The sequence below is a fragment of the Rattus rattus genome, chromosome 4 (assembly GCF_011064425.1).
Source record: "Rattus rattus isolate New Zealand chromosome 4, Rrattus_CSIRO_v1, whole genome shotgun sequence".
Classification (NCBI taxonomy): domain Eukaryota; kingdom Metazoa; phylum Chordata; class Mammalia; order Rodentia; family Muridae; genus Rattus; species Rattus rattus.
The window spans coordinates 133,774,941-133,890,535 of NC_046157.1; the positions used below are offsets into that span (position 1 = coordinate 133,774,941).

General features: G+C 39.7%; 3 protein-coding genes across 6 annotated transcripts; 1 reads left to right on the plus strand and 2 right to left on the minus strand.

The window, feature by feature from the left end:
- Nucleotides 1-24,243: 24,243 nt before the first annotated feature.
- On the minus strand, nt 24,244-30,336 carry Ndufb3 (NADH:ubiquinone oxidoreductase subunit B3). The gene is made up of 3 exons (XM_032901167.1): nt 30,319-30,336; nt 28,813-28,960; nt 24,244-24,546 (listed from the first exon to the last, which is right to left on the minus strand). Exons 2-3 carry the CDS (start codon nt 28,956-28,958, stop codon nt 24,393-24,395), a joined length of 300 nt encoding a protein of 99 aa, XP_032757058.1. The 5' UTR covers nt 28,959-28,960; nt 30,319-30,336; the 3' UTR covers nt 24,244-24,392.
- A 4,356-nt stretch (nt 30,337-34,692) lies between these two features.
- Nucleotides 34,693-102,659, plus strand: Fam126b (family with sequence similarity 126 member B). Of its 4 annotated transcripts, none has more exons than XM_032901168.1 (13): nt 34,693-34,775; nt 60,167-60,264; nt 70,899-70,979; nt 71,595-71,696; nt 76,486-76,665; nt 80,531-80,611; nt 82,322-82,437; nt 84,653-84,748; nt 89,420-89,536; nt 90,130-90,217; nt 94,356-94,515; nt 95,260-95,427; nt 99,700-102,659. In XM_032901168.1, exons 3-13 carry the CDS (start codon nt 70,929-70,931, stop codon nt 100,296-100,298), a joined length of 1,758 nt encoding a protein of 585 aa, XP_032757059.1. In that variant the 5' UTR covers nt 34,693-34,775; nt 60,167-60,264; nt 70,899-70,928; the 3' UTR covers nt 100,299-102,659. The 4 variants fall into 4 exon arrangements, with proteins under 4 accessions (XP_032757059.1, XP_032757062.1, XP_032757060.1 ...); XM_032901169.1 differs by lacking the exon at nt 34,693-34,775 and adding an exon at nt 34,810-34,885; XM_032901171.1 differs by lacking the exon at nt 95,260-95,427.
- LOC116898517 (barrier-to-autointegration factor-like) lies at nt 63,250-63,549 on the minus strand. The gene has a single exon (XM_032899743.1). It carries the CDS (start codon nt 63,547-63,549, stop codon nt 63,250-63,252), a length of 300 nt encoding a protein of 99 aa, XP_032755634.1.
- Nucleotides 102,660-115,595: the final 12,936 nt, after the last annotated feature.

A 115,595-nucleotide genomic window follows, 5' to 3' on the forward strand; every position in this document is an offset into this window, starting at 1 on the left:
GTGTGCAAAAAAGGTACCATTAAATTAATTCAGCTTATTTTTAAGATCCTTGGGGTCTAGTTATTTTTATCACAAATGCTAACAAGTTCTTTGGCTGATTTCCTAGATTATTAGGAGCCGTGAATTAAGGGGGTTGGGGGAGAGCTTCCGGAGCTGGATCAGGAGCAAGAGTGGCAGCTGGTTGCAGATGAGGCGAAAGAATATATGATGAATATGACAGAAAAAGCATCTGGAGTCATCTAGTATCCCGGCATCTCTGTGGCGTGGACCACTACAATAACAGATGCTTTCAGTCACCGCCTGAGTCAGACAAAGGTTAAAGAATGTTCTGTGTGTGCTATTTCAAGAGGGAGAGAAATGGTGAATACATTTCAAAAGGGTTTTTGTGCAAAATAATTCAAATGCGAAAGCAAGCTTAAGCTTTATGGAGTTGAGTTATTTGGGGAATTCACTTAAACTGTGACATCAAACAACTGAAAAAAATATCACTTTTGCTTATTACCAACACATAATAACGCTAAATTCTTCAGCAAAAAAAAAATATATAATAAAAAGTCTATTTATAAAGTAAAGGCAAGAACAAAAGAGGAAGTCAAGCTATAGTAACTGTAGGAGGAGGCTTGGGAACTTCTCGGGCAAAAGCCTGGTTGTGAGACTGTGAGGGGATGGTCTCAGTAAGTCAATTATTATTCCTGGCTGAAATGTAGCAGAGGGGCTGAGAAGATGGCTCAGGTGGCAAAGCGCATAGCATGGGAGCAATGAGGACCTGAACTTGGACCCCCTTGGACCCCCTAGCACCCGTGTGAGAGTTGTGCGTGGTCGCATACATGTACAACTCAAGCACTGTGAGCAGCAGAGAAAGGCAGATCCTTGGACCACCCCAGCCAGTCAGTCCAGCCAATCAGAATACCGAGAAGACATAAGCCATAGGTATTTGGAAAGGTATAACTCTGTGTTTCTGTTTCTTTTATTGTTTACTTTGTATCTTTATTGATTAATCTTTAATATTGGAAGGGCAGGGCTGTGGTATACCTCAGGGCTGGAGACTTGTCTAGCATGCATGTAAGGCCCTGGGTTTAATCCTGAGCAAGATTCCCGGGCACAGAGACTAGGTCTCATGATCAGTTCAGCACCTAGGACAGTGTCTGTCCCACAGAAGTTCTCTCTTTTTTTTTTTTTTTTTTTTTTTTTTTTTTTTCAGAGCTGGGGACCGAACCCAGGGCCTTGCGCTTGCTAGGCAAGCGCTCTACCACTGAGCTAAATCCCCAACCCCTCAGAAGTTCTCTTTTGACCTTCGTGTTCAGTCATCAAATGGGAAAAGCAAGAAGGAAGTATATACCTGCTTCTTGAAAGCTGTGTCTTTAAAACAACACAGTATACCTCCACCTGCGTTTCACTGGTGAAAACCAGCCATTTGCTCACCATGCAGTCATAGTCAGGCCGGACACACTTTATCTCTTGCTTGGTAGCTGCTTCTCAAAAAAACATTCCAGTACAGAAAGTGGAACAGATATTAGTGGGCAGTTAACTATCTCCGCCATAGGCCTTAAACACTTACTGTATGTGGATGAATGTATAGAGAGAGTCCCCATTACTTCCTAGTTCTTTATAAATGTAACAGCATGAAAATCTCAGGGCGTAGAGCTTGAACAAAGTCCACACAATCACTGGCTCTGTTTTTACTGTATCTTAGGGTGCAACAAGCTGAACAGATGTGACCTCTGACAGCTTAGCCCCCTGAGGTCAAACAATGTTTGCTAGAGTCAGAATCCTTGTGTGGCAGTCCTGAGAGGCCACTGCATGATGTTGTGAGGGTGAAGCCTTAGTTGCAATAGAGGCTCCAGGATACTAGAGAGGTAAGAATGATTGGCTGTCCGCCCAAGAAAGCTGTACACATGACGTGGAGGCAGTCTAAGAGAGAGACCATGCGTATCACTGAAGTGGAAGGGTTACCCACGCCTTTTGGAACAGAGATGAATCTGCTCTGAAAGTACGAGTCCCAGATTTGGTTCTGCCTTGTCCTTCTTTGATCTGATCTTTCCTTGCTACGCCCCCCTCTTTTTTCTTTTCAATGTGAATGTGTACCCTGTGTATGTTGGAAGCATGCAGTTTGTTTGTTTGTTTTTAATTTTACAGGGTGTCACAGTTAAGAGGTTGCCTTGAGTTTTAGGAAAGACTTTGAATTTTTAAGTTTTGAACAGTGTTTGGACTTTGGAAATTAGACAAGATGCATTTTGCAACCAGCAATGGCTACAAGCCATGGGGGTAAAGGGTGGAATGTTGTAGTTTGAATTTGAAATGTCTCCGTAGGCTCAGATATTTGAACCCTTTACATTCAGCAGGTACTATATTTGGAGAGGTTGTGGCACCTTGAGGAGGTGGAGTCTTGCTGTAGAACGTGTATGACCGGAAGCAGGCTTAGAGGCTATGAGCCCAGCTCCATTTCCTGTTCACCTTGGGCTTCCTCCACGTGGATGCAATGTGCCCAAAAAGCCTCTTGCCCCTGCTCCCATTCTCTCTTTCCCTATTGCCATGTCTTCCTTACTGTGATCAACTGTACCCCCTCTGGAATTATAGCCAAGTGAACTCCTTTCATCCCTAAGGTGTTTTTGGTCAGGTCGTTTTTTTCACAGCAACAGAAAATTTCCCAAATTACCTCCCTACCTGATGTAACTAAAATGCAGATCTACAAAGTCTACTTCACAATCTTCTGACACTGGACATCAGGCAATGCAGGGCAGTGATCTTGTCAGAAGCCCATAATCAGCCTAGCTTGTTGTCTTGAAAGAGTTTCTAGGGCATGTCAAGAAATAAGAACTAGAGCTGATTCTGGGTGTCTTCTTCATTGGAAGAAACAGGGTTCAGGGAGGCCAAGGTAACTAGAGTTTGTAGAGCAAAATACCAAAGGAGACAGCACTGTACAAAGAAATATCAGTAGGGATCTGCCAAGTCACCCTCACGAGTTCTGCTGAGTGCTAAGCAGTGCCTATGACTAAGAGAAGAACCACCTGCTGGGAGAGAAGCACCGATTTCCAAAGCTCGTAGAGAGACAGGAAGAGTCTATGTCTGTGCTGAGCAGAATGGAAAATTCTAACATTCACCGACCTCTTAGAAGTGGAGAAAACTTAGCCCTGGATCAAAGTGGATTCTGGTCCATTAGAAGTCTAAACACATGAAAAAGGTTCAACTGTTTATAAGTGATTTAACTGTATTTCAGAATAAGGCTAAAATATTTATAGAAATGCAGAAATCTACAGCACATAAGATAAATTTATAATGTCAAATGTTTGATTTAAAATTATGGAAGGATAAAGAGTAAGAAAAATATGATCTTAGAGATTCCACAGACAATAAGATTATTACATAAAAAATATTAAACAGATGGGAGAGGGGCTCCTTAAGAATTTGGAAGAAGACAAATACAGAAGAGGGTACAAAGAGGATAAGGAGGAAGAGCAGGGTACAAATGACCTGATAGGGAACTGGGAAAGGGGGCTCCTTAGGGAAGGGGAGGGAGGTAAGTACAGGAGAAAGAGGGAAATGGATAAAATAATAATAAGGATGTCTGAAGAGGCTTCAGAGCTCATACTATTAACTAGAAGATTGTAATGCATGCAATTCAGTATTAAATATACATATATAGTTTTAATGAACTTTTCCATCTGAGATGGCAGGGCTCCCTCTAAGAACCAAAGACCACCTAACCCTAACCCTAATAACAAACATGAGAAACCCCCTTTGGAGTTTCTGGCCAGTACAGAAGCATAAAGTCCCCAAGAATAAAGCCTATGACTGTTGCCATTGGTTACCCCCTAGAGGTAGAAGGTCAGTCGCCATTTTCAAAGTCAACATGCACTTTGGAAACAGGGCTGAGAGAACCCTGAGCTGGATCTGACCCGAATGACTCCTCCTCGAGGACTTTTGTGATATTAGAAAGTACCATGGGGGGGGGCTGGAGAGATGGCTCAGTGATTAGGAGCACTGACTGCTCTTCCAGAGGTCCTGAGTTCAAATCCTGGCAACCACATGGTGGCTTACAACCATCTGTAATGAGATCTGATGCCCTTTTCTGGTGTGTGTGAAGATAAGTATACTCATATAAATAAAATAAATAAAATCTTTTAGAAAGTACCATGGGTGCTTCTAAAGGGAGGAAAACAATACTTCTCTTCAGCTAATATAGCTTTGAACCGTCAATGAGCAGCATAACACAATAATCCTGTGGGTGCAGTAATGGAACACACACCTTGTGGAAAGCAACAACTTCTTACTTGGACTTAAGGCATGCTCAACAAGAGTGATGCCATGACCAGTGACAGAAGCCTTGATAACTAATCAGTGCTAACAAAGTCATGGTCACTGGAGGAGAATCTACAATCACTAATATACTAAGCCACAATAATCCCCAACAACCATCTACAAGCATTTGTCCTTACACCCACAGATAAATGTAGTCTTCACTGCTCATCAAGAAAACTTCTCTTGCAAACAGATGGAGACCTCTGCAGAAAACCACAACCAATCAAAATTCAGGGTTGTAGAACCCAGTCCCAGTGGATACATCTACAAAATACTCCTGCACCTAAGGCTGAGGGAACATAGCAGAAGAGGGGGTGGAAAGACTGTAAGATTCAGAGGATCAAGGCGTTTGCTGTGAAATCTTGTCTTCTAGTAGCATTAGAAACCGCATACACAAAATCTTCGCAACAGGACTACCCAAACATGAGCTAAACAAAGAGGACACTAATGAACAGGAAACACTGGACAGAGAAAAGCCCATGAGGCCTCAACCCTACACAAAGAACTGCAGGCAAAGGAGTGAAGCTGAGAATCAGGTAGGGCAGTGGCTGTGAAAAGTATCCTCCTGATTCCTGGTCAAGATAGGTTGAATCCCCAGAAGACCCTAAGGGACAGCAAGCACATTCCCAGTTTCCTAGGAGATGAGGTCCCTATCATTTAACTACAGCTCCCCGGCCCCCAACTCCCTGTAGAAAGGTTTGAGACAGTCCAGTCACATAGGGCAATGGCCCAAGCCCCTCCTCCACAGGTGAGGAAGTGAACACAGGTCACAGAGGCTCAAGACAGATCAATCCTAGAAGCAGGACCACGCCCCCAAATGTGTAGATGAGGTCTTCCCAAGCTCTCAGGCCAAACCAATAGGAAGTACCTGCTGCCAGACCCTGCTCCATCCCAAAACTGTCCTTAAGAATTCTGATCAGAAGGATTAAAGGTGTGCAGGAATTATTCCATTGTCTGAGAGCTTCTATCATAAGAACCGTAACACCACCTCTTGAGGAAGAGATCTGCTCTTCTGAATTCACTGCCAGAAGCTCCCCTGCACCCCTAGCCAGCTAGTCAGTCTTCTGCCGGCTCAGCCCAGCCAAGCAACCAAAGCAGCAGCAGCAGAAAGGAGCAGCACCAGCAGTAGGGGAGTCAGAAGTAGTCCCCCCTCCCTGTCTGAGTTCTCTCCCCTTGCCCTAATCGGCAGACCTTGCCAGGCCAGATATTTCCCTGGGGAGCCCCCAGCACACATAGCACCACAGGACCTAGTTGTCCAGTGACAAAGGATCAGCCCTAAAAACACACATGCCAAGATCATTAACATTGGATTTTATTTAGCCATTTATATGTACATACAAATACACATATGCATGTAATAACAATCAGTGAAAAAAGGTAGCCATGAATGTGAAGGGGAGCAGGGAGGAGTGTGAGGGAGGGATGTGAGGAGGGATGTGAGGGAGGAAGGGGAAGGGAGAAATGGAAATAAAGTATAATATTAAATAAAAAAGAATTGCCACATGCAACAAAGTTAGCATATAAAAATATTAAGAGATACTATGGGGTGCTGACCTGGTCCCACAGCTCTCTGTACCCTCTCTGTGAGGGAGAGAGCTAGACTCTCAGAAGTGGGGACAATTCTGAGAGCATAGGGGAGACCACCACATTCCTGCCCAAGAGGAACCCACCTGGAGCCCTCAGGACACAGGAACCCAGGAGCAGTCTGGGACAAGATCGTTCTGGTTTCTGCCTGCACCCAAAGCTGACCCTGTGACACAGCTCTCTCTACCCAGATCCCACTGGGAGAAAGCTGGTCTCTAGGAGTGCTGAAATACAGGCTTACAGGAAGGTCAAGCCACTGTCAGAGACAGCAAGACCAGCTAACACCAGAGACAACCAGATGGTGAGAGGCAAGCGCAGGAACCTAAGAAACAGAAACCAAGATTATGTGGAATCATCAGAGTCCAGTTCTCGCACCAAAGCCAACACTGGATATCCCAACACACTGGAAAAACAAGTTTGGATTTAAAATCACATCTCATGATGATGATAGAGGACTTTAAGAAGGACATAAAAAATACAGGGCAACACAGGTAAGCAAGAAGAAGACCTTAAAGAGGACACGCAAAAATCCCTTAAATAATTACAGGAAAACACAACCAAACAGGTGAAGGACTTGGACAAAACCATACAGGATCTAAAAATGGAAATAGAAACAATAAAGAAATCACAAAGGGAGACAACCCTGGAGATAGAAAACCTAGGAAAGAGATCAGGCGTCATAGTCACTAGCATCACCAACAGAATATAAGAGATAGAAGAGAGAATCTCAAGGGCAGAAGATGCCATAGAAAACATTGACACCATCAAAGATAGTGTAAAATGCAAAAAGTTCCTAGGCCAAAACATCCAGGAAATCCAGGACACAACGAGAAGATCAAATCTTATGATAATAGGTATAGAAGAGTGAGAAGATTCCCAAATTAAAGGGCCAGTAAATATCTTCTACAAAATTACAGAAGAAAACTTTTCTAAGCTAAAGAAAGAGATGCCCACAAATAAATAAGAAGCCTACAGAACTCCAAATAGATTGGAACAGAAAAGAAATTCCTCCTGTCACATAAGAGTCAAAACACCAAATACACAAAACAAAACAAAAAAAGAATATTAAAAGCAGTAAGGGAAAAAGGTCAAGTAACATATAAAGGTAGACCCATCAGAATTGTACCGGACTTCTCACCAGAGACTATGAAAGCCAGAAGATCCTGGGCAGATGTCATACAGACCCTAAGAGAACACAAATGCCAGCCCAGGCTACTATATCTAGCAAAACCCTCAATTAACATAGATGGAGAAACCAAGATGTTGCATGAAAAAACCAAATTTATACAATATTTTTCCACAAATCCAGCCCTACAAGGGACAATAGATGGAAAACTCCAACACAAGGACACAAACTAAACCATAGGAAAAACAAGAGAGTAATCTTGCAACAAATCCAGAAGAAGAGAGACACACAAACATAATTCCACCTCTAACAACAACAACAACAACAACAACAACAACAACAGGAAATGCAATCATTATTCCTTAATAGCTCTTAACATCAATGGAATCAATTCCTTAATAAAAGATACTAACAGACTGGATATGTAAAAAGGACCCAGCATTTTGCTGCTTATAGGAAACATACCTCAGTGACATAGACAGACACTACCTCAGAGTAAAAGGCTGGTGAAAATTTTTCCAAGAAAATAGTCCCAAGAAACAATCTAGAGTAGCCATTCTAATATTGAATAAAAGTGACTTTCAACCAAAAGTTACCAAAAAAGATAAGGAAGGACACTTCATATTCATCAAAGGGAATCCATCAAGATGAACTCTCAAATCCTGAATATCTATGTTCCAAATGCAAGGGCACCTATATTTATAAAAGAAACCTTACTAAAGCTCAAAGCACATATTGCACCTCACGCAATAATAGTGGGAGACTTCAACACCCCATTCTCAGCAATGGACAGATCATGGAAACAGAAACTAAACAGAGAAACTAACAGAAGTTATTGACCATGTGGATTTAACAGATATCTATAGGACATTTCATCTTAAAACAAAAGAATATACCTGCTTCTCAGCACCTCATGGTACCTTCTCCAAAAATGACCATAAAATCCATCACAAAACAGGCCTCAACAGATACAAGAAGATTGAAATAATCCCATGCATCCTATCAGATCACCATGGACTAAGGCTGTTCTTCAATAACAACAAAAATGACGGAAAGCCCATATACACATGGAAGCTGAACAACGCTCTACTCAATGATAACTTGGTCAAGGGAAAATGAAAGAAAGAAATTAAAGACTTTTAGAATTTAATGAAAATGAAGGCACAATATACCCAAACTTATGGGACGCAATGAAAGCAGTGCTAAGAGGAAAACTCATAGCTCTGAGTGCCTGCAGAAAGAAACAGGAGAGAGCATATGTCAGCAGCTTGACAGCACATCTGAAGGCTCTAGAACAAAAAGAAGCAACTACACCCAAGAGGAGTAGAAGGCAGGAAATAATCAAACTCAGGGCTGAAATCAACCAAGTAGAAACAAAAAGGATTATACAAAGGTTCAACAAAACCGGGGCTGATTCTTTGAGAAAATCAGCAAGCTAGATAAACCCTTAGCCAGTCTAACCGGAGGGCAAAGAGACAGTGATAAAATTAACAAAATCATAAATGAAAAGGGATACATAATAACAGAACAGAATTTTTGAGGAAATTCAAAAGATCATCAGATCCTACTACAAAAGCCTATATTCAACAAAACTGGAAAATCTGGATGAAATGGACAGATACCAGCTACTAAAGTTAAATCAGGAACAGATAGATACACCATCTAAACTGTCCCAGAACTCCTAAAGAAATAGAAGCATAGAGACCCTAAGAGTCTCCCACAATTACTCTTATACCTAAACCACACAAAGACCCAACAAAGAAAGAGAACTTCAGACCAATTTCCCTTATGAATATCGACGCAAAAATACTCAATAAAATTCTGGCAAACCGAATCCAAGAGCACATCAAAATGATCATCCATCATGATCTCATAAAATTACAAAGTCTCTGTAAGGCAAAGGACACTGTCATTAGGACAAAATGGCAACCAACTGATTGGGAGATGATCTTTACCTATCCTACATCCGATAGAGGGCTAATATCCAATATATACAAAGAACTGAAGAAGTTAGACTCCAGAGAATCAAATAACCCTATTCAAAATGGGGTACAGAGCTAATCAAAGAATTCTCAACTGAGGAATAATGAATGGCTGAGTACTTAAAGAAATGTTCAACATCCTTAGTCATCAGGGAAATGCAAATCAAAATAATCCTGATCCTATCTCACAACAGTCAGAATGGCTAAGATCAAAAACTCAGGTGACAACAGATGCTGGAGAGGATGTGGGGAAAGAACAACACTCTTCCTCCATTGTTGGTGGGATTGCAAGCTGGTACAATCACTCTGGAAATAAGTCTGGAGGTTCCTCAGAAAATTGGACCTAGTACTACCTATACTACTAGTACAGCTATACTACTCCTGGGTATGTACCCAAAAGATGCTCCAATATATAACAAGGACACATGTTCCACTATGTTCAGAGCACACTTATTTATAATAGCCAGAAGCTGGAGAGAATACATATGTCCTTCAGCAGAGGAATGGATACAGAAAATGTGGTACATCTATACAATGGAGTACTACTCAGCTATTAAAAACAATGACTTCATGAAATTTATAGGCAAATGGATAGAACTAGAAAATATCTTGAGTAAGGTAACCAAATCACAAAAAACACGTGGTATGTACTCATTGATAAGTGTATATTAGCTCAGAAGCTCGAATTTTACCCAAGATACAATCCACAGACCACATGAAGCTCATAAAAAGTATGACCAAAGTATGGATGCATCAATCCTTCTGGAAAAGGGGGAACAAAAATATTCATAGAAGGAGATATGGAGACTAAATTTTGAGCAGAGACTGAAGGAGTGGCCATTCAGAGCCTGCCCCACCTTGGGATCCAGCCCATATACAGACAGCCACCAAACCCAGATATTTCTGATGCCAAGAAGTGCATACTGACAGTCTGATATAGCTGTCTCCTGAGAGGCTCTGCCAGAGCATGACAGATACAGAGACGGATGCTCACAGTCAAACGTTGAACTGAGAACGGGGTCCCCATTGGAGGAGTTAGAGAAAGGATTGAAGGAGCTGAAGGGGCTTGCAACCCCATAAGAACAGTAATGCCAACCAATCAGAGCTCCCAGGGACTAATCAAAGAGTACACATGGACAGACCCACCGCTCCAGCTGCATATGTAGCAGAGGATGGCCTTGTTGGGCATCAATGGGAGGAGAAAACCTTGGTCCTGCAAAGGCTGGACCCCCAGTGTAGGGGAATGTAGGGGGAGGAGGGAGGCAGGAAGGGGTGGGTGAATGGGGAGGGAAACACCCTCACAGAAGAAGGGCAAGAGGTGCGATAGGAGGTTTACGGATGGGAAACCGGGAAAGGGGATAACATTTGAAATGCAAATAAGTAATATCCATTAAAAACAGAGATGCTATGACCTTATTTTACATATCTAAGGATATAGGAAAGGTGGATCACCTCAAGTAAAGACCTCAAAGATATCAAAAGAACTTAAACATAAGGTCTTAGGAGCTAAAATTCTTTTTAAAAATTTTTTGGTTTTGTTTTGTTGGGTTTTTTGGTTTTTTTTTTTTCCGTTTTTCTTTTTTTCGGAGCTGGGGACCGAACTCAGGGCCTTGCGCTTGCTACGCAAGCTAAATCCCCAACCCTTGTTTTGTTTTTTGACAGGCTCTCTTTTGTTATAGCTCTGGCTGTCCGGGTACTTACTGTGTAGACCAGCCTCTGTCTCTGGAGTGCTCGGATTAAAGGCATGCTCCACCATGTCAGGCCTATGTTAAAATTCTTGGTGTGGGTTGGAGATGTGGCACAGTCAGTTAAGTGCTTGCTGTGCAAGCATCATGGGCTGAGCATGGCTGCCCAGAACCCACATCAAATGCTGGTGGGCTGGGGCTTTCCTGTCACCTGAGCACTGGGGTGGTAGAGATGGGAGGGACCTTACAACTCACTGTCCAGCTAGGTTTGCCAAATCCAAGCTCCAGAGTCACTGAGAGACCCTGTTTTTTGTTTTGTTTTGTTTTTGTTTGTTTGTTTTTGTTTTTTTCTCGGAGCTGGGGACCGAACCCAGGACCTTGCGCTTGCTAGGCAAGCACTCTACCACTGAGCTAAATCCCCAACCCCGAGAGACCCTGTTTTAAAAACTGAGATCGGTGAGAAGGCTGAGCTAGAAAGGCACTTGCCACCAAGCCTGCCAAACCTGAGTCTGACCCTCTGGGATCCACATGGTGGAAAGAGAGAACCAGCCTCTGTAAGTTGGCTTCTGACCTCCACACACATTCCATGCCACACATGGTAACCCCATGTACACACACATATGTGCATGCATGCCATGCATGCACACACACACACTGTACATACACACACACATACATACATGCATGCATACAGGCATGCATACATACATACACACATAAATAGATATATTTAAAAAGGAAAATGACACTAAAGAAAAATAAGGCAGAGAGCAATCAAGAAAGACTCATGACATCAACCTCTGGTCTCTATTTGCATGCACATACATGTACATGCATGTACATGCATACATATACACACAATATGATACAATTCTAGATGCAATTACTGTGCTCGAGATGGAATGCATTGCATGAACTTGACAGCAGGTAGAAGACTGAGGAAGAAAATGTTAGTGAACCTGAATAGAGACCATTTAAAATGAAACCACGAAAGAGGCAGAAAGAACAAAATAAACAACACCAGAAAAGCTGCGGTATAGCCTCAGTGGACTAATGTCTATACAATTAAAATTACTGGAGGAGGTGAAGGGACAAAATAAATACCTGAATAAATAATGCTTGAAAATTTATGAATCTGTTGAAAATTGTAAACCCATAGATCAAAGAAGCCGAATGAATGCCCAGTACAAAAGTCATAAATAAAAGTACACTAAAAACCACAGTAAATAATTGCTTAATGGCAGTGACGTGTTGAGCAATCAAACACATTGATAATAAACTCTGAACCACCCACTGTGGTGATTTGAATATGTTTGTTCAAGGGAGTGGCACTGTTAGGAGGTGCTGCTGTGTTGGAGTAGGTGTGGCCTTTTGGAGGAAGTGTGTCACTGTGGGGGTGGGCTTTAAGACCCTCCTCCTAACCTGGTGGGAGCGCCTTCAGATGAAGATGTAGAATTCTCAACTTCTCCTGCACCATGATGCCTAGATGATGCCTTGTTCCTGCCTTGATGATAATAGAGTCAACCTCTGAACCTGTAAGCCAGTCCCAATTAAATGTTGTCCTTATAAGGATTGTCTTGGTCATGTTGTCTGTTTACAGCAGTAAAACCCTAACTAAAATACCCACAATATGTCCAGGTTGCATTAAGGAAAAATCAAAGCACTTCTCCTTGGAGCCATTTAACCAAGAGGAAGCAGATACTGAATTCTCTACCTCGTTTTCCCCATGTCTTCTATTTTTTCCTGTCTGTGTCCTGTATGAGTCAGAATCTGTGCCTCCCTAAATGCTTGCTGCCTTATCAATCTGTTCTAGTCCTTTGCCTGTCTATGTGAATACATCTGTGTGTATGTCTGTCCCTCACAGAGGACTTTGCTCTCTCCTTTTTGAGCAGCACACACAGCAGGAAGGAATGAGGGATACTTCACAGAAACCTCTAACAGAATTTTATAAAGGATTACGTTTCTGGCCCCAGCTGACTAAGATATCAAACGGTATTAGAAAACCCATTGATTATGAAGCAATATCTCTATGGAGTTTCGTCATTTGTGGTGGATGTTCATTTAAAGGCCACCTTCAGCCTCTGCTGTTTCCAGCAAGTGACAAAAGCCAACGGAAACACCCATGCAGGCACACAGGCATGCCTCTTGGCTCGGAAGCACAGAAGAGTGGAGAGGTAGGTATGCTTTATCTTAGGCTGTGAACGTTGATTACCTGGGAAATCCAAAGTCAACTGTTACATTGTTCTCTTAAAAGCCGGATAAACAAACAGGCTGAGCTCACAGTAGGAGAGCAGTCTTAAGTTTTAACTGACCTCAAGGTGTATAATTAACCCAGGAAATGTCAGTTCCAGAAAATGTTCCAGTCTCTTAGAATGTAAGAGATATTTTTATCATATATTGCCACAATATGTCCCTGGACAAGACTGACCTGTCAATCAGTCTTATAATTTTCTCTTTGGCCAGAGCCTGACTGGATCTAAGGACGGGCTGAGACTTTCGCCACACCGGAAGTTTCATGTCAACTCCATTACAGACTCCTTAGGGCGACCCCTTCAATACTAATCTCTGGGTTCCAGCAATACGCTGCAGCCACCAGCACCGGCTTCCTGAAGATGGCCCGCCATTGGCTGTTCATGGTTGTTTTCTTTCCTGCTTGGCGCCGTGGTTGATCTCTTGAATCCTAACCCAGGCTCACATCCTTGCACAACCTGCCTTTCACAATCCATTTGAACAGGATTTTCTGGCTTTGGCTCTCGGCATTTTCTCTTGACCGGATTTGACAAGAACCCTTTGTCCCAGACCTCTGCACTCGTTTCCAACAGACTTTTACTATCCAGCTTTTCTACTAGATTGCCTGTGGAATTTTTCCAGAGACAACTTAAAGATTGACTGCATATCCATATTTCAAAGCCAGGAGGTCATTGGCTGCTATGGTTTATAAGCTAAAAGTTGAGAATTTCAATTGTTCTTGTTTTATAAATTAGAAGCCTGAGGAATATACTCTCGCATCAAATGTGACTTACAAGAACTATAAATGCTTGCTGCCCCAGTCAACACTGAGCAGGAACAAATATTAACAGGGCATTTTTGTACAGGTTGAACAAAGTATTTTGCAGAGCCTTTTGTAGTTTTTAAATTTTTTCTTATTGTACTGTCAATAAAAATTAATCCTTTCACACACTCTGATTTCTGACGATTTTTCTCTTCATTAAATCCCCTCAGATATATGTCAGCTACACACCATGCTTACACATCTGTCAAAAGTCCCTGCATGTGGCCTCAATGCATAACCCCAAAATGAGCCATCACATCACTGCCTTAGTGACCACAAAGGAAGCTATAGTCGAAGAAATCCTAGAACAGAATGTTACTTGAACTTTGTGAGCATCATCACCCATGGAGAGTGGGAAAGACAGGGGAAATAAACACAACACTCACTGTCTGGCTTTTTTAGCCTCAAGAGATTCACAGTCTACAGGCGAGAGAATAGTCAAGCCCTGCAAAAAGAGGACAAACTATTAATTAAGTCTCAGCATCTCAATAAGGGCTTGAAGAGATGGGACTTTAACATTCGTGGCAGGAATTAGGTCCCTAAAAGTGAAAAGGGAAGGGGAGATAGCCTGGGGTTTCGACCAGTCACCAGATGTTGAGCTTTGGTGTTCCGTGGCGTTGTAGTTAAATCTATGTGGCCTCTGGCTTAGCAAGCAAGTGCCTCATTATTTCTTGTGGCCAATGGAGGCCACAGGACCTTGAGCAAGGACAATACTGCCAGAAATTTTGCATGAGCAGGACATGTCCAACCCATTTCGGTCAGCCATACATGTTCTCTGCATTTCCCAACAGTCTACATATATAGCTAATTGGTGTTAATGTGTTTTAGAATTATACATTTCATTATGTTCTTTATTGTTCTGATTAATAATAAATGGTTGACCAAGAACAATCGAGGGGTTGGGGATTTGCCTCAGTGGTAGAGCACTTGCCTAGCAAGCGCAAGGCCCTGGGTTCGGTCCCCAGCTCCGAAAAAAAAGAATAGAAAAAAAAAAAAAAAAGAACAATCGAAGGGGAGAAAGAATGATATATGATATCAAAAGGAGGGGGAACCAAAAGATAAGTTAGATGTTATCTAGTTTGATCATGTGAAGATTTCTAAACTCGTTGTGGTAGACCAGACCTGCAATCTTGCCAGCTAGGAGGCCAAGGAAGGGATGCTGAGTGGCAAATTCAAATTCAACCTTGGCTGTTTTGTGACTTGCTGTCTGAAAAAAAAAAGATTTATGTGAATAGGATGGAAAGAATATTATTGTATTTTGGAATTCAGATCCTGTTGCTGTCTGTTTTTCTTTCTCAGACTAATACTGGACCCTCAAGTATAAGAAGAATTTGCACTCCTGTAAAGACTGATTTGAAAATTAGAACAATAAAGTCATTTCAAACATTTCCAGTTCAAATCACTAAACATTTAGGAAGAATTTTCTTTCCACAAAGTATTGGGAAAGTATCAGTGCAGCTGCACGTCAGCTCTGTCAGTGAGAATTTGTACTCAGAAAGCTCAAGAGCCTGTAACCGTGGCATTGAGGGTAGAGACAGGAAAACCACCACAAGCTCCAGGTCAGCCTGAATTACATGGTAAGACTGTCTCAAAAAATGTATGATTAAAGTATTCATTAAGGAGTTAAATTACATCCACATTAGAAATCTGATGATCATCTAACATGTGCAACGTAGTATGTAGATGATTGGAGGCTAAATAAAGTGAGGTTTTCAAGAATTATAATCTAGTAAAGAAAAATAGGACATCATGAAAATAGCTGAGCTACGAGACAAGGCAAGATATGTGTTCTTAGCATCAGACAAAGTTCTGTGCAATTGGTAAGACTGGATTATAGTCAAGAACGAACCTCATAACCTGAGCTTAGTATCGATGCCTGTAATCCCAGCTCTTGGGATGGAAGCGGGAGGATCAGGAGTTTAGGATCATTCTGGACCACATATTGACCTGGAACCAGTTGGCCAAATGAAATGCTGTCTCACTCCTCCACCCCTCCCCCCCCCAAACAATCAAACCTTGAAGTCCAATCTATTTCTTGTGTCCATAATCCTAGAATTTGGGCAGCTGAGACCAGAGAGCTTGGACCAGCCTGGATTCTGTTTCTTTCTCTCACAAGAAGAGGGAAAGAAAAGGGAAAGGGAAGAAAAAAGAAAAGGAAGAATGGAGGGGAACTGAGAAGCATGGTGAAAAGAGGGAGGGGGAAGGACAAAGAGAAAGAATAATCAAGTTTCCCCGATTCAAACCACAATTTCCAATTTGTTCCTGGGAAAGACTGGTTGATAAAATGTGGTTTGTATGAAAACATCCCAGCTATTACTATCAGAAAGAGAATGAGAGGGAGAGAAGGGGGAGGGAGAGAGGGAGGGAGGGAGAGAGAGAGAGCGCACGTGCAACCTTGTGCTGGATTGCAACTATCCAGTGCCTCATTCACTGACCTGTCCCTAGTGCCCAAGCGCAGTAGAGAGTGCTGGCTGATACATATGAGGTGGCCGACAAACATTTGTGAAATTAGTGAACAGAGTCCAAGGAAACTGTGTGGAAATGTTCGTTTATGTTCTAGTTGTAATTTCAGGGAGTCTCCTTGATCCTGATGTTGGCCAAAGTTGGACACATATGGCCCATTATTTGCATGTGGGTTTCTGTTTCTTACAATTTTGACAAATCAAATAACAACAGGGCTAACAAGGTAACTCGGTAACTCGGTAGTTGAGGACACTTCCTGCAAAGCCTGACAACCTGAGTTTCCTTTTTAGGACTCATTAGAGAAATGAGCCTCCAAAGTGAGCCCCACACAAGGTCTGTGACACACACACACACACACACACACACACACACACACACACACAGAGAGAGAGAGAGAGAGAGAGAGAGAGAGAGAGAGAGAGATATCTATTGGCTGGACTTAGCATAAACTGTTCTAGACCCATGTTGGCCAGTATCTTTAGCATTAATAAACAGTGGGGGAAGGGGAGGTTATATAACATGTATCAATGTGTAGACCTGGTTCAATTTTAATGTCCTTGCCACTGGATTTCAAAAAAAATGCAGGGTGGGGTAGCACATGCCTTTAATTCCAGCAGTCAGGAGGCAGAGGCAGGTGAACAGTTGGATCTCTGAGTTCAAGGTCAGCCTGGTGTACAGAGCAAGCTCCAGGACATTCAGGGCTATGCAAAGAAACCTTGTCTTGAGACAAACAACCAAAAACAAAAATGCTTCCTGCCTCTGAAATCTCTGTCCAAGTTAACACTATAGGTCCTTTGTGATCTTACGCATACTCACTAGTTCCACAAATCCCCCATTGTTAGATATTTTCATAGAATATTATATAGTATTTATAGGTTATATTTTAGTTTCTAATTATGTCTTGTCTGATTATAATATCCAATTTTAAGCCTTTACATCCATATCAGGCCCCCGTTCTGTGGTGTTCCGTTTCTATCACAGGGAGTCTCAAGTCCAGGTGACATCACTGCCTGCAACCCTGAAGCTTCCTTAGCAAGATGGTTCCGTCTGTACTGACAAAGGACCGGTTATTTTTAGGACTGTTATTGCTATGGTTACTAGGAACCACAGAGCTGGCCTTTAGGATTGCGTCCCTGAACGGTTAGTATTTGCCATGGAAATTTTGAAACAAGATAATATATGAAATTGAATATCTATGTATATATTTAGTACAAGAGCTGGAATCATATATTCTCTCAAATGTGCAAGTCAATTAAACACATAATTAAGAGTTTTTAACCTCTTTGTTACTCTAAAGAAAAATGCCTGACCAGTACCTTTAAAAAGGAAATTTTAAAAGATGTTTGATTGATTATCAAATCAGCAGAAAGCACCAGATGGTCTTATTTCCAAATTCAGTTGCAAACAACTACTTAAATGTAAAGTAAATGACACATTCGCAGTAAACAATAAACCCTTTCTTTATATTGTGTTCTATATTAATAATTGACAAAGAGTATAATGTATAAAATATTTATACAGAATATTTCTTTTTAGATATAATTTCTTTTGAGAATCTTGGCTTGGCCTATGACTAAGAATTACTCCTGTTTTAAAGCAAAACATGACAATACATGATCTTACAAAGCACACAGACCCAGTTTACATCCTAAGTGTGCATAATGTTCCTGTTTTGCAACGTAAATCCCCGGAAATCCCAGTCTTTAGTAACAACTAAAATTCTTTCCAGTTAGTTTTGTAACTTGTGGGATATTTCAAAAGTATTGCTTCATTTTGTTGCATTTGAGATTAAACAGAAAAAAATACAGATCTTGAAATATGGGGATTTCTTATTTCACTACTAAGGCCCTGTTTAAACTTTGCTCATACATAGCAAAGGGAATTCATTCTAGTAGAGTCTAAAGCAACAGTCTTTAAACGAGTTCGCATTTCATATGCTAACATCATCATAAATGTTCATGACAACACATAAATGTAGAAACTAAAGGGAAGCTGTAGATGAATTGAGCTAAGCTGTAATGCCTTTCTAATCAAGCTGACTCTGTGATGTTGGCCAAGCGACCACATCAGCAATACTCTTGGGGCAAGGTTCCCTGTTCTGACAACTGGTCCAAGTCCACATTTCTGTCTTCTTTATACCTCGTGTGGGAGGAGACAGTTTTCCCATAATGAGATCTCACGTGCAACACTGCTGACAGAGTATGGCTGTGTTCCTTCTTTATTTGTGCCTCTTTTCATTATTGGTATTAGCTTCAGTCAGCAGTTTCTTTTTTAAAAAAATTCTTTAAGCTGCTCATGTACTTAATGAAGGATAGTTACTTAAAACTTGGGGATTATAAACTCTACAAGCCTGACATACATAAAATACAGCCTGTAGCAATTTTCTGACCAGCCTTTGTATCCTCCTTTGGAGGTTAGAACACTTCTCCCTGGCGAGATCTCTCCCTAAACACTATGTAATCACTCGATATCCACTTTTGTGAGGGGGGAAAACATCATTTTGAGGTTATTCATTAAACCTCAAGTCTGGTGGCAGAGAGGCATCATCCAAGGTACTTGGAAGACTGAGGCAGAGAACTATAAATTCATGAGCAGCCCAGGTCACAGAAGGATTCAAGGTCAGCTGAGACAACTTGGTGAGGCTCTACTGTATAATAAAAGAGAGAATGAGGCTAAGGGCTTAATCCCCAGTACTATAAAGAAAAATCAGCCAGGTTTAATTTATCAGCAATAAACACGAAAATAAGTATAGTTAGAAGTTTAAATACGTTCTCCTTTAGTTCAGTGCATGGTCTTGCTTGTCCTGTACATCATGATACACAATGTAACATAGTGTTTCTATGGTTACCGGCTGGTTTGTGTGTGTCAACTTGACACAGCCTAGAGTCATCACATAGATAGGAGCCTCAGTTGAGGAAATGCCTCCATGAGATCCAGCTGTAAGGCATTTACTCAATGAGTGATCAAGGAGGGCAGGCTGAACAAGCCATGAGGAGCAAGCCAGTAAGCAGCACCCTCCATCGCCTCTGCATCAGCTCCTGCCTCCAGGTTCCTTCTCTGCTTGAGTTCCTGTCCTGACTTCCTCCAACGATGAACTATGATCTGGAAGTGTAAGCCAAATAAACCCTTTCTTCCTCAACTTGCTTATTGGCCATGGTGTTTTATCACAGCAATAGAGGCTCTAACTAAGACATATGGGCTCTCAAATCAGACCTGCATTCAAAATCTAACTTCAAACTTACTAGTCAAGTCACTTTGGGTCTTGTTACTGTGGACTTGTCCCATACAAGCTCTATTATATATTATGATACTTCATGCCTATTTATGAGTCTAGGCTTATGTAACTAGCATTATCTGATTGTACTTTGGTCATTTTTGAAAAACAAAAGTCACACGAGGTGAATACTAGTTAAGTATTGGCAACATGGAAGACAACAGGAGTTGGTGTACTTTGTAGCTACTAGAGAGTTCAAGTCATGATCTGCAAATTCAGCAAACAGAAGAGAAATTGCATTCTTTACTTTCAGCAGAAATTATTGTAGACAAAATGAAGCCAGAAATCAGGAGGGCAAAACTGCTGTCATTTTTACTTTCAGTGCTCTGGGCACTTCACTTCATGTTCTTCTACCTAACGCAGCAGGAGATTGTACAGTTACCCCAAAATGCAAACATTTGCAATAGGTACAAAGCCATTTCAGTTATCTCCTTGCATGATCTTTTGCAGTTTTGTTTTTTAAGTGATGCTGAAAATTGGTCTTAGGGTCTTGCACATGACAGACACTCAGCTACAACCCCGGCCTGGCAATCTGTCTTATGAAAAGACAATATTCCTGCACATGGTGGCATCCTCCTGTAATCCCAGGACTCAGGAGGCTGAGGCAGAAAGATGGCCAAAAGTATAAGACCTTAAATATAACAGAACAAGATGAACAAAGAAAGCAGTGTCAGTGGGGTTGGGGATTTAGCTCAGCGGTAGAGCACTTGCCTAGCAAGCGCAAGGCCCTGGGTTCGGTCCCCAGCTCCGAAAAGAAGAAAAAAAAAAAAAAAAAAAAAAAAAGAAAGCAGTGTCAGTCACCCAAACTACCACATTTATTGGCTTAAAGATGTGTATAAAATGTCTTTATATTTTAACTCTTTAGGACTTCTAGCAAATTCCTCTCCTTTCTGCATCCATCCATCCATTTATTTTTCATTTGTACCTCCTCCTTGCCCACCCCTAAGCATCAGTCTTATCTGCAGATCTTAAATTGTCGGTATTGATGATCTTATTTTTCTTCTTTCGTTATTTTCCACGTTCTCTAGACTTCTGAGCTGGTTAGATTTGACAACCTGACATAAACTAGGGAGGGTTAAAGAGATTTATTCTTATCAGATTGGCCTTTAGCTGTGGACCTGTGGTACCTTTTCTTGGTTGGTGACTGATATGAGGCCAATTCACTGTGGATGGTGCCACCCTGGGCATGTGGTCCTAGAGTGCACAGCATGCAAGCTATGGAGAGCAGCAAGCCAGTAAGCCATGTTTCTTCCCTCAGTGATGGGATAAGATAAAATAAACAAGATGAAATAAACCCTTTCCTGCTCAAATTGCCTTTGGTCAGTGTCTTACCACTACAACAAAGAAGCTAACTAAAACAGCTTTTTTTTTTTTTTTTTTTGCAATTTGGCTGCCAATTTCCAAATAATGGAGAATTTTCAGAGGCCAATTCTAATTTCTATGCAGTTTGAGGATATAGTGTGTGATTTCTTTTTGAGAGTTGTGACTCCAATCATTTTAACTCTGCTGAGCCCAATTTCATGGCCCAAAATATAATGTTATGGTAATACTCCTGCTTGGAGTTTGTGCTCTGCTTTTGTTCCAGAGTTCTATAAATACTGCATCAAGCTTGGTGGTAGTGCTGCTCAAGACTTCTGCAGCCTTGTTTGCTGCTTCTATCAATTACTGCAAAGGGAGTGTTACACGTCCCAGCTATGGTTCTGTTTATTTGGCTTCAGCTATTTTGAAGCTCTGTATAGGTATTTAAGATTATATAGGCACTAGTACGTTTTTCCATTTTTTATTTCTTCCCTCTTCCTTTCTTCCTTTCTTTTTTCTAAGATAGTATCTCAGCACGTTAGCAAGGCTGGCTTCCAGCTTGCTAGCTACCTGCTTCAGCCTCTCAGGTAGGTAGATCTATAGGCACACAGTACTGTGCTCAAAGCAACTTGTCCGTGTGTGTGTGTGTGTGTGTGTGTGTGTGTGTGTGTGTGTGTGTGCGTGCGCACGCACGCACGCGCGCGCGCGCACAATGATGCATGCACACCATGATGCATGCACCTATGCTATGGGGAACAAATATTGTCTTCCGCTATTGCTTTACCTTATTTTTTTCGTGAGACAGCGTCTTTCACTGAACCTAGAGCTTACTGTTTGGTTGTGACTGGCTAGCCAGCAAGACCCCAGAATCCATCTGTCCCCTTCTCCCTCAGGGCTGGGGTAACAATCATACACCACCATGCCTGTTTTTTCTGGTGCTGGAGATTCAAATTCAGGTTCTCAATGCTTGTGCAACAAGCACTTTAGCAACTGAATCATTGCCCCAGTTCAAAATTTATCTTAATTGGCATGTTTTAAACTTTGGACCAATTCCAGCACAGGGGAGGCAGAAGCAGGTAGATCTCTGTGAGTCTGAGATGAGGCTGGACTACATAGTGAATCCTTGTCTCAATCAACTAACTTTGAGCCACATAGTCATAATGTAATTATTAATGAACTAATTATCTTATTTCTAAGGGGCCCCAGTGTTTTGTTTCTTTCCCTGTATTCTTGGCAGTTTTTTCCTTTAATGTAATTTTTTAAATTTATCAATTTAGACATTACACATTTTCATTCAGTAAAATAAGCTCATGACTTAACCTCGAATTGTTATATGTTCATCATGTAAAATGACTCATTCATTTAACAGATAATACAATGCAAATATAGACTGTGTTATGAGTGCCTTTTATCAGGGATACAATTAACAAAATCAACCCATCATAAATTATTTTGATAATTAGAATATCAAGTCAATAAATGTATCTTATTAAATGTTTAAAGTAGGCCAGGGACAGACCAGATCCTGAGGCCTTGCTGGCCAGTTGATCAAGACCAAACATTATAGAATCAAGGACTTGAAAGACAAAAGCTGTTTTTGTTTTTGAAATAATCATTGCTGTTAGTTATTCTAATTAATATGCAGTGGGCTAAATGTTTGTGTCTTCCTAAAATATGGTGACACTTAATTCCACTCTGATGGCATGTAGAGATGGTTAATCTCCTAATGGCCTGCACATCATGAATGGTATAAGTTCCAGTGACTACCCACCCCCCACCCCTCAGAAAGATGACAGCCCTCACCAACAACCTGATTGTGCTCATTAGAAACTGCAGCTTCTATTGATCTCATTTTACCACTTGAGTTTTATTAGACATTCTTCTGCCTTATTTAAAATTGCTCATTCTGACTTTAGCTTGGCTACTCAAGGAAAGGATATATCTTCTCAATGAACTTTTAAACTTTTTTTTAATTAAAAAAATTTTTTTTATGTTTGGCTGTTTTGCTTACTTGTATGTCTGCGTACCACATGCTCACCTGGTGCCCATGGAAGCCAGAAGAGGATGTTGGACTTTCTGGAACTGGAGTTACAGAAGGTTGTTGATGACAAACATGTGGATACTGGGAATCAAACCCTGGTCCTCTGGAAGAACACCCAATGATTTTAACTGTTGAGCCATCTCTCTTGCCTCTTAATCTTAACTGGTATCTTAAAGATTTAACATGGGGGAATGTCCGGTTCATTAAAAAGTGTCAAGGTTTTCATGTTGGCAACATGAGGGCAGAGACTACAAATGGGATTAGTTCCTTAGTAGGAAACAGCCGGAGTGAACAAGTCTCCCCACCCCTAACCCCCTGCCCAGTGAGGATTCAGAGAAGAAACAGGATAAAGAAAATGAACATGACACATTTGAGTCACAAGGAAATGGATGACAGGATCTTCCTCTAAATAACAAGACCAACTCCAATTCAAAAACCTAGAGGCAGAAAAGACAGCAGTGGTCTTACCCAGCACTGGCCCTGCACTGTGGAACATGGATCTCCCAAGCAGGATGTGGCACTGCTGTAATAGAGGCAGGGCTATCCCGGGGTAAGCAACAATTTCTGTTTGGATATGAGGTCAAGTCCATGACTCAGGAGGTCATAGGCCCCAGGGAGGGAACTTACTACCATTGTTTTGTTAAATGGTCACAGTCACTTTGTCAAACTGCCTTTTATATATTTACACTTGTACTCGTAAATTATCATTACTCTCAACTCTTTTTTTTTTTTTGTGGCCAGCAGCAATCAATATAAAGACTGATTGGTCAAAATGCTGAGATTAAATAACTTGAGTGCTCAGCCCTGAATGGGGCATCTGTATCAAACACTCCATGAACAGATGACAGGTAGACACAAACAGCTCAGGGAGTATCATGCATGAGGGAACAAAAAGAATGTAGGAACAGGACAAGAAAGGCGGCTACAAAATGCTGTCCTCTGGATGTGACGTGGCTGTTGCACAGTGGTTACCTGCATAAGATTTAGCCAACCAACATTCCACCACAGATAGTGTAGAGGCTTGTGAGGCTCAAACTGTAGCCAAGAAGTATTGGCAACCAGTGTCTACTGGAGGAGGGAGTCAAGTTTTCCTTTGGAGTGTGGCTGCTGGTAAGCTGTCTAAGCTCCAGCGGACAGCTTCACACCTACGCACTTATCGACACTACTAACTGGACTCGCTGGGTCTTTAAAAAAAAAAAACCCTCTTAGAACACATCATTTGTGTTGTTAAATTTTGTAGCTGCCTGCTATATGCAGAACACACCACTGCTGGTATCTCTGATACCCATCATTCCAAAAAACAGTCCAATATACGTGTGTATACACATACATTTATGGACAGTCTTACTATATATAGCTTAAGCTAGCCTTGAACTCATGATCCTTCCTCCTCAGCTTTCCAAGTGCTGAGGTTACGGGTACATACATTAAGTTTTTCTTTTTAATTTTATTTAATAGTTACAAAAAACCCACAGTTTTTCTTGCTTTATTAAACCATACTAATATTCTTTCAAGGACAGATATACAGCCAAGGATGCTACCATAAGAGAATCTTATTTTCATGAAAGATGTCACAAGGTGCTCTCTTCAGTGACGCTTCTTATCCTCATGGGAAGTCAGGAAATATTCGGCCCCTAAAGCTACCACAAAGGCAGCAAACCCCCATTTGAATCCTTTTAACATTACGCTCGTGAAGGTGATATTGTCTGCAAAGCCGCCCATGTATCTCCAAGCCTCATTGCTAAAAGAAAAAGATAAGAAACATTATAACCACATACACATTCATTCATCCAGCCAAATACATCTGATTTTCTTCTTCCTTAAATACTTACATGTTACATTAGTGGCATTTCTTTTTTGCTTGGTTGTGATTTTTTTTTTTTTTTTTTTTGGTGGGGTTTTGTTTCCTTTTGTTTTGTTTTTGAAATATAGTCTTGCTATATAGCCCTGGCTGTCCTGGAACTCGCAATGTAGAGCAGGCTGGCCTCACAGTGATCTTGTCTCTGTATCCCAAGTGCTGGGGTTAAACACATGAGCCACTGTGCTGGGAACACTCTTTTCTCTGTGTTGTTGAAGCAGAGTCTCACTGTATAGGTTAGGCTAGTCTCTGAGTTGTAGCAATCCTCCTGCTTCAGCCTCCTGAACTGCAAGACTATAGGCACATCTGGTTCAAAGCAACATTATTTAATAACGTAGGTTGTAGTAGAAATATTTCTTTGCATAGGATAATTAAAAATATGTGACCAAGTCTCACATACAAAATATCAAGTAGTCCTCCTGCTCAAAGTTGACTGCTATCTATCTACCTTACACATTGTGGTAAATATTAAAATGCCCAGTGCTTCGGCACATAAGGGCACACACCTGACATTACTGCTGCTCTGCAAGAGGCTCACAGCCTTCCCTTGCCTGTGCTTCACAAGATTGAGTTCCTGCTCTGGTATAGTCTTCTGTGTATGCTGAACAGAGAGAGGTGGGGGAGGGGGAGCTGACAGCTAGAGGGAGGTGTGTATTCTTGCATATATAGTCTAAATTAGTGAGAAAAAAATCGCTTTATAGGGGACCAAAAACCTTAAAAAACAAAGCAAAACAAAAACAAAAACAAAACAAAACAACCAACCAAACGACAACACCAAACCCTGTGTCACTAGAAAATATGGAAACAAACTAAAGTGCTTAGATGCCAAAACCACACAAAGATGTCAGGGGTAGCTCAGGTTGTGGAACTCTGGAACTCACTGAACTCTGGAACCTGCTCTGTAGGCCAGGCTGACCTTGAACTCAGACATCCACCTATCTCTGCCTCCCAAGTGCTGGGATTAAAGGCGTGTGCCACCACACCAGACCTGTTGCATATTCCTAACAAAATTTTAGAAAATTAAAACCAGTAATGTACAAACAAAAATGACATATCACGAAGAAATGCATAAAAATCTATCAACCAACAATAATAAAAAGCAAGGTATGTTCCAGAGTCTCTCCAGTCTGCCTACTCAGGAGACTCAGGTAAGAGTGCGCTGTGCCCAGGAATTAACAAGCTGGGACAGTCTGGCAGGACGGATTTTAAAAGAGAGGACACATTGGGAGCCACAGCACACACCTACAGCCCAGTACTCAGCGCTGAAAGGCACAGGTCACTGTTTAGGGTCAGCCTGAGCCATTGAGTGAGACTCCATTGTAACCCACCAGGGAAAAGTCAAACCTTTACAGACTGACCACGTAACGCCATCTCTGCGACAGAACGGCCATTATACAAATGGAGATTTAAGGGATATAAATAAAAACTTACTAGAGCAGTAATTTAGCTAGAATAAAAGTTTAGCTAAATAATCGATGGGATATAAAATCATTATATGAAAATTAATTGTCAATGACACAGCTAGAAAATGAGATTTAAAATACCACTTACAATAGTACCACAAATATAAATTCAGCAAAATGCTCAAGAGAAGCAAGAAAATACTGTTTAAAATTTCAAAAAGTTGTAAGTCACTTGTGTGCTAAAAAGGTCACTATGTAAAAGGGCTAAATCATCTGCAAACTCATGTGAGTTCAGTATAAGCAGGAAGAGTCACGTTACGCGTTTTGTAAAATAGTGAATGAGAGCCCAGTTAAAAGCCAAGTCAGCCATTTGTAGAAACTGATGAGCACATACTAGAATTTATAGGCAAATAAAAAGGGTTCAGAAGAGCTAAACCAATGAAAGGTAACCGAAGACCTTATACCTCCCTGTTAAAGACTGTGGCACTGGACCTAAGTGTAGACATTGAACAGAGTCCAGAAACAGACCACACAGAGATGGTCTATTGATTTTTGATGTATTTACCAAAGTAATTCAGTGGGGAATAATCTTTTAATAAATGGCCCTGATGTCCACCTATAATATTTGCCTTCCTTCTTTCTTCAAAGGACACAAAGACTAACTCAAGGCACTGGAGAGATCTCAGTAGCTAAGAGCTCTAACCAGAACGCCCAGGTTAGATTCACAGCAGCCACAGGAGGGTCAACAACTGTTTGTAACTGTCTCAGAGGATCCAACACCTTCTGATCACTGCAAGCACCAGATGCACATATGTGGTGCACAAATGCACATGCAGGCAAAATACCCATATTATAAAATAAATACTTTTTTGTAAATAGAAAAATTAACTCAAAATGAATAATCATACCTCAATTTAAGAAAACCATAAGGTAGGGGTTGGGGATTTAGCTCAGTGGTAGAGCGCTTGCCTAGCAGGCGCAAGGCCCTAGGTTCGGTCCCCAGCTCCGAAAAAAAAGGAAAAAAAAAAAAAAAAGAAAACTGTAAGGTAATGGATGTCTGCAAACCCAGGACTTAGGAGGCTAAAACAGGAAGATTCTGAGTCTAGGCCTGGCTTGGGTTAGACACATAACTGTCTCAAAAAGAATAAAAAGAAAAGGCTTCTAGAAAATATAGGATAAAAATTCTAGATGAGATACAAAAGTAATAGTGACAAAAATACTTAATTGGAAATTTATTGAAATTAAAAACATTAAGAGGATGAAAAGGCAGGTTAAACACAACATAGGAAAGAACATCAACATTATATATGGTAAAGGGCTTACTTTCAAAATATATAAAGAATTATTAAAGCTCAGAACAAGAGTCAAAAGTCCTGAGGGTACACTGCACCAAAAACAGCCGAGCAAACAACTCACAGATGTCCGTCCACACAGGATGACTAACACAAGCACTAGTGTTCGGCAGGGGAGGGAAGCCATGCCAACGCTTGGCTGCCATATTTACGAGAAGGGCTTCATCTTCCTTAGTTTTTTTTTTTTTTTTTTTTTTTTTTTTGGTTCTTTTTTCGAGCTGGGGATCGAACCCAGGGGCCTTGCGCTCCTAGGCAAGCTCTACCACTGAGCTAAATCCCCAACCCCTTCCTTAGTTTTTGAGATTAGCTGTTATGTAGCCCGCAGTGGCCACCAGTCTGATACATAGCTGAGGATAGCTTTGTAATTCTAATCCTCCAACTTCCACCTTTCAGTGGCTGGGAGTACAGGTGTGCACAACCACGTTTGGTGTTAGAATGGCTAACGTTAAAAGACTGAAAACACTAAGTACTGATGAGACCACTAAACAACTGAAATTCCCATTCACTGCTGGTGGAAATAGGTAATAACACTACCTCTTTAGAATGGTTGGCAGTTCTTATAAAAAGACCCCAGATTTATCATATAATGAAAAAAATCCCCCCTTTTAAAGACAAGTTTTCTCTGTGTAGCCCTGGCTTTCCTAGGACTCACTTTGTAGACCAGGCTGGCCTCAACTTACAGAGATTCACCTGCCTCTGCCTCCCAAGTGCTGAGACTAAAGTCATGTATCACCACTGCTTGGTCAGAAATCCCACTCTTAAGTATTTAGCCAAGAGAAATGAAAATATATATCCATAGAGACTTATGAATGGTTGTAGCAACTTTACTCATAATAAAACCCAAAAGCTGGAAATAATTTGAATGGCTACCGTGGTAAACAAAATGTAGGATTTATATCACAGATGCAACGTGTGTAAAAAGTAAAAAGGCTACAGAAGACAGGCTTTCTAGAATGGATTTCATCCCCTGGCACTTAAAAAACAAACCCAAGAAACAAGAAAACTCAGCTCCCCTTGCCTGGGCAAAACGTCATCATTGAGTGAAAAGCTGGGACAAAAGGCATATCCCCCAGGAGTCTAATACAGAAAGCTTTGGTAAGGAAAACACCAGGGAAACTGAGAAGCAACTTTTCACGATACAGGTGGAGAGAGCATGGATACTGACTCTCTATATTCATAACTAACTAGGTTCCGACCAGCGAGAAGACTCAGTAAGTAAAGGTACTGGCTGCCAGGTCTGGCGACGGGACCACATGATAGCCCTGGACTCCCTTGAGTCCTCTCTATCTTCACACGTGTACTCTGGCAGATACATACCTACCCTCCTGCCCCAGTACACAAATAAAAAAAAAAAGTCATCTCAAAAGGAGAAGACATTTCTAGACTCATCTTACCGAGCCCATGGATCCCTCAGCCCTCGTGCGGCAAGCTTCTTCTGCATTGCTTCTAATGGCGTCCCTTCAATTTTCCACTGTCTGTAATCTGGAAGTTCCATTTTACCATGACCATGTCCGTGTTCGTGACCATGTCCAGCAGCCATGTCTACAGGAAGAGGAACGGAGGGAGGGAGACTATAGACACCCAAGAGCCAAGTTTGATGTCTATGTTTCAAATGAAATGTTTTGAAAGAGATACATTCTTGAAAACCTGAGTAGAAAGCTTTTACAAAAAGAAAGAACTTTACAAAAAGTTTATAAAAGTAAAAGATAGATGAAGGCAATGAGACTCCAAGCAGTAACTTCTGGAGGAAGAAGACAGTTAATGAACAGCATAATTAGTTCTTTAACCTGTGCTTTAACTTCAGAAGTCTCTCCTAATGCCTAGATAATGGTTTTCTCTTTAGTCTTACTGCAAGAGCATGCAGAAGAGTGCATGCTCTTTTGTTATCTTTCTCTAGCTAGTTCTTCAAAAATACATATTAATCCTTTTAGATATACAAGAGTACACGAATATTTTCTATAAAGTACCAGATAATATTTTAGGTTTTGTGGAAAAAAGGGGTAAAACTGAGGATGGGAGGGATGTTTTCAGCAAGATTTTACTGATAAAAATCTAAATATACTAAATAACTAAAATAGACTCATCTTACCTAGCCTTTTAATCAATAAATTATCTTTGCAAATAGACTATGTCAGTGGTTGTTTTAAGGTTTGTTTTGCTAGTGTAAAAATAAACTTTATCTTAGTCCTCATCTAAGTTGGTATGAATTTAAAATTCAAGGGTATGAATAGTGCTGAATTATTATTCATATAAGGGTAGCAGTTGGATTTCTACAATCATTGCTCTCCAGAAATAAAATCAACCCCCCCCCAAAATTCTACCATTATATTTCCATTTAATAATAGAAGTTCAATAGTAGGACAGGATTTTTCAAAATGGGATTTTACAAAACAGAAAAAAAATTAAGATGTATTAGGATATGCTGAAAACAGTATATGAAATGTTTATTTCATTAAACAGTAATACTAGGATATGAGAAAAAATGAACACAGTAACTAATGAATTAACCAAAATTTAAAATTTATAAAAATGTTAAGAAATCAGCTGGATATAGTGGTACATGCCTTTAACTCCAGTGGTTGAGGGGCAGAGGCAGGTGAATCTGTGAGTTCTTGGCCAGCCTGGTCTACAAATAGAGTTCCAGGGCTCTGTTACAGAGAAAACCCTGTAACAAACACTGCCCTCCACTTCTCCCCCAAAAAAGGGTAATCACAGAACATTATGTTAAAGATCTCCATATTTAAAAAATTAAAATATAGCTATTATCTACAAGTTAAAACTACAACACTCGGGGTTGGGGATTTAGCTCAGTGGTAGAGCGCTTGCCTAGGAAGCGCAAGGCCCTGGGTTCGGTCCCCAGCTCCGAAAAAAAAAAAAATAAAAGAAACTACAACACTCACAGCTTTGAATGAAACACTTCATCCATTACTTTATTATTATTTGGTGACATCAGTAAAGTAGTTTTCCCTGTGCTGGAACTTGCAGGTCAGGCTGGCCTTGAAAGCACAGAGACCCATCTTCCTCTGCTTCCCAAGTGCTGGAATTAAAGATGTGAGCCACCAACTGCCTGGCTATGTGTATACTTCTTTCCCCAGACACTAGAGAGGCTGATGTACAAAGACATTGTTGGATTCTAAGAGCCCAAGTTGGGAACAGGCCAGGCAATACTGTCACCGTGTCTCAAAAACAAACAAAAAAGGAATAATATAAAGGGGAAAAAAACGACTGTTTCAGATTTGAGAAAGATTTTTGAGACTCATTATTACCAAATAAAGGCTACTAGCACGAATTTAGAATGTAATGCTTTCACATGGTCATGGCATGTTAAAAACGAACTTTAAAAAATGTTTTATAGAGTTTACAAAACCAACCTCTATTTGAGCAAATGTAAACGCTAGGATATTAACCCTGATTGAGTATCTATAACAGAGTCCCCCAGCCTCAGTAGAGGAGGCTGACCTTCAATTTGATATGCACGGAAGGTTGGCCTTCAGCTTCTGAGCCTCCTGACTCCATCTCTCCACTGTGGGGCTACAGGCATGGGCAGTTATGCCCAGTGGGCCAAACTGTGATATAATAAATTGCTTTTAAAATTAAAAGTGTAAATATTACCATAGTATAAGGCTACTTTGAAGCTACAATATTACTGTCTCAAAATACTAATTTGTAATGTAAGATTTTGAAGGAAAACATGAAACTCTATACCCATTTCTCTTGCACAAATTTCTTTAATAAAGCCAATATATTTTATCTACCTAATTATAATATTTTAGAAAAAATTCTTCTATAGGAACTTCCAAAGTTGAACAAACATATTCCTAAGGAATCTTTGTTTTCTTTTAAACATTATAATCTCAGCTGAACTATGGTACACATTCATGTAGTCACAGCCACCTGAGGGGCTAAGGCAGGTAGGTTACTTCAGACCAGTTTTGAAAGAGCCAGAGTTGGGGTCAGTGGGAAAGTTCCACAGCAAACCTCCAAGCACAAAGACCATTCCCTTCTAGGGAGTAGTTAGTTCCTAGAGCAACTGCAAACCAAACTGTCAAACAAAGCCACCTGTAACTCCCAACCAACCTCCCCTTGACTCCTAACCATTCCCCCCCTCCCCCGCGGAGAGTCCAGAATGGTCCACTGATCACGAGTCAGCTTGGAGGTCACTTTGCCCCATCAATACCTTGCCTAGTTACCAACTGTTTGAATTCTGTCCCAATTGTTTGCAAGGTATATAACTCCCTGTCAGAGTCTGCTCAGGGTCATCTCCCCTTGAAGTGGGAGGACCCTGACATGTTGGAATTAAACTCCTCTTGCTATTGCATCGATCACTGCCTCTGTGAGTCTCATTCAAGAGGTCCTGAAAGAGGTTCAATTCGGACCTCACAGTTTAAGGCTGATGATGGGCAACATCATGTGAGCCCATCTCAAAATACCAAACAAAAATTACTGTTATTTCAAAAGAGACATAAACAACAAAATCTCAACTTCTCAATGGAAGAGTTAAATTTATCTTTTTCTAAACAACTCATAGCTATGAAATGCAAGAAAATCACTCAGTCATTCTGTACTTCTAATCTTTCACAGTAACAAGAACCAAAATATATCTTGCAAGATGGAGAAATGTAGAGATCACATTGTGGTGTGCCTTCCATTTTCAAATCCAAGTGGTGAGACCGAGCACAAGTGTTCTGAAAATACTGGCATGACCTAAAAACATTCACTGGGAGTGATGGCACATGCCTTTAATCCCAGCACTGGGGAGGCAGAGGCAGGTGGGCAACCTGGTCTACAGAGCAACTTCCAGGACTGTCAGAACGACAGAGAAACCTTTGTCTCAAAAAATGAAAAGGGGGAGGGGGTAAGAAAGGATGTTCAAATATATATATGGCCACCAATTCCTCTTCTGGATCTGTGCTATCTCATTTATTAGCTTCTAACACTTAAAATGTGGCTAAAGAACTGGGAATTTTAATTAATTTAAATTTCAAAATAAATTCTTTAAAAAAGTTTACTTGTGGTGTGTGTGTGTGTGTGTATGATGCTGCATGGGACTGTCCTTGGATGCCAAGGAAGGTATTAGATTCCTGGGAGCTGAAGTAATAAATAGTTGGCAATTGTGAGCCATTTGGTGTGGGTGCTAGGAGCCCAATTCAGGTTCTCTGGAGAGTAACAAGTATCAAAACAGTATCTACAGTATGAAAATGCAGAGTAATCATTAGTAGTGTATATAAATACATATACTTGTTCAAGACAAGGTTTCTCTGTGTAGCCCTGGCTGTTCTGGAACTTGCTCTGTAGACTAAGCTAGTGTTGAACTCAGATATTCACCTGTGTCTACACCAAGTGCTAGGACTAAAGGCCACCACACCAGGCTTCAGAGTGTATCTTTAAATAAGAATATGTTAGATGAATTGGGTTAGATGAATTTTCTTTTTACTTTTAGTGTCTACTACAAATCTTAATTTTACATATGTGGCGTCCATTGCATTTCTTTGGCCATCATCTCTTAAGAGAAATTCCTGAATGTGCATGACAAGGAATATGTCTATCAGACTTTTTTCCAAGTGAAGCACACATTATCACCGGGGTATGAGCCCCCCCTGTCTTACAAGAATATTGTTTATTCTCTCGAGATAGTCTCACAAAGCTCAGTTTCATCTCAAGCTTGACATGCAGCTAAGGAAGCCTCTGGACTTAGTCCTTCTATCTCTATCTCCCAAGTGCCAGGAGTGCAGGCCTGTGTGTCATGCTGGGTTCCTACTTTTAAAAAAAGTATTTATTTAAAGTCTTGTGTGTGTGTGTGTGTGTGTGTGTGTGTGTGTGTGTGTGTGTGTGTGTGTGTCCCATGTGGAGGTCAGAGGACAACCTAACCAAACTGGTTCTCCCCTCACACCATGGAAAGAGTGAGTTATACTGCACTAAGGGCTCAACGACAGGCAACTATTTTACCTTTACAACTGCCCATTTAAGAACAGTAAAGAAATATTCAACCACAAATGAACACACAATTGTGGAAATTTTAAATGCTATCTGCCTGTGTCAGAAGTGAACTTATGGGCTGGAGAGATGGCTCAGCAGTTAAGAGCACTGACTGCTCTTCCAGCGGTCCTGAGTTCAAATTCCAGCAACCACATGGTGGCTCACAACCATGTGTAATGGGATCTGATGCCCTCTTCTGGTGTGTCTGAAGACAGCTACAGTGTACTAACATAAAATAAATAAATCTTTTTTTTTTTTAAAGTGAACTTAAAACTTCAGTGATGATCAACCTCCATTAACAGTGGCTCGTTCTAGCAGTGGGGAAGTGTTAACTAGCTTTCCCTAAGGAAGAAGAATGATTTTACTTCATTACATACACTTTTACAGTTTATCTGGGGCTTTCAAGTGTGTTTCTCAAATTCCCCTCATTTAAAAACTGATGGCCGTAAAAATGAGAATGTACACATAAAATGTTATACTTTAGTATCCAATCTTTAATCCTAGGACTATGCAATAGTCTTGATTTTGTGACTTGCTTTTTTCACTTAAATACTGTACCATAAACACTTACATTAGGGAACTCGTACTTAAAATACAAGCTTGTGAAACAACCGTTGCAATTATTTCTTCTAGTTTTAACTATTTTCGGGACAGAGTTCTTCTTTACCCTATTCAAACACAACCCCAAAAGCCAGGAGGCGAGGAGTAAATTGCATCTGGCAGCGGTGTGTTAAAACATCTCTGGGATTTAACCACCACAGTAATTCTCACAGTATCCTTCATCCGCCTCCCCTCGTCCAGCTGTACTAGGCAGCAGGGCTCCCTAGCTAGGTCCCGGATCTCCTCCCGGTCTGAGCTCGTCCTCTCAACACTCTCCACTTCTGCATTTCCCAGATTTATCCAGAAGTCTCCCACCAACTCCCTAAATTACCTGACAGCAATCTGACCTCACAGGACACTCAATATTCAACCTTCCAGCTGGAGGCAACCGGAAACGGACGTTGTTTCCTCTAGTTTCTTACGACAGGAAAGTGGAGGAGATAGTAAACGTTCCGGGACTAGCGCAAGGCTCCCAGACAAGACAGAGATGACATGAAAAAGCCTGGAGGTCGATATTGTTTTCTACTCTTTGCAGCTGGAGTTTGACTAAGGTAGGAGGCACGGAGGAGGAGGAGGAGGATGAAGCCTTGTTCTCCTTGCTCTCGGACGGAATCTGTAAGAGGTGCACCGAAAGGCGGGCCAAAGCCATAGCGCAGCCAATGAGAGCGGTTGTTATTAAGCACGTGGACCCACTCAATGAGAAGGCTGGTTGTTATGCTGCAGTTGGCAGGCTGCTGCGGGAGGCGGTGGCGGTAGGAAGCCTGAGGCTGCGGGGTGACAGGTAGGCGGCGGTGCTGTCTTGCGGGGTAGGAAGGGCAACAACGCACGGTGCCCGGGGTGAAGAGGGTTTTCTTCTCCGGCTGCGGACATGGTAGCCGGGAGCTGACGAAGGTGAGGTGGGGTGGCGGCAGCAGGAATGTTGGCGGATCCGAAACCCTGCAGAGCTGAGAGCAAGCTCGGGAGGGTCGTGAGAAGGCGACTGCTGAGGTGGCTTGAGGATGAGCGTTGTGGGGCAACTCGGGGTCCTAGGAAGGGCGTTAGGGTGTCGGTGGCTTAGGCTAAGGCGGGAAGGAGGCGGGAGCAAGACACATTGGTAGTGAGGGCTGAAGAAATTTCTTGCAGGAAGCCCCAGGCAAGAAAAGGACGCGGCTTTGCAGACACCTGAGTGAAATCCTAGGGGTTGTTCTTAGGGCCGTTTCCTGGGATCGGGGAGCGGGGTGAAGAAGAAAGATATTTATTTATTGGTGGTCAGATCTAGAAATTAGTGGCTGTACATTATGTAACCCCTGGCAGTTATTTTTCTAAATAACTCGACTGACCCTGGTAGAAGAAGAGCGCTTGCAACACCTTGGTTTTTCTGAACACTTTCTCCTTGTTGGTTCCAGTGTTTTCTCTACCGAGGTAGGGTCTGGAGGAGGAGGACAGCGTGAAGGCAAGAGTAGTCACGAAGCGCTTATCCCAAATATGGGCTTGAGTTGAGAGACAACACGACGTTAGCTTTAGATGAATGTTGTCAGATTCGTGTTTTGTAGTACACGAATTTGCTTTGCGGCTTTAACCTTCAGAAAAGTGGGAAACCGTTTAAATCTATAGAAGAGGGCAAATGCTGATTAGAAAATGAACAGTAAATTAGTAGACAACTCGCTCCCGATGTTTGGACTTTAAGGGCTGTGAAAATAAGGTGGAAATTTTAACAGAGGAGTGTCAACTTTTAAGTGATTTCCCTTGTTAAGTCTGAGAAGCTAGTTGTGAGTTATGCCTTAGACGTAAAAAATAAGCTCACTGAATGTCATGGGCGTTGATAAAAATTTATTTACAAGTTTAAGACTATCTTGTTTAGTCTTTTAAATCCACGGTTTGAATGGCGAAATACAGTTCTAAAACAAACTCTGTCAGCACGTATTGTGGAAGGGCACTTGCTTTTCTAATTCATTGGAAAAATATCTTTAAAAACTGGAAAACTAAAAAGTGGCACTATAAATTACTAACGTGTAAGCTGCCTAAGATGCTGTCAAGTTAGAAGATGAGGACAAATGTAATGTCAAGGAAATGTATTGTCTTTCTGGGCTTGTTATTTAACTACAGTTAGAAAAACTTTCCAAGATGTAATCTTTTTCCTACTATTGATGATTTATACATAAAAATGTATACATATATATAACATAAACATACATTTACATATAAAGTTAGACTTTTGGGGGTTTTTCTCTCAAAATATTATTTGAATAGAAATGGGTCAGTAGTATTTGTTTGGCGTGTCCAGTACACTGGGGTATTTGTTAGTGCTTTAAATAAATTTTAGATGATATTGGTGTTTTATTATTTGTCTTTTATCTTTTTACAAGAATAATGGTATTTTAGTCACAAAGAAAACTTACATTTTTGCTTTAAGTGAAATTCTATAGTGCTTTACATACAAAAAGTACAATGTGTACATATTGTAAATAGATATTTGCCTTTAGGTAGGATGATTTAAGAGAGAGCGTGTGTGTCTCTGTGTTTCTCTTATGTAACCAGCCCACTCTAGCTGTCTTAGAGAACTAATGGCTGGTTTTCAGTGGCCAGTAGGTGTCATTGTAGAATGCCATAAACTGAACACTTGTGTAGGGAATTACCAAAGAGTTTAAAAACAGTCCCAAATTGGCTTCTAATAGTATTTGGATGATTATTTATAAATCATAAAGATTCTGTCTTTTGAAAGATTTCAGTGTCAAAGATATTTGTAAATGATTTGACACACTGACTGTAAAGAAAATATTTTTGCTTGTTTCAAAATGGATCTTGTAAGTTTTGCTTGTTAATACAACCTTTAATCAATCTCTCTTCCCTCTCTCCTCCTCTCTTTCTGTCTAGACAGTCACTATGTAGTGTGGGCTGGCCTTAAACTCATAGATATGCACTCACTTTTGCCTCCTGAGTACTGGGATTAAAGGCTGCACCACCACAGCCAGTCCTAAAGTCTTTAATAACTACTATAGATTTAATTGCTGTTAGTACACAACTTTTACATCTTATCATAGTATATTAAGTTCTAGAATGATTTTCAGCCTGACTGAGCTTTATTATAGAAAAAACAGTACTACATAGTAAAGTTAACTGCTTTCTGTTAATCTTTTTTTTTTTTAAATAAAATATGGGTAGAAACCTCAACCAAGTTGAACTGTCAACAAAAATATTTTGTTGTTCTTTTAATGCCAGAGCAACAGATTTTGTGTGTGTGTGTTTCACTGCTTGTTGCTTTTCCCCACCTCCGGAATATTTTCCTTTTACATTGGCAAGCTTTGTAGACTATGTACTTTTCTCACTATAGGTACTGAATATTTCTCAATGTCTAAAATGTAATATAGTGGATTCCAGTGAGTGTTGGCCCAGAAATCTATGAAGGTGGTTTACACCTATTATAATACAGTTCTTTGCTTCTATAGTCTTCTGATGAGCTTGTCCTTTTCCTAGGTCTGTTCCTTATGCTTGCCATAATATAACTCTTTTTAAAAGGAGGGGGATTTGAGGGGTTGGGAAGATGGCTTAGCAGGTATAGTACCTGCCATGCTAGAATTTGGATTCCCCAGGACCAACATATATGCCAGATGGGCATTGATGGTCAGTCCATAATCCCAGAACTTAAAGAGGCAGAGATGGGAACCACCAGTGCAAGCTGACTAGATGGACTAGTCACATTGGCAAGCTTCGGGTTCAGCCGAACATGTATGTATAAGGTGCAGAGTGAATGAGGAGGACACCGAATCAACCTTTGGCCTTTACATACATACATGCATACATACATACATACATACATGCCTGCACATATGTATACCCCCACACAGCAGCCACAGCACATGCACACTACTGATGAAAGAGTTGGGCCTACTTTTGAGACTCCTCTATGAAGAGAAAGAGAGAGAGATCTCAAAATAGTCCAGGGAGTATTTTAGCTCATAAAGAAGGACACACGCATATGTTTTATCTGTGCTTCCATTTAGAATCTTAAAGATGGAATATGAAGAAGTAGATACATTTGGAGGGAGGAGGAGGAGGGGGAATCCCTGAATGATTTGCTTTACATCTGGGCTTGACTTTAAAACCTTTGATCTAATTCAGCCTCTGTCACTTGAGAGTTTGAAGCAGTAACAGCAGCTTTAGCTGAGTGAACCAGCTGCCAAATCTACCAGGATTTTATAGCTCAATAAACTGTCTCTATTTAATGTCATAGCTAGAGTAATTTTCTAGCTGAAGTTGAAGTTGCCAAAAATAAAAATGTTCTGAATGTTTTGGTTTGAATTAGTTTCTACTTGGCACTTAACCACTTTCCATAGTCAAGCAATTTCTTTCTTCTTTTTTTTTTTTTGGTTCTTTTTTTCGGAGCTGGGGACCGAACCCAGGGCCTTGCGCTTCCTAGGTAAGCGCTCTACCATTGAGCTAAATCCCCAGCCCCAAGCAATTTCTTTTTACAACTTAGTTCTATACTAATTAATTTACAAAGATATTTACTCATTTACTCATGTGTCATAAAGCTATATTGACTTAGAATTAAATTAAAAATTAAAAATAAGAATTGCAAGTTTAACTGACTGGTGGTGGCACAAACCTTTAGTCCCAGCACTTGGAAGGCTTACGCAGGTGGATCTTTCCCAGAACAGCTGGGGCTATACGAAAAAATGCTGTCTTGAAAAAATGTAAAAAAAACCCAAAAAACAAAGAATTACAAATTTATTCGATTAAACAGTTTTCAGTAGGACATTGATATAATTATATAGATATACACCCAATAATATGTAGTAAACTTAGAATTGTAAATCTTTTGACCTTGACATAGGCCAAGTTTAGAAACTTAAGGACTTTAAGCCTAATAATGTTTAGAGATTTGGCTGTTCTGAAACATGTATTAGAAAAACTAACAGGCTTATAAATTTAAATGAGCAATAGATAAAATGGTGTGATTTAATTATTTATAAAATTATAATATTTAGGTTTGAAGATTAGCTGCCAAAATAATAGTCATATATTATAGTAAAAGGCACTGATATTGAATGGTAAAGATGGGTCACCAGGTAGTCATTTTGCTGTAGAGTAACTGTAGCCATCAAGAAATTTAAGTAAGTTAATTCATTGCCCATCTGACTGACTGACTGACTGACTGACAGACTGACTGACTTTCTTTCTTCCTTTTTCTTTTCCTTTTTGTTTTTTGAGATAAGAATCACTGTGTGACTCTGGCTGGCTTATGAATTCATAAATATCCTGCCCTTTCCAGAGTTGGCATTACAGGTGGCACTGCCACACCTGGCTGTATTTTCTCTTTTATCATCTTGTTAATGTACTGAAGCTAGAATCCTGACGTTATCTTTCTTTTGCTTTTGGGTTAGTTTGAGATGGGTTTCAATAGTAGTCCAATCTGGATTTGCCTCTGGTTTCTGAATGATGGGATTACAAGTGTGCTTCTACTTAGCTTTGTAATGTTTTCTTTGACACTATTAATGGGACTGGAGATGTAGTATGGCAGTTGTCAGTGTACTGATTCCTTTAGCCCTTCAGCTGAATTGTAACTGGTATGTCCTCAAAGAGTAGAGACTCTTCAGCCAGCCTTGCTTTCTCTCTGCCCTTCCCATTACAGTAGAAATACTGACACTTTATCTGCATTAAATTGAGGCATAACTGAAGTGGCTCAAAGTGTCTAATACTACAGATTTATTGCTAAAGTCAACTTTCTTCCTTACTGGTTGAGTATTGTGTTTGGCCGCAGTGATGGTGCACATCTTTAATTCCAGCACTCTGGAGGTAGAAAGGCAGGCAGACCTATGTGAGTTTGAGGCCAGCCTAGTCACAGAGTGAGTTTTAGGACAGTTAGAGTATACAAAGAAACCCTGTCTCAAAAAACAAAAAATTTAAAAATAAGAAATAATAATAAATTAAAAATAAGGTATGGAACAAGTAACCTCTGCTTTAAAAATATAGTTCACATCTTTGTTTAAATTTTTTAAAATCAGAAATAAAGTGTGTAGGATTGATACACTTGAGAATTGTCAGGGATCTAGGCTTCTTCTTATTCTCCTTTGCCTTGTTTACTTTGTGTCTTCCATTCTCAAGGTCACCTAGTAATACTGACAGGTGAAGAAGGCAGAAGAAAGGAACACAGAGTGGGCACGCTCATCTTTTAAGAAACATCCTTAGAAACCCTATGCAGAACTTCTTTGACTTTATTGAGTGGAGCTTAGTCTATCATTATACATGGTTGCAAATAAAGTTTAGAAATGGCTTAGTTGAGTGTATAGACTAGATCAGTGGGTTCAGTGTTGTATATAAACCAGTAGTCTTTTTCATATTTGCTTCTTTTCATCTTTATCGTGTCTGTTGTTGATTGCCTTTTGTTGCTAAACTGTTCATTCAATATGAATTAACTTCTGTATACTTGATCTTATTAAGAACTAGAAATGCAAACCCAACAGAGATATACTCTCTGTTCTAGAGCAGTTGTAGTTTAATAATAAGGCTTAAAAACTTCCATGCAAATTTTTGAGGAGAAAAAGAGAATTACGTTTTTAGGTCTATTGGAAATAGCTACCACTCTGCCTTTGTTTACCACAGCAGTTTTTACAAGGGGTAAGGGGTGACCTTTTTGGAGGGGCATTATTAAATGGAAAGGAATGAACTTTTCATGTTCCCTAATCCCAAGAAAAAGGAGTCCTAGTAGTCACTCTCTTGTATTCTATATGCCACTAACATTTGTCCTCTGACTTGATATCTGTGTATTCACTAATCTTAGATGTTACTATTCTAAAGAATATATACTGATGTCCTACCTATTATAAGGGTTCTCAGTTCCAAAAGGTTCTAGAGATGGTTTTAGGTTATATTTCATCTTTAAGGTACATTTATCAGTGTTGTCCAGAAAAACAACCACCAATAAAGTATGTTTCTGTGTGATTCATTATGAAACTGGTTAGAAATTGACTCATATGGCTAAGTTAACCCGTCTCAAGAACTGCAAGATAGTTGGCAAGCAGCTTAACAGAGTTGATAGTGTAGTTCCTGCCAGTGTCCAATGGATGCCTAAGAGCCAGAGATGGTGTAGTTACTCTACACCAAAACTATCTGGCTGGAGACACAGAAAGGGAAAAAGTTTGACCCCAAGAACAAGAAGGTGGTAATGTCCTAGGGAAAAGACATATTCAGGTAGAAAGAACACACTTTTACCTGGGGAATGTCTAGCATGTTTTGTTCTATGTGGGCATCCGATTGTGTGAAAACCACTTACCCCAAGCAAAGGAAATGTGTTTCATTTAGTCTATAGATATAGTAACTGCTATCCACAGGAACTTCAAAGAAACACCCAAGATAATGTTTGAATGTATATCTGGGTAAGTGAAATTGGCAGTATTTTTAGCCAAGGTGGGGGCAGAAATATATCATGAAATGGTTATGAACACAAATGATGTTTTAATGTCTCTAATAACTATTAATTTGACAGTGAAAATACCAGTAATTTCTACTAGAGTTCAAATCACAGAAATCTTTGTGTCCCCCCGTGTACATAATCTAATGAAAATATAAGTCTTAGTTATAGATTGATAAAAGAATTAAAACTTTGTTATTTCTGAAGTATTGTGAGTTCTGTTCACAGTCCTGGACTCTAGGCTAACAACTTGCGGTGGGAGAGGAAGACTGAATTGATGGAGGGAGAAGCTTTGCCAAAGGAGGCGATTCTTCATTTGGGAGCAGAAAGAGGGGTACAATAGTAAGGACATGGTTAAAGGTACTCCCAAGAAGAGAGAAGCTACGGACAGTGCTTGGAGAAGTGAGATGGCCTAGTTTCTCATGGAATTGTTGATCTGCATTGATGAGGGAATGCTGAATGAGAGTGTACTCGCCTGTCTCTCCAGTACTCAGGAGCTTAGGCAGGATTACAAATTGGGTTGCTTAACAAGACTGGTGTTTTGTTTCTTTTTAAAGGATTGTTTAATTTATATCCCAATCTTGCTAACAGGGCCATTTGTTCATACGCCTAGTAAGGAAAGGAAATGTTATTTTAAAAAAATAAAACCATTTAGCCAAAACTTTATATCTGTATCTCAGGTCACCTCTCTTTTCACTACTTTCCTTTTATATCTTTATGTATCATGTAAAGCTGAGCCTACTGGGGTATTTCCTTTTCTTCTTCCTAGTGGGCTACTTTGTTGTAGTAATTTCAGTTTATTTTATGAAACCACACACAAACCAAAGTCATTTTTTCCCCTTTGGGTTGTAGGGAAATTTACAAGGTCATAAAATAAGGTGGGGTGACATGTAGTAGAGGTAAAAGCCCTAGATTCTAGAGCTATTTCTTTTCTCTTGTGCTTTAATCTTCAAGTAATAGCTTGGGTTTGTTTGTTTGTTTGTTTGTTTGTTTGTTTTTAAAGAAAAGGGTATTTATTGCTTTGTGAAATCTGCTGCAGGCCTGGATGGTTCCAGGCAGCTGTCTTTACTTGGTGGGTCAGCAGTGCACCCTCTTGACTCTGTTGGTTATCAGGTTATCAGAACAGCAAGGGACTGATATGCTAAATATTGCTAGATAGTGAAGTGCCTTTATAGGAGTTGATTTCACCTTTTGATTAAAACGTCATCAATTCACATATAACTAGAAGATAGAGAAATAAATGTTCTCTTTTGTGTACTGAAGAGAAGAGAACCAATATATGTCGGTCACTTCCATTAATGAGCAAATGCTGCTGGCACAGCAGCCTTGTGGCTTGGTGGAGCAGACACTCAGTTCTGAAGATGATTAGGGTGCATGGTCACATTGGGATCTTAACTTTCTTGCAGGGTCCAAAAGCCAGGCAAGGAGCTGTTTCTTGAAAGGAGGATGATCATCTTCAGGAGGCATAGTTTCTTTCTATTAAAATGGTAGTTCTCAGTCAGGGCAGTTTTGCTCCCAAGGGGATATTTGATGGTATTTGGAGATATTTTGTCAAGTTTAGAGACAATGTCCTACCTTGTATGCATAGGGCAGTCTTTCACAATGTCAGGAATGACGAAAATGCAGGCTGTGCCAAGGTGGAGTTCTTGACCTAGTAGTCTCATGGTGTGACTTTTCTATAGGGAGCTACTGGTAGCTTTATATAGCTACCTTATCATAGACATTTGAATACCAGTAAGTTTGCTGAATGTAAGGGCCAAATGATAACATAGTTGTACTGCCACCTTGATTTGTTGCTTGTCTTGTTGTTGGTCTTGAGCCCCTTTTGAAACTGGCAGCCTTCTGGGTTATTTGGGAAATGTGGCAAAGCAACATGCTAACATGATTTATGTTATTTCTAGAATTTAAGCTGGCCTTTCAGATAACTTGTGTATGATTTTTTCATTATTGTGACAAAATGCTTGACAAGAACAAGTGAAGCAGGGGTTTACTTTGGCTCATCGTTTAAGGCAGAGTCCATTATGGTGGGCAGATCACGGCAGCAGGAGTGTAAGGCAGCTGGTCACATTTCACTCAAGCAGGTAAAGAGAAAATGGCTGGTCAGCTCATTTTCCCCTTCAGTCCAGGACCCCAACTCACCAGTTGGTACTTCCCACATTCAGGGAGTCTTCCCTTGTCAGTTAAACCTTTCTGGAAATACCCTCGTAAGACACATGCAGAGGTGTGTTTCCATAGTGATTCTAAATCCCGTCAAGTTGACAACTAATTCTCATTAACCAGAACAGCTTCTTTCTAAGTGGTAAAGACTGGCTGAGCCATTCATTTGACGGGCATATTTTGATATACTCCAACAGTATCATTCATATGGAAAGCTTCTAAATTTTCATACAGTTCTTCTAATATGTGGCATAAATGTAACTTTTACTAATACTAAAGGACCTTGCTGACCAAGTGGAATAAACTGATATTCTAAGCATAATCAACATGTGTGATATTTTGTGGATGAGATCTTCAAAGTTTGGGTAGTCTTGCCAGGTGTGGGAGTGTATGCCTGTAATTTAATCTTCTTTAAAGCAGGATAGCAAGTTTGAGGCCAGCCTAAACTAGATAGTGCAAGACACTGTCTCCTGAGGAAAAACATTTCTTAGAGTCTAGTTTGACAGTTGTTTTCACTATTTACTAATTATGTGACCTGGGGAAGACGATTTAATCCCTCAGTGCTTGTTTTCTCATCTGTAAAATTGGGATAATAATAGTTATATAGGATTACTGTACATAGGTATATTATGTCAAATGTCTGAAATAGCACCAGTGTGCTGGCTAGTTTTATGTCAACTTGACATAAGCTAGAGTCACTGGTGAGGAGAGACCCACAATTAAGAAAATGCCTCCATAAGATTGAGCTGTAGGTAAACCTATGTGGCATTTTTTAAAATTAATTATTGATATAGGAGGACCTGGCCCATTGTGGGTGTGGCCAACCCTTAATGGGTGGTCTGGGTTTATAAGTGGGCTGAGTAGGCCATGGGGAGTAAGCCAGTAGACAGCACCCGTCCTTCTTGCATCAGCTCCTGCCTCCAGGTTCCCACCTTGTTTGAGTTCCTGTTTTGACATCTTTCAGTGATGAGCAGTGACCTGTAAGGCATAAGCCAAACAAACCCTTTCCTCCCCAACCTTTGGTCATGGTGTTTCATTATAACAATAGTAACCCTAACTAAGACATCAGTATAACACATGTTTTAAAATACTAAACTAAATATATATTATATATATAAATATATGCAAAAATACTAAATGTAAAAATAAGCCCTATAATAATGTGCAAACCTTTTTTTTCTTAGTTTTTTGAGACAGGATTTTTCTGTGTAGCCTTGGCTGTCCTAGAACTAACTGTGTATACCAGACTGGCCTCAAACTCACAGATATCCATCTGCCTTTTCTTCCAGAGTGCTGGAATTAAAGGCCACCACCACCATCAGGCTAATATACAAATCTTTAAGGAGAAATTTAGGCTGAGTGTATATAAAACCTTAGAGGCTAGCGGGATGGCTCAGGGCTAAGAGCACTGACTGCTCTTCCAGAGGACCAGGTTCAATTCCCAGCACCCACATGCTCCATTAAAGTTTCCCACTTCCTCTTTTAGAAATTGCATTATGTATAATACCAAAGTAATTAAGGACAGGGTCTTAAAATATTTGTATACCCATGTTCATAGCAACATCATTCACAATACCTAAAACTTGGAAGCAAATTCAAGTACCCATTAACAGATGAATTAATTAGCAAAATCTAAAGTGTCTGTACATGCACTGGAATATTACCCAGCCTTAACAAGACATTTTGCAGTATTCTATAACAGGTATGAATTTCGAAGCTTTTATACTGAGACATTAACTAGTTACACAAAATACTGGTTCTACTTGTATGAGGTACTTAGAGTGCTCAAAAAACAAGAAGACGTACAGTAGAATGGTGGCTCCTAGAGAATGAGTGAGGCCAGAGACAACATGGGAGCATTGTTTAACGTTTATAGAATTGAGGTTTTACAAGATGAAGAGAACATGAGGCTAGATGGTGGTGATTGTACAACCTTATGAATGCATGTTAACATCACCCAACTGTATACTTAGATAAGGTGGTAAATTTTTATATACTGCAATGAAAATGGAGTGAAACACAAAAAGGAAAATATCAATTAGCTTATGTATTTTGCCCATAAAAAAGATTGTTTTGGACTGGAGAGATGGCTCAGTGGTTAAGAGCACTGACTTGTTCTTCCAGAGGTTCTGAGTTCAAATCCCAGCAACCACATGGTGACTCACAACCATCTGTAATGGGATCTGATGCCCTTTTCTGGTGTGTCTAAAGGCAGCTACAGTGTACTCATATATAATAAATAAATCTTAAGAAAAAAGCTTGTTTTGAATTATGTTTGTTAACTAAGTAAAGATGAGAATTTTTATAGAGGTCTATCAAATCCAGAGACTACCTTTTTTGATTCTATTCTTTGAACACCAAATTCTTTAAATGTTTGTTTATTGTTCAAAGGTTTATTCTAAAATTCAGCATATTGGCATTTATATTTTTACAATTTGATTAATTCTGTGACTATATTACTTAGACATACAGTATACTTAGCATGTTTATATAGGTCCTTCAGAATTGGATATTACCTTTTAGATTCTTGGGAATTTCTGTGGCCATCTCATCTCTAGGATTCCTCATTGTTTCATTGATTGAGTTAGGGTCTCTTATAGGTGAGAATGACCTTGAACTCTTGATTCTCCTGCCTCAATCTTCTAAACACTGGAATTGTAGGCATGGGCTATTATACTCAGCTCGTTTCCTAGATTTTCTTTTTAATCCTTTTGGTTGTCAAAAACGTTTGTTCCATTTGTTTCCCCAGTACCTTAAGGAGCTGTGACATTTCTAAGGCAAAAAACGTTTTCAACAACTGCCTCTAGGAGATGGCTTTTGACATTGGTTATACTCCAGGTCAGTGCCAGGCAGTAATAGCTTTATAGGTGGGATCTTCCAGAAAATTGCCAGTAGGTCATATGATTACATTTTCTGGGAACGAAGCCTTGAAGACACTTTAACCCCATGTGTCTTTCAGTGACTGCCCCCTGGTTTTCTCTGTAATTGTGGGCTGTTTTGTTTTCAGAGCTCTTATAGAAGGGGAGTAGGGTACAGTAAAACTCTACAGAGCTCTCTGGTTTTGACTAAGATTCACACTCCCGTGCATGGGTGATATGGATATGATATATGTGTATATAATGTATATGATTTGTGAAACTTAGTCTTTAACCTCCCTTATTTGAAGCAGGGTCTCTTGCTGTTGATAGTTTCTACTCAAGCTGGCCCTTTAGTTTCCTGGGATTTTCTTGTTTGCAACACCCATCTCCCTTTAGGAATGTTGAGATTATAAACTCTGCTTAAGTTTGCAGATCCTGATTCCCAACTCTAGCGCCCTATCCACTCAGTCATCTTCACAGCTACATTTTTAGAATATATACTTTGCAGTTTGCTTTAGGCCTTTGAATAATTTCCACAGTCACGAAAAACTTTAGTCTGACAATGTTTCTAATACTTCATTGCTTTTATGGAGGCCTGGTCTTTGGAAGCATTACTCTGTTGTTCTCAATGCCATCACCTATGATTTCCATGTATTCTAGAACAGGGAATTGGACAGGGACTTGTAGATAGTAATGAAGACAGCAGGCTAGAGTTAGAAGATTAGAAGCTCACTAATAAGACTGTGACCCTTCCTTAGCTGTTTGCATAGCACCCACTTTTTCTTGCATTTGCATTATCATAGGCTTGTTTAGGTCTTAATCTGTTATGTGGCAGTCTAGGTTGGGGAGCTTTCCCATCTTCCTCTCTTGACTGGTGTCTTTGATGTACTAATCCCAGCCTTTGTATAAGGTTTTACTGGACCTTATTCTGCCCTGTTTTTTTTTGTTTGTTTGTTTGTTTGTTTTTTGTTTTTTTTCTGCCTCAATGCCATTTATATAATCTTTTCGTTCCTTGTTTGTGTACGGAATGACTATTACTTTGTATAGACATTGTGGATTTAATGTGAATACTTTTTCCCCTTGTGCTTATATTCTAATGGGACAAAATAGGTAGTAAATAAGTGTAAAAGTAACTTTTATTCTCCTGTCATCTTGGAGGGTTACTACCTCCATCTACTAAGCTATAAGCTAGGCCTAGTCCTGGAAGCTTCTAGCCTCTGTACAATCTTATCTAGGCCTAGAATGGTTTCAGCCTGTGAGACTTCCTGCTGAATAAACTCACCCTTTCTAGCTTTTTCTAAACTCTTGATGGGCTGGTCAACTCAGCTGTTCTGGCTCAGAGCTCCTTTCCATGCTGACTGATTCATTCTAGTTTCTTTCATTTTTTTTCCTCAAGGCTCTGCTTGGCTCATACTACCTTTGGCAATCTGTTCTAATCTTCTAGCTTCTTCTCATTCATTCTCTGACCCATTCTGTCTTTGCCTGTGACCAACTTGTTCTCTCTCTACTATCTGTCTCTGTACTACTGTCTCAGTAAAACTGCCCTTTCTCATCTCCTCTCCTCTCCATTCCTCCTCCCTCCCTCCCTCCCTCCCTCCACTCCACCCACTCCACCCACTCCACTCCACTGCACTGCTCTCTCTTAGATAGCCTCTTTTTTCTCTCTGTTCTTATGAGAATTTGGGCATATCCTAGTCTGTGGAATCTTTCTCTGATTTGTCACATTGTTTGCTACTCAATTAGACATCATTTCATACTTCCTTCTACAAAGTAATTTTACCTTCATTGTTTGGGATTAAAGGTGTATACTAAAGGTGTCTATCCCAGCCCAAGGGGTTAAAGGTTTGTGCTAAGACTGAGCCACACCACAACTAGAAACGGGTTTTTCCAGTAAATAATACAATCTTGGGGTTCACAGTGTGATCCAATTATCCTGTAACAAATAAGTTTGGTTTAGTAGTGCTGAAGATTGAGCACAGACCTTGTATATGTTAGGCAGATAGGTGGTCACCCCTTGACTACAGCTGCTCAACATTAAGTAAGTCATAGTAACTATCATCAGGACAGTAAATAGGATTTGGGAATCAAGAGCAGTGGAAACAGGTGGCGATCTCTTCCAGGAGCTCACTTTCCGTCACGCTTTGAAAGTCAAGGCCTGAGTAAACTACAAAACACTCTAAGCAGCTGACAGCAGAAGCAGCACAGCAAAGTGAGACTCACATGTCACAGCAAGAGATGGCACAACGTTCCGTGTCACCAAAGCAGGCAGAGAGCCAAGAGTGGAAAAGACAGCTATTACTAAAATTGCATAGGACATGTTTTGAGTCGTAATAACTTTTGTCAGTCATTGTTCTCTTCAGTGGCCTGACCTTCCAGCGCCATCCGGTTGCTGGGCTGATTTATAATGGCGACTTGATTCTGCATAGTTTTGAATTAAGCATTGCTTGATGGCTCCTGACATTCAGTGTATCTCTCACAGTGTCTTAGTAATTAGCTGTTTTGGAAATTATCAAGTAGTGAAAAGTTTTTAATTGCTTTTATGAATGTTTTTTAGTCCTTCAGTGAGAATGCACCCTCTAAAGTTTCCATAAGCTCCCCAAATAATGCCAATTAGGGAGCATGTGTCCCAATACATGAACCTGTGGAGAAATGTCTCAAACACCCCATTTTACCCAAGGGCCCCTGTAAGCTCATGGCCATCTCATGATGCAAATGCATTTAGTCCAAATTCAGAAATCTTTGCAGTTGTTAATAGTCTCAACACTGTTCAAAGTCTCTTTCAAAACTCTTACTATGACTCCTTAAGCTGGTTGTGGTGATGCACACCTTTAATCCCAACAATCAGAAGGTAAAGGCAGTTGCTTTGTATAAGTTTGAGCTATCCATGTCTACATAGTGAGTTTCAGGCCAGCCAAGGCAGTGTTTTATACTTTTACTTGTCACTTTAGAAGCTTTCTAGGTAGTAAGTTATGGACTTTTATCCTGTTTATAGTTTGAGGAGGAAGAAATTCGAAATGTATAATTCGAAATGTATACATAAATTATAATCAGTAATGATTACAATAAAGTATGTCTGAGGTCTTTGATTTCTAGCTAGCTAGATTTCTAGAGCTCCCCGTGTAACTGGAAATGACCTCAGACTTCTAATGCTCTCACTTCCACCTCCAGTGTTAGGATTGCAGTTGTGCACTACTGCACCTGGTTTATGTGCTACCTTGTGTATGCCAGGAAGCACTGTACCGAGTGAGCTACATCTCTAGTCAAAAATGTATTTGGAAGATTACCTAGGCTTTTGTATTACATTCTGGCTATATCCATATTGTTAGTATTGATAATACGTACCTGGGCCGAGCCTCGCATGGCCTTGGTGGGGACAGAGTGACTTGGTTCTCTTTTGCCTATTCAGGATCTCAAACCCCAAAAGACCACCAAAGAGCCAATTCTGATACAATCACACTAGGGTCTTTTTGATTCAAGCTTGACCTCAAGCCACACGGTCATCACTGACGCAGCAGAATGGGAGGGCAAGACCCCAAGTCCAGTTTCAAGCAAGCATTAATAGAGGCAAGCAAACTGGCAAGGGGGTATTCAGCTTGGCACACATCTGATTGGGGGGGCTGTTATGGAATTTGTTCCCCTTTAAAATGATTGGCTGGCGCCTTCATAAGTAGATATCTTTAGGTGCAACTCTTAACTTAAGAGTGTGGATGGCTGCTGTGGGTGTAAGGCTTGTTTGTGTAATAACGTACAGATTTTCTGGACCCACAGCAGGGGAGGACTCCTTTCTGAGGAATGTCTTCCCTGTCAAGGTTAATGACTCCATGATAATTAGAAACAGCCCTAGTCCTAGAGTCAAGGGTGTGGCTATGTCTTGACGAAATGGTAAATGTCAGGACAGCCCTTAAGGTTATGGGAAAGAGCTCTAAATACATGAGTTCAAAAATATATATATTTTCTCAACTATGCAAAGAATAAGGATTCAATATGAATTATAAGGGGCTTCACAAATCTAAAGGAACAAAAGCAACTGTGCCGTGAGCCGACTTGTTAGAAAATTACTAAGGAAGGAGGTAGATTTAGCGAATGGTGATTGCAGGAGATCCCCTCCAGCCAAGGTCTTTTGTTCATGCTTACAAAGGCACATTTATTCCCGAGTTCTGGACCAGCCTAGGCCAGAGCAGGGTTAAACTCAGGCATGGTGGAAATGGTAATTTCCAGGCAGGGTCACACCCAACTAGTTTATCGAGTGTGCTTTAACAGAGGCAGGCAGATCTCTGCCTTTTGCAGTGTTAAGGAAAAAAATGTATGCATGTTGTCTCCTAAGAATCAAATTGCTGGGGTCACAGGATGCTGATTTATAAGATAATCAAAAGGAAACCTGGAGTAAGTGACTGGATTGATATGTAAATAAAAGGCTGGACCTCTCTTCTGCGGGAGATGAGCTATCCAGAGAATTTTTAGGATAAAAAGAACCGCTTGGAGAACTGGCACACCAGCAAGCCGGATGTGGACAGAGAGATTTCTTAGAAGAGCAAGCAAGCAGATGTGGACAGACAAATATCCAGAGAGAAGCAGACTGGAAAAGCAGAACACAGGTGGTCAGCATGTACCCACAATTTGACTTCCACTCCCAGACACCCCTTCTCTCGGAACTCCTCTCCACGCTGAGGCAGCTGCTTGGCAGGTGTGTCCTGCAGCCACATTCCCTTAGTTTTCCTTGCATAGCTGGGAAAGTTTCTGGATCACATCAGTGGATCAAAAAGTAATCCATCGGACCCTCTGTAGATGGAGCTAATGCTGATTTGTGGGGGTGGTGTGTCCTGAAGGATGCGCCTTATGTAAATCTTTTCCCTTGTTGGTCTCCTTGGCTTAATCAGATAAAACCAGGATTACCAGATATACTCACCAGTTTGCACTGGGTCCCCTCTTGTTCAGGTTGTTTGAATTCTTCTTCTATCTTGACTAATTTTATGGTGCTCTGGCTTCAAGTGTAAGAGTTCTTGATTTGCCAAAGAATGATACCTGGACTCAAATAGTATGCAAAATCAAAGAATGTTTTATTCTGGAGAAGTCCAGCATGCTGGGATCTACCATCTTTCATGGAGGCTCCCAGTGAGCTCCCAAGCCTGATTTAAAGTACATTTAAGAGAATTCCAGGGGGCAGTAGGTGATCTCTATCTTTTCTGTTGGCTCTATCTCTAGGGACATTCCAGAACCATTGCTGGGGTGTGGGAGGCTGGAAACTGCTGCTGAAACTTTGCTTCAGGTCAGGTGACTGGGCCTGGACTTGCCCTGTTCTTGGAAACAGATTTAGGCCTAGTCTCCTGAAGTGCCAATTGGAAGCCTGTCTCACAAGTACATTAATTTAGTTCTGGAGAGCCTGTCATTGTTCCAATACAATGTTTTTTTTCTTCTAATGTATTACAGTTTTTAACTATTCTATGATTTATTTAGTACATGTTTTTAAAAAGATATTTAGCTTTATGGTAGTGCATGCTTTAATCCTCATACTTGAGAGGCAGAAATAGATGAGGCAGATTTCTGTGTTCTCTGTCCTCCTTCCTACTATTTATTGCTACACACTCTGGATGGACTCTGTATTCTTTAACCAATCTTTAATCTAATTGATGGGATGGAGCACTTTTAAAGGCATTTTGTGAGTTCTGAACACTCCTATCATAGTTTCCTAACATATCCTAGGTACTAAATACAGTTTTCTTATGGCCATTAGCAATGGATCCTCTGTGTGTCTCTAGAGTGTTTTTTGTTTGTTTGTTTTGTGTTGTGTTATTGTTTTTGTTTTGGACTGCTTTCTCTGCTTTAATTCTCTTATGTCTCAGGGATGGTACCAAGTTTGGCCTTCCTTACCTTGCAGCCTGGATACTTAAGGAAGTAAGTTGATTGTTCTTCATTGACAGTGTCCAGTATCTTGACCTAAGCTTTATATGTTTTTGTCATTTAAAAAAAATGTTTTAAGCCAGATGTGTTGGCACAAACCTTTGATCCCACCACCATGGAGGCAGATCTTTGTGTGAGGCCAGCCTTGGTCTACATAATGAGTTCCAGGCCAGCCAGAGTTACATAGTGAAATCTTGTCTCAAACAAAAAAGTTTCAAGGAAGAAGATAAACTTTTGTGTCTGCATGTGTTCATGTATGAGCACATTGTAGAGGTCACAGATAAGTGTTAGGTATCTTCTCCTCCACCCCACCCCCCTCGGAGCTGGGGACCGAACCCAGGGCCTTGCGCTTGCTAGGCAAGCGCTCTACCACTGAGCTAAATCCCCAGCCCTCGTTAGGTATCTTCTTTAGTGGCTCTCCATCTTGCAAATAAAATAAATATTCTACAAGAAAATTAAAAAGAAGTAAAGTCTATACAACTCAGTGAGCTTTGATACAATTAGAGTAGGCATTTGAGGATTTGTTCATTTTATATATGTGAGTACACTGTCTTTAGACGCACCAGAAGAGGGCATCAGATCCCATTACAGATGGTTGTGAGCCACCACGTGGTTGCTGGGAATTGAACTCAGGACCTCTGGATGAGCAGACAGTGCTCTGAGCCACTGAGCCGTCTCTGCAGCCCTAGAGCAGGCATTTAAGATGGAAACTGTGGAGCATCGCATTGGATTTTACAGTCAGTATTGACATCCACCACCAAAAAAATTTATGACAGAATTAGACTAGGAAAATAATTTGCTTTGTATCCTCTTTCATAACTCCTGTCTTTCGTAACTGAATATCCTGCATCCAGCCCTTTCTCTTTACCTAATATTTAGCCTTTCTTGATGTCCTTTCTTTGTTATACTATACACAACTGTACATTTGCTTGCACATATGGATTATTGACTGAATTCCTCTTATGAAAGAGAACATGTGAGGTGGGTTTTTTTTGTTTTGTTTTGTTTTGTTTTTCAGAAATTGTGTGATCTTGCTGTCTTCGTTAGGGTTTTACTGCTGTGAACAGACATCATCACCAAGACAACTCTTATAAGGACAACATTAATTGGGGCTAGCTTACAGGTTCAGAGGCTCAGTAGGTTATCATCAAGGTGGGAACATGACAGCATCCAGGCAGGCATGGGGCAGGAGGAGCTGAGAGTTCTACATCTTCACCTGAAGGCTGCTAGCAGAATGCAAACTTCCAGGAAGTTAGGATAAGGGTCTTAAAGCCCACACCCACTGTGGCACACCTATTCCAACAAGGCTACACCTACTCCAACAGAGCCACACTTTCTAATAGTGCCACTCCCAGGCCCCCATAGACCTGTTTAAACATATGAGTCTATAGGGGCCATACCAGCTGGGCAAACTCCAAACTCTGCAACTCCATGTCTGATGTCAAAGCAGTCTTCAGATCTCCAATTCCTTTTTCATCTTTGTTTACTGCAACAAACTTCTTTCTCCTGGCCCAGTCCCTGTTAGCAACTTTTTTCAGCAGATAACTTCACAGCTCTGGCATCTGGAAAATCTTGAAGTCTCCAAGGCAACTTCAGTGTTAAAGCTTCTTGTTTCAATGTCTGGGATCCCCACATGATCTTCTGGGCTCCTTCAGAGGGCTGGCATCACTTCTCTAGCTCTGCCCTTTGTAGCAATCTAAGCTCAGGTTGATCTATTCACTACTGTTGCTGTTCTTGGTGATCATCCCATGCATGGTACTGGCATCTCCAATACACTGGAGTGTTCAGCCGTAACTAGGCTTCACCAATAGGCTGTCATAGGCTTTCTTCATGGTGCCAAGCCTCAAATCCTTTGCATGACCCCTTCAGTCCTGGGCCATAAACTACAACCAAGGCTGCACCTTCACCAAGGCCTCCATGGCCTCGCACAGTGCAAAGCTGCAGCTGCTTTTCACGACCCCTTCATGCGTTCAAAACCAGTGCCGCCTGGGTGACTCTTACACATTACCAAGTACAGCTGCAGCATGAGGTACAACCTTGGCTATCTCTGGAACACAGCTTCTTTGTGCTTCAGAAAGCACTTCTCAGAAGATTTAGTGATGCTGGGGACTCCTTCTTCTTCTTCTTCTTCTTCTTCTTCTTCTTCTTCTTCTTCTTCTTCTTCTTCTTCTTCTTCTTCTTCTTTTAATATAAAGCATTAGTATCTTTATTATGGCATAATGCAGTACTTTATACAGTAATTCATTTTAATGTAAAAACATCTTATGTACAATTTCAGAGAAACAACTATATGGACAGCTGGAACATAAAAACAGGTAATTCCAAAGTCCAGAGTTACTTGATAAACTGGAAAATATTTTCTCTGTAGAAAATAGTAAAAATGATAACATTTCCCAATAAGCCCATTTAAGCCAAATAAGAGCTGAATTATACATAAATATTGTTTAGATCGTGCGATCCAAAAGAAACTTCTCTTCCTTTATTTGAAAAGCCATATTTTATTTAAATTGTGTCAATTGAAATTCTTTCCTTCTTTCCCTTCACTGTTTGGTTTTCCGCAGATCATTTTTTCTATAGGATAACCCATTAATTCAAAATTCAAAAGGTTTTAGTTTTAGCCTCTCCTCTTGAAAGTAGAGCCAGCATGTCCTTTTACCATCTTGAAATGGCGAATTCTTATCCAATAGTGAAATGTTTCATTAAATCATGCCCATATTTATTACAAGCCAGAGAGTCATCAACAAAGAAAAAAAATCCCAAAGAATCCCTAGCAGAGGATGAGCCATCTGGTCAGAGTTCAAGGGGAAAACTGAACTTAAATAGAAAAAAGGGCACTGCTTCAGTGACAGAAGCTGATTGGGTATCAGAGCCCTTTGATGCCAAGTGTTCTGGTAAGGCCAGCTGGGAGGTAAGGACTGTACTAAAGTGAAGGTCTTAGCTGACCCAAACAACTGAGTTTATAAAACAAAAACCAGAGCATGTGGTTCTGACTTTGCTGGACTCTTCTTAATCACCACTAATTTCTTAGCTCCAGCTAACCGGCATCAATTGTCCCAGTAATCCCCTTCTTTTAATTGTAAAACCAGAGACAGATGGCTGAAGCTGCCAGAGTTCTGCTGCTTGCCTGAGCTGGAACATGTCCCCTTGTTTCATTGTCACTAGATTTCTGTTTTCCAACTCCTTCACAGTCTAAGCTTGGTTGTCCTGGGTCTTGCTCTGTAGATTGACCTTGAACTCAGAGATTTTCATGCCTGTCTCAGGGATTAAAGGTGTGTGCCAACATTTCCTGAACTTTTCTTTTCTTAAGAACTTGTTCTGTCCCAGGCTGGTCTTGAACTCAGAGATCTGCTTGGCTTTGTCTCCTGGGATTAAAGATATGTACCACCATGCCTGGACCTAAATTTAGCTAGGTAGGATTTTGTCCCCACTCCCTTAATCTGTTATCTCCTAGAACATAGGATTCAGTTCCATTTAACGTCCTTGTGCCCCTTTAATACTTGAACCATATATTTTATACTTTTCCTTTCCAAGCTTTCTAGGCTTGTTCACAAAGGTCTTCATGAGACTTAACCAGAGAACAAAGTCTCTGCTGGACCTTTTTGAGACTTTCTTGTCACTGCAGTTAGTATAAATTTCTTTACCTTGTATTCAGGTAGATTCTTAAGGCAAAAAGCAGCCACATTCTTCACCAAAATACTACAAAAACAGTCTCTAAGCCACATTCTGAAATTCTTCTGCACTGAAACCTCTTCGGCCAGGTTTGCACAGTTCAAATCACTCTCAGCAACAACCTTCCATTTTCCTACTAGGATAGCCCATTGAGCTCAACTTAACATTCCACTGCTTTCCAAAGTCCCAAATCTACATTTCTCCAAACAAAAGCATGGTCAGACCTATCACAGTAATACCCGTCTCTGGTACTAACTTCTGTCTTAGTTAGGGTTTTACTGCTGTAAACAGACACCATGACCAAGGCAACTCTTAGAAGGACAACATTTGATTGGGGCTGGCTTACAGGTTCAGAGGTTCAGTCCATTATCATCAAGGCAAGAACATGGCAGCATCCATGCAGACATGATGCAGGAGGAGCTGAGAGTTCTACATCTTCACCTGAAGGCTGCTAGCAGAATACTGACTCCCAGGAAATTAGGATGGTGGTTTTAAAGCCCATATCCAAAGTGACACACCTATTCCAACAGAACCACACCTTCTAATAGTGCCACTCCCTGGGCCAAGCATAAACAAACTATCACACTTTCTTTAAATATTGTAATCCTGTCCATTTTTCTTCAAATTTTTAAACTTTCATTTTGCTCTAGAGCTGAATAGTACTCATATATTTTTCCAAAATTTCCATTATTCGTTTGTTGATGGATAAATAGGTTGATTTAAATTCTTTGCTGTAGTAAATGAACCAGCAATAAACTTGGGGGTGCCAATATCTCTATGGGAGATTATGGCATTCTCTGGGTACATGCCTAGGAATGAAAGAGCTGCAGGGTCATGTGTTAGTTCTATTTTCAATTTTATGAGAAATACCCAAACTGATTTCCACAATGGCTGTGTTAATTTGCACCTCCACTGCAGTGAATAAGTGCTGTTAAGTTCTTTGACAGTAGCCATTCTGACAGGGATGAGGGGCTATCTCAGAGTAGTTTAATTTGTGTTTCCCTGATGTCTAGGGGTACTGAATACTTTTTAAAAATTGTTGGCCTTTTTTAAAAAAAAAAAAACTATTCAGTTAATTTCCCCATTTGTTGACTGCAAGTTTTATTTCTGTGGTATTCAATTTCTGTAGTTCTTTGTAAGTTCTGGCTATCAGCCCTTGTCTGAAGTGTAGCTGGGGAAGGTTTCCCCCATCGAGTGGGCTGTCTGTTAACTCTGCTGATTGTGGTCTTGGCTGTAGAGGAAATTTTTATTGTTGAGCAGTCCCATCTGTTGATACTTGGGGATCCTTTCCTGTATGGTTGGTGTTCTTATAAAAACTCCTTAGCTAACCCAGTATCTTGAAGAATATCTCCATATTTTCTTCAAAAGTTCCAGTGTTTCTAGTCTTAAATTAAGATCTTTGACCAATTTTTATTGATTTGTGTACAAGGTGAACTATACAAATCTAATTTTATATTCTGTAGGTATAAGCCCAGTTTTATCAGCACCATTTGTTGAATGGGTTCTTTTTTCCAAAGTATAATTTTACCTTCATTGTCAAAAATTATCTGGGTTTAGCTTTGCCGTTTTATTTCTAGGTCTTCTATTCTAGTTCCGGTCTACTTGTCTATTCTTATGTCAGTACCAGTTTTCTTTAACATTGTAGACTACAGTATGATTTAAGGTTGGGTTTTTTAATACCATCAATAATGTGCCTGGTTCCACATGAATTTTTTTCTTTAAACCTATGAAATAGGACATAGAAAATTTGATAGTTATTTCATTAATTCTATAAAGTAGTATAAATAGTTTCATGATATTAATTCTGCCAACTCAGGAATGTGAACTCAACAAGCTAGACCATAATCTTTTTTTGCATAATATTTTTAATTCATATTACAGCCTTCCCAGCCTCCCCTCTTCTCCCCCCCAATCCCACCCTTGCAAATCCCTCCCCAAATAATCCTCTCCCCTTCTCAGAGAAGCGGAAGCCTGCTTAAGTACACCCTGGTACACCTAGTTGCAGCAGGACTAAGCACCTCCTTTCTCACTGAGGCCCAACCAGGCAGTCCAGGTAGGGGAACAGAGACAGAGAAAGCTCCCAATCCAATTATTATAGGACTCACATGGAGACCAAGCTGCACATCTGTTAGAAATGTGAGGGAGGACTAGGTCTAGCCCCTGCATGCTCCTTGGTTCGTGGTTTAGTCTCTGACAGCCCCCATGTTCCCAGACTATCTGACTGTGTAGGTCTTCTTGTGGTGTCCTTGACCCCTCCAGCAGCACAGTTCTATGTCCCACTCTTCCACAAGACTCTCCAAGCTCCATCTAATGTTTGGTTGTGAGTCTCTGTATCCTTTTCCGTCTGCTGCTGAGTGAAGCCTCTCAGGACAGTTACTGGTAGGCTTCTGTCTGCAAGCATAGCAGAGCATCATTAATAGTATTAGTAGTTGGCTCTTTCCCACGGGATGGGTCTCAGGTTGGATCAGTCATGGGCCATTCCCTCGGTCTCTGCTCCATCTTCATCCCGGTAGTTCTTGTAGGTAGGTCAGATTTTGGGTTGAAGGTTTTCTGCCTTGATCTTTTTCTTTGGTGGGGGTGGGAGGCAGATTTAAAAGAGTCCAGTTGCTATTGTCAGTGGTTTTTGTTTATTTAAAATAAGTTTGCCCAAGTTGGGCTTGATTGAGCATATCTATAATCCCAGCACTTGGGAAGTTGAGACAAGGAAGATTGCAACTTGAAGGCCACCTCATTTACATAGTAAGACCCTGTCTTTTAAAAGAGAGAGAGAGAGAGAGAGAGAGAGAGAGAGAGAGAGAGAGAGAGAGAAGAAGTAGAGGATAGAATTTAAATTTGGTTGTTTGCACAAATATTTTGCTGTACATGCCCCACATACTTAGATCTGTATTCTAATTGGAATTTTCTTCCTTGAAACCTTTTTTTTTCCCCCCCGGACCTGGGGACCAAACCCAGGACCTTGTGCTTGGCAAGCGCTCTACCGCTGAGCTAAATCCCCAACCTCCTTGAAAACATTTAATGGGAGGCAGGAGATATCCGCAAACACCCATGCATGTATAAGTCTGAGCATAGCTTTTGGAAGTCAGTTCTTACCCTCTGCCTTGAGGGTTCCCAGAATCAAACTCTAGTCATCAGACTTGGCAGCAAGTGCCTTAACCCGATGAACCATCTTGCTGGTCTCTAGAATTTGTGTTTGTGAGCAGTGTAAGGTTAAGGATCACAGTACATTGTTTCCCATAGAGACAGCCAATTGACCTCTAACATCTTTTTATTTAAACCTCTTCCGGTTGCATTGCACTATCATCTTTGTTATAAACAAGTTTATGTGACTGTGGTCTATTTTCCATTGTTGCTTAATTATTTAGTTTAGGAGTGGAAAATGGGTGGGTAGGTGGAAGCCTAAAGAAAACTCTTGTGAGAGAAAGAGTGCATCACTATAGTGATTATAATATGTTTCATATTATAATATGTTTCAAAACTTAGAGTCAGTATTTTTTATATGGAAAAGACCTAACTTTATAGATTCTTTTTTTTTTTTTTTTGGAGCTGGGGACCGAACTCAGGGCCTTGCGCTTGCTAGGCAAGCGCTCTACCACTGAGCTAAATCCCCAACCCCAACTTTATAGATTCTTTTTCAGCTGAATCGCTAGCAATTTATATAATCTACCTAGTGTCTTGAAGCTAAAATTGAGACTTTCGTCTCTAAATGTTTTTGCTTAGATATGGGAAGATACACAAGTAACTCTAGTTATTACAGAATGTTACAGGGTCTATAATTACTCTTTAATGTTAGATGAGCTACAGTGAGTAAGTCAATGTGCTCACTGACCAAGCGTCAAGGACCTGAGTTGAATGTAAAAAGCCAGGTGTTTCTGCCTGTGTCTGTAATCCCAGTGATTGGGCACGATACAGAAATGGGTAGATTTCTGGGGCCTGCTAGCTGCCAGCCTAACCCAAAAACAGTAGTGCTCAATATTCAGTACTGTGGGTCGGGGTCAGGCAGGAGTCAATAGAGGAACATGATCGTGTGCAGCCGTACACATACGTGCACATACATGCACATGCACCATCAGCACTCACATACGCGCGCACACACACACACACACACACACACACACACACATGATGAACTGTTTTATGAATTTGCCTTTTTGTGTGTCTATTCTTAAGAATATTTTCTTACTTTTTTTTTCTTTTTTATAGAGTTGGAAAATATTTAACTCTCAACAAATGAATTCCACACTTGAACTCTGCTGTATTCCTGTGCCACCTCCTCCTTTAGAGAACTGATCTTAAGACAGGTAAAATTATGACCTTAACTTAAAAAAAAAGATGAATAAATATCCCATATGATTAAACATGTTAAGAATTTTTGGTAGTCTTTGGTGAGTAGCTTTATTAAACAGTTTTATCTGACATGATCACATTGTTCTGTCTTTGAATTCAGTTTTGAATTATTTTAGTAATTGCATTTAACAAATGTGTTATCTGAATTTTACTTTTATTTAGTTCATTTATTCAGCATGATTGTGATATCAGAGTACATCTAGATCACTGTTGTGACTGACGGCTGTGTTCTTTTTCTGTTCTGTCTGATATGGAAAAATAATCACATGTTGATTCTGAGTATTTGAAATGTGGCTAAGGGCTGGAGAGGTGGCTCAGTGGTTAGCAGCACTGACTGCTCTACCAAGAGTCCTGAGTTCAAATCCCAGCAACCACATGGGATAACCATCTGTAATGAGATCTGATGCCCTCTTCTGGTGTGTCTGAAGACAGCTACAGTGTACTTACAGATAATAAGTAAATAAGTAAACAAATAAATTTTTTTAAAAAAAAGGAAATGTGGCTAGAGAAAATAAACTGCTCTTTCTAATGTTCATTAATAATGTACAAAATAAGGGGTTGGGGATTTAGCTCAGTGGTAGAGTGCTTGCCTAGCAAGTGCAAGGCCCTGGGTTCGGTCCCCAGCTCTGAAAAAAAAGGAAAAAAAATGTGCAAAATATGCAAAGTCAAAGCCAGGTGTTGTTTTATGCCTGTAATTTTAGTACTTAGGAGGTAGAGGCAGGATGTTCAGGAGTTCAAGGTCATCCTTAACTAGACAGCAAGAAGTGACTAGAAGAGAAAAGAGAGCCCAAATAAATGCTTATTCCCAAATCTATTTTGCTTGAACCCAAGATCTTGTACACACCCAGACAATCCCACTGTTTTCATAGAAAACATGCCTGGACAGGTCAAGATGAGAATGGGGAATGAGTAGAATCACTAAGTTGAATCTACCCAGGAAAACAGTTGGTTAGAATTCAGAAATGGCTGACAGGGCCATGTTAGTGAAAGCTTTATACTGACAAGGTTCAAAATAGGGGCAAGGAAACTTGCAAAGGCCGTGCTCCTGCTACATAGAGTCTTGACAACTTGATCCAGCATCCTGACAAAAAACTGGTATGTTTTATGAAGTCTCCAGAATGGCTGTAGGGAAGGGGGATCAACACCGTCAGCCTTATACCCATACCAGCTAAATGAGTAGATTCGTAGATTCGATGTTCATTCACCAGCATAGAACGTACATCCACATGCTGCAGGCTTCCCAGCCTTATTGAGTGTATGCTGTTGTGTATGCATGCATTCCTTTACTATCTCCCCATGAGGACTGATGAACTTGGCTGGAATGGCCTCCTCAGCTAAGAGTCTGTAATTGTATGACTCCACATTAGGAGAGCAGAATAACTATCATTAGACTCTCAAACATTAGAGAAAATACTAGAGAGGAATTTGGAATACAGGACTGATTGCTTCATGAAGTGAAGTCATCAGTAAGACTTGTAAGGAGAGTAATGCTACCTACCCAAGGTATATTCTGTTAGATCACAAACCCCCCTCTGTCTTGTGTCTCTCAAAAAATCAGGCCATGGCTCCTTATAGCTGACAGGCCCATGCTATGAAGTCTAGAGCACACAGGTCTTGGAAAGAAAGGGAAGAGATAAGTCCAGCCCTCCCCATCGAAGTTAGAAGGTAAATTTACCTAGTACCTGGCTCCTTGGCACATAAGCTATGCAGTTTAAATTACACTATAACTTCTGTTCATCCCCTCAAACCTATAAAAGTCAGAAAAATCCCCTTTGTGTGCAGTATTTGTTTGGAGACTGTCTTTCTCGTTCAGCTCCTCTATATACACACTGTACCCCATTGCACCGCACATGTTGCCTTTTTATTTTTTTACTTTAAGCTATCTTAATGAAGCTCCTCTCTAGGTCCTTTAAAAACATGTATCGATGTATTTGCCAGCATGTTGTGAGGTGTGTGCACAAATGTGCATATGTGAAAGTCACCATACATCAGGAGTCAGTTCTCTTACTTCCACCACGTGGGTTTGGGGATTGAATTCAGAGCATTGGGCTTGGCAGAAAATGTAGCTACCCAGTGAGCTATCTCTGGCCTTCCTTCTCTCCAGGTGTTTGGAAGGAAGCCTCTTTCCTCCAAGCTGTCATTTATTTGTCCGATATGATGCCAGTCTCCTCATTACTCTCACATTAAGGCCTGATCATGAGACCCCAGTGATCACAAGTCTTTGAATAATAAACATTCTGGAAGACAATCTTTACTTTCGTCATAGAATGACTGAACCTACATTTAAAAAAAGATTGATTTATGTGTGCACGTTGGTGCATACGTGCATGCCTTCATGTCTGTGTGCATTTGTGTGTGTGTGTGTGTGTGTGTGTGCTTGCACATGTGTACTTGTGTACATGTGTGTGTGCAGGTTCCCTTAGAGGCCAGAGGCATCAGATCCCTCTAGAGCTGGAGTCGTAAGCTGTTATGAGCCACTTGAAGTGGATGCTAGGAACCAAACTCAAGTCTTCTGCAGGAGCAGTGTGTTCTTATAACTTCTGCGGCATCTCTGTAGTCTCCTGAGCCCACATTTTATTATAACACAGAAAAGATCTAGTTTCTATCTTTTTTTGAAGGCCACTAACTTTATTAATTTAAAAATCTTTTATAAAGACAGTGACTGTTTTTGCCCAAAAAAGGAGTCAAAGGTCATCTAACAGATGGTGAGGGAGAAGGAGGCAGTAATCCATTCAGGAAGGCTGGGGACTGCTGCCATGGAACTGCAGGGGGAGGGGAAGGGGAAGGCATTCGAGGGCAAGAAACCCAGAAAGGTTGAAATGCTGGGGGGAGAGAACTCCCAAAAGACCCTGGAGTACATAGGAGATGAGGGTGACAACAGCAATCTTTTCCTTCGTGGAGGACAGGGAGGCGCCCTGCCCTGCTGCAGATTCTGGAGACTATGCTGTGGCTGGGGGCTGAGGGGTCCCCAGAGAACATAACAAGAAGGCATCACACCATTCTCGAAGGCACCCAAAGCAGTCCCGGGACTGCTTGGCATTGGCACCACATGTGTCTTTCAGCCATTCTCGAAAGAGGTCTTCATGTTTCTTTAGTACCAGAAACTGGCCAGGGACCACATACTTCTTGTCAAAGCCCCTTTCCTCCAGCTTCTTGCTCAGGGCATCACCAATCCCAGCCAGGCTCCCCACTGGCTTTTCCCCCATGGGCTCTGCCACGGTGCTTTTGGGAGTTGTCATCTTGATTAGGCTTAACCGGCAGCTCCAGCTCTGGTAACGGCTCCTCGGCTCCTCGAGCCGCAGCCACTCCCGCCGATTCCTCAAGCAGCTAGCCTCGTTTCTATCTTAAAGCAGGAAAATAAGTAAATTTTATTTGGATTAATTTAAATAGCCATTTTCAGCATAGAACATGTAGCTATGTGTACTATCATATAATACAGTTTTAAATTTTGCCTTAAGGAATTTAGTCTTTTCAATAACAGTTGCCATAATCTAAGTTTTACTTTGAAATATCTTCATAATCTTTTTCCGTGTGTGTGTGTGTGTGTGTGTGTGTGTGTGTGTGTGTGTGTGTGTGTGTGTGTGTTTGAGACAAGGTTTCTTTGTATGGCCCACCTGAAACTATCTCTGTAGACCAGGCTAGCCTTGACTTCAGAGATCTGTCTCTGCCTCCCAAGTACTGGGGTTAAAGTCATATGCCACCATGCCTGACATTTTTTTAATCAAATTTAAGAATTTGTACAAAGGGGGTTGGGGATTTAGCTCAGGTGGTAGAGCGCTTGCCTAGGAAGCGCAAGGCCCCGGGTTTGGTCCCCAGCCTCCGAAAAAAAAAAAAAAAAAAAAAAAAAAAAGAATTTGTACAAAGAACTCAAGAAGTTAGACCGAAGAGAGACAAATAACCCTATTAAAAAATAGGGTTCAGAGGTAAACAAAGAATTCACAGCTGAGGAATGCCGTATGGCTGAGAAACACCTAAAGAAATGTTCAACATCTTTAATCATAAGGGAAATGCAAATCAAAACAACCCTGAGATTCCACCTCACACCAGTGAGAATGGCTAAGATCAAAAACTCAGGTGACAGCAAATGCTGGCGAGGATGTGGAGAAAGAGGAACTTGCTGGTGGGACTGCAAACTGGTACAACCATTCTGGAAATCAGTCTGGAGGTTCCTCAGAAAATTGGACATTGAACTACCTGAGGACCCAGCTATACCTCTCTTGGCATATACCCAAAAGATGCCCCAACATACAACAAAGACACATGCTCCCCTATGTTCATAGCAGCCTTATTTATAATAGCCAGAAGCTGGAAAGAACCTAGATGCCCTTCAACAGAGGAATGGATCAGAAAATGTGGTACATCTACACAATGGAATATTATTCAGCTATCAAAAAACAATGACTTTGGGATTGGGGATTTAGCTCAGCGGTAGAGCGCTTGCCTAGCAAGTGCAAGGCCCTGGGTTTGGTCCCCAGCTCCGAAAAAAAGAAAAAACAACAACAACAACAACAACAACAACAACAACAACAACAAATCAATGACTTTATGAAATTCATAGGCAAATGGATGGAACTGGAAAATATCATCCTGAGTGAGGTAACCCAATCACAGAAAAACACACATGGTATGCACTCATTGATAAGTGGCTATTAGCCCAAATGCTTAATTTACCCTAGATGCACAGAACACATGAAACTCAAGACGGATGATCAAAATGCGAATGCTTCACTCCTTTAAAAGGGGAACAAGAAAACCCTTGGCAGGGAATAGGGAGGCAAAATTTAGAACAGAGGCAGAAGGAACACCCATTCAGAGCCTGCCCCACATGTGGCCCATACACATTCAGCCACCAAATTAGATAAGATGGATGAAGCAAAGAAGTGCAGGCTGACAGGAACTGCATGTAGCTCTCTCCTGAGAGACACACCAGAATACATCAAATACATACATAGGTGAATGCCAGCAGCAAACCATTGAACTGAGATCGGGACCCCCGTTGAAGGAATCAGAGAAAGAACTGGAAGAGCTTGAAGGGGCTTGAGACCCCATATGAACAACAATGCCAAGCAACCAGAGCGATTCCAGGGACTAAGCCACTACCCAAAGACTATACATGGACTGACCCTGGGGTCCAACCGCATAGGTAGCAATGAATAGCCTAGTAAGAACACCAGTGGAAGGGGAAGCCCTTGGTCCTGCCAAGACTGAACCCCCAGTGAACGTGATTGTTTGGGGGAGGGCGGTAATGGGGGGAGGATGGGGAGGGGAACACCCATATAGAAGGGGAGGGAGAGGGGTTAGGGGATGTTGGCCCGGAAACCGGGAAGGGGAATAACAATCAAAATGTAAATAAGAAATACCCAAGTTAATAAAGATAAAAAAAAAAGAAAAAAAAGAATTTGCAGTAACAGTTATTACTGTCTCATATATCACACTAGTAATCCGATGACTTTGTTTATCTAATAATTTAGTTTCCTTGAAACACTTGAAAGCACCATTTTCTTTTTACTCATCATTGTTGTATCCTTAGCATTTTATTTGACAATATTTCTAATATAGATAATAATTAACAATTATTACCTCAGAATAAAAATGCTTCTTGAATTGTCAAAAACCTAAATAATTTCATTATTATTATTTTAGTACAACTACTACTACTAACGGCTAACATTAAGGATATATGCCAATTACTATTTCAAGATTGTGTGTTATTTATTCTGTTAAAAAGATCTTGGGGTTGGGGATTTAGCTCAGTGGTAGAGCTCTTGCCTAGCAAGCGCAAGGCCCTGGGCTCTGGGTTCGGTCCCCAGCTCCGGAAGAAAAGAAAAGGAAGAAAAAAAAAAAAAAAAAAAGATCTCATGTCAGCTGGGCATGGTAGCACACGCCTTTCACCCTAGCACTGTAGAAGCAGAGGCAAGAGGATTGCCATGAGTTAGAGATCAGCCTGGTCTACACACTGAGTCTTAAGCCAGCAAGGGCTTCCCAGTGAGACTTTGTATCAAGAAACCAAAACAGACAAAAACTAAAAAACTTTTGTTGTAGATACTTCTATTGTCCTCATTTTTATAAACAAGATGTTTGAGGTGACCGAGAAGCAACTCTTCCATAAGCATATGTTTTATAGGCCAAAATTCTCTTTAACCCATTAGACTGTATTGGTATTTCTATTCTCTCTATGTACTGGGAACAAGCTAGGCAGTCGCTGTACCAGCTGAGCCGTATCCGCAGCCCTAGTTTCCTTTTTCTGAAATAGGGATTCATAGTTTTGCTTAGATCTCAGAGCAGTCTATGAATGTACACTCCCCATAGCCTACCTACAAAAATAAGTAAATGAATAAATGTAACACCCTTGTTTTGTATCTGTTATATCAAGATTCACATATTTAAATATTTAGTTTTTATTGTTCATTATTGACATTTCAAGCTGTAACAAAGTAGACAGAATAATATAATTAAGTTTGTGTACTAAGCAAAATGGCTATCAACATAAGATCAGTCACATTTTATTTCCAGTGCAAGGGGCTGAAGACATGACTCAGTGTTTAAGAGTGCATACTGCTCTTGCAGAGGACCCCTGTAACTCCAATTCCAGGGAATCTGATGCCCTCTGTGGCCTTTGAGAGTACATATACTCACGTGCTCATCTACAAAGAGACACGGTTACACCTATTTTTAAATATTTGTATCTAATTTACTCTTTTCTTATCCTGTGCCCCCATTTTTATTCTTCTCTTATACATCACATCCCCACCACAGTTTCTCCTCTCTCCATTTCTCCCAGTCCCTCCCTCCATGTCCTCTCTCTCCCAGATCCTCTCCTCCATTTCCCTTCAAAACAAAACAAAATAACAAAAGAGTAGGCCTCCCAGGGAGAGTAGGCACAAACCCTCTGTCAAGGCTAGCCAAGGCAACCCAGTAGGAAGAAAAGTGTCCCAAGCTCAGTCAAGAGTCAGAGATAGCCCCCACTCCTGTTAGGGGTTCCACAAAAACAAGCTACACAACCATAACAAATATGCTGAGTCCCAAACTCAGAGCCACACAGGGCCTGTGTTTGTCAATTCAGTCTCTGTGAGCCCCTGTGAGCGCTGCTTAGTTGATTGTGTGAGGCCATGTTCTCCTGGTGTCCTTCCCCCCTTTGGTTTCTTCACTCCTTCCCTCTCTTCTGAGCTTTCTGGGCCCCAGCTAGTGTTTGGCTCTGGGTCTTTGCATCTGCTCCCATCAGTTGCTAGATGATGCCTTTCTAATGATAATTTGGCTTGGTTCCAGTACAGCAGAATATCATTAGGAATCATCTCATTGAGTTGTTGTTGTTGTTGTTGTTGTTGTTGTTCTATCCTGGATCTCTGGGCTATTTCCCTCTGGAGGGCTCAAGAGGGAACCCATGAATCTCCCTGGGAACCGGAAATTGAATAGATTTTTTTGGGGGGGGACTAGGAGTGGGTGGAGATGGGAACAGGAGGGATCATGTGGGTGATGGGGAGCAGAGAAAGAGAGTACTGGAATTAGGAGTGGGATGTAGAAACCTAGTGTACAACAATGCCAAGCAACCAGAGCTTCCAGGGACTAAGCCACTACCTAAAGACTATACATGGACTGACCCTGGACTCTGACCTCATAGGTAGCAATGAATATCCTAGTAAGAGCACCAGTGGAAGGGAAAGCCCTGGGTCCTGCTAAGACTGAACCCCAGTGAACTAGACTGTTGGGGGAGGTGGCAATGGGGGAGGTGGGAGGGAACACCCATATGAAGGGGGGGGAGGGGATGTTTGCGAAACCAGGAAAGGGAATAACACTCGAAATGTATATAAGACATATTCAAGTTAATAAAGAAAGAAAAAAAGAAAAAAAAAAGAAAAAAAAAAAGAAACCTAGTATACTTGAAACTCCCTGGAATCTGTGAGAGTGGCCCAGAAGAAGTCCCCTAATAATAGAGTGCAAACTGGCTGTCTTCCATTACCAGGCAAGGCTCCCAGCAGTCTGACTGGGGTGTCCACCCAGCCACAAATCCTTCAATCTGCATAATCTGTCCCGCCTGTAAGATGTGCTGGGGTGATGGTGGTGCAGAACTTGTGGGAGTGGTCATGCAGTGACTGGTCCAGGTTGAGACCCATGTCACTGGATGGCCTCTGCCCTTTTTTTTTTGTTCTTTTTTCGGGAGCTGGGACGGGAACCCAGGGCCTTGCGCTTCCTAGGCAAGCGCCTACCACTGAGCTAAATCCCCAGCCCCTCCTCTGCCCCTTTTATATGTCATTATTGAAACATGATTGAGTGAGGCTGTTCTAGTTCGTTTTGGGTTACATTAATAAACACCATGACTTAAACCAACTTGGAGAAGAAAGGTTTTTTCATCTTACACTTTCTACAGTTCCATCACTGAGGGAAACGAGGTAGGAAGGAGCTTGAAGCAGAAGCCCACAGAGGAGTGCTTGCTTGAAGTCTCACATGTAGCTACATTTTTTTTTAAATACATCCAAAGTTCCACCCAGCAGTGAGCCAGAGTCTCCTCCATCAATTAGCAGTTAAGAAAATGCCCACAGGCCAATTTGTCAGAGGCTGTTCTTCAGTTAGGGTTCCTTCTGTATGAATCAAGTTGACGGTATGAGGTATGTCATAGCCAGTGTCCTTACCACCCAGTCAGTGACTATGAACCACTAAAGGATCCCTTGTTACTTTAAGGCAAACCCCAAGCATTTCACCACTAAATATTTCAGTATGTGTCTCTAAGGTAACTTTAAAAATCATTTGTGTCAATATCAAATATAAAAATAAACTTTGAGCCAGGCATGATAGCATACATCTTTAATCCTTGTACTCTGGAGGCAGAGGCAGGAGGATTTTTGAGTTCGAGGCCATCCTGGCCTACAGAGTTCCAAGACAGCCAAGTTCCAAGACACACAGTAAAGTCTTATCTCAAAAAAAAGAAAAAAAAAAGTCATATCCTTTGTTAAGCACAGTGACCAACATTTATAATCCCATTTATAAGTGATTGGGAGGTAGACGCCAGGTTTCTGTGATTTGTTTGTTTGTTTTGAGCCAGGGTTTCTCTGTGTAGCCCCAGTGGTGCTGGATTTGCTTTCCAGGATCTCTATGATTTTGAGGCCAGTCTGATCTAAGTCATAAGTTCCAGGCTGCTAGCCAGAGATACACAGTGAGACCCTGTTTTAAATTTAAAAAAGAAAAGAAAAGGAGCAATACCTTTGATTTATCTGTTTTTATTTTTTAAAAGAGGCAAATTCTTGGTATACAGTGTTAAACTCCTGATTCTTCTGCCGATTCCTCCTGAGTGCTAACATTGTATATAGGTCTCTGCCACTACATTTGGCCCTTAGTTTTTTATATTAGTATCTATTTAATATCTCATAATTTGTGATTTCCCTCATCACTTATTTGTTTTATTCTGGTGGTTGTTTTGTTTGTTTGTTTGTTTCTGAGACAGGGTTTCTCTGTGTAGCCCTGGCTTTTCTGTAACTCACTATAGATCAGGGTAGCCTCAGACTCAGAGATCCTCCTGTGTCTGCCTCCCAAGTGCTGGAATTAAAGTTGCTTGTTGGCCACCACTGCCTGGCTTCCCTCATTGATCTTAATTTTGGACTTTACTTGATGAGCAAATCTGTCAGTATATTTTAAGATGTAATGGCATATCTTACTCCTTTTCTTATTCTGTATTACATTAGCACTCTGTGGTGCCCCTGAAGTATTGTGGGGTTCTAAGTTAGAGGTTTTTTGTGGAATTTTAAATTAGAAATTTAGTTTAGGGGAGGAAGTAATAAGAGAGCGCAGCATGGGGAAATAGAATCAAGGTTCATCATATACATATATGAAAATGTCGTAATGGAACCATTTCTACTTTTAAAATCTAGTGAGGAGTTTAACAAACATAGAAAGTGCATCCTTTTAGTAAGAGAACTTTTCAGTTAGTTAACAGACAGTCCTGCTTCTTCAGGTTCTATTTTTTATTTGTCTTATTTTTTCTTATTCTTTCCTTTTGGGGGACAAAAAAAAAAAAGATTGAAACACAGTGTATCTTATTTTTATCCAAAGTTAATAGGTTAGACTACCATCAATGGCAAGCACTTAACAGTTAAGCATATTTTTTCCAGGCTTTTTTTAAAAGTAAGCTTTAATTGGAATTATAATTTACACTTTGATTTTGTTACTTAATCAGCTTGCCAGCTATATGACCCTTGCTTTTTCTCAGCTTCTTATTATGTTGACCCAGGGTGTTGCTGTGTGGTCCAGGCTTGTCTTAGTGCGTACTATGTCACCCAAGTTAGCCTTCACTTCACAGTCCTCTTGCCTCAGCCTCCCCAGTACTGAGTCATAGATAACCAGCCTAAGACATCTTCTGGGACACTCTGCAGTGGGAAAAATGTGAAAGGGTGGAGACAGTGGGTTTCTACTACATCGCTCAAAAATAGAATTTATTTTTAATAGGTTTTATTTGTGTGTGAAACTGAGCATGAGCCATTATCTAAAATAAAAACTACATAGCTTTCTTGGTTAGTGAAATGTATACATTTATGTACCTTTGATAATTTCTGTGGGTAATGTTATCTTCCGGTTCATTTCTTTAAAAAATGTATTTTAGAGATAAAAGAAGACTAGAAGGTAAAGGAAGATGCTGGGATCAGAACGAGCTGTTGTAGAAGAATGGTTATCAGAATTCAAGGTAAAGCGGGTTGGAATAAGACTGTAGAGTGTGTGTGTGAGAAGGTCAGTGATGCTAGTGTGTTCTGTGAAGAGCCCTACAGATACACTTTTAAATAGAAGTCTTGGAATATGGAGTAATGCTTCTCTGGTTGGTCTTTCAAATAGAGCTAATATGAATAAGGGTCAAAGGAATTATGTAGAAATAAAAAGAATTATTAGGATTAAGATATATCCAGTAGAAGACTGGCATCTTCAAGTTTTAATAATAGTATTTGTTCTCTGTTTTGATTTCCCGTGGTTAACAGTCAGATAGATGTGATGGAAACTGTGACACATGAACACTTATGAGATGTGTTGGGAAAGCCTCAGTAGAGGAACTGGATACATCCTGCTCTTTCGGGCTGGAAGGCTTTAAAGTGACCTGTTTTGGTGAAGTCAGTTATGATATATAACTTGTGATCATTTTTCATGGATAAACAGCTAGAAAACGTGTGTGTGAATTATTTAATGTTAATTATGCTAATTTGTTTTAAATGTTCTTATTTGACTTTTACTCAAGTGGCACTCGATGTTAAATAAATTTGTTTCCTAATAATTAAATTCATTTTACTGTCCTTTGGTGATTTTATCGTAGGCATTACCTGACACTCAGATTACCAGTTATGCAGCAACCTTGCACCGGAAAAAAGCCCTTGTGCCAGCTCTCTATAAAGTTATTCAAGACTCAAACAATGAGGTAGGAAACCTTAGAAGAAAAGTAAGTCCTAAAGAAGAGATGAACTGTGTACTGAAATGACATACATGCAAGTTTGTAGTTTCCTGTCTGACTTGTGGAGCTAGAAAGCTTCTTTCTTCTATTTTCCATCCTGATAGTTGCTTTTGCTTCCCCACCCCCACCTTTACATTTGAAGTGTTTTGATCTTGTTTCCTGATGAAGGTGGTATGCTTTGATTCTCAACTTCAGTCACCTTCATCTCAAAGGATTATTTGCCTAATATATATATATATTTTTCATGTTCTCTGATGTTCCTTCTCTAGAAGCCACATTTTTTACAGTATGCTGATTCAGCCTTCTTTATTTTAATATCACATACCATTATTTCTTAGTACTGTATTGATGTTTATAAGCTCTGATCAGTTGTAAGCTGATAACACAGAATTATGCTGCTGTTTATTAAGTTTACCCAGAAATTATCAGAGGATGTGCTTTTAAAAATCTAAATAGCAAAGACCAATAAACTGGGAATAACAGTCAACTGTTCCTCAACCTGTGATAGAAGATAGAAAATGCAGCGACTGAATCTGTATGTAAACTTAACGGCAGATACACACAGTATTTGTCCCTTAACACACTGGGGTGACGTACAGTTTTCTCCCACTGGATTCACGTGTGCTTTAACATGAAAATGAAAGGAACACACAGGAAAGTAGCTTCTTATCTTCCCAGATTCAGCCTCCGAGACTGCCTCTGCTGTGTACTGCAGTGAGCTTGAAGAAGTTCAGGTAACAGCTCCTAACCAGCAGCCTAGCTTAAAGTGCATCCTTATCGTTGTCTTCTCACCGAAAGCTTGCTTATTGACTCCGCCTTCTGTCTCCTTCTTTTGGATTGGCTCTCAGACTTGCATCTGCTGTTATTTCTAGCAGCTATTGCAAGATTCATTTGCTGCTTTTTCTCCTGCGGTGTATTGCTGAATTTTTAAAACTTCAGACATGGGCTGTGTGTTTGTGTGTGTGAGCATGTGTAGATATCTATTTACTACATACTCACACACACATACATATCATACATATCTTTAGTCAAGAGTATTTGAAATTTTCTAAGTAACAAATGTTATATACCCTACCCCTGATTTTGCACTGTTTTAACATTTAAGCTTTGCTTATTAAAAATTAATTGTTTTATGCTTTTCTCTTTAGATTGTAAGCTCTTCATGGGCAGTGGTCATATTTTTTTATGATTGTTACTTCCCCAGAATGCTATCATATATATAATGAATATTTAATAAATATGTGCTTGGAATGTGGTTGTAGGTGTAAATAAATAAGTGAATATTGATTAGAAAATAATGAAATAAAAATGATTCTAAACTCTTTAGTATGAAAAGTGACCTCACTTTAAAAAAAACTTTTAAGATAGACTTTTTTAAAAGTTATTCAGACTCCGCCAGACAGTTGTGGCACACGCCTTTAATCCTAGCACTTGGGAGGCACAGGCAGGAGGATCTCTGTGAGTTTTAAGCCATCCTGATCTAGAGAGTGAGTTCCAGGACAGCCAGAGCTACACAGAGAAACCCAGTCTTAAAAGTTATTCAGACTCTTCTGTATGGTTCTGCTTCATAATACCACATGGTACCTTAGGAAATCCAGGCTCAAGACTTTAGCATTCATCATAATTATGAAGTTGCTTTTTACTGTCAAATCAGAAGCTTCTAATTGTGCATTCAGACTTTGAAAAATCCAAGACAATAAATTCTGAAGAACCCAGAACTCTTCTGTAGTCAGAGACCAGTGCATTTTAAGTCCTGACTTTGTTATATTCTGAAACAGCATGAGATGTGCTACCAAGATGTTATTTCAGAAAATGACCATACATTTTATTTAATATGAATTGAACCTAGGATAGATAGTATAGTCTTAAAATCAATGTTGCTTTAAAGACATAGCAGTCCTAGATAGACTTTTAAACTTCATACCAACAGTGTTGCTTTTTCCCTTGTTTTCATCTCAGCAGATCTTAGAACTCTAATGCTTCTTCCATATTGAGCTCTCCACTCTGTTGAGTCCCCTCTGTCCATTTTATATTTTCTTTGACTTCATCCTCTAGCCTTTGACCTTTCTCTGAGTATTCCACTGTCTCTCTTCCCGTCTGCCTGCAGGTGTGCAGGGGTTAAGATGCAGGAGTCCTGAGAGCTCAGTCAGTCCTGGGATTTCAGTGCCAAGCACTTCACCCACTGGCCCATGCCTGCTCACCTCCTTTCTTTAAAACAAAACAAGTTCTTCTTTGAGTTTCCCTTCTAGTATCTAGCTAATTTCTCTGTCATTATTCACACAGGGACTTATAATAATTTTATTGCTTATTATCTGTCTTATTGTCTCCATTTCTTGACCTCACATTATTTTTCCTAATCAAGTTAGGTTAAGATTCCGTTATTTCACCCAAAATGCTCCCTAATGTTTTTATCAGACAGAATGTCACAGTAACTGTGGTTAACACAGTATGCTTAATTTAGGAAAGGTATCAGTTATTCCTAAACTTTTTAAGCCAAAGATGACTTTTATCACTTTTGATACAAATGATAGTAAAACCATTTAATTTGGTTTGGTTTTTGTTTATGGTTTGTTTGAGACAAGGTCTCATGGAGCTATGCAGCTGAGAATACCTTTGAACTTTGTTCCTTGAGCTTCTGTCTGCCAAGTGATAGGATTACTAGTGTGTGGCACCATTTTTGATTTCCATTGAGAACTTTAGAAGTAGTGTGGTACAAGTGCTTAGGAGTAAAGCATGTCACAATGGCAGGCTGTAGTGGACTACCCACCCCTCCCACCTTCAAAATAAGAATTGAGCCTTTAATTCCAGCACCCAGAGGTAGAGGCAGTTGGGTCTCCTGAGTTTTGCCAGCTTGGTCTGTAGCCAAGGCTATACACAGATAAACAAAACAAAAACAACAGAGCCATGATTTTGGAACATCTGTTTCATTCATATGCTTAGAGTGGCTTGTCTGCCAGATATTTTCTACTAAAAAAAGTGAATGTTAATGTCTTCATTACAAGCTTATTGTGATTATATCACAGGTCATAAAAATTTAGAGAAAGCAATCTTTGAAGAAGTATGGACTCCTATCGAGCAAATGTCTAAGTGTGTGTAGCCTAATTGCTGGGCACAGTGCTGCCATCGTTTACCAGATGGCAGGGCTTCCGGTATTTGTAATGAAACATTCTTTACTATAAGAAACCTGTGAGAGTGGGAAATCCGCTTAATGTTAGAAAACCTTCATTTAAAATCTTCTTTACCACTAATTCTTATAATCTTCAACAAACTGTGTGATTGTTCATATACTTTAAGGAGATAGTTTAATTTTTTTCATTTTTAAAAATATTCTTAAAATTTGCCCTGATTTTTATTTCTCTTAGAGCATTGAGTATTTACTAGACTAGAATTTCATTTTCTAAGCTTTAAAGTTGTTCTTCAAGAACAAAAGTCAACTTTTCTAAATATTAACTGTATAGTTGGCAATAGATCTGTTGACAGCTTTACAGTTATAGAAATAGTGACCATTCAATAATACTGAATTATTAAAAACTATATTTAAGTAGATTTGAATGTAAATATGACACTTAGAATAAGGTAATAAGCATATGAGATTACTAAGCTGTTTTTTTTTAATTTTTGGTAATTAAATTTTATATAAAGTTTGGTCTCTTATCAAACTTATGTGTAGTTGAAAGTTAGCCAGGCCTGCATAGTCTACAGTTAGTAGGAACAGACCATCTTAAGTTAGCCAGGCCTGCATAGTCTACAGTTAGTAGGAACAGACCATCTTAAGTCAGTAGTGCGTATTACTGCTCCCTTTCTTCAGTTTTCAACATCATGAGGGCCCTCACTTCATTCATGTGGTGACTTGAGAAGAATTAGCCAATTAAGCACTGAAAAGCATCTTTATGCCCTCGAGCATCTGCTTACCTTACCTCCCCCCCCCCAGCCCTGCTATGCTCAACCTTTATGTGGGTGCAGAGCATCTGAACTCAGGTCCTCACACTTGTCAGCAGGAACTTTACCCACTGAGCTATCTTCCTAGCCCCTAAGTCTCTTAAATAAATACAATTTCTGAGACACTAAATCTGCTTTGACTTCTCTTGTGTGTGTTTAAAATATATGACCTAGAACTTTGGGTGCCCATATCATGTGTTTTATAAAACCTCTTCATCTAATGAGTAGCATGTAATTTGGTTAAGCCATGGCTTTACTTGAAATTTAAAGTGTTTTTAACTAAGAAGAAATTTCGTGAAATGAAAGATGGACCAGTGAGACTGCTCAGTGGATAAAGGCACTCGCTACAATCTAAGGTGAATCCGTAGAACCCATATGATTCATCGTATGAGAGAACTGGATCCCACAAAATTGTTCTTTGACTTTCATACATGTGTACATGGCATTAAAGAGACAGCACATAAGTGCATACATACATAAATGTAAAAACAAAATAAAATAGAGATTAGAAAGTTTTGGTAAGGACAGAAATCAACCTCAACAAGTATAAGTATAGTACATTGACAGACAGACTAATTATCTAATAAAGTTAATAGCATAGTATATCAGAACATATAGTGATTAGTATTGGTACTGAAGTACTTAGAGTTAGTGGTTTGGTCAGTTTGATATGTAGCCTATTAAAAGGCTTTGTTGAGTTAATTCATATATGGAGGAATTAATATTGAAATTTATTTTTTATAAAGGTGCATTTGCCTTTTAAGAAATATGTTACAGCCCAAGCAATGGAAATAATATTGTTCTGTTTTTCTTTTAGCTCCTGGAGCCTGTCTGCCACCAACTGTTTGAGCTCTATCGTAGCTCTGAGGTTCGACTTAAGAGGTTCACACTGCAGTTCCTGCCTGAATTGATTTGGGTTTATTTGCGACTTACAGTTAGTAGAGACAGGCAGAGCAATGGCTGCATTGAAGCACTTCTCCTAGGAATTTATAATTTGGTGAGTGATTTATAATTTGAAAGTGATAGTTTAGAACATTTAAAATATTTTTAAATCCTCTGAAATATTTGAAGATTGTTTAGAGAAAAACAAATTGAAATGTCTATTGAATAGCTTTTTTGATCTGAATACAATTAAGCTAGATACAAAGTAATCATATGTGCTTTGTAAGGTTGTTGAGATCAATGATAACATTGTTAGATCAGATGACTTCTTTCAGATGTTTTATTTAATCAGTGTCCATAAATGCATTTATAAGAAACAAGTTTAAAAATGAACTACAGGCTTTTAGAGCAATTTCTCTACCTCAGAAGACACATTCTTAGATGACTAATGATGCAGAGTATGAATACAAAAGGAATGAGAAATTGAAATTTGAGTCAAAGTTATTACAACTCTCCAGAAGAAATGGCTTCTGAAAAGGTATACTTTGGATCACTTGAGATTAGGAATCAGTGAGATTTTAGGAAGAAGTAATTGTCTTAATATGTCTGTTGCTGCAGTAAAAACACCATGACCAAAAAAGCAACTTGGGAAGGCGAGGGTTTATTTCACCTTGCAGTATTGTTTCAGTCTGTCATCTAGGGAAGTCAGGTCAGAAACTCAGGGTTGGAACCTGGAGGCCGGCACTAAAGTAGGAGCCATGCAGGAGCGCTGCTCACTCACTGGCTGGCTCCCCAGGGCTTGCCTAGGTTGCTTTCTTACACAATTGAGGACCACTTGCCCAAAGATGGCACCCCCTAGGACATCAATCAAGAAAATGCTCCACAGGTTTGCTCTCGGGCCAGTCTGATGGAGACATTTTAAATTAAGGTTTCTTCTTCCCAGATGACTCTAGCTTGTGTCCAGTTGGCATAAAACCGGCCAGCACAGTGTCATATGAGCAAGACAAAAGGGAAGATCAGTTCTGTCAGTACACGGGATATATATGCAAGCTAAGAGAGATGACTCCATCCTGGTTCCATTAGTGTTAGGCTTTTGTTTTCGTTCTCCCTGTGTAGTTTAGATGGCCCTCAGACATAGTATGTAGTGCAGGCTGGTCTTGAAATCTTCACTTGATCTTAGGCCAAAAGGCTTCATTCTTGATCTTCTTGCCTTAGCTTCAAAGGCTAAGATTGCAGACCAGTACCACTGTGCACACCTTTTCTGGTTTTGAAGTCAGGGTCTCATTATGTAGCCCTGGCTACCTTGGAACTCAGTGTGTAGGTGAGACTGGCCTTTAACTCACAAAGATGCCTCCTGAGTGCTGGCATTAAAGGTGTGAGCTACCACATTCAGCAGGAAAGTCTTTTTAATGTGAAGAGCTCAGATTTCCTTTAATAGGCATTCATTGGGAAAGCAAATGAGAGAGTTTTGAGAATTATATTACGTGCTAAAAGGTGGTGCTAATTTCATGATTTTCATTTTCTTTTTTTTTTTTTTTTCGGAGCTGGGGACCGAACCCAGGGCCTTGCGCTCGCTAGGCAAGCGCTCTACCGCTGAGCTAAATCCCCAACTCTGATTTTCATTTTCTTAACAGTTGGATAATACTGCATTAAGTAAATGTACCAATTTTCCCTCTCCACCCCTCAGTTGACTGACATCTAGGCTGTTTCCGACTTTTGGATATTATAACTAGAGCAGTATTGAATGTGGCTGAGCAAATATCTCTGTAGTAAGATGTAGACTTTCTGCTGAAGAGGGTGTCCCTGTATCTTGTACATTTTTTTTAAATGGATCCTCATAAAACTTAAACATTTTTGTTTTGTTTTGTTTTGTTTTGTTTTCATTGAAAAGCTAACCTGGTCTTTAACATCATCTTTGGTTGTTTTTGAGACAGGATCTTACCATGCGTCTCTCACTGGTCTTGAACTTACTATGTAGACCAGGATGGCCTCAAATTCAGAGATCCGCCTGCCTCATTCAAGTACTAAGGTTCAAGGAGTGTGTCACCATGCCTAGGTTGTTTTTTTTGTTGTTGTTGTTTGAGATTTGTTTTTGTTTCTTAAACCAAATCTCAAGTATTCTAGACTGGCTAACATCGTGTCGCTGAGTGTGGCCTTCTAACTTCTAACTTTAACTTTCCCTCCCTCTACCCCCTAAGTCCAGGCTTGCAGGTTTCTGTGCATGGCTTTCAAGCTAGTTCCATGTTACTAAGGAAAGCAGAAGGCAGTGAGAGAAGGAGAGGCAGCAGCTTTCACTCCTTGTGCTGTTATCTAGAGGCAGGTGATTACTGATACCTAAAGATGAGAGTTGACTCACTAGAGAATGAAGGACATCAATATCTCCCCCCCCCACCTTGTTTTTAAGAGAACAAACACTTTTAAAAACACAGTTTGAATCCCAGCACTTGGGAGGCAGAGGCAGACAGGTCACTGAGTTCAAGGCCAGATTGATCAGAACAGACAGAGCTACATAAGGAGACCCTGTCTCAAGACACCTTTAAAATAACAAAGAATTGATATGGTGATTCATACATTTATTCTCAGCTTCAGGAGTCTGATATAAAATTTTTATTTCAGGTCAGCCTGAACTACATAACAAGTCAGGCTGCAGTCATATGTGAGACCCTGTCTCAAAAAAAAAAAGAAAAAATAGAGGGAGAGAAGAAAGAGCCAGGCGTCATGTCCTACAGTTCTAATCTTACTACTCAGTGAACTAAGGTACAGATGTGAAGCCTGCCAGGACATATAGTGCATTCCAGGGCACCCAGGCCTGCCAAGTGAAACCGAGTCTTGAACAAACAAGAACACATAAGAATTTTCTCACAGTTCTTCTGAAATTACTTAAATATGCCTATTTCTTGATTACTTATACTAATATTGTCAACACGTAACTTCTTACAGTACAGCAGTTGATTGCTGAGGAATTATAATTTTTTTTAAATCAATCTTGGGGCTGGAAAGATGGCTCAGTGGTTTAGAGCACTGACTGCTCTTCCAGAGGTCCTGAGTTCAATTCCAAGCACCCACATGGTGGCTCACAACCATCTGTAATGGGATCTGATGCCTTCTTCTGGTGAGCAGCAATGTACTCATATAAATAAAATAAATAAATCTTTTAAAAGTTCGAAGTTGTACTCAGCTATGCAGTAAATTGTCATTTATTAAAACAAAACAAAACAAAAGTTTAGTCTTGGAGCTGGAGAGATGGCTTAGTGGTTAAGAGCACTGACTGCTCTTCCAGAGGTCCTGAGTTCAAATCCCAGCAACCACATGGTGGCTCACAACCATCTGTAATGGGATCTGATGCCCTCTTCTGGTGTGCATGAAGACAGCTACAGTGTGCTTACATGTAATAAATAAAGTAAAAGATTTATTCTTGAAATGTTCTCACCATAAAAATGTTACTCATAGTACTAGACATTTAAATAAGTTTGTTTATGATAAGCATTTCACAAAGAAAATGTGTTAAAGCTTCACATACACTAGAAATATATATGAATTCTGTCAGTTATGGCTCAGTAAAACTGGAAAATGTTTCATTTCTATTATAATAATGTGTTTTTCTTATTTTGGTAAATGTTTGGTTTAGTTATTGGTTTTAGTTATTTTTGCTCAGCCATGTTTCTACTAAAGATCTGATCAATTTTTTTCCCTCTAAGATCTAGTTTTCTGTGTCATCTGTGTTTTGCCTCTGTCGTCATGTTGAATTTGGAGTCGTATAATTGTGTTCAGTACCTATGGATAATAACCATGCCACAAATGCATACCAATTTGCTGACAGTTCAGAAACGTATGCTAGAATGATAGTATTTTATGTACTATTGTTTCTAAAACTCCCCCTCAGTTAGTAAAGATACATTCTATAAATTAAGGAAGTAATTGTTATTTATTTTGCTACAGTCTTAATATTACATTGTTTTTGTACATTTTTTTTACTATAGGAAATTGCTGATAAAGATGGAAACAATAAAGTGCTGTCTTTCACGATCCCTTCCTTATCTAAGCCTTCAATATACCATGAAGTAAGTAATGGTTGGAACATGGAATGTTTCAAATTATGTTGAGAAAAACATAAAAAATTATTTTTTTGCCAGAGGTAAATATTGTAAATACTTTCTTGTTTCTGTTTTTGAAGCATGTTGTTTTGTAGCCCAAGTAGCTTTCAAACTCACCAGGCAGTCAAGGAAGACCTTGCACTCCTGAACCTGCTTCTACCTTCTAAGTGAAAGGATTACCACCATGCCAGGGCCCTAATACATAATCTTCTCTTCTTGCTTGTGAGCTGAGATGGCTCAGTGGTTAAGAGCACGGACTGTTCCTCCAGCGGATCCAGGTTCAATTTCTAGCACCTACATGGTAGACCATAACTACCTGTATGTCCAGTTCCAGGGGACCTGACATCCTCTTCTGACCTCCATGGGCACCAGGCATGCACCTGGTCTACACTCACACTCATACGAGAGGGACGGAGGGAGAAAGACAGACAGAGAGAGAGAGAGAGACAGAGACGGAGACAGAGAGACAGAGAGAGCTGACAACCTGAGTTTAATCCCTGGGATCCACACAGTGGAACAGAGACAATGTTGTAAATTTTTTTTTTTTTTTTGGAGCTGGGGACCGAACCCAGGGCCTTGCGCTTCCTAGGTAAGCGCTCTACCACTGAGCTAAATCCCCAGCCCCCGTAAATTTTTTAGAGTAGATATTATGTATAATATCAAGGGAGTTAGTATTTAGTGGAGAAATTTCCTCTACTTCTTGTTTATTCATTTAATTTCCCTTACCAGTATCATTTTCACCTTATTGAATCAATTTTTAAACAGTTGTCTTTTTCCATATTGTATACTGCTTATCGTGTTAGACCTTTTCATTTTTATTATTCTTTAGGAAAGTAACTACTCAGAAGGCTGTTAGAGCATTATGTTTCAGAATAAAGGAGTCTAATTGCACATTCTATCTTTTCACTAGTATATTTGTTTTGCTTATGTTTACTCCACTGAAGAATGTAAGAATACTCATTATATAGGTAAAAGATGCTATTGAGCTGATTTAGTAAAATCCAGTAAGAAATGTGTTAAGACTCAAATTCACAATCTTCCGTGGCCTCTGATGTATCAGATTGTGAGCAACACACATCATCCTGTTTGCTTTGAGCTCAATGCAGCTATTAATTTTTTAAGTTAATTCCTGAGACTTTGTTTTGTGTTAGAAATAGCATGTCTCCTATTTAGCCAGGGTTCATTTTAACATAGAATATTTCTGAATAATGCATTTTAATTAAGTTATTTGTGTTGTGTTATGAAATAAAATTGATGGTAGTAACATTAATAAATGATTGTTCTAACTTGAAAAACATGAAATCAATTGTGTAAAGAGTTTTTTTAGTTAAAATAATCAGTCTTCAATACTGTCTATTATATTTAATAGTTATATTCTGTGTCCTAGAACTCAAACAAATATAAATGAATCTCTTTCAAACCTTAAAGTTTTCAGCAGCTTTTAGTTTTCCTTAAATACAGAGTACTCAATATTTTTAAAAAATGAAGTGATATATTTCAAATTTTATGTATCTTCTACACATAGTTTCTAAAAGAAGGAATAAAATGTTATTGAAGAACAGAGAAAAACTTACTTCAAACTCTGTTTTATTTAAACAAAATTAAATATGACTACATAGTATAGGTTTTTCTACTCTATTTTTGAAGACATCATATGCTGTATCTTATTTTTTGTAGCCCTCTACAATTGGATCCATGGCTTTGACAGAAGGGGCATTATGTCAGCATGACCTCATCAGGGTTGTTTACAGTGATCTTCATCCTCAGAGAGAAACATTCACTGCACAAAACCGGTAATGGTCAAAGCTACATAGTAAGGGCTGAAGAGATGGTTCGGTGGATAACCACTGGCTGCTTTTCCAGAGGACCCAGGCTCTATTCCCAGCATCCCCATGGTGGTTGATAACCATCTGTAACTCTGGCTCCAGGCGGTAAAATAATAATACCCTCTTCTTGCCTCTGAGGGCACCAGGCATGTATGTTGTACACATACATATTTGCCAGTAAAACACTCAAGTAAACCTAGTTTTTTTAAGTACACAGCAACAATGGTGAATTTATGCCTAATGGTTAAGTATAATTACTTCATTTCAAGCTTGATATGAGTGAAGTCCAAAAGTAAAATGCATAATATTAATCAAATATACTATAGTACAGACTGAGCATCTTTGTCTAAAAAATCACAAATCTGAAATGTTCCAATGTTTGAAATGTGATGGGCACCAGCATGATAGTGCAAGTAGACAGTCTACACACAGTCTGTGTGACCGGGACACAGGGGAAATGCCAGTGTACTAAGATACTGCGAGGTAAAATTACCTTCTGGCTGTATGTGTGTGGTACATGTGAAACATAAGTGAGTTCCGGTATATGCTCGGGTCTTACCTCCCAAGAAGCACACATTGCAGTATCTGAAATATTTCTGGTCTTTGGCATAGTAGATAAGTACTCAGAAAAATTGTTCTGAACTTCGTACAACACTACATCTGCTCCATCCTCCCCTGGACTCTTCCCATGTCCCCCTCCCACATTAGTAATCTCTTCTTTAATTATTGTTACATGTGTATAATATGTATGTATGGGTATATATATGCATATCTGTATATATAATCAACTGAACCTATTTGCTTGCATATACATGTGTCCAAATCTGACAACCACTGGGTCACTCACACTTCAGAGACCTCACTCTTCAGAGCCATTGACCACCTGTAGCTCTTCATCTAGGGGTGGTACAGCAGACTGGACAGCACCCTGTTGTATCACTATGTCTTGTCTATAACCAAATTCCTCCCCTCTCACTATAAATGGTGTCAGCTGCTTGGGGGAAATCTTCTGCTTATGGGGCAGTTTAACAAATTTTATTAACTATTAAACAAGGTTAATGTACCCAATCAAATATATATGTCACAGTACTGGAGAGGATACTCAGCAGTTAGAGCACTGACTGCTCTTACAGAGGACCAAGTTTCAATTCCCAGCACCCACATGGCAGCCCATAACCACCTATACCTATGCCCAGTTTCCGGGCAGCAATGCCCTCTTGTGGCCTCTGTAGGCATCAAGCATGCATGTGGTACACAACACAACATACTAACAAAGTACCCATAACATAATATAATAAATAATGAAAATTCCTCTTTTCCTCAGCAGCCCCGATTCCCATTTTCTGATCGTAGTGATTATGAATGATTGAACTGTGATGTGGAAGTTTTTGTAGTATAATTTTTACTGTGAAGTAGTTTACAAATATTCATAGTTTTGCCCCCAAATTAAATATGCATTACTTCCACATAGTTCATTAATGAAAACTTCTGTCTTCTGCTTCCCCTGCCTTCCATTTTCCCTTTTCAAGACTTAGCCAGTGGTTCTCAACTGGGTGTTCATTGTCTCCTACATATAGCGTTTAGCAAACAATATGGAAGATTGATTTGATTGATAAAGCTGGTGGAGGGAGCTGTTGTGCATCTGATGTGCAGGTTAGTTAGGAATGCTGCTGTTCCCGCAGGATAGCGGATGCCCTGGAACTGGAGTTGCAGGTGAGCTGTCACGTGGGTGCTGAGAATCAAACCCACAAGACTAGCAAATACTCTTATTTATTGAGCTGTTTCTCCAGTCCTTTGATTTGGTTGGTTTTGCAGGTTTGGATTGCTTTGGTTGATTGGTTGGGGCTTTGTTTGGTTTTGTTTCGTTGAGACAGAGTCTCACTTTTATAGCTATGACTGGCCTGCAACTCACTGCATAGACTGTCTCTGACCCCTGAATGCCGAAGGTGAGCTCCACTATACCTGGCCTAATTTTTTTTCCTAAAGAAGAAAATAATGCACTGGCTATGGCTCATAATAGTAAGAATTGAAACAAACTATTGAGGAGGAGGATACTATAGTAACCTGATTAAGAAATCATGAAGATTTACATTAAGGCATTGCTATAACTATTTAGTAAGTAAATAATTTACTGTTGTCTCTGATAGAAATAAATAATTGTCATCATGTTTTATTTTTCTAGGTTCGAAGTCCTGAGTTTTCTCATGCTGTGCTATAATTCAGCTATTGTGTATATGCCTGCATCATCTTACCAATCTCTTTGTCGAATGGGTTCAAGGTGAGAAGAGTCTTTATCATTCTGTATATTAATATAGTAACTTGAAAAGTATTATAAATGCCAGGCTATTGTAACTTCTGATATAGTAGTAAGTAAAAATGATGGATCTTACATTCCTATGGGAATGAAAGTTATGTTAAGGGCCTGGAGAGATGGCTGAGCGGTAAAAAGCACTGACTGCTCTTGCCCAGGGTTTCCCATCGTCTACCTGGTAGCCTACAACTCTCCCTAACTCCAGGTCCAGGTGCTCCAAGTCCTCATCAGGCCTCTGTGAGTACTATACTCACATAAATGTGCATACATGCATGCAGGCAAAACACGTACACATTAAAAGGAACAATAAAAATTATCAAAAGAAAAGTATTTTAACATTCAACAGAATATTATCTAGCTCAACGATTAGATCAAGTCCACCAAGTTTAGGATTAATTATCGATACATCAGATTGTTCTCTGGGTGCATTTTTTTAAAAATAAATTATCGTAAGAATTTTGAATAATGAACCTGTGTGTGTGGGAAAAACCTAAAGAATAAAAATCTTGGGACTGGAGAGATGGCTCAGCAGTTAAGAGCACTGACTACTCTTCCAGAGGACTCAGGTTCAGTTCCCAGCAACCACTTGGGAGCTCAGAACCATCTGTGACTACAGTTCCAGCAGACCTGACACCTTCACACGGACATGTATGCAGACAAAACAGCAATGCATGTTAAAAAGAAATAAAATTATTTTTAAAAAGGAATGTGTATCTTTCCCTTATATATTTCGTGTGTTTAAAACACGGCCTCACGTAGTGCTGGCTGACCTTGAACAGGTCCTAACCTTCTACTGGGAGTGTAGTAGACACGATCCTTTATCTATTTTGTAAACTAGTATGTGTATTGTGTCATTTATACGTGTGATAGCAAAGGAGCATTCTGTGTGCTAGATTATAGTCTGTAGGACCTCAGAATTTCATAAGAAGTTAGGCTTGGCTAAAACTTACATGTCTACTATAGAAAAAATATATAATATAAATTGGGTTAGGGTCATGGACTTTCTGTTCTGAGCTTATGTAACCAAGTGACCTTTTGCTTCAGCCCCCAGCCCCCAGAGTTCAGTCACATACAATCCTAGCACTTGGGAAGCAGAAGCAGGTTGATTCTGACTTGAGGGTTAGTCTGGACTACAGAACAAAATCCAGGACAGCCAGGACACAGAGAGACCCTGTCTCAGGAAAAGAAAAAAATTGATATGCAGTTCTTTTCTTCTGGTACATAACAAATTCTTGGACCAGCAAGATGGCCTAATAGGTAAATGAGCTGGTTAAAAAATCCTTAAAATGTGATTTCATTCTCCAAAAGTCAAATTACAAAGCTGGGTGCAGGGGCTTTCCTCCAGTGCTGCTGCAGCAAAACTCATGAAGGCTCTTATGGATGAAGTGCAGGGCAGAGATGACAGCACAGTGAGAGGAAAGGACTGTTTCTCCAGACGTTAACTTAACGACCTCCATGGACATACTGTGAGAGACACACTAAACAATTTTTAAAAAGAAAAACCAGTTCCACAAGTTTAGCAGCTTATAACATCACACATTTATTATTTCATAGTTTTTATGAGGCAGTAATCATGGCTTGCTTCTTAGAGTTCGTTTTGTTCTTTTAAGAGAGGTCTCACTACATGGTTCTGACTGGCCTGAACCTCCCTTTGTAGACCCAACTAGTATAACTCACAAAGATCAGCCTATGTCCACCTCATGAGTGCTGGAATTAATGGCAGGTACTACCACACCTGGCAGCTTAAGCAGTCTTTTAAAGCTGTAGAAAGGCAGAGGGAATTGTAGTCTACGAAGGCTTAGCACTTTGGCCAGAATTCTGTTCCTATAGTTGTAGGATTATAGGTTTCTTTATCTAGTTGGCTGTCTGCTGGAGTTCATCCTCATATAGGTGACACATGGGCCTCTTCATACAGCTTAACACATCACAGCTTGCTTCTTCAAAGCCAGAGTAAATTGGGAGCATCCAGCATGATCTGTTATTTTAAGAATAGTTGTACACATAATATACAAATAGTGTGTTGAATCCTTTCACCTTTGCCACATTGCGTTGAATAGAAGCAAGTTACATGTTCCACCCTTAGTTGATAGAGATACAACATAAATACCAGAAAGGAAGGCTCATGGGGATCAAAAATCTGTCTGAGAAACACTCAGGTTCACATTGCTGTTCTGTTACTGGGAGGAGCCCATCCTTGGTTATAACAGAGCTCATTAGTTTGGATAACTGGCAGAAGTCTAATCTAAGTTATCCATAACTTTGAATTTATAGATTATCTTAAAATTTAGTATATTATTGTATCCTACTGATAATTGTTAATGGTGAAGAAGGTTCTTATCTCTAAAGTAGTTCTATGTCCCCTGGATAACTTCTAAAAACTTTGTTCTTAACCTTGTCCTTGTTTTTTATTGATAGTCACGTTTTTCATCCTGGATACTTAATCGTTTCTAGTATGTGACTATTGATATGACAAAATCATTGAGTTATTTTAAACATATAAAGTGTATAAGTACCACAGTAATTTGGTATCTACTATTGTCCATTAGAAGCTTCATCTTTAACAGTCTGGTTTTTGGTTTAGTGATAGACTTCTCTATAGGTGAGGCTGGACTCACATTAGTTGTGTGGATCAGGCTGGCTTCCTTTCTGTTTCTTGAGTGCTGTGATTATAGGCATGTGCCAATTTTATCAATATAATGCTATTTTCAATTTATAGTATTTTTATTACCTTATTATATTCTATATATGTATATAATTTTTAATTTAATGTAAGGCACTAAAATTTTTCTTCTGAACCTGTTATAATTAACCTGATCTCGCTTCTTGCCCTTTTGGCTATGATCAAGTATAATTAACCTGATAAAGTTATGAACATAAGCACACTATAACTTGATACTAATGTTGTAACACTGTAACTTAACATACAACTTCTGGAAGCATCTCAGTGAAATGAAAGGCAGTTGTTCGTGATATTTTGACTAATAGTGGCTTTAGTGATCTCTGTTGTTACTATTTCCAGAGGTGACAGCATCTCCTATTGGGCATCATGGCCACTCTTACACCTCTTGTATATCATAAGCTGTAACTGTAACTTTTGCTCCCCCCAAGCTGACTGATTCAGTCTGACTCCTCTCTGGGCCTCTGGCTGAATTGCTGATGACCTCATACCAGCTTTGGCGATCTGTGCTAATCTTCTGGCTTTTCCTCATTCACTGGCTCATCTGTCTTCACCTGTGTCTGACTTGTTCTCTCTGCAACTTGTCTCTGTAAAACTCTCCCAGTAAAAATGGCCTCCTTTTTTTTCCCTCACTGCATGGCTCCCTCAAGTAGCTTCCCTTTCCTCTAGTCTCATGAGAAAGAGTTGGGCATATCCTGTTCTGTCAGATCTTTCTCTGATTTGTCAATTTGTCTACCACTCAACTAGTCATCACTTTCAAACATGGGTCCATCCTTCTACAAACTAACTTTACCTTCATTGTCTGGGGTTAATGGTGTATACTAAGTGCATGTCTGTATTCCAGCCAGAAGGTTTAAAGGTATGTGCTAAGGGATAAGTCACACCACAACTAGAAACAGTTTTTTTCAGTAAATAATACAATCTCTGGGTTTGTAGTGTGATCAAATATCCTGCAACAAACAAGATTCTCAAAAGAGGGTCCAGAAGTTTATTAGCCTCGGGCTAATGTGTTAAAATGGAGTATAATTTAGAAGAGCATACTGACATATACAGCAGAGAGCAGAAGAGATTCAAGAGCAAGCTTGGTTATAGGAACAATAATCCCAGTCTTTAATCCTAGCACTCAAGTGACAGAGGCATATGGAACTCTGTGGGTTCGGGGCTAGCCTGTGCTACATAAACAGTTCCAAACCAACCCCGATTACACAATAAAACTGTCTCAAAAAGAAAGAAAACAAAGTTCATTCTGCTTAGTAGCTCCCAGAGCCCCTGTCTCCAGTATCAAGGAGCAGAGGTGACGTCCAGGCAGCACATTTGTTAGAGATTGCTCACCATGTTTCCACTATGGAAGGAACAACACCCCCGTCCATGAGGGTCACCAGTCCCCATACTGGGCTGCACAAGGAAGAAAATGAATAGGTAACATTTGTGCACATTTAATTTTTGCTTAAATAAAACATCAAATAAGTAATAGTGAGCTCATGAACAACAGTATTTTGAAATGTTGTTTTACAATTATGTACTGTCCAGGAATTCCCCAGTACAATTTAGAATAGATAAAAAGTTATATATTGGGCTGGGGGATTTAGCTCAGGGGGAGAGCGCTTACCTAGGAAGCGCAAGGCCCTGGGTTCGGCCCCCAGCTCCGAAAAAAAAAAAAAAAAGAAAAAAAAAAGTTATATATTTATGTTTGAGAGGGGGGAAAAAGAGAGTGAGAGAAGCAGAAAAAGGATGTCTGTGAAAGAGACTGTTAGCTATTTGAGAAAACTTAGTACTTTGTATGGAGTCCACTAGAATTCATGTTTTATGAATAAAGACATGCTTAAAAAAATTAAAAACCAACATCCTCCACCTGGTCATGACACTGGCACTTAACAGATGTCAGGAGCTGAAGGATGAGTCGTTAAATTTATAAATTTAGTCAATCAGGGAGTCAAATGTTAATTACTGTATTTTTCTAGGGTTTGTGTGAGTGGGTTTCCACGACAACATGAGAAACAGTGGAAGGAACTCTGTGGTCGAATCGTATTAGATCCTGAATTTATGGTGCAACTTCTCACAGGAGTTTACTATGCTATGTAAGTAGGAAGAAGATGAATTCTCCTGCACATGTTCTTTATCTTCTTTATAGACTCTTGTTTCATGTAGGCCTGTTGCCTTGTTTTCTAATGTTTTTTTTGTTTTTTTTTTTTTTGGTTCTTTTTTTCGGAGCTGGGGACCGAACCCAGGGCCTTGCGCTTCCTAGGCAAGCACTCTACCACTGAGCTAAATCCCCAACCCCTCTAATGTGGTTTCTATTCAGTACCACATTGGATAAATAGCCAATTAATAACATAACTAGTCATAAAATTAGAGCCAACTTAGAATTTTAGGTTTTCTATATGGGAAACTATTGTTTCTATATAGTTATCATGATTATCACGAATACTTTAAAATAGATTATTCTGAATAGCAGCACATGGTTAAAAAAAACAATTTGTATAAAGAAGCATCTGTAAGCTACTATAAACATAGAGTTGAAATCTTCATTTTTTATAACCAAAACTAGGACAATTGAGCAATTAGAAGAGTTTTGTTTTATAACTGAGGCAGTAGAACTTGGGATAGGTTTTTTTTTAAGTTCTAAAGACCAGAGATATCTATTGAAAATACTAAATAATCAATCCCATAGGTATAATGGACAGTGGGACCTTGGCCAGGAAGTACTTGATGACATCATTTATAGAGCTCAGCTAGAACTCTTTTCTCAGCCACTCTTGGTAAGTGTTTGTTTGTTTTAACATATGTACACTTTTTACATGGAGAGTAGAAGTCTATTTAGGTCCTAGTTCTGGAGGCATGTAGACTCTTTTTAAAGCATATAGTGGTCAAAATGTTACCATGGGGTAAAGGGCAGGTGGGCATTGATGCAAATTGAAAATAAAATGTTTTAGCCAGACAGTGGTGGAGGATGTATCTCTGAGTTCAAAGCCAGTTTGGTCTACAGAGTGAGTTCCATGACAGCCAGAGTTACACAGAGAATCCTTGTCTTGAAAATGAAGGGGTTGGGGATGTCTTGAAATCCTTAAGAAAAGAGAAAAACAAGTACTAACCAGCATCTGGAAGCACATGGAAGCAGGCAGATTGTTGCCACATGGAGGTCCTCAGCTACTTGGTAAGTTCCTGGCTATTCTAAACTAGACAGTAAAGCCCAGTTAAAGAGAGGCCAGCCACAGAGGTTTGTTGTTGTCTAGTTAATCTGTTTATTTTACTTTTTCACTTTACATCCTGCTCACTGCTCTTTTCCTTGTCACCCCTTCCCATAATCCTTTCCTATCCCCTCTACCCTTCTCCTCTGAGTGAGTCAGAGCCCCCTGGGTATCCTACCACCCTGGCACTTCAAATCTCTACAAGGGTAGGCTCTTCCTTGCTCTCCCACCGAGGCCAGACAAGGCAGGCCAGCTAGTAGAACGCATCTCACACAAACAGGCAGCAGCTTTTTGGGATAGCCCCACTCCTGTTGTTTGGGACCACAGGAAGACCAAGCTGCACATCTGCTACATATGTGCAGGGACGCCTAGGTCCAGCCTGTGTGTGTTCTTTCGTTAGTGGTTCAGTCTCTGAGAGCCCCAAGGGTCCAGGTTAGTTGACTCTGCTAGTCTTCCTATGGAGTCCCTATCCTGTTTGGGGTCTGCAATCCTCCCTCCTGTTCCTCCATAAGAGTCCCCAGCTCCATCCACTGTGTGGCTGTGGGTGTCTGCATCTGTCTGAGTCAGCTGCTGGGCGGGGCCTCTCAGAGGACAGCCTTGCTAGACTCCTGTCTGCAAGGGTAACAGTATCATTAATAGTGTCATGGATTGGTGCTTGGCCGTGGGGTGAGTCTCTAGTTGGGCAGGTTATTGGTTGGCCATTCCCTCAGTCTCTGCTCCATCCCCCATGCCTGCATTTCTTATAGACAGCATGCATTTGGGGTTGAAATTTTGTGTGTGGGTTGGAGTCTCTATCGCTCCACTGGGGTTCATACCTGGCTACAGCTTCTTCAGGTTCTATATCCCCAATGTTGTGAGTCACAACTAAGGTCACCCCCATTGATTCTTAGGTGCCTCCCTTATCCCAGGTCTCTGTCTCGTCATGGAGATGCCCCCCATGTCCCTACCCTGTCAGCTGCAGATTGTCATTCATTCTCCTGTCCCTCCCATACCTGATCAGTTTCATTCAGATGTACAGAAAAGAAAGGCTGTCAAGCTTGAGTGAAATCTTCATTTTATTATTATAATCAAAACTAAGACAGTTTAGAAATGAAGTAGTCACTACAAGAGCTTATTTTTCTCCACATAAACATAAATTCTGAATCATTTCCTTTAATAAAGTAAAATTAGAGCCAGGTGATGGTGGCACATGCCTTTAATCCCAGCACTCAAGGCAGAGGCAGGTAGAGTTTGAGACCCACCTGGTCTACAGAGGTCCAGGACAGCCAGGGCTACACAAATCCTGTCTCAAAAAACAAAAAAGAAAATTAATACGCAGTACACAAAAAGAAAAATATTCTCTGTAGACATAAGAAAACTGCACTTATAATCTTACTTTAAAGATTACCAGCTTACCAACATGTAGGGGACCTGTGAGATGACTCAAGATAAAGGCACTTGCTGCCAACCTGACAGCCTGAGTTCAGTCGTAGAACGCTCATGGTAAGACAGAGAACTTTTCCCGCAAGCTGCCCTTTGATCTCCACACTTAAGCCATGTTATTCTCTCACACACACTATTTTTTTAAGAATCAAATACAAATGTTGGGCCAGCAATATGACCCAGTGGGATCATATTTGCCATGCAAATCTGTCACTTTGAATTCTATCCCCAGAATCTACATAAAGGTAGGAGAGAACGGACTCTATAAAATTGTTCTCTGACCTCCATATAACATAGTGACTGCCCTCCACATACATATTATACATGCATACAGATGTACAGTAATAAAGTTTGAAGGACAAATGGAAGCATATAATAGGGGAAGATGAAGCATTTGTTATGCTTTAGTGATAATATGACTCTAGCTATTCCTTTGCAGAAGTAGTTTTGTAATGAGTTCTCATTCTCTTAGATCCTGTATGCCACATGTAGCTTTGTGTCTATGGAAGCTAGTGCCTTAAAGTATATTATAAAGGGCTGGAGAGGTGGCTCAGTGACTAAGGACATAGGCTGCTCTTCAGAGGAGTGGCTCCCAGCCATCTGTAAATCCAGTTCCAAGAGCTGTGGTGCGTTCTTCTGGCCTTCGTGAGCACCATGCATGCACATAGATAAGATAGATAGATAGATAGATAGATAGATAGATAGATAGATAGATAGATAGATCACCCACACACAAATAAAATAAAATTAAAAGTACTAGAAGTACTTTTATTTTTTCCATTTTTGAAGTTTGAAATAGACTGTGTAGCCCTAGCTATTCAGGAATTCACTCTGTACCAAGCTGACCTTGAACTCAAGAGCCCCCTGTGGCTCTTGAGTGCTGGCATTAAAGCACATGCTGCTGCCGCCACCTGGCCTACAGTGTTACTTTAATCACAAAGAAATAAAAGTAGTCTTTTAAGTGTTCTCATAACAGAACAATTGAAGTTTGATATTGCCTTAATGAAATTGAATATTTGAGAACTTAAAGAAAAAATAATAGCTTAGGTTAAGTGGGAAAATATATATGTATTTTAAATCTACATGTGAAAGAGATAACAAAATACTGGTAGTTCTAGGTAGTTAACTATACACAGGCCTTCTCCTGCCTTTCCTTTCTTCCTTCTTATGCTTCCTAGTCTGGCTTTGAATTTATAATTCTGTCTTGGTCTTAGAGGTGCTGTGATTACGAGTGCCACCATACTTGACTTGCTTTTGTTTCTTACTAATTATTAAACCTTTCTGTGGTGGTTCTGTGATGTTTAAAATGTTTATGCATTTTCTACCTAGGATAGTTTTTTAAAGCTATTTTATTTATTTATACCATTTTTAATTTTAAGATTAAGATAAATTTACTAATGTGTAGCATTTTTTCATATCTAGAGCCATATTCCAAACAAAATAAAGAAACAAGCATCCTCTATATTACTGACAAGACCTTGATTATATTCACCAAACCTTGAAACAGCTTCCTACTCTGGGTCTGTGTGGGTAGATCAGACGTTCTTACCCAGGTTGCTGTATCCTACATGTACTTGTCCATGTGCAAAGGAAAGAAAGACATTCTTTTTTTTTTTTTTTTTTTTTTTTTTTTTTTTTTTCGGAGCTGGGGACAGAACCCAGGGCCTTGCGCTTCCTAGGTAAGCGCTCTACCACTGAGCTAAATCCCCAGCCCTAAGAAAGACATTCTTACAGCTCAAAGTCCTTGCTGGGTTATTACTTACTGGTTAACAGACAAACCAGTCGGATGACAATTGTTTACCAATCGGGTTTCCCAGTCTTCTCCGTAGAGGCATGGGACACATACTATCATCATGTATTAGGAGAAATCTCTGCTTGTGGATGCATAGGAGTGCAGGAGAGTGTTACCATTCTAACAGATTACATTTTCTGCTACTTACATGATAAAGCAGGCACTTATTCTAACTTGTTTTATATCTTGGTTACAAATATTTAAACATTTTTCTTTGGAATGTTCTTTCCGTTTGAAACTCAACAACTTCAAGAATCCAGTAGGGTATAGGATTCTTATTTTAATTATAAATTTTTATTTGAAAAGCCTACTGAAAAATACATAATATTAAAAATAAACATTTTGACATATTTGTCCTTTTCTATCATACAACTTCATATGTTATATAAGCTGTATGTGTTCAAAAATATCAGAAACATGTATTATAGTATAGGCTAAACGCTATTTGTAAATTTGTTGGTTGTAAATTTGTATAGACTTATATTATCATTTTAGGTGGCAAATGCCATGAAAAACTCATTACCATTTGATGCACCTGATTCTTCACAAGAAGGCCAGAAAGTACTTAAAGTGGAAGTCACTCCAACAGTGCCGAGAATTTCTCGGACTGCAATTACAACAGCTTCAATCCGTCGTCATAGATGGAGAAGAGAAGGTAAGAATAAAATTCCCATAGTTTACTTATGGATTCAAGTAAACTTACACTGTTTATACAGAATGTACAAATGCTTGATAGTAATTAATGCTGTGTGTAGTAATGTAAAATATTTTCATTTAAAAATGGTAGGAGAAATGTGATAATACAGTTATTTTAATGTAAATATATATCTGTTTATAAAGTAGGAAGATGCTAGACTGTTCAATTAATGATATAATGTAAAATAAGACTTAGCCAAATTTTGTCTTTTTTTTTTTTTGAAAGCTAGTGATAAAAATAAGGGGAGAAAGTTGCCGTAAGCCTATTAGCTGGATAAAAGGTACCTGTATGAGCACTGTGGGAGAAAATTATATGCCTGGTCCAACTAAAGTGTAATACAAACTGTGCATAAAAGGATTGGTCCTTAGTTTTGGATTTTTGTATTTGCTTTTTTTTATTCTAAGAGCTGAACCCAGCAATATTTTACAGACATTTGGTACTTAACAGTCAAGCTGTCTTGCCTAAGAGAAAATGTCACCTTAATGATCCTAATTTTTCTGTCCCATTCATTTGCAAACCTCACATTGTTCATCTGCTGCCTTATGTGTGTGCAGGCTGTGCACACACATGTAACTATATAGACAGTGTATGTGTTAATATCATATCCATATATACATTCTCTTATCTGCCTGGGTCAGAATGCTCAGAAAAGAATAGAGCAGCACAAAAAAAAGTACTAAAATGTTATATGTTGAATCCCAGATGGCTTTGACTTCTCAAACGAGGCTGACTCGAGTATTCCTGGCTCCCCGATCCAACACGGCTCCACTGACCTAGGGATCAAACGTGTGCAAGAGGGGGAGGTGCTGGTGCGCAGGACCCCTGAGCATGGCTCGCCGGAGCCCAACTCAGCAGCAGCCACAACAGAGGGTAGGACAGAGATGAGGAGGCAGAAGGCAGTGAGGCAGTTGCTGGAGAAGGATCCTGGCTCTCTGTCCCCAAGCAGAGCACCTTTCCATTCTAGTGTGTGTCTCCACTACCCCTGGGTGTACTAGCTCCTCTTTGCAAAGCAACCCTCCTCCCCATATGCCTAGCACCAGGTTAGGTACAATCTTCAGTTGCCATTTGTGCTGGCCTGGAGTCTGCATCCCTGTGTCATCAAACAGCAGCTTGGCATGGCTACTAACAAGGCAGGGGCCTGGATGAAAAGGTCTGCAAATGCTTCAGATTTTTCATTACTGAGCATGTTTACTCTTAACATTAGAAAAAAATGCACCCAATGGTCATGAGCCTTATTAGTCATTTTTAGGATTTATTCTTTAAAAGTCTGTGAAGAGAATTTTGAAATATTAGTACGTTTACGAAATTGAAGTGGAGCTGGCATTTATCTGTTTCCCTAGGGTGTCCAATTAATAAGTATTTCCAGTCTCTGACAGAGAATGCTGGTATTGATTGGCTTCTCATCAGCTGGATTAAGTTGTGTAGTAATTACTGAAATCTTTTCTCCGTAAATGTGCTATCCTGGAGCATACTACACTTTACCTTTTATACACAAATATATATAGTGGTTATAGCTCCCAGATGGAGTGAAATGTGATATTTACAGATCAAGCACAGAGAAGATCCTGTTTCTACAATGTAATAATTTGCACATAAGAACTCTGCTCCATCTCTACCTGTAAAAAGGAGCATGTCTCTGACAGGAAGGTGTTTGCCTGCTGCTTTGGATGAAATGTCAATGAGCTAGCCTTGTGGAAAAGAGAACTGCAGCCAGATGGTTTCATTATGTAGTTTATATTGCCCCTGGAGTACCACTATAAAACCTTATACTAATAAACCTGTAAGTAGCTTTAAAAGACATCAATGACTTCTGTTTATTTTAAAGACCAAACATACACATAAAATATTTGCCTTCTACTTTAAGGAAGTATCTTTCTCTTTGGTGTATTAGAAATTTGAGCATGCTCAGTAAGAATCTAAATGTACCCTTAGTTCCTCACCTATTTGACCAAATTGACTTTACTTTATTTAACAGTATTGCATGTGCATGACCTAATGACCCCAAAGTTGGTACTGTTTTAGAGATCCTTCTTGACATGGCTGTGGAAGATGTGGCCTTCCCTTTTTGTCCTTTTGTATCTCTTTATCTTTATGCACCTAACAATTAGATGCATCTTGTTAAAATGCAAGAAGGAAAGAAGGAAGGAAGGAAGGAAGGAAGGAAGGAAGGAAGGAAGGAAGGAAGGAAGGAAGGAAGGAAGGGAAAAAAAGAAAAGGAAAGGAAAGAAATTGAGAAAATGAATAGATTTGGAACCGGAGTGGACCCAAACTGAACAACAGTCTATTTCTCATTCTTGATAACTAAGTAAAGCATTCAATGATTATAAGTAACAATTGTTAGTATGTTGCAAGTATTTGCATGAAAAGTAATGCCATATATTAGCAGTTGATGAAACTCTTACAAGAATGACACTTGAAGCATTGATTCTAATTCATCAGTCGTATACTTTGAAAACAAAAGCCAAGTAGTAATTCCTTTTGGATATCTGTTTTAATTCTATTGAGACCCCATTAGAATTAAACTGTTAGTTTGGGGTAGATTTCAAGGAGAGTCAAACATTTCTTTAGTGTGTTTGAAGCTAGGTCTGGTAGTGCAAGCCTTTAATTCTATCACTCAGGAGACAGACAGTCAATCTCTGTAAGCTTAGGGCCAGCCTGGTCAACATAGTGAGTTCCAGACTGGCCAGAGCTACATAGTGAGACCCTGTCTAAAAAAAAAAAAAAAAAAAGACTTATATCTTTTATCCTAAATTAATAATGGCTTTAAAAAGTATTAGTAGATGCACAATTTATAGGTAAATCAACTATTAACAACAACAACAACAACAAAATCAGTGAAATCCCTTTCGGTCATGTCTTTGAGTAGTGGGTGTTGTCACCTACAGAAATACTATAAAAGGAAATATATTTTGAGACTCAATTGCATTTTTACTTCTATGTTTTTTGTTATTTTGTTTTGTTTTTGGTGGTGAATGGTAGGTTTTTTTGTTTTTATTTTTGTGAGATAGGGTTTCTCTGTGTAGCCGTGACTGTCCTAGAACTCGCTCTGTGGACCAGACTGGCCTCAAACTCAGAGAGAGCTTCCTTCTTCTCCCTTTGTGCTAGGATTAAAAGTGTGCATCACCACACCTGGCTTGCTTTGAAGGCTTTGAAGACAGAGAAAAGGAAATTGATTAAAATGTACAAGAATTTTGGTAATTTTCTAGAATGCTGGAGCATTCTATAAAAAGATTAGTATATTTATTTTATTACACGTATATTTATTTTAAAATAAAACATATTTGTAGTAATGATGTTTTAAATAGTTTAATAATAAAAACGTATTTATTAGGGCAGCAAAATTGTTGTTATTAAAAGTGCTTGCCATGCAAGCCTGATGTTCTGAGCCCACATAAAAGTGGATGAAGAAAACCAATTCCATAAAACCGTCCTCTGCCTTCTACACACGTACACAGCAGACACCAATACACACATAGTAATACTAATAAAAATTTAGATGAGCTTGTTTATTATGTGTTTAAATTAAAGGAGGACTCTAAGCTTTCGAGACAGTGCCTTTGAGTTATGTGTAATCATTGTCCATTGAAACATTTCTAGTATATAAAACAGCCGTAGATTCTCTTGCATGGTGGCTTTTTGTGTTATCATCCTTATGGCCATACTGCTTGGGCATCAGATATGCATGAAGCAACTCTGAAAGCTAGCACTAAGTCTCTCAGTTTCCTGTCCTAACTACTTAGATAAGTGGAATTTCATATTAATATTTCTGAATATTTGGAATCTTTATATTAATTTTAAGTCAATTATTAAAAGGTAATATGAAAATTATCTAAAATGTTTATTTTCACGTCTATAATCCTCAGTTCTTTTGACAGGATTGATTGAGAGAAGTAGTGTCAGTTGCTGTTATTTTTAGTAAATGTATTTCCACATGGCTTTGCATGTTGATTAAATATTAAATTGCTGTAGATATTTATATTTATATATATGTAACAAGTTGCCTTTTGCTTTAAGAATAGCCTAATTTGATTCTTTTTTAGAAGTAAAATAACTAGTCCATGTGAAGAAATATAGCTAAGAAATATTTTTATTTTTCAGGTGCTATGTTAAGTAAAAGATTGTGTTTGTATATATACATTTTTCTTAGGTAACCTGTATCTCAAATTAGTATTTACATTGTTCTCTAACATTTTACCTTAACTATCACATTAATATCTGTTTTATAGATTCATACTTTCTTTCAGTCTGGGAAAGGTATTTTCAGTTTTTGAAAGAAGAAAACATTAATTTTGAGACTGTTTGATCACACTTTTCGTAAGAGAATTGGGCTGTCTGGAAACTGCAAGCTCATTGTATCATGTGATTCTCACCCACAAAAAATGCAAGATGAAGGTCCTTTGACTAAGTGCAGTTACTGTGTGAGATGTACTGTGGAATGCAGGGCGCTGTGAGTGACAGCACTCCATCTCCTGCCAAGCTGTGACTGTTAGAGATGGAGCACAGACACCATTGCTGCCTCACACTCAGTCCAGGAAAACATGGAAATCAGTGTGAGGGGTGTGTCCATAAGACAAAATGTGATGGTGAGGTTATTGCAGCAGTGAGTCGACAGATTTTGTAGATATTAAAAAGAAATGTATTAACAAAACTATGTAAATGCAGTTAGCTGTCAAATAGATAATGTTTTTAATGTTATAATTTAAAAAGGACCTGTAGGCCTAAATGACTAGGTACAATACTGGGTAACTGAAATTAGAAGAGAATCCCTTTTGTACAGTGTTACAGTGTGTTTTGTATAGTAGGTTAAAGAGAACTGAAGAAAGAGTTTTGTTTAAAATACATAGATATGGTGACTTTCAATGGATATAGTGTGGTTTTAAAGTGTTATATTTTAGTTTTCTATGCCTTAGATGTTGATAGTTTACTAGTTAATATTTGTGGACAGTTTTTACAAAACCAGGGCAAATAAAGCCAGAAGAAAGCAATGAATGCTGTGTTAGGATTCTGTGTAGAGGTTTATTCCCCTAAATTAAACTACTGAGATCATTGCAAATCTTTAACAAACGTTCATGAGATTAGGTCAGTGTATTCACAGCTGCTTTTTATTTAATTTAGCTATAATGTGTCTGATTTATTTTTTAGGTGCTGAGGGTCTAAATGGAGGAGAGGAGTCCTTAAACATGAATGATGCAGATGAAGGATTTTCATCGGGGGCTTCTCTCAGCAGCCAACCACATGGGACCAAACCATCCTCCTCTTCTCAGAGGGGAAGCTTACGGAAAGTAGCAACTGGGCGTTCCGCCAAAGACAAAGAAACAGCATCAGCCATCAAGTCCAACGAGAGCCCTCGAGATTCAGTAGTTGGGAAGCAGTTTCTACAACAAGCAGATCTCAGCATAGATTCAGTTGAGCTGACACCGATGAAGAAACACTTGAGCCTGCCTGCAGGCCAGGTGGTGCCAAAAACCAATAGTCTAAGCCTAATCCGGACAGCCAGTGCTTCCTCAAGTAAATCTTTTGACTATGTAAATGGTGGTCAAGCAAGTACCAGCATTGGGGTTGGCACTGAGGGAGTTACTAACCTAGCAGCTACAAATACTAATAGATATTCAACTATCAGTCTACAAGAAGACCGGCTAGGTCATGCTGGTGAAGGTAAAGAGCTCCTCAGCCCAGGAGCCCCCTTAACCAAGCAGTCTCGATCCCCAAGTTTTAATATGCAGCTAATATCCCAGGTGTAGTTCTGGTGTCCCCTTGTTCTGCTTCCCTTCTACACTGAACATTTCATTGTGCAAGACACGTCATCCCGCATTGTGAAAAAGATGTCACTGTCATCAGATTTGACTTAGCTTAGGTATCTCATACTGTATTTTGTATGGAAACAGCAATAAGGTTTTCCTTTCCTTTCTTTAACCTCTCCACCTATTCCCTTAAATGTGTTTGTGAAGCAGTGTAAAATGTTTGCCTTTCCATGCCTTCCTTTCTCCTTGGGTGATGTGCAATCCATCGTAGGCTGATCGGTCCCATTTCAACACTGTGAGACTGAGGAGATGTTAGAGGAAATGGTGTATAGGATCCCTATGAAGTGATTCTTTGGCTTTTGTTTAAAAACAAAACGGGTTTGTTCACATAATCTATGGAACTATGAAGATAACTGGATCATATTTTTTTTCTCTTAACCAGGAGTGCCTCAGAGATTCTGCTATGACTTTGGGCTTTCTCTGAGTCTGTGCAATTTTATATTCTTGGGAAGCATGGGGGAAGGCGGTAGACTACTGCAATTTTTTTTATTAAAATGAGGCTGACTGCCCCCCTTATTTTATCCCAAGGACACAAATATTTAATTATTGAGGCATTTAAATCAATTTGTGACCACCTCCATTGGAGGGTGTGGCTCTAAGTTGATTCTATAATTGATAATGCACTTTCTCAATGGCTCTATAGTCATTAACAACAGGTCTTCCCTCTTCCCACAAGGACTTAAGGACATTTCCGCCCTTAAAGTTTGAATTAACAAATCAGAGACTCAAAGGGGCATGTTCTATTTCCTAGGAATGATTGATATTATGGTGCTGGGGTTTTGTTGGGGGAAGGGTGTTTGTTTAATTTGTGTGAGATTGTATATGAGGTAAAGCTATAATTGTTTTCTTTCTTCCTTTCCTTTGTGAGTTGGTAATGACTGAAGTAGAAACTGTACATCTTCAGGTAAAGAGAGGAATTTCTCAGTCCACTCTCTGAGATGTCAGACTAGAGAAACCCTTTCAGCTGCTTCCTAGATGTACCTAGATTCAGTCAGATATTGGATACAGAAACCTAAAGTCCTGAGATTATATACTCCAAGGAAATACATCAGGGACAGATAATTGGTTGAAAACACTGATGCTTCAATGTGACACATTTGTATAGAACATTTCTACCAGAAGGTACTGACTTGATTTCTCCACAAGGACCACACTGCCTTTGTGTTTATTGCAGTTTGTGTATCTTCTGATTATCTGCAAAGTTTCTCGTTTTTATAAAACTTTGAAATCATGCCAGTAAACTAGATGTTGAATGTAAATGAGTAGCATTTGGTAACTGCTAAGAGGCTACAAAAATGCATTATTAGTTTAAAGGCTCTTTGGTTGGATAAGACTTTCTTATAATCTCTTCTGGGTCTCAGGCTTTGTTTGAAAAAGAAGGGAATATATTAGAATTTTAAAAATCAGTATTGTGACTTCAATTGCTATGAATTACCCATCTCAAAAACATCAGTTACACACACTCTCTTACATGTAGACATTTTATGGTATTGTGAATGGAAATTATACTGCCTTTATAGGAAGCAAGTGTTCTCCTAATTGATAAAGTTGTTTTATCTCTATTTACCATAAAGTTTGATAAATAACCAGGAAAACGACTCTCATTTTTTTTTTCACACATAAGCCACCATTTTTGGAAGAGTAGTCTGTCTGTCTATTAGTTTAGGGAGCATTGTGTTAGTATAACCTTTAATTAGATTTGATAGTTTATAACATTTTTCAGCTCCCAGCAAATAGAGAACTAGAACCTCAGCTATTATCCACATCATTGCCAAAGTTTGGAGTAAAGCTGAAAGCTGATATGTGATCTATTGATTGATTATAATATGCATATGACATTTCTATTTATCACAGACATATTTTAGCCCTATTTCTACTAATTTAAGTAATTAAGAGATACCAAGTAAACTAAAAAAAAAAAACAGAGTTGTAAAACAGTAAAAAAAAATAGTGAAAATGTTTTTGTAACCTACTAAACGGAGAAGCTTTCTAGTGCATAAAGGAAGGTATCAGTCTTATACAGCAAAACATGCCTACTTTATGCTGGAGGTCGCTGGGCTCAAGTGCACACAGATTGACATTTAAACCAAGCATTTTAGATAAAGCACAAAAGAATACCAAACAATTTGAAAGTATAGCATAAACTGTTGTAAGTATAAGAAAACATCCTTTGATTAGAACTGTTATAACTGAAGGGTTGGTTTTAAGATATTTTTCAGAATCAGGAATGATGGCACACACCTTTAATCCCAGCACTCCAAAGGCAGAGGCAGGAGGATCTCTGAGTTCAAGGCTGGCCTGGTCTACAGAGTGAGTTCTAGGACAGCCAGAGCTACACAGAGAAGGAAGCCCTGTCTCAGAGAAGAAAAAGAAAAAAAGTTTTTTTTTCATCTTAAAGGATATCTTTTATTGGTATTTCGTAGACTTTGTATATACATCCCAAGTAATATTTCACAACCCTGTAACGTTTGCTTCCTATTCTTTGGGTTATAATTTGGTCTCAGTGAAGAAATTCTTCATATACACTTTATAACCAGGGTCTTAGAATATATTTTCTGTATAAAATAACAGTTAAAATGAAATTAATTAAAATTAAACAAACTATCCAATTTTCTAATGATATTTTCAACCATTTTGTGTTACCAGCATTGAATTTAAAATGGTTTTTGTTAAGTTATTCAGCAGCTGTTAGAAATGTCATAGAAAGTCAGAAATGTCCGTACTTTATCCTTTAACAAATTCCCTTTAATATTTCTCCACTTTCATGAAGCGTCATCACACTAATAGAAAAAAGACATTTTGGGGAAAATATTTGTTTTATATAATTCAAAAAATGACCGATGCCATCTGCACTGGGTTAAGGACTACAATATCTGAAGGTTTGAGGAGTTCTTCTATATGACTTTCAGTTACTTTTACTGGTAAGAAAGCTAAAATATAAAGTAAAAACTTAACTTAGAAGCTGGGGAGGGAAGAGTTGTCTTTTAAAATCTTGGTCCTTTACCAACATCCCTTTTTTCCCAGCCCACTGTTGTGTGCCCATTTATTGCAGATCAGGATTTCTGTGCTAGAAGAGACCCTAGAAATAACTTGGCTCTTCTCTCTGCCACACATGCATTCATCATCAGGACACTGAGGCTCAGCAGAGGTTGTAGACTAAGTAAGGCCCATGGCTAAGAAGCTGGGCCATAGTCAAACCTAGTCTCTAGTCCCGTGCATGTTGATGCCTCTTTGCCTCTAGTTATCCAGACTTTGGTAAATGTGATATGAAACACTTCCATTTCTGCTGTTTCTTTGTTTCTGCTCTAGTAGCTGATGAACACATTAAGAAAGATATTAATTCCAGAGGGGAAAAAAGTAAAATAATTAATACAGATGGGGATGTGTTCAAAATGCACATTATTCTTTTCTAATTTATGCCTTGTGAATTTTCTACCACATAACAGTTATATGCTGCCATGTTATTTGTATTTCTGGGGATTTGTTTAAATGCAAAATAAACCCAATGAAATTTCCTTGATCAGTGTTTCTAACTATTTAAAAGCTATACTGCGGAGGATTGCAAAGTAAAGATAAAGCTCAGTTCCATTAATTTTTAATCTAGAGAGAGAATGTTCCTTACTGTGCTTAGAGAAGGTTAAGAGCAATATTCCTCTTTGTGATTGAAGAGATTTACAGTGAGTGTAAATGTATGAGCAGTGGTCTCTGTCATTATAACATAAACTGTATAAAATGACTCAAGGGTGGCAGTCTTAGCCGCAGAGTGCAGTGTCTCCAACCGGCAGTCTCATCCCACTTAGTAGCTTTTAAATTTGTTAGAAGAGCTCTCTCGTGCTGTGTTTGTTTGCACTGCTTCTGTGAATACGTCAACGCAGTGGTTTTCCTACCTCCCTTATGAGGTTTCTTTGGGTCCATTTTGAGTACTTCAGTTGTTGACAATCAGATGTCTCATTTAATTTACTGTATATTCATTTATAAATGAAAGTACTAGTTTCTGTCTTTGTGGGTAAGGTAACGTACTGTACCAACATTGAGAAGGGAGGCCACTCCATTTCTGAACTTGAATTGCATTATAAAGTATGGGTTTTTTTAATTTAACAAAAAGACTTAGTATTCTAATTATATAGTTTTTTAATTTAAAAAGACTAATTTGTCATGCTAGTGATCAGAAATTCTACAGAAATCCTAGAGCAACTTTTCTGCACTGGTTATATTAAGCATTGAGACAGGAGGCTTTCCCCAAGCTGAATGACTCCAGTCATTGCTTCACCACCGAGTTGGTGAGATGCTGTAATACTTTTAATTTTCCCAAAGTGGTCTCCAAAATAAGTGATTGAAAACTAGCTATTGGTGGCACTTTAACCTCTTAAAAATAGAATATTTACCAGATTATATAAACATGGGATACAGTGTAAAAATAACATCATGAGTCATCAGATTGGTACAGTTTTCCATGCAAAGGAGATGAGCCAAATTCTAGTATTGCTTATATTGTGTGAATCTAGTGGGCAGATCACACTGGTGTGGAACTACTACGTCGGAGGCACAACCCAGCCTCTTGTCCTTGTAGGTAGGTGCATTCCATCTGATCCTGACAACATCTCTTTTCCTCCAGTATTTTTGTAATGTTAGCCATTTGTCCTATGAGAAATATGGTCAAGACCAAACAATTCAGGATACAGTTTCACAGAAATGTAGGGTTGTGTGGAATAACTGGCCGAAGGCCACAGAAGTAGACTTTCTATGTTTTGCTTCTGAATTTCAAAAGGATGGGTTTCTTAATGTTTACAAATTAAGGCACATTTGTATGTCTGATATTAATTAGACTACTACATTTTAATATGGTTTTACCAAAAGAAAGTAGAATTAGGTGTATTTTAAGGTATAAGCCAGTCTTTTTTAAAACTTGAGTATCTGGAGGTAGGTCTTTTTATTGACAAAGAAAAATGAACTTAATTGGATAATCTCTCCCCGTCTGCTACTTTGCTATGTGGCTTGCTGTATTGGCGTGTAAACAGTTCAGTGTTAATCATATCAGAAGACATTTTTACATCCTCATCAATTTATAAAATTTACCAAAGAAAATGTTTCTGATAAATCCTTTTTAAAGCATCTATTAAGGAATGTACCCCTCTTTGATGTAGTGATTGCTTTCTAACCCTGAGGGAAACAAATATTAATATATTATTTGAACTAAAAAACACATAGGGTAAATAGACAATGCCCTGTTTTTCCCTACATCAGTAAGATGTCAGTACTCCACTGAAAGTACCATTTAAAGAATAAGTCTTAATTTTATTCCTTAGGACATTTTTATTAAAATTAAGGATTTTGCGTATCAGTATTGAATATAAAGGGGGAAACTCCTGAAGATGGTATATTGTATATTATGGGTTGTCTAGGGAAAATTATTGAAAGGTACCCCTCAATGGACAGTGGCATTTATTTCTAGTATAATCCTAGCTAAATTGACATGGTTAGGTTAGTTTGCATTTATGTCTGTGTTCACTCTTGACTGCTTTTTGTCTTTGCATATGATTGGGTTAAAGGAAGCCAAAATAACTGCTTCTAAAATATGTCGGCCAAAAAGATCTAAAGGGTTTAAGCTGTTTAATGATCTCTTAAATAACGAATTATGGTTGTTTTTTAACTATTTCGAACAAGTTCTTTAATTTTTTAATACCACATTATAGTTAATAAGTATTTAACTGGTGTGTGGTGGTACATGCCTATAATCCCAGCACTTGGAGGCAGAGGTAGACTGATCTCTGAGTTCAAGGCCAGGCTGGTCTATAGAGTGAGTTCCAGGACAGCCAAGGCTACACTGTTAGACCCTGTCTCAAAACAACAGACAGACAGACAAACAAAAATGGATTGTTCTTGGGAAAAGAAGATTGGCCTTCAAATAATGACTGATAATGGTTTTTATTTTTAATTTTATTATCTGAATACAGTATAAAGATATGTTCTATGTGATGTTAAAAATATTAGTATGAGGTTTATCGTGTATTTTACACTGGATCTTTTTGGTTCTTCTAAAAACTAGGCTGGCTTTACATTCAGTTTAAAACTGGTTAAATGAAAATGTTTAGCAGTGCACGGATTTTACTACCTTGGCTTTATGTAATGTGATTTCTATAATAGCAAACAGAATATCCCATTCTGATTATTTGTTTCCTAAGAAGGATATATTTGATCAGCCTGTTCTTATTGTCAGCCAATATCAATGTGTAGCTTGGTATAAATGTCCCACGTATTGAGAGGATTCTGCTGCTGAAAATTCTGCCGGCGTGTACAAAGTATGATCTTTATTGAGAGATGTCCTTTCAACTTGGGACTAGTGAAAAATCTTTCTTTCTTTCTTTTGTTTCAGAGCTGAAGAAAAAACCAAAATGCACATTTAAGATCATATGTACTGGTGCATGTGAGCCGTTATCTTGTCTTATTGAATGGACTAATGCTGTTGATTGTTGAAATGTGAAATGTGTCACTGTTGAACTTGTACATATCTGCCAGAGATGAAAAATATTTTAAGTTATTGTAAATAAAGATGTATAAAATTGAGTATCAGTCTGCAATGCAGAAACATAACATCTCAGATGTTAAATATGTCTCTTGAGGGATATGTCATGTCTCCCTGATGTATCTAGCTACATAAGGAATGTACATTTTCTTTTGTATAAAATACAGCTTCATTTGGCTTTTAACTGGATCTCGCTGAGTTGATTGTATCTTACCTTAAGTTTTATACTTTATCATAGTCCTTTCATTGTATTTTTAAATGTGATTTTACTTATGTGTCTGATTTTATTTCATTTTGAAATAGAATCTCACAGTGTAGCCCTGGCTGGCCTAGAACTTGCCATGTAGACCAGGCTAACATGTAAGTCCTAGAGATCCAGCCATGTCTGCCTCCCCTGTGCTGGGATTACACCATCACACCTGCCTGTGTATATCTGAACTTTTAATATATATCTTAAAAAGTAAGGCAATACTTTAAACTTAGACGACACCAGAAAATAACACAAAGACAAAAATTCTGTTGTGATGGCACACACCTGTAATCCCAGCGCTCCGTGGCTAAGGCAGGAGGATTGCTGTAGTCATCCTGGACTACAGAATGTGAAAATGTGTTTCAGAGCAGGATTAGGGCCACTAAGAAGCATTATCTAGTAACAATGTCTGTCTCTAAGCCTGATGACCTGAGAATAACCATTGGGACCTGCATGATGTAAGGAGAACCACTCCACAAGGTTTCCTGTGGCCTCTACACATACACACGAGTAAATTTTTTAATTATAAAAGCGTAAGTGAAATTGGTCCATAAAACATATAGAACAGCTCTACATTTTGGTATGCTCATTGTAGGGACACAGATTTAACACTAAAGCAGCCGAATCCTTGTTTACAGAGGAGCCAGCTTTATTAATGAGGAAGCTCAGGTTGCCCTTTGCCCCTCTCCTGTACTCCCTCCAGCACTGCTGACTTCTTTTTTAATGCATCTGGGGTGGCAGGGTTGTGTGTGTGTGTGTGTGTGTGTGTGTGTGTGTGTGTGTGTGTGTGTGTGTGTGTGTGTGTATGGTGGCAGGGTTCATGTGTGTGTGTGTGTGTGTGTGTGTGTGTGTGTGTGTGGGGTTCACTGTGTGTGTGTGTGTGTGTGTGTGTGTGTGTGTGTGTGTGTGTGTGTGTGTGTGTGTGTGTGTGGTGGCAGGGTTCACGTGTGTGTGTGTGTGTGTGTGTGTGTGTGTGTGTGTGTGTGTGTGTGTGTGCACGCAAAGGCCAGAAGAAAACCTGGGATTCCATCCTCAAGAATAACAGCCTCTTTGAGACAGTGTCAGTGGCCTGGTGCTCAGCAGTGAAAACGAGGCTGGCTGGCCAGAAGTCCCAGGAATCCTGTCTCTGCCTCCACAATTTTGGAATAATGTGTGTATAAGAAGATCATGATTTAAGTTTGAAGCCAGCCTGGGCTCCTAAGAATAAAGCCATAATTGGCCATTTTTATGTGTGTTCTGGGTCTTTATGCTTATACAGCAAACATGACTCCTAGGCAGCTATTAACTGGTAATAAAATGATGAGGGGAGGTTGGGGACCTGTGAACCACTAATTGCCTGTATGTAGATGTCCAGGGAGGGAAGGAGCCTGATGAGTCCCTCATCCCTTCACTATAGAGTGTTGACTTGCCCGGTCTTGTATTATACATGTTATGTCTAGGTCACAGCTCTGAGTTCAAGAGTATAATGGCCATGCCATGCCGAGAAGGAAGCTTTCTACAAACACTTCATCTTTCTACAAAATAGTGGGTAACTATTATCCAACTCTCAGCAGTAGCAAGGACTCCCAGAGTTGTCAATGAAACATCTTAGATCAAATGTACATAACAGATACCTAGAATATTGTGTTCGGCAGCATGGAATACTTATTCTCAGTAATCCATGAGACTTTCTCTAAAATCAATCATATTAAAATGTATGTAACTTAGTTATTTGATCAACTGACTAAAACTAGAAATGAGAATCTAGAGAAACTACAGAGAATACATACTATTGAATTATTAATGGGCATTGAATAAATATGGAAATTAAAAATAATTCACTCTTATTTTCTGCCCCCTCTTCTGAGCCTTGAAAGGGAATATATAGCTTCATGCCAATCTGCTGATATTTGGGGTTTTTTTATATCTGAGGCCCCCAAAACAACATAGGCAATTGTTTCTGCTTTGTTAGAAGGACTAAAGGGCAAGGGCTTGCTCCTAAAAATACCATATACATATGTTGCAGGACATAGAGGATGTCAGCCACTGGAAGGTGCTATCTAATGATCATTTGTGGCTGATGATTCAGATCATTTATAGTCAGTTTGACCAGTTCTAAGTCTCTGTAATAAGTACTGCCTACTGCAAAGGAAAGCTGCTCTGTCAAAGCACAAGAGCACCGGTCTCTGGCCTAGACAAAAATACTTAGAAGGCAATTTGACATATCATATCCATTTAGCAGAATAAAAAGATCTTACCCCACATAATCCTGCAAACCTCCAGCCACAAGCTTTTGACCAGGTTCACTGTCAGGATGTGACTTTCCTTCCACGGAACTAGCACCAAATACAATCAGGAAGTGGTTGGTTACCTCTGTAACCGTCATGCCACTGTTGCACCAGTAACCACAGCTTGTATGCCAGGTCAGGAGTGTAGCATGCTCAAGTCAACAGCTAAGTAAGACTGTTGGTAACAGTTCATCCCCTCAACCTGTGTAGCACCTTCCAGGCCTATAAAAGCTAGGCAGCAGAGAGGGAACTTCCAACTCAGTTTCAGATGTGTTTCTCATGTCCTGCATCCAAAATACATGCTGTTTTCAGCAACAAGGTCTTGCCCTCTAGTTCTTGTGTCAAAGCAGTGACAATTGCCTGTGTTGTTTTGAAGGTCTCAGGTTTAAAAAAATTTTTTTTAAAAGACCAACAGATTTCTATAAAGCTCTTCATGAAATTTATTCACAAGGACAGAAGTTGATCTTCCCAGATTTAAGTATGAGTATGAATGCATCTTGTCCATAAGATCAACTTAATACTTTGAACACATAGATTGATAATATGACTTTTTTTTAATCTGAGTTTATTGCATACTTTGGTGTGTAGTGTCTTCCAGGTTGCAAGTAGTATACTTGGTCCTGCTGTGTTTTTCTTTCTCAGAGCAACACTTTCTATCCAAAAGTTTGGTGGTGATATGGCTGGGAATATAACTCAGTTAATAGAATGCTTACACAGCATGAACGAAGACTCCGGATTCAATCCCCAGTACTACATAAAGCCTGAAGAAAAACTTTTAATATTTAATCCCAATGGCATATATGGTTAGTTGCCGGTAGGAATCAAATAAAAGGCTCATTCACATATCTTCTTCCCCAGCTTGAAAAGTGAGCTCCAGTGTGATGGTAAGAGTCTACTCTGTGGTTTATCTCTACATCCCAATATCTCAGCTAAGTAGGACAGGAGCCGCAAGGCCCACCTGTTTCACATGTCTAACCTGTCTCCCAGCTCTCAAACTCACTCGTGTTACTCTAAGGCAGTGGTCCTTAACCTGTGGGCCATGATCTCTCTAGGGTCACATATCAGATATTTACATTACAATTCATAACAGCAAAATCATGTTATGAAGTAGCAAAGAAAATTATTTTATGACTGGGGGTCACCACAACATGAGGAACTCTATTTAAAAAAAAAAAATGTTGAGCATTAGGAAAGTTGAGAACCTCACTGCTCTAGAGAATGCCGAGGCCACCTGGAGTACTGCAACAGGAATAAGGTTTTTTTTATTATTATTATTAGATATATTTCTTTACTTACATTTCAAATGTTATTCCCCTTCCCAGTTTCCTGTCCATAAGCCCCCATCCCTTCCCTCCCCTCCCCCTTTCCCATACGGGTATTGCCCCCATACATCCCCCTTACTGCCCCCCATATTCCCCTGCACTGGGGATCCAACCTTGGCAGGACCAAGGGCTTCCCCTTCCACTGATGCCCCAACAAGGCTATTCTCTGCTACATATGCAGTTGGAGTCCTGGATCAGTCCATGTATATAGTCTTTCAGTAGTGGTTTAGTCCCTGGGAGCTCTGGTTTGCATTGTTGTTCTTATGGGGTTGCAAGCTCCTTCAACTCTTTTTTTGTTGTTGTTTTTTGTTTTTTGTTTTTTGTTTTTTGTTTTTTTCCGGAGCTGGAGACTGAACTCAGGGCCTTGTGCTTGCTAGGCAAGCGCTCTACCACTGAGCTTCCTCTAACTCCCCACAGGGGGGTCCTGCTCTCAGTTCAGTGGTTTGCTGCTAGCATTGACCTCTGTATTGGACATGCTCTGGGTGTGTCTCTCAGGAGAGATCTATATCCAGTCCCTTTCCGCATGCATTTTTTAGCTTCATCAATCTTATCTAGTTTTGGTGGTTGTATATTTACGGACCATATGTGGGGCAGGCTCTGAATGGCCATTCCTTGAGTCGCTGCTCTAAACTTTGCTTCCATATCCCCTCCTATGGATATTTTCCCCCTTTTAAGAAAGAGTGGGAGCATCCACATTTTGGTCATCCTCCTTCTTGAGCTTCCTGTGGTCTGTGGATTGCATCTTGGGTAATTCAAGCTTTTGGGCTAATATCCACTGCTCTAGAGAATGCCGAGACCACCTGGAGTACTACAACAGGAATAAGTTTTGTTTTGTTTTTAATTTATATTATGTGTGCAAGTGTTTTGCCTGCATATATGTTTGTGCACCATGTGTGTGACTGGTGTGCATGGAAGTTAAAAGAAGGCATTGGGTCTCCTGGGATTGTAGTTATAGGTGGTTGTGAGCCTCTATATGGGCGCTAGGAATTAACCTACGTCTTTGGGAAGAGCAGCTAGTGTTCTTAACTGCTGAGCAACTTCTCCAGTTCTAGAAGTAAGGTTCTTCTTGGTTTTCCTTTCCACCTTCTAAAATCTTGCCATTTCACCTCCTGTTAGGTTATGTTTTGTGTTCATATACTTTTAAATGTGTGTGTGTGTGTGTGTGTGTGTGTGTGTGTGTGTGTGTGTGTGTGTGTGTGTGTGTGTGTTGGGGGTCCTCATAAGTACATCCTTAAGTGGGACCTGGTTCCTGTGTAGAAGTCAGAGGACAACTTTTTGGTTCTCTTCTTCTACCACATGAGTCCCAGGAATTGAACTCAGGTCACCAGGTTTGGTGGCAAGGACACTTACCTGCCAATTTGAGCCAGTTTGCCTACCCTCCTTACATACTTTCTGAGAGGTCTGGTTCTGGTAATTTAGTGACATTTCAAGAGAGGGTTCAATTTACCATTTTAAATCTGATTACATTGGAGTTCTTTAAGACTGCTACTAAATTTTAAAATATAATTTTAATTTTTTTCTCCTTTTTTTTTTTTTTTTTTTTTTTTTTTTGGAGCTGGGGACCTGAACCCAGGGACTTGTGCTTCCTAGGCAAGTGCTCTACCGCTGAGCTAAATCCCCAACCCCAATTTTAAATTTTTATATTTTAAGCTGCAAAATATAATTTGCAGTTTGTATCTGAAATCTTTTAAGACACACATGTGTTGAGGGTGTGGGTCAGTGGTAAAACACTTGCTTAGCATACAGGAAGTCTTTGATGTGCACCACATCCAAAAGGGCACTATTAATTTGATCTGCTTTTTCCCCTTAGAATAATATGTCCTACCCAGAATGTCTATGAATTTCCCCAGCCCTTTTTTGCTTTTTTCTTCTTATTGTTGCATTTATATACACATATACATGTATACTTAATAAATACAGTCTATTGGATTCATTTAGTGTTGCACATGTATATCTGACCCTTTGGTATTAGAGAGGACTGAGTCTCCTCCTCTCTAAGAAACCATTAAGTACCTGCACTCTCCATCCAGGGGTGGGGCCCTATGAGACTTCCCCCATGCACGTTAGAATGTCAATTGATGATGTCATTTTTCATGTCTTGTTTATGCAACAGTATTGTTGAGATTTCCAGGTTGCAACTTATCTGCCATATATGGACTCTCTCAAAGCAGATGCTGTGGTCCTCTAGTGATTAGAATATCTCTGCCTGCTCTTCTGTGATGTTCCCTGAGCTTTAGTTATAAGGGTTGTAACACTTAAACTGGAGCTGGACAGGCATCCCATGGTCCTTTGTTTCAGCTACTGCTTCAACACCATTCCCTGCCTGTCACCATGCTCCCCACCATGACGATTATGAACTCTAGTCCTCTGGTACCATTGTGAGCTCCACATTAAATGCTTTGTTTCATAAGTCGTCTTAGCCATGATGTTTTAGTAACTAAGAAAAAGGTCTGAGAGCAGCACTCTGGGTACATACAATTATTTATTATCAGTTGGAATTATATCGTTTAGAGAAGTGGCTGTATATCGTTTAGAGAAGTGGCTGTAGGAGGTTTGTGGTTTCACCCCGGCACCAGGACAGTGGGCTAGGTTTATACCAGGGGTTGAACTTGAATGCAGAAGCAGGAGTCTTTATTCAGGCTTGCACCCGGGACCCTCAGGCCCTGCAAATGCAGTGAAGTAGCAGAGAAGGCATGGGGTTGGGGATTTAGCTCAGTGGTAGAGCGCTTGCCTAGTAAGCGCAAGGCCCTGGGTTCGGTCCCCAGCTCTGAAAGAAAAAAAAAAAAAAAGAGAAGGCCTTCGAGCACCTAAGGTTCAGCCTTTTTATTGTGGTTAGGGTGAGGGACTTATCAACTTGGCAGCTACATGATTGGCTAACAATGATTTCAGTTGGCTTAAGCAATCTATATCTATCTATATCCTCTGGAACCTAGGTATTTTCCTGGCCCGTGTCTAGGGTGTTTCCTTCCTGGAACAGTTTTTGGCTTTTTCAGTAATTAGAGTTTAACTTTAGGTCAAGGCCTAGTTACAATGGAGTCTGTCTTGTCAAGTTGGGGCCCTTCATTCTGCACTTCACAAGTACCTAAGGTAGGCCCAATCATGGGACTTTGGTGTCCATTATTTTTTGATACAAGGGTTGATATTGAGACCTGAGTGCGTCAATTGAACTGCACTGATTTGTCCTCTATCAAAGTTGATTAACCCGTTTAGTACACAAGGCCCAAAGGTGAGTATTAGTAAGAATATACCGAACAAGTGGGCCATCGAGGGTAGGTATTAAGGTAGTCGGCCAAGGGGACTCATTAAACATGCTTCCACACCATGCTTGATATTGTTCCCATTCTAACTTCTGTCCTCTAGGTTCCTTCTCAGTTATACCATATTTTCCCTAACTATGCCAGTATGGTCTGCATAGATTCAACACTGTTCTCCTAATACAACACATAGTCCACTTTGCTGTAAGAACAACAGATCTAATCCTCTTCTTTTCTACAACACAACAGGGAAGAGAGTGATAAAAGGCAGACACTGACTTTTCTCGTACTGCCAATACCCTGCCTCAGTGACCTGTAATGAGCATCTTGCAGTCCCAGAGCAGAGGTTCCAGTGCCTATGACCCCTGAAATACCTATGCCCAGGAAGGAGGACAGAAGAAGGGCAGTTATGGGTATATGAAGCCCAGGAGTGGGATAATTAAGGACATCTCCTGGATGATACATTATCCTTGGGATGATTTGTACCAGGACACAGGAATTAGAGGGGGCATTTAAGACTCCAGGGTGAATGCATGGAGTTATACCAGTAGAGCATGCCCACTACGTGTTATCAGGAAGAACCAAGGACCCTGAACCTGTCCGGGTTGCTTTAGTGGGAGTAACTCAGGGGAACAGAGTTACCTATACAGAGCCCCTGTCCCCAGAGTATTCACCTGGCATCCCCTTCGCTTTGCTGCCCTCTGCAGTGCTGAGGTTCCCGACATTGTTAGAGGAAGTGAGGGCTATTCCATCATTGAGAGGAATAAGAGAAACTGATTCTATGACAAGCTTCAAATTGGCAGTTAAGGAGACTAGGCCTAAATCTGTTTCCAAAAAATGGACAAGTCCAGGCAAGCTCAGGCAAGTCAGTTACGGGAAAAAAAAACAAAACAAAAAAACTACAGGCTTAAGGTAGCTAGTCAGAAGCTGCCCTGCCACCTGGCCTGAGACAAGGACAATGGGTCAGCAGTAGGCTCCAGACTTTCTCAGCAAGAATTTCCAGCCCCGTGACCCAGGAATGGTTCTGTAATTTCCATAGAGATGAACTCAACAGATTAAGATAGAGGTCAAGGGGTTGAGGATTTAGCTCAGTGGTAGAGCGCTTGCCTAGCAAGCACAAGGCCCTGGGTTCCGTCCCCAGCTCCGAAAAAAAGAAAAAAAAAAAAAAGATAGAGGTCACCTACCCCCAGAATTCCCTTAATGTGCTCTAAATTGGGTCTGCGAACTCACATTGGGGTCTATCTATCTTGATAACAGAGATCCCAGCATGATGGACTTCAGAATAAAACACTCTTTGTGCTTACATACTGTTTGAGTCCAGGGTATCATTCTTTGGTGAATCATGGACCCTTTCATCATAATATGAGAGATTGGCATTCAAGCATAGCCAACAGTCCTCAGAACTTTGAGAGACTGATTATGCACTTGGAAGGTAGCTTTAAGAAGGTGTAATGGGCCAGGGTCTATTAAGGTATTCTCTGTGGGAGGTTTGGATGGATATAGGCTTGTCCATGCCTTGTGGTGGTTTTGGTGGATAGGATTGTTTGGGTGGCAGGGGGGTTGCCAGTACATTATTATGGCCTAGGCCTGTGTACACACATTTGAGATGCTGTTTTTTTTG

Bases quoted from the DNA above. Each gene is read 5' to 3' on its own strand.
- Ndufb3 (XM_032901167.1), bottom strand. From the start codon at position 28,958: ATGGCTGCTGGACATGGTCACGAACACGGACATGGTCATGGTAAAATG. The intron at 24,547-28,812 runs GTAAGATGAGTC...TTTTTCTTTTAG, and splicing joins CTGAGGGATCCATGGGCTCG to CAATGAGGCTTGGAGATACA.
- LOC116898517 (XM_032899743.1), bottom strand. From the start codon at position 63,549: ATGACAACTCCCAAAAGCACCGTGGCAGAGCCCATGGGGGAAAAGCCA.
- Fam126b (XM_032901168.1), top strand. From the start codon at position 70,929: ATGCTGGGATCAGAACGAGCTGTTGTAGAAGAATGGTTATCAGAATTC. The intron at 70,980-71,594 runs GTAAAGCGGGTT...ATTTTATCGTAG, and splicing joins AATGGTTATCAGAATTCAAG to GCATTACCTGACACTCAGAT. The intron at 76,666-80,530 runs GTGAGTGATTTA...TTTTTACTATAG, and splicing joins TCCTAGGAATTTATAATTTG to GAAATTGCTGATAAAGATGG.